The 144179-nt window shown below is 44.1% G+C and overlaps 1 protein-coding gene across 6 annotated transcripts; it reads left to right on the plus strand.

Annotated features, from left to right (window-relative positions):
- Positions 1-22607: 22607 nt before the first annotated feature.
- On the plus strand, positions 22608-108670 carry NPY (neuropeptide Y). 6 transcript variants are annotated; one of them, XM_053663593.1, is made up of 6 exons: positions 22608-22710; positions 23662-23849; positions 27970-28050; positions 51426-51530; positions 92341-92412; positions 108558-108670. In XM_053663593.1, exons 2-6 carry the CDS (start codon positions 23662-23664, stop codon positions 108583-108585), a joined length of 474 nt encoding a protein of 157 aa, XP_053519568.1. In that variant the 5' UTR covers positions 22608-22710; the 3' UTR covers positions 108586-108670. The 6 variants fall into 6 exon arrangements, with proteins under 6 accessions (XP_053519568.1, XP_053519567.1, XP_053519569.1 ...); XM_053663592.1 differs by lacking the exons at positions 92341-92412; positions 108558-108670 and adding an exon at positions 75065-75219; XM_053663594.1 differs by lacking the exons at positions 92341-92412; positions 108558-108670 and adding an exon at positions 63604-63968.
- The last annotated feature ends 35509 nt before the right edge of the window (positions 108671-144179 follow it).

Here is a 144179-nt window from a genome sequence, read left to right on the forward strand (position 1 = left end):
GGGCTATCCTGTGCATTGTAGGGTGCTTAGCAGCAGCCCTGGTCTTGCTCATGACAATCAAAAATGTCTCCAGACACTGCCAGTTGTCTCCTAGAGACAGAATTGCCCCCAGCTGAGAACCATGCCTTAACTCCACTTTCCCAGTTCCTTCAAGGAATTCCTTTAAGTCCTCCGAAGATGCCTTTGCAACTTTGACATTACTATTTTAACATTGGCCGAGCATATCTCAGTTTACAAGGTCAGTTTTACAATAATTTTCTTAGCCATATATTGGACAGCAGAGGATTTTCCCATGAACCAACAACAATAACTCCTGATGTTCGAGAGATAAGTATGAGTCTGGCTCTTCACTCAGTGCTTCCTCCCCTCTGACCTTCTCCTGGCTTCTATTTGGTGAATCCAACCCAGAGCCAGAGATTAAGGGAGCCTGGGAGACACCTGGGGAGGTCCACCTCTAGCACACACAGCAAGGCGGCCGATGCGTGGAACATTGGGGGAGGAAACGAAAGGGGAGGATAGTCAGAAAAATAAGCACATGTGGAGTATGGGAGGCTGGGCCTTGGCATCAGAAGGAAGGTTGTGTGAGATGACTCCAGGCTTGTTACAAGTGAAGTACAGTCGTAGGCAGAGGTCCAGGGCTCTCGGGAGTTGAAGCACTGAGAATTAAAGAGAGCAGAGATGCCACCATCTAGAGGAAGTCAGAGACAGGGAGTTTTCCTGACGCTGCCCCACAGTCAGGCCCTAACTGCTAATGCTCAGAAACGTGTGTTCGGGAAACCCTGCAGCCTTGCTGGCTGAGCTGCTTCACGCCAGGGACTGAGGAAAATGGCTCTGCTGGGGATCAGTCCGTGACTTCTTCAAGTGGCCTGGAGTGAAGTTACACAGGTCAACACCAAGCCACAGCTGGCTATGACTGCTGCTGCTTTTTTTTGAAAATAAGCCCCCAGTGGTGCCTCTTTGTATTTTATTGGGATTAGAATGATACTTACTGGACCTGTTCTTGCTCAGTGTGTTGCTTTGTCACATTTCTATTGTGGACCTAACCACTGTCCTTTCATGAGGGCTGGTATTTGGAAACTCAGAAGCCAAGAGGTGACGGTGTTTACTTTCTGCAATATCATCTCTTCTCTGAGGGAATAGTGAGGAATGTCTAGCTGATTAAATGAAGGAAGGTCAAGAAGTAGAAGAAAATACTGTGAACGAAAAACATATCAGTGATTTTTATCAAGGTACATTTTTATTCACACACTGTTTTGTTAGAGAGGCTACAGAGAATCACACTGGAGAAGTATTTGATCCCAAGCCGTTGTTTGGGGAATCAGACATTGTTATGTAACCCCACCCCCCACACTGCTGCCGCACCCACTCCTGTCTTCCTCTGCCTGCACTTTGATGCTTTGTTTATGGTATTTTTTTTTGCTCTGCCCAAGGTACTCCTCCCCCAACCTCTCCTGTCAAACTCCTGCCCTTGCTTCAGGGCCCAGCTCAAGTGCCCCTTTACATGAAGCCTTCCTCAGTCCCCTCAGTCAATGATCCCACTGTCCCAGACATTGCAAAATGCCCCCAGGGGGAGAAATCACTCGAGGTTGAACACCACTGCCTTCCAGGCATCCAGTGTAGCTCGTCCTCATGCTACATCAACAAATAACCTTCTGTTCCATTTTAACATTTCCCCTTGTAGAATTAGCCCTAGTGGAGGGCTTGCCAATTATTGTTATCAGATATGGCTCTTTAGCTGCATCTGAATCCACCTATAAACTACCACGTAGGCCCTGGCTGGGTGGCTCAGTTGGTTGGAGCATCATCTCATACATCAAAAGGCTGCAGGCTCAGTCCCTGGTCAGGGCACACACCTAGGTTATGGGTTTGGTCCCTAGTCGGAGCGCATGCGGGAGGCAACCAACGTTTGTCAGTCACATTGATGTTTCTCTCTCTCCCCCTTTTTTCACTAAAATCAATGAACATATCCTGGGTGAGGATTAAATTACCACATAGTTTAGCTTATACATTTATCTATTTTTAGTGTTGTTTAGGTGAGTCCTCTTCCAGAGACTAATACACCCCGAGGTCAATTTTTTTTTTAAGTTTCTAAATCTGTAAAACTGATCATCAAAACTAGCATCAAGGAACTTTGGCTGAGAGACAGGAAGCAGCAGCACAGAATAACATGATCTTACTTCCTGAGTAGGAAAAGAGGCAAGGAATAATTACATCCATCTGAGTTAAACACTGCATACCCTCTGCCCTGATGGGATGTGTATTTCTGTGGATTAATTGGCTCATATGAGGTCACTGAATAGGGGACTGCTGACACCGATGTGGAAGCTGGGTGGGTCCACGGGTGGTTTATTCTCAGCAGAGGAGCCCGAGGGGGGGGGGCAGTAGGAGCCATCACGGGAGGGAAAGAGCCCTCTGCTGGGCAGTGGGGCTTAGACGAGCCCCTGCAGCGCTGTAGTACTGCGATGGGACAGAAGTGCCTAACGTCCCAGGAAGAGACCGCACGTACACACTGGGCGAGAGGAGGTTTCCAGTTGTGAGTGCAGGAAACAGAGTTTATTCTTGTATTATTATTATTTAATTATTGTATCATTTTCCATGTGAGCAACTGTAAACCTACTTTTGCCACACCTCTACCTTCACAAATTAGCTAGTTTACAAATCACATCATTATTAAAATATGCTTATGTTTAATTAAAATTAGTGACATCCTTTTAAAAACTTCATTTCTTTGAGTCTATAATGAGATTAATTATCCTATTTTCTTTATCTTAAATCCTGTGTTTCTCGAAGATGTTTTTTTCCTCTGAACTTGGCCAGCTCCCACAAACAATTGTTCTAAATACTGGGTAAGTGTTAAATACAGAGTCCTGCACAAACAGTGGTGCCCGAAACACTGCCTGGAGAGCAAACTCCTGATCAGTCGACAGTCTGTTAATCAGAATTCTCTGCGGCATGTCACCTCTGCATGTCTGTTTCCCAAAGGTGATCGATGGTTATGATGAAGATGCTGTAGGATTTTACAAGAGCCTTACAAATCACCCAAGGAAGTTTAAATAAGGTTGACAGACGTTTCAGGGTTTAATTCACTTTTTTTCCTGCATTCAAATTCTTAAAAATGGGCATTTTAGGGATAAAATATTTACAGCAGGTCCTCCAGTAACACTGTTTTGTTCAGCGTCATTCAGTTATAACACTGATGATGCTGAAGACTGGCTGGGGCTGCTGTCTGTGTGGTGCTTGCACGTTCTCTCCAGGTCCTTGTGGGTATTCTTCAGGGACTCGTTTCCCCTCACACCCCATAGAGGTGCAGGCTAGGTGTACTGGTGCATCCAGATTACGCCAGTCTGAGTGAGTGAGGACCTGTGTGCGCGGGGCCCTTTGATGGAAGGGCGTCTTATCCAGGTGGGGTCTCACCTGGCATCCTGAGCTGCCCTGCTAGGCTCTGGGTACCTACAACTCTGGACTGGAATAAGTGGGTTAGAGAAGAATTATCTAACTTGTTTTTATGAATCTTTCTTAAATGTACATATTGCTCACAATTATTTCAATGTTTAATAATTAGAAGTGTTTTGGGTCTTCATTGAGAAGTTTAGTGATATTTTTGTGACTAGAAACATGCTGTAGGAACTTGACTCTTGTTGCTATCAATTAGCTTGCGGTAAAACTGGTTTTGTTATACATCATTTGGCTTAAAGATGCAGTTTCCAAGACCCTGTTGACGTTAAGTGAGGCTTATTGTACAGTGATTCTCTGTAAGCTGTTCAGTGGCAGAAAGCTCTCCAGTTGCTAGGTTTATTTTAATTTGCTTATTGAAATATTCAGAAACAAGTCTCAAAGGCATAAAAACAAAGTGCAGTTGAGGAGCTAGAAGTATTTAGCTTGAATCATTGTGACAAAATGTGGAATCCAAGGGTCCGATATGGGCTGGGGCCTCACACAACTGTCCGAGCAATGTGCATTGTTTGTGTTGGTTTCTGTATGAATTAATAAAGAGGAACTTGACCATGGCTATGAAGATAGATTGGCTGTAGAATGCCTTCCTTGCAAATGGGAGTATTAAAACGTATCAGGTGGGTGGAGAGAATAATCAAGTATCTTTGTATCATTGACAAAGGAGAGCGAAGAGGAGCAATCTGCAGTCTCAGGGTTTGGAAGTGTAATCGTGGTTCATTCCCTTACTCTTCCTTTATGCACACTGCAAAATAAATGGGGGCGATAAGATCAGCTACCTCAGTTCATTGGAGTACATTTGCTACTTCTAGGTCCAGCCAGATGGATTGGGGAGTAAATAAGGTAGGCCATAGAAGTAACCATAGAGGATCCTTTTTATTTTTTCTCTTGTGCCATTTGAATTGGGGGGCATGGACTGAATGAATGTTTATTAGAGGCTCCAGCCAGGACTTGTGTTTCCAGTTCTGCATTTCAGAAGTTGGAACTCTGCATTTCATCCTAACAATAAGTAAAAAGCTGAAAATTAACAACTCTTCTTGGAACTGTAAGAAAGAGGAGAATAGCCCTGGCGGGTGTGGCTCAGTGGATTGAGCAGCAGCCTGCGAACCAAAGGGTCACTGGTTTGATTCCCAGTCAGGGCACATGTCCAGGTTGCAGGCCAGGTCCCCAGTAGGGAGTGTGTGAGAGGCAACCACATGTTGATGTTTCTCTCTGTCTTTTTCTCCCTCCCTTCTCTTCTCTCCAAAAATAAATAAAAATCTTTAAAAAAAAGGGAGAACACAGGTCAAGCCATAGTCCCCAAGATTGCAGAGACAGACAGACAGACAAATAGGGGGAGTCACGGCTCCCGGGAGCAGACTCAAGCGCACAAACCACCCTCCAGGAACAAAAAACTGCTGTAATTGACCAATTACTGGAGGCTCAGTGCAGACAAGTCTAAGACTTAAAAGTCCAGGAGACCTGGTCATTGAGTGGCACTGACAATATTGTGAGATTTACCTCCAAAAGCTTGGCTAGGTTCCCATAGTAAATATTGGAGAAAAATCCCCTCATGGTCCTAGAAGGGGGAGAGGAAAACAAGCTCTCTTCTGAACAAGGCCTGCACTCAGGGGAGTCCAGTTAACCAGAGCCTAACTTGCTGGGTATAGTCAGAGCTTAAATGACCTGGGGAAGGGAAACACCCAATTTCAGACCACTCTAATCATCCTGTTTCATCTAAAATGGGAGGAAAAAACTGAGAGATTCTTGTGAAGTCCACAGTCCACAGGCTCACTAAGAGACTGAGACCTAATTATAGAACAATAGGATCTCCTTCCACACCTCACCTCCCGTCACATTACTAAATACCTATGTATAGCAGTTCCTTTTACCTGGTACATCATGCTAGGCTATCAGGACATACCAAAATGCAAAAACCACAATTTGAAGAGACTGAGCAAGCATCTGAACCAGCTATGGCAGGGATGTTGAAATATCAGACAAAGAATTTAAAATAAATGTGATTTATATGCTAAGGGTGTTAATGGATAAAGTAGATAGCATGTAAAAACAGATGGACAGTGGCAGCAGAGAGGAAAATCCTAAGAAAGAGCCAAAAATAAATGCTAGGGTTAAAAAGTGCTGTTAGAGAAAGGAAGAATGCCTTTAATGGGCTTATTATAGTGTAGACTGAACACAGCTAAGGAAAGAATCTCTGAGCTAGAGGATATATCAGTAAAGGCTCCAGACAAAAGACTTCTCTTTGAGGGCCTTGGTTTTCTCTTCCTAAGAGCATTTAACAATATACTCCTGTCTAGCAGAGGAGTTAGGAGAGATAATTATTAATAACTTGCTCAAAAGCTAAGCACTAATCATGAAGAAAGTTCATCATGGTAACTCTAAGCTTTAAGCATGCACTTCTGGCAAATCACCAGAAAAGTGATGCTGTACTTGTGCCTTGTTTAAATAATGAAGGTTACGTGTGACTGGACTATGTGAAATAGAGGCATTTCTTTTGGCCGAAGATTCTTGGAGAAATTGTATTTAAAAAGACTAGTTGCTTCTGAATCAGAAAGAATAAACACACTCCATCATAGGTCTCCCACTCAATGTAGCTATAGAACCTTGAAAGAATGTGATGAGGACCTATAGCAAGGCTCTGAAAAGTGACTTAGAGGAAAATTCCACCATTAAATGCTTGTTAGGAAAGAAAAAAAGTTTCAAATCAATCAACTTTCTCTTCAAGAAACTAGAAAACAAGAGCAAAATAAAACCTAGCAAACAGAAGAAAGGAAATAATAAGGAGAAAAAAAATCAATGAAATTAAAAATAAAAACAAAAAACAGTGTGGAAAAAAAGCTTGCTTTTTGAAAGAGCAATAAAATTGATAACCCTCAAGCAAGACTGACCAAAGAAAGAAAAAATATTACCATTATCATAAATGAGAGAGGGGAAATCAATTCAAGCCCCAAAGACATCGAAAGAATAATAAGCAATACTAAAAACAACTCTGCAAATAAAAATAAAAATTAAACAACAGATTAAAAAACAATTTCTAAAAAGCTATAAAGTGCCAAAACTCAGACATGATTAAATAGATAATCTGAATAGTACTGTATCTGTTTTAAAAATAATCTTTTAGTTAAAAGCCTTCTGAAAAAGAAATCTGTGGGCCCAGATGGTTTCATGGGTGAATTCTATGAAATATTTAAAAAAAGAAAGAATATGATTCTATACACTTTCCTTCCAGAAAACAAAAGAGAAGGGAAACATTTTCAATTCATTTTATGAGGTCAACATTGCCCTGATACTAAAACCAGGCAAAGACAATACAAGATAGTTCCAGACTAGCATCTCTTAGGAATATAGGCATAAACATCCACAACAAAATATTCCAGTAATATTCATCAACAAAACCAAATCCAGAATATATTAAAAACAACTGAATATTATAGCAAGCGCAGTTTGTCTCAAGAATGCAAGATTAATTCAGTATATAAAAATAAATCAATGTAATCCATCAAATTAATAGTCTAAAGAAGAAAATGCATGATCCTATGAATTTTTGCAGAATAAGTATTTGACAAACTTTAACATCCACTCACAGTAAAAACTCTCAGCAAACTAAAAATAAAAGGGAATTTGTTCCTATTGGTAAAAAGCACCTGCAAAATACCTGTAGCTAACATTATACTCAATGATGAAAGATCAAATGCTCTCCCCCTAAGATTAGGACAAGACAAAGATACCCACTTTCGCCATCTGGGTGTCCTTCATGTAGTGACTACATAAGTCATGGTCCATTCTTTATAATGAAATACTACTCAGCAATAAAAAGAGCAAACTATTGATACCACACAATAACTTCAATGAATCTCAGAGACATTATGCTACATGAAAGAAGGCTAATCCCAAAAGTTTCATACTGCATTATTCCATTTATTTAACATTCTCAAAAAGACAAGTAAAAAGTGCTAGAAGACAGATCAGGTGTTGCCAGGGATTGTAGGTGAGAGAAGGGATGACTGTAAAGGTGGAGAATTTATTGTTTTTTTTGAGGTGATAGAACTATTCTGTGTGGTGGTGATGAGTCTATACATGTGTTAAAATTCATAGATACAGCCCTGGCAGGTGTGGCTTATTTAGTTGGAGCATTGTCTCGTGAACTGAGAGGTTGCCTGCTCAAGTCCCTGACAGGGCACATGCCTAGGTTGTGGGTTTGGTCCCAGGTCAGGGCACATACAAGACGCAACCAACTTATGTTTTTCTCTTACATCAGTATTTCCCTTCCTCTCTCCCTCCCTTCCCCTCTCTCTAAAGTCAATAAGTAGGTTGTCAGGTAAGGATAAAAAATTTATAGATATACGCCAAAAGAAAAAGTAAAAAAAAAATAAAAAATAAAATCTCCGAGAAATCAGGTAGACCACCTGCATTCTTTCAAGTAGAATAATATGTCAACCATCTCAGCTGGAATATATTGGTAAAGAACGTCTTCCACAGTTTCTCTGAGTGAGATTCCTAGAACCAATCAGCCTCCCTCGTTCTGTCTGCCCTAGACTTCCTTCCTGTCCCCTTTCTCCTTCATGTGTCCCCCTTTAAACCTGCTCCCAGAAAATGTACTCATGCGAGCCACTGGATGTGAATCAGTGAGTGCTCTTGTCCCAAGCTATTTAAATTTTGTGTTCATTCTAAATACAGAATAAAAGTGTCTTTCTTTTAAGGGAATTTCAGGCACCTATTAGCAGGAAGGAGTTGCTTGGGGGAGAGGGGCATCCTTCCAGTGCCTCTGCAGTCGCTTCTTTAGGCAGTTTATTTGCCCGTGGATAATGTTGCTCCCACTGATGTCTGTTGGGGGACTTCTATTGTTCTGTGTATTGGCATCAACCTAGGGCTCTTGTACCTTATGTCATAAAATGACAGCTGGTGCAAATCGAGGCTCTGTGCTTCTTTATTCACGTTCAGCAGGAGAGAGAGCATTAACCTAGCCTTCAATCATGGCCTGTATCTTATTCTTTTCAAATGACCCTGGAACGGATGGTCACCTCTAAATCAGTAACAATTGCCAAGGAAAGCAATGAGCTAATTGGCTTGGATAATCAGTAGGGGAAAATGTCCCAAGCAGTGTCTTCATCCATAGAGATAATGATTTTGGAGCCTCCCAGACTTGGGTCCTAACACTGGCTCTTTCCTACTTTTATAAAATTGGATGATTTTCTATTTAAAATATGTTTCTAGAAATTATGTTTAGAGTATACCTAGAAGGCAGTAGGAGGCCTCCAGTAAATGTTGTAAATATTCTAGGACCAGCTCAGTCAGTTGCCTAGGTCAGAAAGCATCATGGTGATGGGAACAAATGTGCAGGGAAACAAAGACTGTAACAGACACAGTGGACTTTGTATAGAGCAAATGAGCTAGTTCTAATGCATTATTTTCTAAGGTGAAACGTTAAGCCAGCTAAGATATTTTTAGACCATTAGTCTCTGAAATTTTTAAGCAACCCTAATGTGTAAAACACTTTAGATAAATTGTCTTTCTTTCCACTTGTGTATAGAAATGTTACTGAGCAAACTGGAGCTTGGCCACACATTTCCTTTGACACTAATTGTTGGGTCAACAATTAGTGTTGAAGGAAACAGGTTTTTGTTAACAAGGGGCCCACCTCGGCTGGTGCCGAGAGCACTCCTACTTAGAGCCCTTCTCTCCTGTGAAGCCCAGCACTTTCCTTGCTCCCCAAAAGGCTATAAGCCAAAACCGTGCCAGGAGTTCTCCATATCTTCATCTGTTCTTCAGCCAGCTACGCAAGCTGGTTTCCATCCTCTCTGGAATGTGCTCCCGTGGGTTTCAGAGGCACCGTCCTCTCCCAGCAGCTCTTTCCTTCAGGACCTGGGTGCACTGTACTCAGCTTCCTTGTAGTGGCTCAAGGAAGCATGTGCCACATTACACTGGATCATGGTGGAGCCCAGGGAGGCAGATGGCCCAAGAGAGTGGCTTCTCCTTGTCCTTCAGAGAAGCAGAAGTCTGTAGCTCAGTATTTCCAGTCATGGTTCAGCTCAAAGCATCTCTCACAAATCTGTGCTTGGTTAGACAGGTCCCTGCACATATCTGCTGCCATCTTCTTCTTACTCCAGACCTCCTGGCAGATTGGGACCCCATTGGGACTCTTTTAGGGTGCATAGCTACTTCTACTTTTTCAGCCTGCCCTTATTTTAAATACTCAGCCCAGAACTTCCTGTGCAACTTCATATATGGCCCCTCTTATTATGTATTAGTGTCACCATTGTTGCCAGTTCCCCCATATCTTCTACCTTCTCCTGGCTGCCATCATTAGGGCAGGAGCTCACCATGACACAGGCATCCACCTCCCCTGGCCATGTCACAAGTCAGCATATGCTCTGAAAATCATGTACATCTTTTTCCCTGGGCAGCAGCTCTCTCCCTTCAGAAGGGCACAGCTATTAACTTGCCACTGTTCTGCAAAGTATCTTAACTGGTGTATCATCCACTTCCCTCTTCCCCCAACCAAGGGCTGTGGGGATTTTCTCCTATTTTCAGGGAACCCTTGCTCTGTATCCCATTATAGGAATACATTAGTAAGGGGATTTTGAAAGTATAGTGAGTCAGGAATCTGCACAAATGAGGAGACTAGAATTTTATTTCTTAGGCCTTAAGGGGAAAATCAAAATTTCCCATGGCAGAGGTTCCCAGCCTTGGCTGCTTATTAGAATCATCTGGGGGAGCATTATAAAAGCCTTGAATGCCAGGCCACCACCACCTCTGTTCCTGACCAGTAATATTAGAATCTCACCCTTAGATAACTCAGATGGTTAGAATGGTTAGAGTGTCTTCCTGGTACACCAAGATGGTAGGTTGGATCCTTGGTCAGGGCACAAGCAAGAAGCAACCAATGAATGCGTAAATAAGTGCAACAACAAATCGATGTTTCTCTTTCTCTGTCTCACTCTCTCTCTCCCTCCTCCTCTTTTCCTTCCTCTCTCCATCCCTCCCTCCCCCTTTCTCTCAAATTAATAAATAAAAAATAATATTAGAATCTCAGACGGGATTCTCTGGGAGCCAGGTGGTTACAATGTACAGCCAAGATCGAAGGCTAATGCACTTCAGTGGTGCTTGGACCACATGGAGCTTTACAGGAATGGAGCCCACTACTGAAGAGTTTCCAGGGGAGTCATGGAAGTCACATGTTCTCTTGATTGCAGAAGACTTTAAAAACTACACCTTACTGGGAACTTCAGAGAAAATACAGCTACGAATAGTTGTCGGTAATCCTGAGAGAGCTGAATTAATCTGTTTCTGGTTCAGCTGAATAATTTTGTATTTTCTGTGCTGCAGCGGTCTCATCACTTTTTCCTAGACTCTTCTCCATTTGCTACCCATGGTGACTTTACATTCCCTGAATCGAAGGCAGAGAAAGAACATCCAAAAAGAAGGAGAGATTGTGCTGAATAAAACAGAAAATCTATGATTCAAATAAACATTTGTAAAACAAAGAAATAGTCACTCTGACAACTTCAAGGCAGAAGAGTGTGGACAGTAATTAGTCATCAGTATTTAATTTCAGATTGAGAGAGTCATTCCCTCACTTGCTTTTTTGCTGGAGGAAATGTGTGTCTTGCTTTAAGTATGTCCTGATCAGTCAGGTCTGCCTTTTTAATTGTGAATTTAAATAACAAGAGCATTAGCATGGAAACCAGAAAAACTGGCATAGGTGCTGCCTGTCACCACCAGAACCAACAAGTAGAGACAAGGACTGAATCTTTATGGGTGTTTTATTCAGATGCCCACAGTCTGAGAAGGCAGTGGGCAGTGGGTTATGTACCCTCAAAAACTGTCTTAACATCTCTTCTTAAGGCAGCCTTTTTATAAGGAGAAGAAGGTGTAGGAAAGGGGTTCAGAAAAAAGGTTAATTGGATAAGAGTTGCAGTCCCGGGCAATTTTCCTGGGGCTTCTTTATCTGTTGATCAACAACTCAGATACCATCTCCAATGCGTGCAGACCCCTGGGACACAAAGGCTGAATTGCTTGTTGACCTTCTGGAGTCAGGTAGGTCATGCATTCCAGTTCCTGGAATAACAGCTTTCTACAAGCAATCACTTAAGCCTGTCAACTAAGGCTAAAATCTTTAATTCTTGAGTTCTTCTATCAGTGTGCCATCTCTAACTTTCTCAGTTTCACCTCCTGAAAGCCCAGTTTGTGATTTATTGAACTCATGTCTTTTTAAGTAATTACTATCAGTATTTTTTGAAAAAAAATTTTTTTAGAGATGGGAAAGGAGAGAGGGAGAGAAACATCAATGTGTGGTTGCCTCTCATGCCCCACACTGGGGACCTGGCTTGCAACCCAAGTGTGTGCCCCAACTGGAAATTGAACCAGGGACCCTTTGGTTTGCAGACTGGCACCTAATCCACTGAGCCCACCAGCCAGGGCCTGTCAACATTTAAATTAATGGATCTTTAAACAGTTTTGCTGAATTGGGACTAGTTTAATTGTATTAGAATTACCTGCTATAATTCTAAACATAAAGCAAGGGACAAATAGAAAGCTTAATTCTTTTCCACCAAATTCTCACAACATTCTGATGAATAAAGTTATTACAGCAAAAATTGCACTTCCATAGCATTGCCCAAACCATTACAAAGTATTTTGTATGAGGAAAACAGGGATATTATTAGTTTGCCTTGAGAAAATACTGTCTGATGCAAGAAAAATCTTAAAAAGAAGCAGCAGAAGAGAATCATCAAAGGGTAAACATTTGATGAGAAAAAGGATATTTAAATAGTCTCAAAGTACCTTTCTACAAATTATTGAGTAATTTCAAGGAGAAAACCAGCAACATTGCAGTGGAAAAGCTGGCACACACCTAAACTAAGAAATCAAAGGTAATGGCACCAGTAATGGAACAAGTACAAATCATGTGCCTCCTGATACGATGCCTTGAGAAGGACATGGCGTGACTTCTGAGGCATTCCTACCAAAAATGTGTGACCACCGATTCCAGCACCTACATGTTCTCTTGACTATAAATCAGCATCCTATCACATTTTTCTCAATAGATACCATCCCAAGCTTTGTATGTAAGAGCCAGATTCTTGACAGAACATTTAGTTAACAATATTTATTATCTGATATATGGCCATCGTGCTAGTTTATATGAACTGGGTTTATATTGAAAATCATTTAAAATAGAAAAGAAAAAATCTTTATACCTAGAACAAAGAGTCTCTTGCGCCAGCTTCAGTAGATAGAATGTACAGACAGCAGTACCCACCAGATACTCGCCACGTCTGACACAGAGGTTTCCCTCCAGTAATGGACTGCGGAGGAGGAAGGGGCAAGGAAAGAGTGAGCCCCATTGATGGTAAAGACAAAGAAATAATTCTTTTTGACAGAAGATAAGACTTATTTGACTAAGGATATTCTGTAAGAGTTAAAGTAAGGGAAGGCAAGTAGAACAGCTAACACTACAATCACCTAATTAGAAGAAATTAGATAAATTATGGAGAGAATGCAGGGCCTCAGTGAAACTTGAAACTTTTAAGTATTTTTGCTTGGGGAGAAGATTTGATACTCACCATCTCCCGCACTTACCCCCAGGTACGTAAGTTATTGAGGATATTTTGGAAGGAACTAGTGATAAATGGGTGCCCCCAACACAGATCTTGCAGCCAAGTCATGAGGTTGAACATGGGCAGAGTCACCTCCTCCCACCTCTGTTGAAACCCCAGGAAGATAAATGAAAAACGTGTTTGGAGAAAGAGGCGAATGAATAGCCTTCCTGTTCCTATAACATTAGGCTTGGAGGCAGTGTACTTTCTGGATAATACCTTCTGCTTTAAAAATAACAAACAAAAACTGCTTGGGGCTATTGTGCCATCAGAAAATTATACTTAAACTATGTAATATGTGATTATGAAAGCTCTCATGGCCTTGAACAGAGCCATGGCTTGTTTATAGTATCTTCGTGGTAATATGTTTTATGTTTGTTACCATTTACTCTCATATAGAAATGCACTTTTGATAAAGGTAAACATGTTTCATCCACAAGAAGGCTCTATCAGTGGAGGTAGAATTGCTGAGTGGAATTCTAAAATTACTCACACATAGAACTAACAATATATTGCATTAGTGTAGTCAGAACGCAAACCCACTGCCTGGAAAACGGAAATTACTTTGGGCAAAAAGTCCTTCTGCGGTGGTAAGGATGAACCTATTTCTCATTCCAGTTTTCTTTTTCATTTAGCTTTAGTGCCCGTATCTTTCAAAAGCTCTGTTAATTTATTTTTAAATCACCAAAATATAATGACTTTAGGTATTTTCTCCAGAGTTGTTTTGTCCCTACTCCCATAAATTTTGCATATATATGTACACTTCCTGTGAAATGATGAGTGCAGACTTTAGTTACTGGGCAGTCTGATGCTACAAGGTGAACTTTCCTCATTGACTAAGGTGTCAAGGGCTTTTCTGTTTGCTAAGTGGGTGAAGTATGAGCGCTCAACCCAGACCAGCACAACAGGCCTTAATCGAAGAGTCGGGACTCTGGTGCGGGAGACAGGATGGGTCCCAACGGAGGCCCGCGCCACCTGGCCTCCTGGGGGAAATACAGGCCCTTGTTAAGAAACTGGTTCCCTCTCTCCCTAAAGTGTCTGTAGTTTGTTTTATAAACTACCTTTGAATAAAAAAACATTTAAATTAAATGCCATTTTTAAAATTTGGCTATTACTACTTTTCATCGTTTTAATTTTTTGGTAAATAAGGAATAATATGTGCTACATACAAAAACAAAGGTGATTTAGATCTGTTTCCTCTCCTTAGAGTTAACAGTGTCATGGAATCCTTTTTGATCAAACGAAATTATAGTCATGGAGTGAGTTTTGCCTCCAAATTAGACTATGCTGCCACATGTTTCTTTTATCAGTATTTTAGGAATACTTTTCAGCTGTAGCTCCACCTTATTTTAAAAAAATAGGTGCCTAATATTCTATACTCTATATTACGTGCCTGGTTCTCTTAGTTGGATATTCACTTTCCACTCTCCTGCCGACACAAATGATGTTGTGCTAAGCATCCTTGCATCTAAACTCTTACATTCTCTTGCTCCTATTTATTTCTGTTAAATTCCCCAAAATGGGATTGCTGCATACTTTTATACCATAAATCCAAAAACATTAAGAGAATTTCAGCTTCTAGTAGCAAGGTATGAAAGTATTTGACTTCCCACATCCTGAAAGTCATTAGCTCATATTACTCTTTTGATTTTCATCCAGGTTTAGGTCAGGGAATGCACCAGGTGAGCTTGGGACATTTTTGTGTGTGAAGTGCAAGGACACTTTCAGAGACTAATGGCATTCTGCCAAAGAGTCATTTGAGCTGGTTTGAAGGGTTTCCTGCTACCAAAATTGGGACAACTTAAGCATCAAAAAGAATAATAAATGGGCCAAAACACGTTATATATGAGAATATTTTTTTCATGTTTTTGTTTTTTATTGTTTAAATACAGTTGTCTTCATTTCCTTCCACCACTTCCCTCCTCCCCAGCCATCCCTGCTTACCACCCTTGATCCTGTCCCCCTTGTTTTTGTCCATGTGTCCTTTATACATGTTCCTGAAAACCCCTCCTCCTTCCCACCCCCATTATCCCCTCCCATCTCCCCTCTGGTTACGGTCAGTTTAATTTCAATGTCTCTGGTTATATTTATTTTATTTTTTTATTTAATTGTTGTTTAAGTACAGTTTTCTGTCTTTTACTCCCATCCCAGCCCACCCACCCAGCCCTCACCTCCCTCCCATTTCCACCTACCCTAGTGTTTGTCCATGTGTCCTTTATATTAGTTTCTGTAAGTTCTTCCCCTTTTCCCCTGAAATTTCTTCCCCTCTCCCCTCTGGTCACTGTCCACCTGTTCTCTATTTCAGTGTCTTTGGTTATATTTTGCTTGCTTGTTTTTTTTTTGTTGTTGTTGATCAGGTTCCACTTATAGGTGAGATCATAGGGTATTTATCCCTCACCACCTGGCTTATTTCACTTAGCATAATGCTTTCCAGATCCATCCATGCTATTGCAAAGGGTGGGAGCTCCTTCTTTCTTTCTGCTATGTAATATTCTATTGTGTAAATCTATCTTAGTTTTTTATCCACTCATTTACTGATGGGCACTTAGGTTGCTTCCAGCACTTGGCTATTGTAAATTGTGCTGCTATGAACATTGGGGTTCATAGGTTCTTTTGAATTGGTGTTTCAGGGTTCTTAGACTATAATCCCCAGTAGGGGAGTTGCTGGGTCAAAAAGCATCAACTTACACCATACACAAAAATAAATTCAAGGCGGGTAAAAGATTTAAATATATAAGTCAACCCACCATAAAAGTCCTAGAGGAGAACACAGGCAGGAAAATCTCAGATATTCCATGCAGCAATATTTTCGCTGATATGTCTGCTAGAGCAAGGGACATAAAGGAAAGAATGAACAAATGAGGTCTTGTCAAAATAAAAAGCTTCTGCACCCTCCATGTGATCTTCATTTCTGTGGTTCTGCTCCTGATCTAGCTGTCCTCTTAGTTTGCTTTTGTTTTAGGTGTGGTTCTTAATAACAAAGGGGGAATGGTGGGGGAGGGAGGGTGCAGGGTAGAGGGGAATGAAGGGGGGAAATAGAACAACTGTAATGGCATAATTAATAAGATATATTTTTAAAAAAGCTTCTGCACAACTAAAGAAAACAGCATTAAAACGACAAGAGAACCAACAGTATGAGAAAACATACTTGCCAATGACACCTCAGACAAGGGTTTAATCTCCAAAATATAATGAAGTCACACAACTCCATTCCAGGAAGACAAACAACCCAATTAAAAAATGGGCAAAGGACTTGAACAGATACTTCTCCAAGGAGGACATATAAAGGGCCTAGAGACATATGAAAAGATGCCCAGCATCACTAGCTATCAGAGAAAGGCAAATTAAAACCACAGTGAGATACCACTTTACACCGATGAGAATGGCCATAAACAAATCAAACAACAAGTGTTGGAGAGGATGCAGAGAAAAGGGAACCTTAGTGCACTGTTGGTGGGATTGTAGACTGATGCAGCCACTATAGAAAACAGTATGGAATTTCCTCAGAAAACAAAGTGGAAGAATATTTTTTTCTTTAATTCTCTTCTTCAAAAGACTACCAGAAACACTTGTAACTCAACAAATGGGATTTTTTTCTCACTCATTGCAGCAAGGGAGCGTATATACAATGGAGCCAGTAAAGAAGGTGTTAGAAAGAACCTATGGTGTGATTTAGGCTTTGGTTAAATAAGGGCCCAAGAGGCTTAAGGTCTTAAGAGAGGGCCTGAGAAAGCAGAGGTTTGTGTGTTGTCAGAAAGCAGAAGCAACAGTGTAACTGAGTATCTCAATAAATGTTATCTACAGGGAGGCAGAATGCAGCAGCTACTCATATTAGTTGAGAAAGGGGAGAGTATGATGTTTTGTAGGTTGCATAAGTGACTTTGTATGAAGTGGATGTTCTATGAGATTGTTTATGTCCAATGGGAGAATGTGGCTTAGCTCAGATCAGTCTGTGAGACTGAGGCCTATCGGACATCAGAGGTTGCTTATTTTTTTGATAGGTAGGTAGATAAGTGTAACACAGGAGGTTAAGCCCGGAGATCTCAAGTGCTCATTTGGATAAGCCTAAAAAGCCACAAGGGGGACTGGACAGAGCAGACATAGCCTTTATTACTCACATTATAGGGAGCATCAATGGCAGTGGATCGGTGAAGGAGGACCACAGTTGCCTGAGTCTGAGACTTGTTTTAAGGGCCCCCTGACAAAGGGGGCATGTGCCTTGTGTATGGCTTTAAACTGCACTACCTGAGTGTGTATGTGCAAAGGCAAAAGGTCAAGAAGCAGTCACACAGGACAAGAAGCTGCTCCTAAAAGGAGGTAAGGAGGGATTTACAACTCATTTCCAAAACAATACACATTCCTTCTGGCCAGGGGCCCTCTGGCCAACCTCCCATTATGGGGATTCGAGGAGCCATGTCCAGCATGGCCCCACCCTCTACCCCAACTCTGCTCCTCCACCTCACCTCTTCGTGTTACAGTCATCTGATAGGGGACCTGTGTGATGAGCATGTTGGCACACTGCCTCCGTATACCACAGATAACAGCAAATGCTATGCCCCCAAACCAACAATGTGAGATAAAACCCAAAGAGACCTAGGAGAAGGGAGTGCCACCAGGAACCTAGAGAATTCCACCAAATTGTAAAGGGGTCAGAGGCTATGCCCTCAACTCCTAGGGCAGTTAAGGCCTGGGATACACTGAGAATTATCAGGGATATATATGCAACACTCCATGTGCAGAATGGCACAGGTGCCCCCTGGGCAGCAGTGAGCAATGCCATTCTATTCTGCAGCACAACTTTCCTCATTTGAGCTAATCTCATCAGAAACCAGGGCTATGGTGTATCTGGTGTGACTAAGGGCCATTGCACTGTGATTGTCTAGGGCCTTAACAGCTTATTGGGTTAGAATAGTACCTGAAGGGGCCACAAAAATGGCTAGATGGTAGAACCACCAGTCAGAGTGCTTAACTTGATAGTGTGCCCAAAAAGAGTCCTAATTTCAATGAACACTTGGAAGAGTATTTAACAGTTGGCCTGGGATGCATCCTTCTCCCCAGGTCCAATGCCCAGTCCAATTAAATGGGAGGTAAGGGCAACCATATTGACCACAAGCCCACAGGGCTCCCCATGGGATGGGATGGGCCTGTATCCCAATAGTACACCGCCCCCAGTGGTCTGTAGCAGTCATTACCGTTATGTTTTTGCACAGGGCTGCCAGCATCGACCCCACAAACTGAACAGTCTCGTCTCATTTATAGTACAGTATCTGTGTTCAGTACATGTGGGCACAGGTTTTTGCACCTCTATCAGGAGCTTTCCAGCCTTGCAGCCAGTCCCAGTGTCTCTGGTTTGCAGGGTGGATCCTCCATGGTAGGCCAGTGGGGGCAGCAGTGAGAAATTCATTGGAGACCCAACAATCAGAACAGCTGCTGACAGCTGCTAGCATACAGTCCTACTGTAGAAAGGAGTTTCCAGAACAGAGTCTAAGGGTGATACGAGAGATGTTTAATAGGAACCAATAAAGGTAGATCTTGGTGGTCTGGCAATACACATGCCACAGTCCAGTCTCTGGTTAATATGAGTACACTGACCAGTGGATGCCCTTGCTGTTTGTACCATGGCCCCTATCTGGCCCTAGGCTCAGGGCCCCCTGCAATCAAAGGGCCAAGGCAGGTATGTGTACTTGCCAGACTGAGGCTATGTAGATTTCCTTAAGAATTGAGGTCTGCTGTGTGTGGTAACAAACATGGGTAAGCCCAGGGGCCTTTATCATGGCTGCCAGCTACAACCCCATGACAAGTCCCTCCCCCCAAGGAGCTACCAAGGAACACCAGTGGGACTCTACCTGCACCTGCCAGGGCCAGGCGAGGTGCTTTTCCCTGGGGATATATCTTGGGGCACTAGCAAGAGCACATTATTTTGTTGTCCCAGCCCAGGGCATAGTACAGGCTCCTGTGTACTTAACTGCAGGTGATAGGTGCTGCCCAAGCGTCACAGGCAATCAGAAAGGTGGGTTGTCCACCCTTGAAATGAGCTCGAGTCAGTCTTCAGGTCATCTTTCAAGAGGCCATTGTACCTTCCAATGAGGCCTCCAGTGGGAAGTATGGTAGATAGAATCTCCAATCTATATTGAGAGCTTCTGCCCTTTGTTGTACCTGATGTCCTGTGAAATGGCCTTGTTCACTTTTGATGATGTCCAGTGCCTCATAGGCAGCATAGAGCTGCTTTGGACCTTGGAATGTGGCTGGTCGTGTGGTCCACTTGCATGGGCCTGCAGCAGTAAACCAATGGTTGTGTCCATGATGTCAAAGTGTAGCGTGAGCCTTTGGATGGTGGTAGGTGGCCGATGTAGTCAACCTTCCGACAGGCCAGCGGGATGTCTCCTTATCGCAGGCAACCTGTACCTTGGGGCAGCTAGCAAGGGTGCTTCTCTCCACAGATGGTGCATTGCTGACAGGTCATGATTACATCAGAGTAACAGAGTGGTAGACTCCAAGCTTTTACCGCTTCCCAGCAGGGGTGTCCAACCTGCCACCCGCAGGCTGCATGCAGTGCAGTTCGGCTATGAATGAGGCCCAACAGAAAATTGTAAATTCACTTAAAACCTTTTTTTTTTTTTTTTTGCTCACCAGTTTTTCTTAGAGTTTTTATGTTTAATGTATAGCCCAAGACAACTCCTCTTCTTCCATTGTGGCCCAGAAAGGCCAAAAGGTTGGACACCTGAAAGTCTTCTTTCACACATGGCACATCTTTCATTGGAGCTAATTGGCTGTGTCTTCTGCTGGAGCCTCTTCCAGCCAGCAGAAGCATGCCAGTATCCTTCCATATTTCCTGCACCCACAGACAGGGGTTTTCAGGCTATTTGGCAATCATCTTGCTGCCAGTGGAGCAGCCACAGGTCAGTCCTCTGTATTCTGCCCAGCTGTCTGTGCAGATGGTCGCTGGTCCAGGTTCTTGGGTTATGACTATGCAGACAACTCTCGGCTCGGCCCATTGACTTCTTTGTCCTGAGCCATCTTCCATCCACATGCTGTCCATGCTGGGATGATAAGCTGCCACCTTCCATGTGGGTGGCTGGCCCTGGCAGTAACCTCAGTGTACCAAGCATCTTCAGGCACAGGGGCTTGTCCCTTTTTTAATAGTAGGCCTAGGAATGGGAACAGGATCAGGGACCTCCATGCTCACATCCTGATAAGTAACCAGGCTCAGGAGCTGTTGCAGTTCTTGGCTCATAGGGCTCATTGCTAGTTTGCCTCTCTGCTGGAGATATGCACTCAATTTAGTCAGAGCATCCGTCTGTGCTACTGAGCTCTTGGGTCGGTTTACAAGGTCCTGTACCCACCAGCAATGGAATAGGTAGTATGTACTCAAACCTCAGCTGGTCCAGTAATGGCTTTGGTAGCCAGGAGAACTTGGTAAACAGCATTCACTCGTTCTTTGGGGCCGTATCAAGCCTCTACCCTCTTCCAGAGCTGGGAGCAGAAGCCAGTTGGCACCTTGGTGTGCACCCTTGCCATTGCCAGATGACTCAGGTATTGGCTTCAGGGGTGATGTGGACATCTAAATCACAAACCTGAGATTAATCTATGACCTCCAGTGCTTGTACAGTCTTTACTACTTGCTTAGGAGCCTCAAAGACCTCTTCCCTGCAATCCCAGGTTGCTCCTTTGTGGGTGAGGTGATAAAGGGCATACAATAGCTAAACATGGTATAAAAACCCGCCATTACCCCCAACAACAATCAAAATTTTTATAATTGCTTTGGCTTCTGTGGGATGGGGAAAGCCTGAATCTTATCTATCATGGCAGCAGGCGTCACCTTTGTCTTACCCAACCAAACAACGCCCAAGAATTTGACAAACAATCCAGGGAAGGATTGTTTGGAATTGACTGCCCATCCTCAAAATCAGGGGCAGGGGAGTTGAAAGCTCTGTACATGTAAGTCAGCACAGTCTCTTCCAACGACTGTCTTGAAACTGGTCCAGCGAAAGCCTACTGTTTGTGGTTGCAGGTTAGCAAGTCTCTCAGAGCAGGGCCGTGGGGTCTCTGGAGTCAGCCCCCTTTGAAGTTAGTTCTTGGAACTTCTACACAAATATGCTCTGTATCTACAGGTTGCATATTACTTAACAGCTCATCTTTTACAAAGACACTTTTAACAGAGAATGGAGGGGGGGTTATACTTCTAAGTCTGGGTTTCAGCAGAAGTAACTGTGATGTAATCTAAAAATAAGATGATGGAAAAGTGGACTGTGCTCTGTTCCTTGTCAAGAAAGGGACTCTAAGTTAAAAGGTATCCTGCTCTATACCAAAGACTCTCCCAGATAAGCACCCCTGAGCAACGCTGAGAGCCCAGTTTCTTTTTCCAGCATATGTTTATTTAATGTGGAAGAAGAAGCATTCAGCTAAGTGAAGGGGATGTTGGTCTTCAAAACCTCTAATGCACAACAGGATTGCTTGCTACATAGCAGTTGGTATTTAAGTTAATTCTATCAAAACAGCACAGAAACAAAATGTCTCTGTTTAACAGAATCACTTGTCATTTTAACATTAGAATAACATGTGACTTAACACTTTAATATCCTAATATGCCATTTTATTTAGAAAGATCCATACTCCTCGGAGTGTTCAGGGAAATTAAAGATGTAGTCCACTACATAAAATTCTGAACCTGTAATGATCTTTTTCTTTTTTTTTTTTACCTGTTTTATTTCTATCACCAAGGGCAAGAGAAATTGCTGTTCTTTTAAACTACTTGTCCCTTGGGACCAAAATATTTTTTGATTGGGCTTTTAGGGTTTCTTGAAGCTTGAGACATGGCTCTTTCCCACCAAACCAAGAAGTGAGTCTACCCACCATGTGCTGCCTCACTCAGAATTTTCTCTCTCCACACTTACAGGTTCTGCCTTTGGGACCTTTGGGGGCATACTCGGGAAGGGCTGATACATCTGCAAAACCAGCCAGAGAGAGGGGCCGAAGCCACAGTATCCCTCCTCAGCCTGGGGTGAGGGGGCGAGGACCCTCTCACTTGGGACTCGGGGCAGGCGCCTCCCACCTGACTTAAGCTCAGGAAAATTTGTGCACCAAGTTGTCCTACCCCAAAGGTGCTCAGGAATTGTGCCTGGTGCAGTTGCTGCTGGGGTCCCAGAGATGCCCCACTAAGTAGAGAGTTTAGGTGCACCCTATCCTGGCACCCAGCGAGCTGGTGGTCCTGGTGACAAGTGACAAAAATGATCTGACCTGCTTCCAACCCTGGCAGGTGAGGGAAGTGTGCTTGGGGCCTGCTGGAGGGCAGGCACTGGGCTTTGGCGCTGTCCATCGCTTGGGGAAGGCGCAGCCTTGCTCACCCAGAGCCAGGCCCCTTTCACAGGGGACAGGGCCTGGGGTGGGAGAGTTAGGTGTGGGTGGTTCCCGCAGAGACACTCGTGCGGCTGTGGTTCCATCCCTCCCCCTCCCACACTGGGGGCGGGAAGCAGAGGGTGGGAGTCACCAGAGCGTGATTGTCCAAGGCCCCTCCTGCTTCTGCAAGGAACACCATAAAAGCCCTGTTGCAACCCGCTCTCCACTCAGATCGTTCACCGGCTCTCACCCCTGGGAGAGGCGCTCCGGACAGAGCTTTCACCGCCCAGCCACGCCCGCCACCGCCACTGCCACCACCACCACCGTGAGTTCCACTTCCCTCTGGGCTTGACCGGACCCAAGGGGGGCGTTGATGCTGGGGACCTGCATCAACTGGGGAGCAGGGCATGACTCGCCCTGTGCGGAGCCCCGGGGCACTGGGCGGGTCATGCCCTGCTCCCTAGCCCCTGGGCGCCATGCGAGGTCCCCTCCCTGCCCCATGCGCTTCAGCTGCTGTGGGCGACTAAAGTCCACCGGCCTCTTCTGGACCCCTCTGATTGTATAGTCACCCATCTTCCAGACCCTCCCGGCTGGGCGGTTCTCTGGGTTGTTGTTGGGAGGAAGGGGAGGGAGCAAACACCCCCCACCCCAGAGCAGCTGGCAGTGTCCTCCGGGTTCTCGGGTTGCTGGGAGGTCTCCCTCAGTGAGGAGCCCTTGGAGCTCGGACACCCAGCGTGTCCAGCCTGGGATCCGACAGGAGACTGACTGGCTGGGGCAGCAGTTCTCTTCCCTCTCTCCCAAATTGCCACCCTGAAGTGCTCTCAGCATTCAGCCTTCATTCACGCTCCTGCAGCCGTGCAGACCAAAAGTATCAGAGAGGAAACTTTCCTTCTTTGACATGGATTCTGGGGAAGATGGTAGGAAAGTGATGTTCCTCAACCAGGCAGGAAGAACTCCCAACTGGTGCCCCCTCACTCACCCCCTCTGTGCCCCCCTCCCCAAGCGATTCTGGGCCCTGTGATTTGGACCAAAGTTGCACGGAGTTTTCAGGTGGAGCAGAGCAGCCGGGCCAGCGCAGACTGTGCCCAAAGTCCCCCCGGGTGGGGGAGTGCCTGTCACGCTCCGCTCCTCTCCGGATCACTGGGTTGAGCACAGATTCGGGGGTCCTCGGTGGTAGCAGGGGGATGGGTGGGCTTCAGGAGGCAAAGGAGGGAGGTGCGGGGCATGTGTCCTCTAAACCGTCAAGCCCTCTCCCCTGTGCCTTTGGTGCCCTCAGATGCTGCGGAGCAAGCGACTGGGGCTGTCAGGACTGACCCTCGCCCTGTCCCTGCTCGTGTGCCTCGGCGCGCTGGCCGAGGCATACCCCTCCAAACCCGAAAACCCGGGAGAGAACGCATCTGCGGAGGACCTGGCCAGATACTACTCTGCGCTGCGGCACTACATCAACCTCATCACCAGGCAGAGGTGCGTGGGCTTGGAGGGACCTACTTCAGGAGCTCCTGTCTTGCCTGCTTGCCCAGAGATCTGGGGGTCTCGGAGGGGACAGGGGCTACTTCTTTTCCTTTATCCCGGGGCAGGACAGTATTGGGACTTACTCAGCTTCCAGTTATGTTCGTGCAAGGCACTGAGTACTTTCCCGCTGTAATGGCAGCAGAAAATCCAGACTCGCAGATTCAAGTTCTCGGGAGGTGTGGCTGGCATCTCCTCCCACCCATCCCTTTGTCTTCTTTGTCTTGGAGCAGTTGGGGGACTGTTTGGACACTGGGATGGGAAAGCACCCTGTGAAAGGGGTCAGCAGCACCCCCAGGAAAGGACTGCGGGGAAAACAGAGGGCACAGTGTCCAGGGAAAACTAACAAAAACCAAGGAGGAGATGGCTGGGCTGCTAAAGATACTGCCAGGTAGTGCAAATGGGATGACAGTGTTTAGGAAAAGACAATTTGAGCTTTTTTTTTCTTCTAGACAATGTTGTTGTTGTTTTTTTTCTTCCAGTCTCAGACCTTTACTTGAAAATCCTGTCCCAAATGAATAGAGATTTAGCAAAAAACAGCTGATCTGAAATGCAGTCTTTCCTATCTTGTAACAGGAGAGTTCTGAAAAGAAAGTGCCTTCTTGGTGCTGCGTTAGTTAGAAACTTACATTGGTCTAGTCACTCCAGGACGAATCTAGACAGTACGTGGAATTTGAGAAATTGTAAACCTCGTTCCGGACCCACAGGAAGCTAAAATAAAATTCTACATTTTCATTCTCAAAATCAAATATTAAGCAAAAAAATCAAATTTAATCAATTTTATAAATAACATAGGATTTAAAATTTGTTTCCAAAATTGGTTCATCTTAGTTCTAAATCATTCAGTATCTTATTTTGATTCTTGAGAACAAATGACCTTAATAAGGTAAAAACAACCCTTTAAAAGCATGAATGTTATTTAACATGTTTAAATTGTGTTTTCTAAAGGCTTGTCTTTTGTTTTTACCATATATTTACTGTTTACAAGACAGGGAATAGTTGGAAAGGATGCGAGAGAATTTCTATTTCTTAAATAAGGTTTTATTTTTTAAATGTTTTGTCAAAAAGTTCTTTAACTGTGAGTTTTTTCAAAAGTCTCAATTTACATAGAATTTAAAATACACGAAATGCCAAAATTTAAATAGTATCGGTTTATGATCCCTAAAACCCGATAATAATTAATTTGTAAAAAACAGCACTGTTTTATATTCTAATAGATCCTCAGAAACTTACTTGCTTCTAATTCTTCTTATGCTGTCTTACAGACCAAAGGACTGACTTTTGCAGAGTTGCTATAAAGCTCTACCATTACAGGAGATAAAGCTTTAGCATTTCAAAATGTTTTTCTAGGCACAATTTTGTACAGTCTTGACCTCAGAGCTTTGGAGTGAGTATAGTTATCTCCATTTGAAAGATCATGAAAGTAAGAATAGTTCATGAAACCTTTTTAAGGGGGATGAGATCGGAGCCCTCCTGCTGATTTTCCTGGGAATCGTCAGCACCATCAGCAGTCAGTGTGGTCTCCAGCATCTTTGATGAGGAAGGAACAAGGGAAAGGGCCTTGAGTTTCATGGGAAGAGACTCAGGGTCAGTGAAAGTGTGTTAGTCCGAGAGCCCAGTTTTCCATCTCATCTTCATGTAGATTCTTCCTTAGAACCCATCAGAGGTTTATGGTCTGCACCAGTAATCTCCATTCTCTGTGTTCTTTGCCTTCTCACCACACACATGGCTCATAATGCACATGTTGGTATTTTTGAAAATTCCAGTGTCATTTGTGAGTATGTTTGGCTTTGTCATAAATGTTCTCTTTCCTTGCCTTTTCAACACAGTCCATGTTTGTAAGCTGTATGCCCTGGTTCACTCATTCTGAAAGCTACATTGTTTTTTCTAGAGCATGGATCTACCATATTTTGCTAGATCAGTGGTCCTCAACTCAGGCTGACTTTTTGCTCCGCAGGATATTTGGCAACATCTGGAGACAGTTTTGGTTGTCACAGTGAGGGGTGGTGTACTGGCATCTAATGGGTAGAGGCCAGGGGTGCTGCTAACCATCCCATTATGCCTCGGACAGCTTCCCACAACAAAGAATTATCCAGTGCCAAAATGGCCATAGTGCTGAGGTTGAGAAACCCAGTCCTAGATTAATGAGTGATTTTCCCATCCTGGTTGCACATTGGGATCCCCTGGGGAATTTATAAAAAGTAGACTGATGCTGGGCCACACCCCAAACCAGTTAAATCAGAACCTGGGGGTGAGGTGGCAGTGGGGCTTGGACTGCATATTGGTTGTAAAAAGCTCTCCAGGTGACTCTAATGTGCAGCCAGGGTTGGGATTTTTTTTTTCCCCTACAGACTTTGTCTTTGCAAGTTAAAGCATTGTAGAGAGAAAGGATACTCCAGAATAAAGTAAAGAAGGACAAATAATGGACACTGCTGTCCTGTGCAAATCCTGCTATTACAGATTAAGTGTCTTTACCTGGTAAATTGTAAGAACATCGGCCAGTTCTTTCATTCCCTAGAGCATGATGACAATAAACTCTGCCCAAGAGTTTTAAGATTAGTAAAATCAGCTGATGGACGGAATAAGTAAGTATAAGTGGCAGCCTGCAGTCTGACATCACAACTGCAGAGAATCTTTGAGCAAACCTTACAAATCATGGGGTCAGGGGAGTGTGCTTTGCTTTTTTTTTTTGCCCCTCGAGGCCCAGGAAAGGAGCAATAATAGGAAAATTTCCCCCTAAATTTATATTTAATTGTGCTTTGCAGGCAGTTAGAGTACACCCAGACAGCTTTGGTCCTGTTTTATCTCTTAGCTAATTACCTATTAGCTAATCAGTCCACACCAGACTAATTTTTCGTTTGTGAGCAAAGTGACTGCTGGTGTCCAATGCCTTTTTCGAAAATGGGGGAATCAGCTTCTTCAAAAAATGCAACTTGTTGCCATACACTTGTTGGACTCTTCGGCAGTGAGAGGAGGGAGGGAGGGCGGCGTGGATCTGTGTACTCACTCACCTGGAGCAGAAAATGGACGCCATTCTGGCAGGAAAGCAGAGCCTTGCATTCTCATATTGTCTATTCATGTCCAACAGCAGGACGAAAAGACCAGAAACCTTTTTATGGACTGGGAGGATTTCTTTAATATTTACAGGGCAGATTAAAATCACAGCATGAGAGGGAAGGGAATTTAAGGGGGGAAAAGGGGAGGGATTTGGAGGAACAAGTATGAAGGACACAGGGGCAAGAACTAAGGGGGGTGGAAATGGGAGGGAGGTGGGGAGCATGGCGGGGGCTGGGATGGGAAAAATGGACAAAAACTGTACTTGAAAAATAACTAAATAAAATTATTGGAAAAAAAAATAAAATCACAGCATGAGAGAAGGCTTTTAGCTTCTCGTGCCCCAAATGAGTATGAATAGCACAGGCCCCGGGCTCCGCTGCTCTGTAAGAATGGGCGATTTCGGCAGTGGTGACCGGCATTTGTGCATCACTCTGTCGCTTTCACAGCATCATGACTCACGCTGACTTTTCTCCAAGACTCCGACTGAAGCATAGGATATAATTTTGTTTTTTACAAGTGAGAAAACTGAGATTGAAAGACACAGGTGGGTCTTGAACTTCAGTCACCAATGGTTCCGCCCCAGGGATGTTTCTGAAATGTCATCTGGTCTCTTTGTTAAGATTTAAACTGTGTGTCATCAGAACTATAGCCAATTAACTAATTATGGAAACATTAAAATCATACCCTGGTATATTTGTGTATCCTGGTACCTAGTTATATAAATACATCTACATGTGTATTATGTATGGTACAAAAATACAAGTATTTGGATTTTTGGTTGGGTTTAAATATGTTATTTAATATTTAACAAAATTATAAATATTTGATTTGAAATCATATTTATGATGTTTTTGATAATATATGCTTTCAATACCTAGATACATTGTTAGCAGATGATCAACTGAAAATAACTTTCAGATGTCATACCTCAAATGGGAGACTATCTTCTTTTATTCTAAAGATTTTTATGAATATTCTAAACTTTCTTTAGAGAACTTTTCCTTTTTTTTATTGTTAGATACGGAAAACGATCCAGCCCTGAGACACTGATTTCAGACCTCTTGATGAGAGAAAGCACGGAAAACATTCCCAGAACTAGGTACGAAAAAGCTTGTGTGAGGACATTGTTTCGAAGCTCAAGGTGCCGGGGAGGGAAACCTGAGAGGGCTGCCTGGGGGGAGAGGCGTTCCAGAGCAGGTAGGATTTGGAGAGAAAAGCCAGTGGGGAACAGGGTCGGGAGGACTTCTCTTTTGATGTAGTCATTTGTGAATCTCTAAACTTCTGTGGGATAATATTTCTACTGCAGATTTTGTGGTGCTCCTTGGAAAAGTTCAAATGTAAGTGACTTTGACCCCAGGGAATTACTCTATGTAGAATTTCTGCTGCGTTGGCATTAGGGAGCCCAGAGTGACCCCCATGTCTCTGGTAAAACGGCCAGCCGTCCCACTGTGGCCGGGGTATCTTCAGTTTTATGCACTGTGTGGAGTGTCTGTGCCTCCTAGCGTGTGTCCCTCAGGAGTCTTTTTCCAGTCTCTCTGGTTTTACATGACACTCTAGAAAAATGAGGGAGAGCTCGTTTACTTTTTAACATATTTTAGTTCAACTGATGTCACGCCGTAATTTATTGCCCTCCGTGACAGAATGAACAATGAATTGTTCTTAGGGGTTTACTGCAGCCTCCGGGCTTTCTTGGAGTGCGGACTGTTTTGGAAAGAGGTGCCCACCGATGGCTCAGGGTCAAACATTGGGCCAGGACGCTCTGGTGCCTCCTGTACCAGGAGTTCCGCTGAAAAGGAGCTCGGTCCTCGGTTCTCATAACTGGCTCTTTTGTCCCCTGCCGCCTGCTTCTCCCTGCCAGTAAGATCCCATGGCACGTGGTGCCCCCATTTCTGTGGTAGCTTGTCTCCCTGAACACAACATGGCAAGAACCGAGTTCCCCAGAAGAGGTCACTAGAACACCTGCTGGGTGCATGTGACTGTCCTGTCACCCTCCTTGGGGTTCTCTTCAGCAGTTAAATCAGATGACTGGCTTATCACCAGAAATGTACACCTGAAACCTGTATGACCCTATGAACCAGTGTCATCCCAATACATTTAATAAAATTAAAAATACATAAGTAAAAAGTTAAAAAATAAAGCAGGTGACCCAATGAGCCACCGATCACCTTCCCTCCAACCCTCCCTCTGTTCTCTGGTGCCATGGGCAGCCAGGGCGAAGGTGAGACTCTGGAGGAGTCAGGCTTGTTTTCTCTGAGGGAAACAGCGATGGGACTGGAGCGAAACCCCAGTGCTCTTGCTCCTGGGGCAGCCCCCCCCCCCCCAACCTCTGAGGGACCAGCCAGACTTAACGGCAAATGCAAGGGAAGCAGGAGTGGTGAACACACAATACAATATACAGATGATGTGTTGTAGAACTGTACACCTGAAATCTGTACTTTATTAACCAATGCCACCCCAACAAATGTAATTAGAAATGCAAGGGAAGCAGATGGAAAATTTAAAAGGACTGTTTCTACATACTAACCAAGTAATGCTGTTTCATATTTTATGGACATGTTTGCTACAGTAAAAAGTTTAGGGAAGCTGTGTCTACTTAGGTTACAAAAAAGAACCATCCAGACCTACTTTCAACCTCTCTGCTGTTTGTTTTGTGGCCCGAAGTTGCACGGTTAGTGCATGAAATAAAGTTAATCGCGCGCTGATTGACAATCAAGTGCAATTAGAAGGAAACAAAACTTAACAGGCTTGAAGTTGCCCATGAATGCTATTTTATTAAAAAAGGGTTCTTTATGGTCCAATAAATAGCACAGCAAGCTTTGCAGGAAAGAAAGGAAGCATATTCAGAGTTGAGCAACAATAACTTTCTTGTTATAGTTTCGTGTGATTTGTGTAGTTTTGATCTTCAGAAATATTTCAGAGTTCTTTGGCTTCTTTGGTAAATACAGAGCCTTTTAAACAGTCCCTCTGAGATTTGCCTGAGACTCCTGTTACCACGAGTGAAAGCTGCTTTGCACATTGTGCCACTGTCTCCTGCTCTGACATCCTACACTGTCTCCCATTCAGAATGCTGCCTGGAGCCTTTTCAACCGTTTCTGACCACCTTTCAGTTCAGAATGGAATGGCTCGGTCTTGCAAGCTTCCCAGGAAGCTGGGCAGTTTCTCTTACTTGCTGTGCTTCTTATGTTTGACAGGCTGGAAGACCCTTCTATGTGGTGATGGGAAGTGAAAGTTGCTCTCCGGTCTTTGCCTACTTTTCAACCCCTCTTTCATTCTGTAAAACTAGAGTCTGCCTGTTCTCCCAATGCATGCAGCCACTGTACTCAACTCTGCAGAGTTCTCCTTCGTCGTCATTGTATATATGTGCATTTCAATAAAGTAACATGCATTCAAAAGTGTGTGCTCCTCAATGAGAAATCTGATGTTGTGACACTGAGAATTATTTTAGTTATTCATGAAATCACAGCCTTCCTCAGGTAGCAGATTCAAGGCTTGTTTCACCAATATTAAAGCAGTGGCTGCCCAGCTGGGTGGCTCAGCTGGTTGGAGCATCGTCCAGTGCGCCAGTAGTTCTCGGGTTCGATTTCTGGTCTGGGCATATACCTAGGTCGCAGGTTCCATTCCCAGTTGGGGCACATAGGGGAGGCAGCTGATCTTTGTTTCTCTCACATTGATGTTTCTCTCTCTCTCTCTGTCTCTCTCCCCTCATCCCCCTGTCCCCTCCTTCTTTCCCCCTTCTCCTCTCTCTAAAATCAATGAGGATGTTCTTGGGTAAGGACTTTTTAAAAAGTGGCTATGGAAGATGTGAAGACGTGATGATTTATGATGACCAAGACTCAGCTCTGTGTGTGCACATATGTGTGACAACAGAAGGATTTGGAAACGTCGGGCAGGGGCATGCTAATTCGGGACAGTCTGATGAATTTTCCTTCTCCTTCACAGGGACCCCTTGTTAACCTCATTAGCCTGTGCTGTCAGCAGAAAGGATTGCTGCCCACCAGAACTTTCTGCAACATGTCTTACATCTCCCCTGTTTAATACGGCCGCCATTAGCCACATGTAGCTTTTGAGCATTTGAATGTAGCTAGTGCAAATAAGGAGCTGAATTTTAAATGCTAGCACATTTTAATTTAAATCTCCACGTTTCCAGCAGTTACCGTAGCAGACATCTCAGGTGTACACAGTTCCTCAGGCCAGTACTCTTAGAATTTGAGTCATAAGCAGAAACACACTGAGTAGGATGATTGTCTTCTCACCCAACGTGCAGTATATTAATCAGTTTAGCCAACGGTTATTAAACTGCCTCCTTCATGTACTCACTTGCATGGGCTTAGTTTAAAATTAACGTTATTAGCTTCTTACTTGTAATTTCTAAATCAAAGAAAATGGCCATCACCCTGTATCTGTACTTGCTACTACACTGTATAAATATGCACACATATTTTTATGTGAGGTCTTGAAACCGCTTACAAAAACCCCATGTACATCATGACTCAGAACCCTTGTAGTATAGAAAATGCCCTCTACACAAAAAACTCATGTTTTTTCAGCCAGTGAAGTCAATGTTTCTACAAAGCACAATTTCTTTCAATGAAACTAAGATAAAACTACTCTGTAATTTTCCTAAAGTTATCCTTAGTTTTGTTTGTGCTTTAACATAAATACCAATATATATTTTAAAAGCAAAGAAAAGCATTTTTAAAAGCGTAAAATGTTTAGTAAGTCAGAATTTATTATCACACAAGATCAAACTTCTTTATTAACTTAGTATATTGGAGCTTTTCTTTATTGAAGTGTAGTATTATGCAAAGAAAGGTGACTTAAAGGTTCGTTTGGAAGCAGAGGTGTGCTAAAGTATTCATCACCATAAACAGAACTCTTGGTTACACAGAACAGAGCAAGTAGGAATAATGTATATGAACCACTGGAAGATGACCTGGGAATTTTGTTTTAAATAAAACATTACACGTCTTATCCCACTGAATCTAAATGCCTGAAAGACTAAACATTCAACAGGTTATAATTTACCCATAACTCAGGCCCTAATACTCCTCATCTCCTCCCCTCATCTCACCGGAAAGAGAACTAAACTTCCACACTGTGCAAAGCTCTGTGGCCTTGACTCTGTGGCTCCCAGGTTCGCTGACCCTCATGTTCTCTGAACTGAGTCCTCACTTGTGATACAGCAATAATAAATCCTGCCCAACTTTCCACCTAAGTCTACTAGCATTCAAATTCAAGTTTAGATATCGTTACAAGTAAGAAAGAGTAGGGGAGTGGAGTGGATAAGGATGAAGTGTTTGATGATTTCTGTGTTGGATCACACATTCCTTGCTGTAGATTGAATGTGTCCTTCCAAATCTGTGTGTTGGAGTCCTAATCCCCACTGTGATGGCATTTTGGAGTGGGCTCTTTGGGGGTGATTAGGTCATGAGCTCACTTGAAAGGGATTGGTGCTGTCATAAAAAGGGACCCCAGAGTGCTCTTTTGTCACATAAGACACAGTGAGAAGATGGGTATCCATAACCAGGAAGCTGGCTCTTACCAGCCACTGAAGCTGCTTGTGATGTCATCCGGGACTTGCAGCCTCCAGGGCCGTGAGCAACCTCAGCAGTACATTTCTGTTGTGAAGTTGCCCACTGGCAGTAGTTTGCCATTATAGCCCAAACGGACTAAGAAATCCCCGATAAAGAAGAACTAGCGTTAAGGAATACAATAATGGTAAACTTTCTAAAATAGCACAAGTGCATTCCAAGAGGTTCCCTGGTAGTATTCTCAAACATTCTCAGGCTGTCGACCCTCCTTGGGATAGGAATAAAGGCAGCAGATTACCCACCTGTCATTGCAAACAGTAATCCTCGCTTGAGTGACAGTAAGAACAGTTCAGCATTTAGTAATGAGATGCCTATAAGCAATGCCATCATTATCAAGTAAATGTATAAGCACTGTTAAGCTCTCCTCTAATCCAAACTGTATTCTACATTCTAAGAAGAATAAATTGTCCATCAGTTTTTTACAGATGTCATTATGTTTTTATTTTGATCTTTACAATCCATGACACATTCAAGTGGCTAATTGTTCCATTTTTACCGATACGGAAATGAAGTGGTTTTCCCTGGCTCATTCAAGTTGGGGGTGGGGGGCGGTGGACAGCAGCTCCTCTACTTACAGATTTTACCCTGTCTGATGATGTCCCACAGAAGTAAGTCAAGATCAGGTCATGGGTAATCTAGTTAAGGCTGTAACTTTGGCACACTTAAAACAATTAGAGAATAACAAAGTACTAAATTGTGCAAAAACATTTAGAAAAAAATGATTGTGGGCAGAACTAGCTTGAAAGGGCTTCGTTCAGAACATGAATATTGAGTTGGAACAGAGGACGTCCTGTGTGAGGTGACCAGCTGAGCTGAACACGGGTGGGACAGCCACAGCTTGTGTAGGAAATGTCCAGCTGTCTGCCTGACAGGACCAGAGGCAGAGTAGCCTGGGGTTGGGCTGACGAAGGAGGTCCAAGCATGGCCAAGTGCACCCAATCATCCACGCATCACGTAACATCTTTTGAGCACCTGATAACATATCAGATGTTATACTAAGCACTGGGGATATAAAGACCAGTAATAGTTTCTCCGGCAGTTTGCCATCTAATGAGGACGACAGATAATTATAGCGCATTATTAGATGTGTTAAGATGAGAGTGATAGGGGTTTGGGATATAGTTAGATTCTTCCTTCTCCTCATCCTTCCCATTGCAGTTTCCTGACAAAGGAGATGTAGGTATGAGCATCAGTTGCCAAATGGGGAAGGAAATGCCAGATAGGCCAGATTCCAATGAGGCCAAATTCAGGGCTGCCCTAAGCCAAGTCAGGGCACCCTACTGGGGCCCAAGATTCTAAAATATCTCCCCGCCCCCATATCAAATCACAGCATCCTGAGGGTGAGTGACAGGCGTTAGTGAGTTGGGTGGGGCAGCCTTCCAAATCCATTTACCAAACAGTCACACAGAGAGGAAGAACCAGTCCACACACGCAGCAGCAGATGGAAGGAGAGAATGGGCACTTGTGAGTGCATGTTGCCTTCCGACACAGTGTTCTTGCTCACAGTGCAGTGCGGTCTCAGGAAACAATCAGAGTAGCAGCTGCCCACGCATGCAGATGGACACAGGAAACGGAGGGGCCAGAGCCTCTATGGGCCACGGCTACAGCTTAGGTTCTTCAAAGCTGTTATTCCCTGTTGGAGATATCTTTTTCCTTAACTGGAAGTCTACATGAGCTGTTACAGGATCCAGGAGGGGCACCCACTCCAGGCTTGGGAGAGTGGACGAGGCAGACCATACTTCCTGGACCTGACGAGGCTTGAAGGAGGACCACCGATGGCCAGATGAAGACTGTGAGGTAGTGGGTGGAGACGTGCAGATAGGGGAGAGCGTTACATATCTGTAGTGTTTTAAAAGTGAGTTGTGATTCTTCTGCTTCGAATTTGATCATATGCTAGGCCTGGACCACTGGGTTACTATTCTAAAGGGAAAACCCCACTAGGTATGAAATCAAGTCCTCTAGCCAGCCCCCACCTCTTTTCTCCCAGCCTTTCTTTCCTTCTCCCCCACCACCTCCAGTCCCACTTGCTCTTCTTATGGACTTGGCTGCTGGGGCAGACTAACCCCTTCACCTTGAATAGAATTCTTCATTCAGCTAAATCAGGACTAGACTTCTCAGCCTGAGATCTCTTAAACATGATCTTATGGACAAATTAATAAGTTCAGAGAAGAAATGTTCTAAGGTCAGTTCTACTCCCTAATTCAGAAGAAGAGGGGACTCACTATTTCTTTTGCAATGTTTGAGCTTCCTGACCATCTCCCAGCCTCCTTCCCCGTCTGCGTAAGGGTCAGGACAGAGGAGCAGAGACACAGAGAAGGGAACCGGCACTGCTTTGGGACTGCCGTGCCAGTCCAGTGCTTCCCACTGAGTAAAGTGAGGACGACCGATGCCCCGTCCAAAGCCATGCCCATGTGCAGACTCAATGGCCCTTCTGATGACAGGAAAGTAAATATGGTGACAGTAAATCACCCCCTTCTTTCCAATACACAGGCATTATGCTTATATGGTTACTCATTACTGTGTAAGCAAGAGAATATGTTTTTTCTTCATGCAGAACATCGGAATCAGTTACAATGTCATCAGAACTAAACAAACATACCCTTTTCCATCATAAAGGAAAACAGCCTTTTGAATAAGATGTTTCAGTGGAATATTCTTTTATTGCAGTTCACGGTAGGAGCTTTATGATGTTGTCACAACTAAATGATTGCCTTTTCTTCTGCCTATTAAAAAATTAGCACAGTGTGAAATCACACAGAATCTTTTTCTCTTTTTAAAATCAGAGTGGAATAGCATAATTAATCGAATGTGTCATCTGGGCTTATTTTTTAGTGTGCTAAGTAATAGCTATCAATTTAAACTCGTTTTAATGCTTAAGGATTGAAACTCTTGGCAACTCTGGGAACATGGTGATTGTGTGGGATGATGCCTGCTTTGTAGCCTGACACATAGTAGGTGCTCAGTGAGAGCCAGTTCAGCTTGGAGTTGGATGTGATGACACAGTGATGCCAGAGGACTCAGAACAAATGCAGTGTTTGGTGGACAACCTCAGTGGATTCTTTATGATCCTTCCAGGAAGCACAGGCACCATTTCTGACACAGTTACAGGAGTTTGTTTAACGTTCTTGGAGCCCTCCAAGTTGTTGGTTGAATAGAGTGTTCTTTCCCATATCTCAGAAATTTCATTCACTTTAAATTACCTTTAGTATGCAGTGCATCAAGAATTTTTTTCCACTTTCAATATTGTGGTGCCTAAATTTTCAGATTTGTCTTTGGGTCACTAATAATTTTTGCCTGGCTTTAAGTGTAATGATCATTTTGGAGTTCTTGCAAGTTGTTACTGGTTATATTGTTAATGTATTGCCATATTACTAGAATGTCATATTAGCATTATCACCCTTATCCTTTCTTACCATGATCACATTAGTAATATATCAACTGTATCAACTGTAATTTGGATCTTATAACTGTTTTTGTCCTTAGGCAAATTAGACACAAAGAATTTTTTAATGAACAGTTTTATTTAGAAGCCACAGATTTCTTTAATTCCCAATCTACTCCTGACTTTAGGATTCTTTGTTTTCCAAGAAATTAAGTTTGAAACTTGAGTTGTTCAGTGTATTGACTTGACTGCTGTACTATGGTATTGTGAGGGAAATTAAAGTCGAAACGCAGACCTTTTAGTCGAATATCATAATTGCACTTTACCATTTCTTCTCACAAGGTAACAGCTCACTGTGTGGATATTATCTCTGAGAGAGCAGCACTATTCAAATGAGTTTCCAATCAGAGTTTGCCTGGAATCATTTGAATTGTTTTTATTCTGATTCCTACATCTTTTTGATCACTGCCAAATCATAGCAACCTACTAAATTAATGGGTCTGTGAATTTTAATGTAAGAATAAGCAATGTTGGCAGAACATATTTAATATAGTCATTCTTCTTAACAGACTGAATTATTGACCAAGTTAAAATGGAGCCAGCTCATCTCTGATGAGTTTCGAGTCCCAAGGATGTTATCAATTCCTGAAACATTAATTGAATAGTCTCTCTGTGACAGGTACGCTGCTAAGTTCTAAGAGTGATATAAAGATAAGTGAGGCAGTTTCTCTGCTCTTAAAGACCTAACAATTTATGAAGGAGATAGACACATGCTTAAGTGACTATAATACCAGGCAGATGATGATTGAGATTTAAATAGAAGCATAAAATAATTGCTGTGGAAGAACAGGAGAGGCTGAAATCATTTCCACTTGTGTGCATAGGGAGCGGGGAATGCCATTTGAAATGTACCTTGGTGAATGGCAAGAGTTCAATGGGCTGTTCTTTTGCTGATCTCAAGGTCATTATGAACTATGTTATATCCCTAAAAAAAAAAAAAAAAGGGCTGTGCAGGTACCTAGGCAGCTTCCAGTTGGGATGCTGAGATGGTTGTCTGGGGAATGGCGACTGGCCATGTGTCTGAGAGTGAGCACTGATTCTCACCTCAGAGTGAGCATCTATTAGGTTGAAGGTCCTGGAAGTTGGGATGCAAAAGTAAAGACCATGAAGTGGGTAGGGTGGCTGATAACTTCACCATGAAAATGAGGGACTCATTTTAGGTAACAGTGTGAGAAGAATAAGTACACAAAGCTAAACCGTTTTTGAGAGAAGTGATGTTCCAGGCATAGGCTGCATTGGGGTCTAAGCAGCCGAGTACAAACAGAGAAGAGACACCCCCCTCCCACACACAGGCTCCAGGGCAGCTCAGGCCTGGAGACTCAGCTGACTCTCAGAGACCAAGTGCTGTGACCAGCAGTCAATACGAAAACTGTGGCACCTGGCAGTGCAGGCTTCTCACGTAGGGCTCCAGCAGTAGGTAGGGGCTGATGCAGGCAGGTAAGTTTTGGGGTGCTGGCCTGGTGGGGTGCTCCATCGTTCTGATTTTCCCAAGACTTTCCAAGGTTTAATGCCGAAAGTCCTGCATCTTGGGAAACGTTTCAGTCCCAGGCAAGTCAGGATAGGTAGCCATCCTACTTGGGAAACAAACTACTATTCATGATCTTGTTTTAAGGGAAAATACAGGGGTGGGCAAAAGCAGGTTTACGGTTGTGAGTACACAAAACAGTTTATTCTCATATTATTACTTATTAGTGATTGTGTTACTTACTTGTATTAAAACTGTAAACCTGCTTTTGTCCCCCCCATACACTCTGAGTGCCAGACTACAAAGCACACGTCAACCAACCCTCAGCATGCAGACGCTACAAATAAATGTCCAGCCGCATGCTGCCTTCCTAACTGGCCTTACAGTAGTACGCTGTTCTCTTTGGATAATTATAAAAAGTAATTTTAAAGTATTCCCATGAAAGAAAAACATCAGCTGTGAAGATATTAAGAATGTCTTACAGTTTCTAGACCAGCTACTTTTATATTCTAACATTATAAATACATTGGTTCTATGAATGCATTAATATTTAATTTCATGGATAATTAGCTCTTTATAAGAAAATGGATTTCAACTTGAAATCCTAAATAGCTGTTTCTCTTTTAAAGTTATGTTTTGCAGATTTTGCTTTTTTTTCTGTAGTTAAAAAATAGGGTATGAGGGAGCTTACATTTGCTGAGAAGCTAGTATAAACCAGCCTTTTATTTAGCTTAATTCTTTTAATCCTTGTACAAACTATGAGAAGCAGGTAGGTATTGCTGGCCACATTTTACAGAGGAGGAAACTGAGGCACAAAGAGGTGAAATGAAAGCAGGCAGCAATGTGGGTAAGTGGTTTAGCTGGAACTCCAACCAAGGCCGGTTGGACTGAGCGCCCGTGCTCTTTGCGTTTCGTCTGTTTACCTGTGGGCGTTTAAATCACTGTGCTTCGGTAGAATTCTAACCCACTGTTTCAGTATCTCTGATCACTATGGTCGTAAGGGACGGGCAGCATGGAGCAATGCCAAAGTAGACTTTGTTGCCAGAAGAGACTTCTTTTATTGTTATGCAGTGACCCCCCTCCCCTTATTCTGAGAGTGTGCGTTGCCTCAAAGTCCATTGTGTTTAGTACTACTGCAGCTACACTAGCTTTTTTTACCTATCTTCTTTCATCCATTTGCCTTCAACTCAGAAGCCATTAAGTTCTAGTTCTATCTCTTGTAACAAAATACAGTTAATTTAAAAATGTAAATAGCAAGCTCTTATTAACTAGCATGTTCAGACTACAGTTGATCCTAGAACAGTGTGGGTTTGAACTGTGGTTAATCTACTTATACACAATTTTTTCCAATAAACATACACAGTCCTCTGGGTCCCTGGCTTTCACATTTGTAAATTCAACCAACCACGGATCAAAAACAGCGTTTTTGATATGAGGTTAGGAACCTGCAGATGCTGAGGGCTGACTGATGCTTTATTCAATGCCACTTTATTTTATTTATTTTTAAAAAGATTTTATTTATTTATTTTTAGACAGAGGGGGAGGGAGGGAGGAAGAGAGGGAGGGAACATCAACGTGTGGTTGCCTCTCGTGCACCCCCTACTGGGGACCTGGCCCACAACCCAGGCATGTGCCCTGACTGTGAATTGAACTGGTGACCCTTTGGTCTGCAGGCCGGTGCTCACTCCACTGAGCTACACCAGCCATGGCAACATTTTAATTTTTTCTATAAGGGACTTGAACATCCATGATTCCAAAATAGCTTCCTTATTCACGTGTTCTATAATGCAATACGATATGATCCTGTTTGATGAGATGCAGGTAATATGTAGCTGGGGTAATATATACCTGGGGATGGTATAAAAGGGAGTTTATTCATCATTTTTGGGAGTTAATAGCTTGGTACGAAATAGTTTATGAGTCCCTTTCCCAGGGACAGCCGGCTGAGAGCAGGTTTTAATAAAGATTTGTAGAGAAAGATGAAGCAGGGCACAAGTCCTTCCCAAGGGAAGATCCTGGTTGGTGGGTGGAGGAGCTTAGAGCAAACCAATAGAGAATGATGAGCATGGAGGCTGGACTGGGGGAGGGCGGGGAGGAGCTGAGCAGGACGGTGTGAATCATAGTCAGTGGAGCAGTGGAGCGAGGAGAGATCTAGATACAACACAGGTTCGTGTTCATGGCTGTTATGCATTTGGACAGAGGCATGGGTTACATCTGAGTAACCCAGAGTAACCTCTGAGAAGTGAAAACCTCACCTCTCTGAGCCTCTGGTTTGCAATAATTCCCGCCTCTCATAATCCTCAGCAAGTCGATGATGTGAAAGTACTTTGCAAACACTAAAGCACTATACAAATGGTAGTCACAGTCATTGATGTTATTACTGAAGGCCACATGAGTGATTGTATAACCCGTTCTGTGACTCATTGCACAGCGTCCTTGTACTCTAACTTTTGTCATGTGCAGTATGTGAAACAGTGGTGCGCAAACATGACAAAATGCTAGTTCATCAGCTGCATAAGGTTTTCCTTTTTGGGACAACTCTGAAGGGCCATTCCAGCTCCAGAACTCTTGGCAAGACTCGAGGCTTTTTCAGTGGCAGTGTGGTAGTTTGGTTCCTCCCTTGTCCAATAGCAACAGCACTCTCTAAGGAACTCCCTGCCCCCAAATCTCCACTTTAGAGGCTGTTGATCAGGGAATTCAGCCCAGACACACCAGCCTGGTTAAAGCTGACTGGTGAACACAGGAGGGTATGGAATCAGGGATAATTGTTATGAGAGGGAAGGAGCTGGCCTGAGGATGTTCTGCTGCCCTGCCCTGCAGAAGGAGAGGGATTATTTGTTCTTTTTCATGCAGCCCGTAGCTGGTTAAAAAATAATTTACAAAACAGTGGAGCATTTGGGAGCGGCAGTGTTGAGTCACTAAGGAGGATGTTTGCAAAAGATCTTATTTTTAGGGATCAGTTGTCTTTGAACTGACCAGTTGTTAATGCTATTTTCTATAGCATAGGAATCTGCACTCCTGGCTCGATAATAAAACTTCTGTCTTTCACACCTGTCAACTAATGATAAAGAGGTGTCTCATCTTAGCATATGGTAAAAAAAATAAAAGCTGAGGACAGTTAACAATAAACTAACAGCACCCACTTTATTAATGACTAGAATAAAACATCATTAGTATCTATCGATCAGCAAAGGCAAGAAAATTAACAATATTTAATGTGGGTGAGGCCATGAGGAAACACTCCCTGCCATAAAACATTGTAAAGATTTCAGTTCTCTCCCAACTTCAAGTCAATGAAATACTAATTATAACCCCCACTGGGATCTTCACAAGCCTATTCTGAAGTTCATCTGAAAGAGAAAAATGAAAACAAATATAAAATTTTTTTGACAAAGGAAAATAAGCACTTTGCCTACCAAACATACAACTTACACTATGAAGCTATTGAAAAAAAAAAAAACCCTTACAGAATAAAGAAAGAAAGAATGTGGTGTCCATGCAAGAAAAGACCAGCGATGCAGCATAGAGCCCAAAGGATGCTGTCCATGGATCTACGGGAATTTGTTATGTGACAAAGATGACATTTCACGTCAGCAGGGAAAACAGGAGCCATTTATTGAATGGTTTTATGTCAGTTGATAAGATAAAGTTACATTCCTGCCTCAGAAAAACATACAACAAAAGGGCCATGTAATAAATATTCCCAGCTCTCCAGGCCGTACAGTTTCTGTCACAAAGACTCAGCTTTCCATCTCAGTGCGGAAGTGGTAGGCGCAGCTGGGTTCCAATAACACTTGACTCACACAATCAGGCAGCAGGTGGGATTCTGCAGTCCTGTGCTAACCTCTGGATTAGAAAACCATTAGCATTAATGAAAACCTCTGTAGTAGAAAGTACAAGGGTATTTGTTATACCATTGGAGTGAGAAAGGCCTCCTGTAAGAAAAATACAAATGAAAAGAATGGGAAATACCCAGTTTGGACAAGAGTGTGGGGAAAGGTTTTTAAATGCATTCCTTTTGGGCCATTAATTCCATTTCCAGGAATTAACTACAGAGTAGATTGTATCTCTGCACAGTGCTGTATCTCCATCTCCACAGACCTGTTTGTAAGGTTGAAAATAAGCCACATTTTATTAACAGAGGAGTCGTTAATTCTGGTCCATCGGTACTATGTCTAGCAGTTTAAAAGAATGATGTAGTCCTACATGTACTGATATATTGACGTAGAATGATATCCTTGATACATTGTTTCACAAAAAGCAATTACCTTATGGAATATATAGTAAAATCTTGTATTTGTTATAATGTATACTGTGTGTGTATATGTGTGTGTGTGTGTAATAACAATCTTGGAAAGATAGACATCAAATTGGTTACTTCCCCGAGTAGCTGGAGGGTGGAGGTGGAAGGAACACTGACTTCCCAGGGTATACTTATGTCTTTCTATATTGCGTGCTTTATGGTGAGCATATATAAGCCAGATATCAGAAAGAATGCTAAGGGGGTGCACTCAGAACTCTGAGAAGTGGAGCATGGAATTAGTAAACCCATGGCCCACTTTTCTAGAGATGAGACTGGGGAGGGGCATAGCCATCTTGAGGGTTGTTATGGAAACAGGCACACTGGATGCCTGGCTTAAGACCATGTCACAGACCTGTGTGGGGGATGGGGGCAGACACCCCTGGGGGATGCAGCGTCGTGGAGGGGAGATAGCACGATGAAGTGGGCAGAGCACACCTTGGCCTCTAAATGCATTTATCCTCATTGCCTGACTTGCTGCCCTGGGACAGGGCGCATAGCCTTAAGGCCATTGAGAAGATTTCTGGCTGGAATGAAACAAGATAAGATGTGTGGCCCAAACATAGCTGTCGTCTTTGCAGCCCATCTTCAGTGCAGTTTCTCCTACACATACACAGCGGTCCAACAAACAGGTCTTGAGAAGTACCAGGGATCTTTTACTGTGGTTGTTCATGAAGTGACGGCATAAAGGTTTAATAAAAGACTTCCTGGAAATACAGTTTATCTTCTCTCATTCACGGCAGCTGCCAAAGTCTCGTCTCCTTGGTCTCATTCACGTAGCTCCCTCACAGGCAGGTGGCTCTCACTTTATCTTCGTCTTCCCCAGAGACAAGCTGACACATGACACAGGTCCTCAGGACATGTCATCTTATGAGAATCATAGACCCATGGAATATGATGAATAAAAATCTGTACCTCATTATATCCCCGGAACCTCACACCCAGCAGATACTCAACAACTATTGGTTGTAAGTACTTTCCCCATGTTATAGCTCTTGGATTTTTATTGAGAGAGAATCAACAGGTATATCAGTAAGATTTCATCCAGAGTATTAACTAAACCCATGATCTTGATTAGGGTGCTCCATGCCTGGGTTTATTGAATGCCCTTATTTTATGTATTCAGATCTGGCATAATATTCGATTTCAAGTGCCCAAGTCTCTTACCTGCCTCATTTTTCTGCCTAATGCAGTTTCTCCAATTTCTAATGAGAGGTGCTTATATAAGGGACAGATACCCTTCTGTTATAGTCAAAAAGACTTTTTGTATTTTTCAGGAAAATGTTGAAACTTTCAAGTGGCTTCATGAGCAGGATGGTGCTCGTGCCTCTAACTTTATCTCCCCTCCCCTTACCCGCCTTGAAGTTCCTGCAGATTCACCATGCTGCACTCTATTTTGAATGCTACCCTTGCTTTATTTGGCTAACTTCTATTCAGTTGGCAGCTTATAGATCACCTGGCATCTCCTGCAAGGACTTGACACCTCTGTGGACATTTATCACACTGCATTATAATTGCCATCTGCACCTCTGTGCCACCCCACAGGGCAGTGAGTTCTATGAGGATCAAGATCTTGTCTGTCTTGTCCACCATTGGGTCCCCAGCAACCAGCACAGTGACTGGCGTGGGAAAGGCAGTGAACAGGTGCTTGTTGAAAGCTTGAGACAGAGGAGTTGGACTTGAGTAGCTCAGGCCATCTTTATAGGCCCTTTTTCATGCTCAAGAATATTGTCATACATTTTCCTCTACATTTTCAATTTTGGCCTGCGATTAGATCCAAGGCCAGGAATTATTTTCACAGCGGGAGCCCTCTAATTCAGCCTCTGTGAAAACTGAAAATATATTGAATGTCTGCCAATAAGAAAAATGATTGCATGAAATCTTGAGCATTCATGCTTTGGAATATCTTACAACTTCTAAGGGGAAAAAAAAATCAGAACTACATGTATCCATCTGGAGGGATGTCCATCATCTATTAAGTGAAAAGGGCAGATTGTGAAGCAGTATGTGATATAAATTCATTTTTGTAATAGCCCCCAAAAGTGGCATAAAGGGTGGAAGCCCATATAGAAGTGTATGCGTTTGTGTATTTGTGAATAAATGTGTACAATAGATTGGTGTCAGTGGATTCTGTTGTACTGTTAGCCTTGGTTATCCCTGAAGATCAGCACTGGAAAGTAGAAAATGAATTTCACACATCTTTGTAGCATTTGATGTGTAAAAATAAATACGTATTATAGCAAGTTCTTGAATAGCATTTTTCATTCAACATCACTATATTATATCAGATGAGATTCTGTAGGAACTTAACTCTTGTTTATATTAATTAGCCTATGGTAAAATTGGTTTCATTGTACATAGTTTGGCTTAAATTTGAAGAATCCATTGATGATGTTAAGTGAGGACTTACTGTGTTTTTTAACTTTTTAATCCAATAATTAAATCCCAGTACAATGAGGTCATGACAGACCCCCACATTCTCAAAAAATAGCATATATTGATGTTTCAAAAACTTTGGTGTACACAAGGGTACCCTAGAAATTAGTTAGAAAAAAGATTGCTAGGCCCGCATCCTCAGAGCTTCTGAGTTAGCAGATCTGGCATTGGCCTGAGAACATGCCTTTTAACAAGTCCCTAGGAGATGCTGATGCTGCTGGTCCATGGTCCTGACTCTCAGCAGCATGGCATGGTCTCCAAGTTCCTGGAGGTTCCAAAGGGACCTTTGCTGGTACCTGAGAACAACTGATACTAGAACAGTGCTCGTGTGTGATGCTTGAGTACTATCGGTGATGGGGAAAATGTACTCCTTCTGTTCAGTGGTACTTCACCACCTCCTCAGAATGGGCATGGGGACTCCCAGAGCAGAGAAGCTCTTCTGTGTGTTTCTCAAAGGCATTATGTGTGGGGTCGATGTTGGTTGTTCATGTTTGGAGCCTTGCTGTGTCTTTCTCCAGCCTCATGGCTCTATATTCTCATGGCTGGCTGCTTGAAACAAAGCTTTGCCTTTAGGGGACCTGGAAATATTGTGGGCACACTGGGAGGCAGCCAGAGGCCAGGGCCCATGTGGCCTGAGGAATGTCAGCCATGGGGTGAAAGGTCTGTTAGAGCTGCCATGTGATAATAGCAAACAGTGTCATGGCCAATCAGTTTTTATTCTCATAGATGGTTGTTTGGTGGGGCAGATGATAAGGCCATTCAAATAGAAGACCTAAATGGGGTGGAAGCTATTGGGAGTTTCAGGAAGGGACCAGAGAGATCAGCCAACTCATTAGGAATTCACTGAATGCACTGTGCTCTCTCATCCTCTGCGGGTGGCTGAAAGCCATACAGGCGAGTAGTTTGGACTGTGGGCCTTGACATTAGGTCAACTTGGTTTTGAACCCCAGCTCTGCCACTGCCTAGATGTGTGATCCTGAGCAAAGCACTTAACCCACTTGTAAAAAGGGGGTAATAATATCCACTGTAGGGGATTGTCTTTGCCATGAAAGGAGCTAGTGCTATACAGAAAGATCCTAGTATTTTTTGTAGTCATCATCATCACTGTTATAATTAGTATTTCATTGATCATATGATACATATTAAAAATTTTAATGTCTTTGAAATCAGGAAGCATCTTGTTATTGCCAGGCAGCTGTTGTGGTATAATTGGCATGGTCTGTGCCTCAAAGCTGGCAAAATGGGTACCAGCAACTTATACGAAAATCCTAGAGTCTAGTAGAGCTCCCATTTAAGAAATGTAGCATCATTAATACTCTTGGTGGCCTAGACTTGAAGATGATATGCTGGTAGAAAACCTGGACCCTGATAACTAGAAATTGAAAAGTGATCAAAAAGAGTTGAAATCTTGGTGGGTAAAGAAGTTTTAGGAATAGCATCATCCTATCATCCAAGGTCCCAGCAAGGACCAGATAGTACATTCAAATTGGGGAATTAAGGTGAATTTAATAAGGGGCAATTTACAAAGGTGTAGTCATGTTTTAGGACAACCAACAAAGAATAGTAAAGTACCTCTGGACCAGAAGAATAGGAAGCAGTTACCATCCCCTTGCTTGAAGGGTCGAAGAGAGGAAGTAGTTGTGGGACCCCTGTGAAGGTAGCTGGCTGAGAGGGTGGCTGGTGGGAGCAGTGAGTGGTCTTTGATGGAAGGAAGGGACCTGGAGGAGGAGGAGCTGGGAAAATAAAAACCCTCTCCTCTCTATTGGTATTCCCCACTTGTTGAGCTGTCCAGAATCCAAATGTAAAGGAGCCCTTTCATAAAGTCCCTGTGGTTCTGCCTCCTGGAGCCTGGTGCAGGGCTGGAAAGCAGAGAAAGTGAACTGGAGGGTCAAGCAGTAGACACCCACACAGTAACCAACGTATTTCTTCTCTTTTTCTTTTCATGAATCCATGAGAGTGGATACATGATTTTTAAATTCCTCTAAATATATCTAAAAGATCCCTTTCCAGAGGTATTTAAAAAACTCATAAGTTACAGAAAACAAGCTCCTCTCTAGCTGTGGACCTTCCAAAGCCTGATAAGGACATTAAAGCCGATCTCATATCACACTCACAAATCAATTCCAGGGAGATAAACCATAGACCTAAAGGTAAAATGTTTTTTTAAATGTATTTTATTTTTAAATTGAATTTATTGGGGTGATGCTGGTTAACAAGTTATACAGGTTTCAGGTGCACAATTCTCCAACACATCATCTGCACACGGTATTGTGTGTTCACCACCCCAAGTCAAGTCTCCATCCATCGCCATTTATCTTCCCTTTACCCTTCTCCACCTTCCCTCACCACCCTCCCCCGGGCAGTCACCACAAGGTAAAACAATACAGCTTTTAGAAGCTAAGACTAGAAAATACTTTCTTTATTTTGGATAAGCAAATATTTCCTTAACAAGACACAAAAAGCAATAATAATAAATGGAATTATTGATAAGAGGACGTCATTCAAATTAAAAACTTGGATTTACCAAGAAGGACTATTAAGAGAGCTAAAGGGAAAGCTGTAGAGTGAGAGAAGTTATATGCAACACATAAAACCTATAGGCAGAACGTAAAGAATCCTATAAATCAATGGGGCAGGCCAGCAGTCTGGTAGAAACTGGGTAAGTGACTCCAGCAAGTGGCCAATAAACATGTTAAATGGTGTTCAACCCCCATGGTAACCCAAAAATACAAATTAAACTCACAACAAAATTGTAAAACAAACTCACCAGAATGATGGACAAGGCCAAGGTTGAGTGAGCATGTGGCGCTATGGGAACTCTTATACATTGCTGGCAAAATAAAAAGTGCTGTAACCACTTTGGAAAACTGTTTGGAATAACACAGTAATGTTAAATGAAAAGATACCATATAATCCAATGATTCCACTACTAAATATATGCCTAACAAGAAAAGTATTCATATAGACTCAAAAGAGTGGAACAGAATTGTCCATAGCAGGAAGACTCATAATGGGTCCAAACTGGAAATAAGCCTAATGTCCACCAAGAGGAGACTACTATTCAGCAATTAAATGAAGACTCAGCCCCACACAACCACTTGGATAAAAGCTTTATATTCAAAATCAGGCAAAATTACTTTATGTTGTTAGAAGTCAGGATGATGGTTTTCTGTGGGGAGGAGAGAAGGGGACGTGATGGGGGAATGAAGGGCTCGTGTGTTCTTGGCAAAGTTGTGTTTTGACTTGGGTGATAATTATACGAGTTGCTCACTTTGGGTTAAGTGGGCTGTATACTTGTTTGTACATTTTTCTGTTTGTGGTTCGTAAATCAGTAATAAAGTTTTAAAATAAGAGTCTTTGTAAAAGCTGAGAGAAATTGGGTAGAAGAGGACACCAGGTAAAACCAGATTTGGGAAGGAGAAAGGCTGGGATTGGTGTAAATGGCTGAGATTCTATTTTAACCCCTGAAGTACTGATTGCAATAGAGCATCATGTGTCGCTTCCTGACCCAAATCTGGAAAATCCTGTCCTAAAAAATTGTTGTTACAGACTTTAAATTTTATTGTATCACCCTTGCCCCTTTCTAACCAGGCTGAAATTAAAGCTCTATTTTAAAAAGTGGATTCATTTAACATGACTTAAATTGACTGGCTTATCTCACGAAGCCAGAACTACATTTCACAGCCCTTCACATACCAGCAAGTGCATCTGTAGCCCTCTGCTCAGTGCTGTCCCCGAGGTCTAAGAGCCTGCACATGAACAAAAACAAATCCGTAATACAAATTATGGGTCTGGATAATATAAAATCAATGGACCAAAATTACGTATTTTGACAATTTCTAAATAATGTTCTCTGCCCAATAGTATAATTTAAGAAACTCAACAAAGTGACAAAATCCATTAACGTTCTCATTAGTCCATTGCAGGCTCCCTCTCTGCAGGACACCTAACACATCTCAGCAGAAATTGAGAGTCACAGCAGTGTGAAGGGTAGAGCGTCCAAAAGTCTGGATGCCACGCATCCAGAATCTTGAATCATGTCAAGATTCAACCCAGTCAGATGCTCATATACTGATAAGAAATTTCTCTTCTACTTAAACCTGGATCAGACCACAGATGTGTCCAGCACATTCAAACAAACCAGCCAGTTAAATAAAGGAACCTATACAACTTGGCTCCAACCACACGGACCCTGGGGAATGTGCCACCTGAGTCTTAATTGTTGGAAATTGAAGGCCATTCTCTGGGCCAATGACCATCTCCTGAGTGTCCACTTCACCTGGCGCCAGGCTGGACACTGCTGTTACAAAGAAGAGTGAAGCTTAGTCCAGGACAGTTCATAATCATTCATTTATTCTAAAGAATTTAGAAATTATGTATAAACATCGAATAAAGCTAAAATTATCTTCATTTTATTGGCTAGAATGTTTTGATAAATATTCTTTCAGTTATAGGCAAATACTGCTATAGACTGAATGTTTTCCCCCAAAATCTGTATGTTGAAATCCTAACCCCCAGTATGAGGGTATTTGAAAGTGGGCCCACTGGGAGGTGATTAGGTCAGGAAGGCAGAGCCCTCATGGGTGGGAGTAGCACCCCAGAGAGCTCCCTTGCTGCTCCTGTGACGTGAGATGCAGCCAGAAGATGGACATCTGCGGACCAGGAGGTGAATTCTCATGAGACACTGAGTTTGCCAGCACCTTGATCTTAGATCTGAAAATACTGAAGAGACTAAAATTCCCTGAGGCAATTTTGGCACTGAGGCTGATTTTACACCAGAGAGCTTTACTCTAAAACTGTTACCTTTTGAGTTATCTCTACATTTAAAAATTGCTGTCAATGGAACATCTATAATAATAGTACATACAGTGGACTCTTGGGTCCACATGAACCAGCCACTTGCAAACAGTTTCCCTATTCAGCTAGGAGGACCTCTGGGGCTGAGTGCTCAGGTGGAGAGGCCATGCTGCTGACCACAAAGTTTCTACCCTGATCATGCACAAACTGACCTCTCCTTATCACATCACATAGAGTAACTGCTGGGAAGTGTTAAAAATGTTAAAACGGAAGTGTTCAAGTATGTGAGAGAATAAAGCTAGTAGTAAAATATCATTCCCCCCTTTGCCCATTTTTGTCAGTAGAATTGAGCCCTAATGGCTCATTGTTTTTGCTTATAATGCTGAATAATGAAATTTCAGAGCTTGGCCTTAAAAACGAAAGTCTTCATAATGAAGAAGAAGAGTCCTAGGAAGAGATGGAAGAGACCTGCTTCTCCCCTTCTGCAGAGGAAGGGAGATCAGCTTCCCGTAAAACTGTTTCAAGAATCTGATTTGGTGAAACACTAAAGTTAGAGTAGTCACAAGGCTTTCATGTGAGAATGACTCTTACCAAATTATTTTCTTTATCAAAAATCTGTCCTTGAAAAAGAACACAAAGAAACAGGTCTTGTAAGAGCCCTGAGACCTAGAAATTGTTGCCATGACCTGTGAAAATAATGGTGCTTGTTATTCTCTATGACTCCCAGGCTCCCAAGATGCATGCTCACCCTTTCTGCACCCTGCATGGTGTCTCAGGAGGCTGAGCCCGCTGAGCACACCCCCCCAGGCCCCCTGTGGTTGGCTTTGACCAAGGGGACAGTGGGAACTGGGTGAGGCAAGCAAAGCCCCTGAAGTGCAAAACTGCAGGAGGCCTTGACTCCACTCTCACATGTGACCCTACACTGTTGATCCTGAGAGTGAGCCCATCTCACCAGGAGACAGGGCAGTGCACTCATTCCAACCCCTGCCCCTACTTGCGACTACAGCAGACCCCTCCAGGGCTCCAGCACTCTGGGGATCACCTGCCCCTCCAGTCCTAAATATGAAAATGCTTTCCTACTGTTCCTGGTCTCTGGGGGCCCCAGCTTCCTTTGATGGTACCTTTAACTTTACTCATACCTTTATAACTTGGCCCTTTATTAAAGCCTTTTGAACCATCTGAGCCAAAGTTGTTTCCTACAAGGACACTGGCTTAGCCAGTACTCTCAGCAATAGCATCAAAGAAATAGTAATTCTAATTGTTTATCTTACTTAACAATCTGTTGCTCTGGTAATAATGTTGTGATTGACAGCTCAGTATTCTTAACTATTATAAATAATTAAAAGATGACTATCAAATCAGAAAGGAATGTAAAACCCATGCATTTTTACATTTTAATTTTTTAAATCAAGAAGCTTGTCCCACTTAAGTAAACAAATCAGAGCAAAAACTTCAGGGAAAGTTGGAAAGTGTATATTATATAAAGGAAGTGTTTAGGAAGCAAAATGTCAGGGTCTGTGGGAAAATGGCCATAATGGCAAATGCAGGGGTTTGAGAGTCTCTAGCTCTGACTTTCCTGACTCTCCAGGGTCGATTCTATGATCAAAGGACAAAGAGCCATTGTTACACCTGGAATGTCAGGTGCATATCTTCAGATAATGCTGTGCAAAGCATATTGGGGAAGGGGCACTATTTGCTGCATAGGAACCCTTCATAGGGGTGGGAGCAGGGTGGCAGCAGCACAGCCATTCCTCTGCCAACACAGCTCCCTTCCCCACGACCAACAACCACTCAGTCGCTTTGCCCACTAGAGAGCTGTTTCCACAAGTTGTGACTATCAACCAGTGAAGCACAGCAAAATGCAGTCTGTCCACACTTTGAAAAGGCATAGATTTAGTTTTGTGTGACCGAAAGGGGTGGGGGGCTGAGGTGAAGAAACCGCCACCCTGGCTCTGGGTCTGACACGTCTGTCCTACACACTTGTCTCTCAAATGCCGGAGACTACATTTCACCACCCCCTCCAGTCTTCTGATGAAGCTCAAATTCATCATTCGTCTGTCAGAGAGCATGGCATTGACCTTTTGGGACACTGTCTTAGATGAAGAGGCTTTCAGTAGCCATCACCTCTGTGCATCTTGGTTCTGTTTAGACAGCAAAATAATTACATGTTCCCAGTGTGAGGTTCCGTAGCTGCAGAGACACTGATGTCTTGATTTACACATGCACAGAGCGGGCCTGGCTGGTCCTATCAAAAGGTTAATTAGGGTTATAACTGCTCTTTAAATCTGCATATTCTGTTAATTAACTTTCTTCTCAGGAGTGATGAGATTTGGAAAATAGGAATGAGAGAACTAGAGAAACTAAGTTATAAAAAATACTTTAAAGGTTCCCCCCCCCCATTACCCTTCTGACACTGAATCTCCTCTACCTTGTCTCTACCAAGGATCCTTCTACTTCTGCTACCCCAAAGTCTGGGAAGAAAGATGAATACAGAAAATACCGCTGAGATCTGCCTATCTGGAGCAGAAGCTGCTGGAGCCATACACTGGTAAGAACACTTAACTGGTACTTTTGTAAAATTTCTGGAAGCGCAAGGCAGACTGGTGTGAGAATGAGAAACTGCTGGAATCCCCAGTTTTTTTTGAGTGGCCCCATTTTTTGTGGGCTTTTTCCCCAAATTTCACCAGATTCTTAAAATGAAAATCAGAGAAAGAGCCCCTCATCAACCTGATCATATTAGGAAAAGCATAATGGTTGTGAACTACGCCCAGAGCATCCTCCATATTACACTCTGAGGGGGACACGTTGCCCGAGCCTCATCCCAGCTGGGGGAAGGGCATTCCTCTCACTCCAGCTACCTTTAGTCTTCCTGTTATGCCTAAGGAAAAAAACTAAAAACATAAGTGACCGTAGGTAACAGGGATCAGGCCTTGGAGGAAATACACTGAGAGCACTACAGCCAGGAAAGGGAGTAGGAGGCTGGGAGAAACACTTGTGAAGCTCACAACCCAGAAACATAAGCCCACTAGGAGATTTAATATGAAAGTTACAGATACCACCACTTCTGTACATCATACTGTTTATAACAGCAGGGTTCCAGTATAACAGTAATGGATTGCAGCTCAAAGAGCTGTAAGTCATGGACCAATTAATGAAAGACTAAAAGGAAGAAAAATTAATGAAAGACACAAAATCACAATGGTAGTCAGGAAAACCAAACAGGATAAATAGAAAAACAAAACAAAAGGCAACCACCTAGGAATATCATATGCACACTAAAGAATATCAGGGACAAAAAGAAAATATTGAGTGAAGCCATAAGAATAAAAATGCCTTTACCTGTATAGAAACAAGAATAAGAAATACAGCAGACCTCTTGTCAGAAACTGTGCAAGAAAAGTGACTGTAGAGTAAAAGCTTTAAAATGTTGAAATAAAGAGTGCTGGCAGCCTAGAATTTTATATCCAGTGTAATTGTCCTTCAAAAGTGAAGGGGGAAATAAAGACAAAGAACAAAACCTGAGTGAATTCCTCTGCAGCAGACTTGCTCTTCAGATGTCATAGTTTGTAGGGGCAGCTACCACAAAATACCACAGATTGGGTGGCTCCTAAACAGCAGAAGTTTATTTCTCACAGTCTGGATGCTGGGAAGCTGCACGGTCCATGTGCCAGCGTATTTGGTTCTGGTGAAGGCTCGCTTCTCCCCGTAACCTCCCAGGGCGGAAGCGGGTGAGGAAGCTCTCTGGCCTCTTCTGTGATTAATTCTGTTGATGAGGGCTCTACATTCATGACCTTGTAACCTTTCCAAGGCCACACCTCCAAATACCATTACACTGGGGAATGGATTTCAACATAGGACTTTTGGTGGAGGACACAAGTATTTAGTCTATAGCAACAAGAGATGTTTAAAAAAATGTCCTTCAGGCTGAAGGAAAATGATATATAAGAAAGTTGAATATACATAAAGGAAAAGGATCAGAGAAGTGATTGATATTTTGCTCAAAGCAATAAAAGTAAAAATATATTATTGTTATTAAAGTACAGCTGACCTTTGAATAATGTGGGTGGTGCACTCAAAAATCCACGTATAACTTTTGACCACCCCAAAACTTAAGCTGCCCCTCAGTTTCTGTGGGACGTTGGTTGTAGCACCCCTTTAGGATGGCAAAATCTGCAGATGATCTGTGTGCTCTGTAAAACAGGGCAGAGCAATTCATATAGTCAGCCCCCTGCAGCCACAGACTCCCACGTACAGATTGAAAACAGTACAAGTATTTATTGAAAAAAATTTATACAGATTGCCAGGGGAATGGGGGACCAACTGAGGAAATAAGTCAGGTGGAAGGAGACTTGTACAGATGATGTGTTGTGGAATTGTGTACCTGAAACCTGTGATTTTGTTAATTGGTGTCACCCTAATGAATTCAATAGAAAGAAAAGAATTAAAAATTAAAAACATTAAACAAAAAAAAGAAGAAAAAGTCACGTGTAAGTGGACCCATGCAGTTCAAAGCTATGCTGTTCAAGGGCCAGCAGTACATGGACGAGTTAAATGAATGACAACAATGGCACAAAGAAGGAAGAACCTGAAAACATCCTCTTATGAGTTACTTTTACTGCACACGAAGAGGCATAGTGTTGTTTGAAAGCGGACTTAGATTAGTTAAAAGTGTGTGTTGTAAACTCTAGGACAACCACTGGAAAGGGTAAATAAAGAAGTGTGGTGAGAGCATATTAAATGAATCATACAAAACATGTACGAATTAAAACCAGAGAAGGCAGGAAAAGAAAGGAAAATGAAGCATGTATACCACTCACTACCTGTCAGGCACTGTTTGGACCCTTTTATAAATATTAACTCTTTTACTCTTCATTGCAACACTGTGAGGCAAGTAGTGTCATTATGCTTTTTTTTCCCCAAGAGAGAAAACTAAAGCACCAAGAGGTAAAATATTTTTTTTCCCAAATCACACAGCCAGTAAATGGAGCTGGGATTCATATTCCAGGCAATCCCCACTCTTAAGTCTTACACTTAAGGGCCTTATTAATGCTAGAGCCAGAATTTGAAGTCAGATCTCTCTGACTACAATGCCTGCACCTTTATCTGCTACATCAGGGTTAAAGTCTGCTATCTCCATCTGTGAACCTTTTTATCTTCAGGCAGCTCTGCACTTTTACTTTTCAATATTTTTATGTTATCTGCATGTTACATGTTTACTGTAAGGTATAGAAACATGTAGAAAAAATATAAAAATAATGTTATTGTCCAGAATAAATCACCATTAACATTTTAGTAAGCTTTCAGTACACATTCATGCATGTATGCAAATATGTAGGTAAAGCTGCATTAATAAAATATTATATATACTATTTTTATTATAAATACAATTTCTTCCAATCTTTTCATTCATTTTCTGTGCTTACTCTCCTCAGCCTCTTCCTACCACCTCCTGCCCCAAACTGGGAAATCATTTTTAATACACATATATATGTACATTTACAGGGATGTTGCCATTTATTTTACAAAAGTAGAATCATTTTATTCATGTCTCTGGGCCTTGTTTTTCATTTAACAGTATATCATGGAAATTCCTTAAGTAGCCTGCTGGAGGCAGACCTTGCTCATTCTAATGGCTGTTTGGTACCCTGATATATGGGTGGACCAGAGTGAATTCCATAATTCTCTTAACGGAAGGGTCTTCTGGTGGTGTTTGGTTTTTGACTTCTACAAAATGCTGCAATAAAAACTTTACACAAAACTTCCTGTTAAACAGAGAGATTTAACCTCAGTGTCCTTGACAAACCCACATGAACCATAGTACGTGGCCTGATTAAAAAGTGTTAGCCCACAAGGACAAACAGAAAAGGAGAGGGGACAGCAGCAACAAAGTGGACAAAGGACATCTGCCTCAGCAGCTATCAGAAGGTGACAGAAGGCCATAACATAGTCCTGTATACACTACATATCTCCAGAGGCTCAGGGCCAGAAGGCCACTGGGATTCTCTGCAGTAATAATAGGAACCAGAAGGTCACAGCTTAGAATACCTTCAAGACTCTAAAGGAGAATATTTCCAACCTAAAATTTCCTGCTCAGACTACCAATTAAATATGAGGGTAGAATAATGACATTTTCCAATTATCAAATATGTCAAAATTTATTTGCATTTATTCTCTGGAAGCTGTGGGAGGGTGTGCTATATACCAAATGAGGGAGAAACATTTCCTAAAAAAGACAACATTCTTGACTGCCTCCTTCTACCCCACCTCACTACTGCCCCAACTCCCACTTTTACCAGGTCCAACTGAGTGTTGCTTTTACTTCTGCTGACTTTGCCAAAAAGTCCATATAGTTGTTTCTGTAAAATGGAAAACACATTTTTCATTTTCACCAATAACTTTAAGGATTTGGATATTTTGAGTAAGTCAGCTATCTCCCACATGGTATAACACTGATTGTTCTCAATGTCTCTATTTGATCACTCTTAAGTTCAGCTCGTCTACTTGACCATGAAGCATCGTCCAGCAAGAGATCTCTCACCCAAAACTTCACAAACCACTTTGACACATTCAACCAGCCATGGCCCCTTCTCTATACACTGCACAAATCTTTTTTTGTGTTTCAGTTGCATTTTTACTTTTCTTGAAATAATGAAGCATATAATATGCCAAAAAATGTTGCTTATTTTTCCATCTTCAATATTAAAATGACTATACAAAAAGTCACCAATTTTGATAAGTTTTAAAAAAATGCACTCTGACATGATAGCTGACACAATACAGTCTAACAAAATTGTTTTGCTTGAGCCATAATGTACAGCTCGAAGTCCCAGAGCCAATACTTCTAAGCGACCAAGAGATAGCCAACCTATCATATGCACAGTTCAAAACACTGGTGACCAGGATGCTCACAGAACTGGTTGATTTTAGTCGCAAATTAGATGAAAAAATGAAGGCTACACTAAGTGAAATGAAGCAAAATGCATTGAGTGGACCAGAAGGAAGAAAGAAATGACCAAACAGAAAAGAATGAAGAAACAAGAATTCAAAAAAATGAGAGGCTTAGGAACCTCCAGGACATTTTTAAACATTTGAATTATAGGGGTACCCGAAGGGGAAGAGGAAGAGCAACAAGTGGAAAACTTATTTGAACAAATACTAAAGGAGAATTTCCCCAATGTGGCAAAGGAAATAGACTTCCAAGAAATCCAGGAAGCTCAGAGAGTCCCAAAGAAGTTGGACCCAAGAAGGAACACACCAAAGCACATCATCATTACACTAGTCAAGATTAAAATGAAGGACAGAATCCTAGAAGCAGCAAGAGATAGGGGGACAGTCACTACAAAGGAGTTCCCATCAGACTGTCAGCTGATTTCTCAAAAGAAACCTTGCAGGCAAGAAGGGGCTGGAAAGTATTCCAAGTCATGAAATCCAAAGACCTACATCCAAGATTGCTCTATCCAGCAAAACTTTCATTTAGAATGGAAGGGCAGATAAAGTGCTTCTCAGATAAGACCAAATTCAAGGAGTTCATCATCACCAAGCCCTTATTATATGAAATGTTAAAGGGACTTACCTAAGAAAAAGAAGATAAAAAAGATGAACATGAAAGGACAGCAAACTCACAGTTATTAAGAACCACACCTAAAAGAAAAGCAAACTAAAAGGACAGCTAGATCAGGAGCAGAACCATGGAAATGGAGATCACATGGAGGGTTAGCAACAGGGGAATGGGAGGAGGAGAAGGGGGGAGAAGGTACAGAGAATAAGTAGCATAGACGGTAGGTAGAAAATAGGGGGAGGACAAGAATAGTAGGGGAAATGTAGAAGCTAAAGAACTTGAGACACATGGACATGAAGTAAAGGAGGGGAATGGGGGGAAGGGGTGTTCGTGGTGAAGGGGAATGAAGGGGAGGAAATGAGACAACTGTAATAGCATAATCAATAAACTATATTTAAAAAATTGTTTTGAATGAAGTGAAAGACAACTAAGCGCTACTAGAGCCACCTTACAGAAAAAAAATCACACGAACTTTTTGGCCAACCCAATATATCTGCAAACTAAGATCCCACTGGATTTTGGTAGCCACACTGTATTCCCTGCACTAGCTTTCAACCAAGGTCCTCAAATCTTCTACACACCTGCTACTGTGGAGCCGTACAGCCCCCACAACACATGCACACCAGGTATCTGCACTTAATTATCCCAAACCTGGAGATTTCTATCAGTAAGTTCCCTGGAAAGTACTATAAATCCTGGCTTCTTTTATCTAAGTGCTTATTTTATCTGCCATCTTCTATCTATTACTGTTAAAATCCTTCTGGTTAGATCTGTCCCATTTCTCAGCTTGTCATGATCTCTCTGGATCCTCATTCTATCACCCACCACATTTATGATCCTTTCCAGACTCCTGTCATCCACAAATTAAATCAATGTGCCCTCTAAACTTTCAGTACCGGCATGGATTCAAATGCCAAAGAAGCCAGGGTTGCATCACTCAGGAGTTCATCAATCATTGCCAATAGCTATTCTATCCGTTATGAATTTCCCTCACTCTCATGTGAGATGCTCCTAGCGACAGAACCAGATCTGTACGCAAAAAATAATATAATGTGATTAATGTGGGGTAGCTGCTTTCTCTGGCCCTAAGGCAGCTTATGAGGAGTGTGCGGTTTTAAGCCCAAACAAGTAAATAAATCCTATCGGTGAGCAGTTGATATGTTCTCTCAGCCTCAGTTTACAAAAACTGGTTTCAGAGAAAAATACAGAAGAGAAGCATTTCATGTAATCATTCCATTTTAAAGAAAACCTAAAGCAAACATTGCCTCTAGGCATTATTATTCTTAAAAACCCTTTAGGAAAGGGCCACATTGGAGACCACCCCAGTCTCTCATTAAGATCACCAACTCCAGATTTTCTTCCAGCATTGGAGCAAACGGTGACAGCTGTCTCTTCAGTTGAGTATCAGTGAAATATTTGGTTCAATTTTAGTGGCCATGATTAAAAAAAAAATACTCATCTTCTAAATACTAGAACCACTCTATACATAGCAAGATGTTCCCACTGTTAGAGAAGAAAGTGAAAGCACTGAGTGAACTGTAGGCTTTCATCTCATCCCTCTGCTGGGGCACACCCTCAATGAGTGGACTAGACGGAAAGATTACACAGGCTCTCTCCTGCCGGGTGGCCGAGTTGGTTGGAGTATGGACCCGCATGCCAGAAGGTTGTGGGTTCCATCCTGGTCAGGGTGCATGTGGGAAGCAACTGATAGATGTATCTCTCTCACATTTATGCCTCTCTTTCTCATTGATGTTTTTCTCTCTCCTCTCCCTTCCTCTCTTTCTCCCTTCCTCTCTCTCAATCAATAAACATACCGTCTCCTCCATAAGGATTAAAAAAAAACATTACACAGTCTCAGTATCGTCCCTCCCTGCGTCTGTGCCTCCTTCCCTCCCACCATTGGTCACTCTCTCTTGCTCTTGTTCTTGTTCTTGTTCTCATTCCAGTTTCCCAGAGTACAGTCTGCTTAAGTTAAACATGGGTATGATGGCTGTTTAGTAGCACCACATTTAGACAAAGAGCGTGCAGTTTTCTGAAACCCGACATCAGAAACTTAAGGTGTTCAGAGGGGAACAATTCCTCAAAATAAGGTCAGTTGCTTTGCAATCTCTTTTCTCAGGGGATTCAGGGCTGCCCGTTTCAGCAACAGGACAAGTGTCTGTTATCATCCAGGTCTGTTACAGTTTAATTTCATGTCTACATGCGGGAATTACTGGGGCCTAGACCTGTTCCTTGTAGTTACTATTCACCTTGCCTCTGTGCCTCATAAAATTCAAAAGAGACGAGGTCAACAGGAAGCTGGCATTTTGGAGTCTCCTAGTATAAAAAGTGCCAAGGACAAGTCACTGCTCTTCCATTTCCATTCCTGGCCAGCGACCCTTACACAGAGCATGCACCTGCCCAAGCCAGGGATGTGCTGAAGGGCGTGAGACTTAGTGCCATTTTTGTGTGCCTGTCTGATGTCCAACACTTGGGAAACTTTGAGAGAGATGTGGACAACTATAGCATCCATGAGCGTATGAGACCGAAGACTTAATTACCTAATTCCTGGAAGGCTCCCAGACTCCACCATTGTCCTTACCCCGAAGGGAGGTAGACATTGTTGGTCTCTCAATGTGCTCATCACCATAGGAAGAGAATAACATTTTGAATACAGAGGTCCCTTTGGGTCAGGGTTGGAGCCAAGTATAGGTGTGTGCAGTAGCGGTTCAGCCCTCAGATCCCTGCACAGGCAGCGTTCCCAGAGACAGGTGCGTGCCCTTGAGAAAACGCCTGCCTCTAAGTAAAAACATAGGCCCGCGTGGTCTTTGGCTGCGTGATGAAAGCACGTAGCTTCAGTAATTTATAGAATCAAGTGTGTGTTCAAATTCAAGAGCTTTCTGTAGAAATGACACAATTAAAAGACCAGTGTTTCAGCAAAACATTTAAAAAATCTTACTCTTAATTCATTTTGACTTGTTTAGAAAAATGTATTTAGCAGATAAACTTTGTCCTGAAGCCAGACAAAAGAATAAAATAAAAATCACACTTGTAATTTCCCACATGCTAATAGTAACTTTTTATATATATTTAAACCATGGCAATAGACTTTGTACTGAAATCTAAAAATACATTTTAAAATATACTCAGGGCCACTGTGTAATTTAGTGGCTTCTAGGAATTATTGATCTCATAATATCAAAATGCATTTCTTTGTTTTTCTTTGTCTCAAGGCACTTAAATCTCCATTAGAAAGGATCAGTTACCAGAATTGACTGTAGAGAGCTTTAAGGCTGAATTAAAATTGCGCCAAGTAAACAATTGTGTCATTTATATTTGTTGGAGGGAGGTTGCAACCTGGCTTAGCCTCCTTGTGCTTTAGGGACCCAAAGTTATAGGACAGTTTCTCTAGTGGAAGTTGTTAATCAAATTGTCATCTTCTGTCTGAGCTGTCTTGTTGAACCATGACACTTCTGACCCTGGGAGCATCATGGAAGCTTGGAAGAGACTGTAAATTTGTTTTTCCTGGATAGCCTTACTGGTTGACCAAAAAGAACAGTTAACTTTGTATGTATTCACAGATTAAAATTGAAACCTTAAAAAAATCTTAGTCCCTACAAATAGGAGAGCAAGATAGAAATTAATAAAAAAATCTCTTGAAAGTATTATGCATCTTATTCACCAAAAGAAATCCAGCCAGAGGATTGTGGCCGACATTTGCCGAGCACCTACGACATAGGCCATGCTCTGCTAATGCTGAATTGCATTTTTGCTTAATCTACACCCACTCTACAAGGCTTATTTGAGTGCTTCCACTTTATAGATGAGGAAACTGAGGCGTGTGTACATAACTAACTTGCTCAAGAATGTGGACACAGAACCGGTTTGAGGTCAGGCAGGATGACTGCAGCGTTTATGTTCTACTCTCTTTCTTCTGGAGCAATCCACCTGCAGAAAAGGAAGACCCTCACCTAACCCTTTGACCCAGTGACTATAAAACGCAGACAATGGGCTGGATAAAAAATAGTGTATTGGGATAAAGTTCCAATACCCATTTCACTCTCAAAGGCTTTGTTCCTTCTGTAGGTGTTGAAGAGACCTCGGCTGAGCGAGCAGGCTGGGCTGCTTCTGTTCAGATGAGTTTTTTTCTTTCCATGAGTGCTACATGCGGGGCAATAAAAAGGAAGCATACACTGCAAAAAAAATCATTTAAGTCACCTTCTGTGCTTTTAAAGTCTTTCTAAAACAGACCCAGACTCCTTTATTTGTAATGACGGTGGATATAAGTCACCTTTGGTATCTTGGCTTCGGTAACGAGAGGATTGTGAGGCTTCTCCATATGGCTTTCCTCTCCTTTTTTCTTCCCTAAACAGGACATGATGAGGCATTTTTCTCTTTATTTTGTACAAATCTAAACTTTCTAAACAAGCTATGCTCAGGCTGTGCTGTAGATAGTTGGCTTGGGAACTCACCTGCTTGGTGAAGCAGCTGCTCTCTCCATTTGACAGAAGTCAGAAGCAGTGATGGGTGATTTGCTCAGTGAATCATTTTGCATTCTACTTGGAGAGCAGCTGAGAGTTTAAGCTGTTTAAACTCTTGTGCAGGGTATGGTGTAGCGTTCTTTAGCCAAAGCAGATTGATGAGGGCTGCAGCAGGAGGCAAAATTATGTGCCAGCCTCAGAAAGGCCATGCCAAGTCAGTGAAAGACCTATGTCTTGTATGTTGTACAAACATACAAACATAAACATGCTTGGGGGCTCCTAATCTGCTGACGCTTGCAGTTGGGAGCTGGGATACAGGATGCATTCAGGAGAATTGATTTTCTGTCTTTTCTTCAAGCTTTTCCAGCTTTGAAGGAACTTCAGGGCTCATCAAGTCCAACCCTGGACTTTGCTCAGAGCGAAGAATGTCTTTAGTTACAGACTTTCATCTTCAGCCCTTTCTGGAAGAGGAGGTTTGAGCTCTGGGCACCAGCTGGATCATCAGGAATATACCCTATGGAATACATAATTCTAAAATTGTTATGGAACCACAAAAGACCTTAAATAACAAAAGCAATATAAGAATAACAAAGCTGGAGTTATCATGCTCCCTGATTTCAAACTACACTACCAAGCTCTAGAGTTACAGTAATCAAAACAGCTTGGAATTGGCAGAAAAACAGATGTACGTTAATGGAACAGAATTGAGAGCCCAGAATTAAACCCACACATATATGGGCAATTAATTTGTAATAAAATAGCAAAACCACATACAATGAAAGAACAGTCTTTTGAGTAAATTGTGTTGGGAAAACTGGACTACAACATGCAAAAGAATAAAACTAGACCACTCCCTTATACTCCACATAAAAATGAACTAAAAATGGATTAAAGGCTTGAATGTAAGACCTGAAACCATAAAATTCCTAGAAGAAAGCATAGGCAGTAAGCATAGGCAGACATTGGTTTAAATGATGTTTGTTTTGGATGTGACTCCAAAGGCAAGGGGGACAAAGGGAAAAATAAGCAAATGGGACCTCACTGAACTAGAAAGCTCTGCACAGCAAAGGGAGCCATCAACAGAACAAAAAGGAAACCCAGTGAACAGGAGGAGGTGCTTGCAAATCCTACATCTCATGAGGGATTAATACGCAAAATATGTTTAAAAACTCACATAACTCAACAACATGAAAACTAACAACGCAATTCAAAACTTGGCAGAGGCTCTCCATAGACGTTTTCCCAGAGAACACATAGAGTTGGCCAACAAGCATAAGGAAAGAAGTATAACATCATTAATTATCAGGGAAGTGAAAACCAGAATCACAATGAGATATCCTCTTATATCCATTTGAATGGAGATTATCAAAATGACAAGAAATAACAAATATTGGGCAGGCTGTGGAGAAAAGGGAAACTTCAGACGCTGTTGATGGGATTGTAAAGTGGTGCAGCCACCATGGAAAACAGTGTAGGAATTCCTCAAGAAATTAAGAATAGAATTACTGTATGACCTAGCTCTCCCACTTCTGGGTGTTATCTGAAGAATATAAAACTAATTCAGAAAGATACATGTACCCCTATCTTCATTGCTGCATTATTTATAATAGTCAATGTATGGAACCGACCTAAGTGTGCATTCATGGATGAATGGATAAAGAAGATGTGGTGTATATGCACAATGGAATACAACTCAGCCATAAAAAAGAGTGAAATCTTGTCATTTGGGACAACATGGATTGACCTTGACAGTATTGTGCCAAATTAAATGTCAGACAGACAAAGGCAAATATTGTATAATTTCACTCAAATGTTTTAGAACCTAAAAAAAATACAAAAGGACAAACAAAACCAAAACAAACTCATATTGCAGAAAACAGATTAGTAATCAACCAGAGGGAAAGGGGGTTGGAAAGTGGGCAGATGGTTGAAGAGGGTCAACCTAATGGTGACGGATGATGATTAGATTTTGATGATGGTCACTTTGTAGTATATAGAGATGACAAATTATACGTTGCACACTTGAAACTTATATGTTACATACCAATCTTACATCAAGTAAAAAAAGATAAATGTGAAAGAGGAATACACCCTTCTACTGAAGTCACTGGATCTACTAACACTTCCTGAAGCATTTGCTATGTGCTACATACATACTGCTTAGTTCTGTGGATATGAAGATGAGGATGACCCTCTTCCATTCTTTCTGAGAAAGGAGATGGTTAGGTATAATTTAGCGCAGAGGCTGGCAAATTGGTGCTAATGGGCAAAATCCCATTGGAACACAGCCTTTCTCATTTGTTTATGTATGTCTGTGGCTGCTTTCATGCTACAGTGGCAGAGTTGACTATTTGTGACAGAGGCGGTGTGGCCTGCAAAGCTGAAACTGTTTAAGATCTGACCCTTGACAGAAAGCGTTTGCTGACCCCTGATTTATGTGATCCCTCTCCTTTGGGGTTTCATTAAGAACAGTGGTTAGAAGCTAGTGGGTGATAGGTGAGTTTGCTTCGGCAAGCACAATCTTTTGAAAAGCAGATCTGAATATCTCTAGAGGAACCTCATAAATCTCCTGTTTTCCTAAATTTAGCCTCCTTCACTTTTAGGCTATCTGTGTGGCTCCAGAAGGCATTTGTGTTTGAGAGCTTTGTTCAGAGCAAGACCACTTAAGATGGAGAGAAAGGGGAATGGTTCATCTTCACTCGACTTTGGTGGTGAGCCTGGACCTGGGGACATTCTTATTTACCATTAGCAACACTCCCAGAGCGAATCTTCAGGCACTGATGGGGCTGTAATGGGGAGGCATTGGGGAGTCTATTACAGCACAGTTTTCACTCCAGGTGCAGGTATTTTGGCCCTTCCATCCAGGAACAGCACCGAGCACATGGCAGACCCTCTGTAAACTTTGTAAATGACACAGTGGTGGAGAAGAGCGGGACAGAGCAAATAATTAACGATGCTTTTTAATTGGCGGGTGAAGAAGTTGAAGTTACCTCATTGTGTTTTCCATAAAATTTAAATAATCTTTTTAATGGCATAAAAGCACTTTTTTATTAGGAAATTTGCCCAAGCTACTGAAGTCCCTGTGGTTTGAAAACTTAATATAACCAGTTTTATTATCAGCACACAAGTCTCTTGACAGTTACGAAAAGGGAAGCCTGGGACTGGGTGGGTAGCAACTCTGGCTGGGTCTTCCACAGGCTACCGGATTGGTGTGTAACTAACTTGGCTTTTAACTTAAAACCCTTGATTCGACTGTTTTTACTTATATATAAAGATCTTGGTGATTGAAGCAATGTCATTATTATCCTGTAGGCAGCATTCTGTAGGAATCAACTTTTCATAATGTTTAGAAAATATAACTTCTTATCACAAATGCTAGAACCCAAAGAAGCTATGAAAGGTCCCATGGTTTCCTAGCTGTTGGCTGGCAACATTCCCAACTGAGGTATGGTAGACAAATGAGTTTACACTATTTAAAATATTACCTTATGTAAATGGTAATTAGCTTACATATTACCTTATGTAATTAGGATACATATTACCTTATATAAATAGTAATTAACAGCATTAGCAACTAACATTTGTTAAATGCTTACTACATAGCAGGAACTATGCTAATTACTCCACATGCAGTATTAATGTAGTCATTGCTACAAACATATAAGATTGGATCATTTTTATCTGAGTCCAGCTCAATGAGGTTGACTGAGTTACCTGAAGTCATACATCTATGTATCGGCAAAGACAACCTACTTCTAACTCCAAAGGTACTTAGCCACCAAACTGCCTATTCAATAGCCTGCCTCAGTAGGCCATGTTCAATCATGTCTGTCACCTTTCCAATATTGAAATTCTAGATGAAATATAGGCTGGGCCATATATTACAGTGGCACTATTCAAAGCAGTTCTTAACTTACGGTTCATGGGCACCTTACACGTTTATAAGTACTTTGAGGAACTAAAGATTTTATGCAAAGTGTGTGTATGTGTTTAAATGCATGGGTGAATATTTTTTCCGGGGGAATGGCTTTTATCAAAGTCTGTCACCCAATAAAATGCTCAGAACAGCTTACTTTCTTAACAATTGTTCCCTGAATATCAACCCTGTGGCAGGCGCTAAGGGAGGGGTGTACCAACATGAGTGATGCATCAGGTAGAAGCCCTTCCCACCATTCATTGTGCAATCAGACGAGCAGGAGGCCCCTCATAACTTTCCTCATAACTAACGGCCCCAGAGTTATGAGTGTTCTAGGCATGAATGTTGCTGAATATAATTTCAACTCCTTAACAGTTAAGGAGTAGTTACACTTACACAGTCCTAAAATTATTTTGGTCCTTTGAAGGCAACCACGAGGCCGATGTGGCCGCTGGTGAAAATGAGCTCGACACCCTGGTGTAAGAGAAAGGAGTACGGTCAAACCGAACTCTGGATCTTCAAGGGTGGCGTTGATGTTACCTAAGATGGGGAAGTTGAAGAAGGAGCAGATTAAGGAAAAATGGGGAAGATAAAGGAAATTAGTGAATCCTACTGAACTATATTCAAACCCATCTTTAAATCCCCAGCAATTTCATTTCTTTCCCTCTCAAGAAAGCTGTAGCTAGTTTTGTGCTAGATGTTGTGAGTAAAGCCACAAACCCACACTTTTTAGGCTGTTTGAGAAGACAAGGTTTGCCCACAGGGAAGTTTAAATAATAGTAGAAAACTTCAGTAACCATTGAGACAATGATGCAAAATATTTTGCAGTTGGACTAATTCTGCAACAAAATCTTGCAGGAATTCAGATAAGGGAGGGTTCGTTTTTTTCTGATCAAGGCAACAAAGGTGTAATTGAGGGAGTTGGCTCCTGAGGGAAAAACTGGATGTGGATAGACCAAGAGGATAATCTGTCGTGTGTGTGTGTGCATGTGTGTGTAACTTGGCTTCTTTTATTCGTGAACAGGCTGGAGAGAAGGGCTTCTCAGTTGTGGCTGCTTGTAGAAGTCACCCGGGGAGGTTGCTTTAAACATGACCCTCATTTAACTCACATGGGGTGAGTCCTGTGCCTTGGAAGGCTTCCTGGTGATTCCCGTGGCAGCCTGGGTTGAGGTCCGTAGGGTAAAGCAGAGGCTGGCAAACTACAGTCCCCAAGCCAAATGCAGCTGTTGCCTATTCTGTTCTTAGAGTTTTACAGGAACACAGCCACGTCCATTTGCTTACACATTGTCTGCAGCCATTTTCACGCTCTAAAAGTGATGTTGAGTAGTCAGTATTGTACCCAGAAAACATTCTCTGACTTGTGGTGTGGCGAGAGGAGTGTAGGTTCTGGTCTCCCAGACCCTTGGATCTAAATCCTGTTTCTACCAATTAGTAGCTGTGTGACTTAGAGCCAGTCACTCAACTCTCCAAAAGCTTGTTTCTCCACCTGTAAAATGAAGATTACAGCTAGATTATGAGGCTTAAAGAAGATAAATTGGTAAAGAACCTAGCATAGACCTGGCATGTGGAAAGTTTCAGTTTTTGTTGTTTTCCCTTGTTTCATATACTAAACCAACCCAATCTCCCAGAACCTTCCCTCTGCACGAAACTGAATCCTTTGAATTTCTTGCAGTCTTATTATAGCCTTTACAGAGTCCACCCCTCCTCATTGCCTTACAGACAAGAGTACCTTAAGCAGGGCCTTTGGGCTCTTCAGTATCTAGGTGCTTTTAAGAGGAGATCAAGATGGACCCACTTTACATTATATTTCACTGGATAACAGACTTTTTAGTGTGTTCTGGTGTATTTAATGTGTAATATAATAAAAAGGACTTGTGTGTCATGTCGAGGGGCAGAGCGTAAATGATTATGACAAGGGAAATGGAAGATCAGATGGTGTAACCTCAGCTGACAGCAGAATCCGCATGATTAACGTCCTGGGCTAAAATAACCAGGTTCCAGAAGCATCCTTCAGCTTTTCCCAGGAGCTGGGAACATGAACCGTTTCATAATGAGAAATGACCAACTTCGTTTCCTGAGTGTCTCAGGAAATAAGGGACAATTCTTAACTGCTCAGAGAGATTTTAGAAGAAAGCTACTTGACCAAGGGCAGGGATATGGGAATTTGGCTTTTGTAGAAGACTCAGCATCCCCCCACACACACTCACAAACACACTCTGTACTGTCTAGGAACATAAATAGCTTCATACTCAACACTGTTGGTTCTGTAGACTGCTGTTGCACGCATGCTATGTTATTAGCATCTAAGGCCATCATCTCCACGTGTGATTGGTTGTTCAGAGGGGGCTTATTCCTGAAAATGAGAGGCTCGGGGCTGAGTTATGACTTTGCGGGCCCTAGCTACTTTTGCCTACAAAGGCCCCTTCTTCCATAAAAATAATAATGTTTGTGATTACATTGGTTTAAATATGAATATAATCCAAGCTGGATTATATTTTTCTCTGACTTTAAAAGAAATTAAAATATTTTCACAGCCCCCGCCTAAATATAGTGGGCCCTAGGCACTGCTGGGTGCCTGCTGGGTGAGTCAGCCCTCGGCAGTTCCACAGAGGCGCCTTAGCACAGCCTTTCGGGAGCCGGCAAGCACTTCCTACGAGACTGAGTAGAAGTTACTCGTACTGCATTCTGAAACTCTGATCATCCAAGTCCACTAACAGTTCACATTGTGTTGGTGGTGGCCAGTGATGTCTCTCTGCCTGGATGAGTCACACTTATCACTGTGACATAGCAGTTGTCCTACCTCTGAAACTATCTCCTTGTCACTCATGTATGGCCATTCAAAAATAGTGTTCAGAGAGAAGAGTGTATTGAAAAGGAAGACGATGAAGAGGATGGGAATGTGGGGTGTTATCTGTGTGTCACCACCAGGGAGCTGGCTTTCCACCCTCCATGGACAGGGTGGAGCTAATGACTGAGGAGTGTGTCTCTCAAACTACACCCTAAGTGCCACTCAGAGACAACGTCCTCTCGCACCTTGACTGGTCAAGGGAGGCAGCCATCTGAATGTGGTGCTGGAGAGGCCGGGCAGGGTTGCCGTGTTGTTCCTAGCAGGCGTCTGCTTCCCAGAAAGCCCCACTTTAATGGGCATAAGTCACAAGCGTGATTGCTGAGAGTGGGGAAGACGAGGGAGTGGAGTGGTGGGCACAGAGTCATGCGTCCGTTACAGAGTCCAGTGTGTGTGTGTGTGATGTTGGTCTTTGGCTTCAGTAGCAGCACATCAGAAAAGGGCAGAAGGAAACTTTCTGTTCAGGAATCTGGGAAGGCAGGAGTCATCCTCAGATCCCAGATCAGCCCTCACTTTGGATGTTCAGAGTCACATGCCAGGGCCTGGGTAAGGGCTCTGCTTGACTATTGACCTAGGAAGCAAATACTTGACGTGGTCAAAGAAAGGATATGAGATTCTTGGTGTGTTAAGAATGTGTGTGTGTGTTTGGTGCATGTATTTCACCTGGGGGAAGGAAAAGGCTTATAGTGGAAAGATATGAACAACTTAGGAAAGGAGATGAAGTTGAATAGAATGTTGTGAAGACTGGCATGCCATAACTCTGACTTCCTCACCAGAGGCAGACCTCTAAAAGGCAAGCTGATATACAGAGATAAGTAAAGAACACCCCTTAAGAAGATGTACGGAAGCAGAGGTGGGGTGGGGGCCTTACCGAAGAAGCAGCTGTGGCCCCGGCTACACGGCTCAGTTGTTTCAATTCCCAGTCAAATGGGAGGCAACTGATGATGTTTCTCTCCCATATCCGTGTCTCTCTCTCTCCCCGACCTTCCTCTCTCTCTAAAGTCAATAAGACATATCCTCAGATGAGGATAAAAAATGAAGAAGCAGTTGTATTGACCAGTTTACTTCAGAGTTACTTGTAGAGCTACCGTTGAGGGTATTTGTATTTGAATAGGAGTTTGTCTCTCTGCACATTGCTTCTCTCTCCCTGGAGACTATAGGGAAGGCACAAACTTCTACCTGAGTGATCGTAGATGGTTATCATGGAAACTAGGAGGTGGCACCCAATTCAGCAGTAGGACTTTTAACCTCAGGATCACAAGTGGGAGCAAGGAGAGCCTGCCAGTGGGTTTAAATAAGATACTGGTTAATTAACGGAACACCAGGGGGACAGCCTAGAGAGAAAAATCACGCAGTAGATAAACCCAGGTTTTCAGGGCTCTCAGAAGGAGTGATGGATGTCCCTGTCAGGCTGTGCAAATGAATGTTTTCTCCTCTGTCATCTGTCCTATTTTGAGTATTTGGAGGCCAGTTTGCTCTTGACTCTGGAGCAAGGTGGAAGGAGGCAGCTGTCTGAACTTCCAGCCAATTGAATTCAAGAGGGCACAGAGGAGAGCCCCAAAGATGCTGATGGCTTTCCAAGCCAGTTCCTATGTCACCCCTACCCCTGTGTCTCCAGCTGTGTGAGTCCAGGCTCCTGGGAGGAGCCCTTTCCACTGCCCTCTCCCTTCCCCTTTCACAAAATACAAGCCCAGTGCCTGCCTTTGGTCTCCTCCCTGCCTTGCCGCCTGGCCCACTTTTGAGGCCTTTCCTAGACTAGCTAACAAAAATGCAAGAGCATCTAGTATGGGAGAGTCTGTTTGAATGAAATTTGAAAACACCATCGTGTGCCTGTCAGTCCCCAGCTACTGGGAGAGGAATAAGGAAGACATTTGCTCACTGGTTGCCCATTTAAAAACACTTCACGACAAATGAAAGATTGATTTGGTCATTTCAAATGTATCAGATTTCATTCCACAAATGTTGAGTGCCATTTACCAAACTGGATGCTGTGGAGTTTACTCAAGTAAATCAGATTCCTCCTGTCAGTTTGCCTCCCGCATATGGAAGAAATAAACTTTCAGTGCCTGGTGAGGTGGAATCTAAACTGCACACCAGCCTCCTCCTCTGTGTAGAGGCGAAGTCACCCTGAGACGGGGGCAGCGACCACAGCTGTGCGCACTGGTGTTGAACAAGTACAGCTCAATTTGGCACGTACAGGTGTATGGCACCATTCCACCAGGTGAGCGTGCCGCTGAGTCTGATCAGGGTCGACAGGTTGGTGTGGGGCAGGGGCCAGGCTGGGCAAGAGGCCACTGCAAGCCCAGCTCCTTGACAGGGCGGTAGAATTTCACTCACAGCGGCTGAGCGTGTGTTTGTGACATGAGATTTGTGACCTTTTAGCTCAAATCTTATGGCCTTGCCCCAACAGTGGGAAAAGCTCCATTGGGCTGTCTGGGACAAGGGCCCCGCGAGGATCCCATGGAGGAAGAACCAAAGCAACAGTAGTAATGGAAGGGCCAAAGTGGCCTTTTTCTTTTGGCACCAGAAGCAGAACTAACCCCTTCAAACCAAATAAATGTTTAGTTGTTGAACTAGTTTGGAATGGAAAAGAGGCCTCGAAGATGAGATAACAGACTTTCTGCATGTGGGTATTCAGGCAATTAATTGGATAAATAAAAAGCTAAAAGTTAAAACCCCTACACTGGTTTACAGAATTTCTCAAACCTTGCTCTCTCTGGCCTCATTTCCTGGCAGGCTGACCCACTCAGCAGCGGGCAGGCCGGCCTCCTTGCTAGTCCTCAGACACGTCCGTCAGGGCCTGGGCCCCTGCTGGTCCCCAGGCCTGAAATTCGCTTCCCACAACGTTCTCCCTCCTGACCTTCTAGCGCCCCCCACCTTCCCCCACCCCCATACTCTCTTTTCTCCCATTATTCTTTGTGCTTATCCATAGAATGAATCACTGTCTGACATTATATTTTCACCTGTCTGCCCTCCCTTACCCCTGATGGAATGCCAGTTCTACAAAGGCAGGGATTTTGTCTCGCTTTCTGCAGTTCCACCAGGGTTGTGTTCGGCCCCGTAATTGGTACATAAGAAACATTTGTTGTTCAGAGTCTGGTGAGTCTCTTGGCACTCCGAGTTGGGGAGTGCATTCATGCACATTATGAAGAAATACCCAGGTCGGAGTTGACACCAGGAGAGTGAGACAGATGCAGAGCCCTCAGTGTCTAGAAGGAGAGAGGAGGCCGACGGAGGGAAACCAGGGAACAACTCATAGAGAAGGGACTGTTGGATCCTTAAACGACGGTTAGAATTTGGACATTGAGGAATGGGAGGAACTTTTAGGTGAAGGACATAACATGAGCAAATGCAGAAAGGTATCAAGAACAGCTTTCGAGTTTCTTCTTAGACACTTATATTAGTCAGTGTTTCTGCACTTCTTGACGTGAAAAAAAAAATCAAAATCACTGAGTGACATAGATGACATAACTCAACGTTTGATTCAGATCTAAAGCAGCCTTTCGCTGGAATTTCCTGTGGAGCAAAGTGAAAGTTGCTTTTGATGTTATTGATAACACTTGGATTTATCTTCGTTCAAATTAATGAAGATAATATTCTGCACAACATTTACAGCAGTAATTCATCACTTACTACAAGCTTGGCACTGTGCTAACCACTTCATATACAGGGTCTAACTCAACACTTTAAACAGTATTTGGAGGGCAGCACTCATATTGCTTCCCATTTACAGATCAGAAAACTAAGGCAGAGGGATGTGGAGTGATCTGTCCGGTTTCACACAGCTAGTGTGTGACAGATCCAAATGTCTCAGCACATGTCTCTCAGATTCCAGAGCCCATCCTTATAGGTAAAAGAAACTTATTTTCAATGCAATAAAATATACTGAATGTCAAAAAAAAAAAAAAGATCAGCTCCTTTTAGCTAGAGCAAGGAGTACAGAAAAGAAAGCAGAGGGCAAGGTAGCCTGAGAGGTTAGGTTTTGAAAGGTCTTGCTTCCTGGCTACTTTATTCTCTAGAAAACAATGAATTTCAGTCTACGAAGTTCGTGATGATATAGGAGAGGCTGATATGTACAATAGGTACAAGGCAGGTCTAGTTGGGTAGGATGAGAGGAGCGGGTCTCCCAGCCCACTCCCCCGCCCATCCCTGTGAACCCCAAGGACACTGCTGTTCAGACTCTGAAAATCGCCGCTCTATAAGTAGGGAGGTATTAGAGGTGTTCGGCTGGGGATAGACTGGATTAGACTGGTGTTTCAGAAAAGATAAATCTGGCAACTGAAAGACGAATTGGAGAAGGAAGGGAAAAGAAGCAGGAGAAACAATTATGAGGTTCTTGCCACCGTCTTAATGAGAGGTAATGAAAGTCATAGCTCCGGCAGGCCTGACCATCAGTCATGAATTCAGGAAGCAGGAAAGGTGGCTGTGAGGGAGAAGGACAGGACTGGGTGGTAGGGTTGGGGGAACCCACTCAGGTGGGGCGTGTCCAAACGCTTGACTCATGCCTGGGCCAGCATCCCTGAGGTGAGAACATATGAGCTTCTAGCAACATGGAAGGACAGGTAGGTGTTCACCTGGTTCTTCCCATTCAGTTTCCTACATGGTCCAAGCCTGCAGTATGGGGTATAGGAAATCAAGAAAACAGCTGCCCTGTTCTCATTCCTTGTGTGGTTACTGGACGAGGCCTGTTTTTCCTCACTGGACCCTGAGTCCCATAAGGACAGGAAACGTGCCTGCTTGCCTCTATCCCCTGCTTGTAGCACGTTGCTCAGCAGAGAGTAGGTATTCCAAAAATTCTTGGTGAGCAGGTCCATTAACGATTAGCAGTCACAGTGAACTCCTAAAACACCTGGGAAGGCTGAGGTTTCTGGGACAATGGCCACCTGCACACAGGTAGCCTGCGCTCCCTTCATAGCACCAACATACCTGTCTTCCTTAAGCCAGGCCGCTGTGGGGCGCTGCGTGCTGGGTTGTGAGCCTGCAGACTCTGTGGGGGCCCTGTGAAGAGCTTGGAGACTAGGTCTGGGGAGCCCCTGGAGCAGGGCTGGAAAGACAGAATTCTGGAAAGAGCTCGACACACAGATTTCTGTCTATTTGCTGCTCCCTGTGTGTGCTTCTGCAGCCCCTGCCCACCACTGTGTCAAGGAGGAGCTGAAAGTGTTGGCAGAGTCCTTTCCTTGCTGGAGCCTGGGAGGGAGTGGAGCCCTTCGATCAGAATGGCTTCTACTTCCTGCCTCATCGGGGGCCTGGTGGCCTGTGTGCTGGCTGCACCATCAACAATGGCTTTTCCCTCAACCACTGCAGAATTGCCACAACCCAGACAATTTGAACAACTATTTATGAGCCCCAGTGAGCTGACAAAGAAACAATCCACCTGGGGGCCCAACAGCCAGCCACAAAGGGAATATTGACCAGAGCAGACAGAGCCATGCTCAGCAGAGTGCTGAAGGAGGAGGAGAAGCCAAGGGGAAGACAACAATGAGAGCGCCCAAGACTGGCATGTAGCACATAAAGACTTCTGGAGCTAAAAGATGATGACTTCTCAAATAAACCGCTGAGTAGATTAATTATATAAGAGACAAATCCAAGGATACATGGAAGCAATATTTTAAAGCATCGAACAAAAATATGCAAACAGCTAGGAACCCTCTGGGTAAAGATAAGGCAATTGGAAAACTGACCCACAGAATCTAAAGTGTAGGTAAAAAAAGGAGGGAAAGAAATAGGAAAAACATCAGTACAGTTAAACTGTACTGTAGTAGGAAAGGTGGGATCCCAAAAGTCAGCTGTGTAAACTGCGAGTTGAACATTAGCACGAGGTCAGGCACAACCCAGACGGCTATGGACTTCCAGCCTGGAATTTCCTGGTGACCATACAGGGCCCAGCTGTGGTCTGGTGCTACCTGCTGACAGCTCTCTGCTGCAGCTCAGGTATCACTTGGGACAAATTCCAGGTGCTGTGGCCAGCTAGGACCTGTAGCAGAAATTTTAGGACTCATGTAGTTGGTTGGTGCCCATTTCATCAACCGCATCTGGGGAGATTGGACCAGGAGCAAACTGGACCCCCTTCCTGAGATAAGGTTGCTTGTAGTTTCTCCAGCTGGCTGACTGTTATCATCACCCCCGCACCTTCACTCCTTTCTGCCCCAGGGAACATACATACTCACCTGAGGCTGCTCTATCTGAAGTGGCAGCTGGGCAGATGGGAACAGTCATCACAAGCAGCAGTATGGATTTGCATTGTCATGGGCTTGGGCTATCATACAAGAAGGTTCCCTTAGCAAAAGAAAAACGTGCAGATTGAATCGACTTGTCAAATACCAAGCAAGATCAGAGGGAAATGCCACTGATGTAAGTATAGATTTGTAAAATTCCTGAGCTACATGATGAGAATAAAAATTGACAAGCTTGTAGGCAGAAGTGATGAAGTGTCAGAGTGGCATTTACAACATAGGAAGTTAGAAGACGGTGAAATCACATCAACATTACACAGAGTAAAAAGGACTGAGACTCAGGAAACGCATTACTACCCAAGGTAGCATCTCCTTTCCAGGTAAAGGAAAACTATTTGAAAATGGGCAAAATTCAGAAGATGTATCACCAACATAGCTACTTAACAAAAAATTTTAAGAAAGGTCTTTAGCTCAAAACACATGAAGAAGAATCCTTTAGAGCGTGGAGAAAAGGAGAGGTAACCCTGATTAGCCCCTGATGCTGTCAACTGGATTAAAAATTGTGGGGGAAAAAGTCTGACTTTCTTTTCACAGAGTGTAGTGGATTAAATATCCTGAAACTTTCTTATTATAAAACACTTGAAAATATTAGGTAGGCTATTAAAAACACCCTTTTAAATGTGGCCTAAGCTGCAACAAAGTATGGAATGCATCCATGGCTAGATCAAAGTGCGTTCACAAATTGGGGGCAAGTGGATGCTGAAGCCACAGGCGACTTTCCACGCTGATGGCCTAGGGTTTCTTATTTCTACACACGTGTAGCAGAGACAGGAGACCATGCCCAGGGCTGTGCAGAGGAGGGAACATGAGCAGAGACCGCCCACGGAGCCCTGACTCCAAAGGTCAACAAGCCCGAGGAAGGGGTGACTAGAAAAACTCCACTGTACAGAGACCAAGAGTGAGAGCAACTTCTGTCTCAGTCTTGGCTCTGGGTGAAGGAGGATCAAAAAGCTCCTTTGAGAATGCGTGAACACAGGCTTAACAGGGTGCCACTTCCAGATCCAAATGTACGCTACTGTCATGCCTGAAAAACTGCAAGGTAAGAACTTCAAATGGATTTCTATCCCCAGGTGTGTGACAGAAACAAAAATGTTTCCGGAGAAATGCACTCTCAACTCCTCCAAGAATTCCCCCAAATTAAGTTCCAGCAAAGATAAAGTCACAGCAAAAGTCCAAGGAAATAAGATCTAGAAGCCGAATCAGCAGAAGCAATAAAAAAAGAAAGAGGAAGGAAAGAAAGAAGTAAGAAAGGAAAGAAAGACCTAAGAGAATGAAAATATTGGAATTGCTGGAAAATTAACATGAGAAGCTCCCACAGACACAACAAAAGATGAAGGGAGCATGCTATAGAATGTTTACTGTTCGATACTCTGTATAGAGTTTGAAAAGAGGAAAATGAAGCTACATAATAAATGCTTAAAAATATTAGGAATGTTTAAAGAAACAAAATGAAAAATAAAAAGCACATATATAGAAGCTACCGAATAATTCAGAAAACACCAGTTCTGTTTTTACAGAATGTGTTAGTTTTACCAAAATATACGGGAACAATTTTCAATCTTACAGAAACCCTACCCAATAAAAGAAAAAGGGCGTCCCTCCCATCAGCCTTGTTTTGAACAGGCCGCTACAACTTTGACATTGAAAATGAGACAAGGGCACAGTGAGAGACCAAAGTTACAGGCTAACATCCCTCCTGAACATAGATGCAGTAACCCTGAGAACTGTAAGGTATTAGCAAACCAGAGCCAGCGATGTATGAAAGAATCATCCATCATAACCAGGTGGAGTTTATTCTCGAAATGCAAGGGCAGGTTTACATTCAAACCTTGTCAATGCTCTTCACTGTAATAACAGAATCGAGAGAAGCAACACCATCATGCCAGTAGATGAGTAAATGGCTGGTAAGCACAGCGCTTAACTCACTGCACTTGCTGTGTGCAGTTATTTGTTGAATAAAATTAATAGACTCAGAGAGAGCATTCAATAAAATTCAAAAAAATTCATGACTTAAAAACAAACTTTAACAACCAGGACTGAAGGAAATTTCCTTAACAGTATATAAGCTACCTCTCAGAAATTCCTGTTTCATTTAACATTATTTAGTAAAATGAAAAATGCAGAAATTCCACTCTTTAGGATATGTGCCAGCCATATGCACAAGAACAGTCAAAGTAGCATTGTTTTTCAAACAAAAAGCCAAAAACAGCTCATATGTCCATCCAGAGAATAAGAAAATAAATTTTTGATACAGTCCTATGAGAAAATACTAGACAGCAATGAGAAGGAAGAGTGCTGTGTGCACAGATAGGAGCAGCTGTCACAGACAGAGCAGCGCAAAATAAACAGCAAGTGTCGCAGGCTGAATGGGGTTGTGTTCCCCCAAGTTCCCGCAGAGTTCTAACCCGGGGCACCTCAGAATGCGGCTGCGGCTACAGATGGGACTTTAAAGTAGGGAAGGGAGAGTGAGGTCATGTGACTGATCATAATCCAGTATGACTGGTATCTGTATAAGGAGAGAAGATTAGGACCCAGACAACACACAGAGCAAGAGGTGGCCTTGTGAAGACACGGGAAGGAGGTGGCCATCTGCGAGCCAAGGAGCGAGGCCTCAGAAGACACGAACTGAGAGGAAATAAAGTCGTTAATCTAAGCCGGCTAGTCCAGGATCTTTGTTATGGCATCCCTACCTAACCAATAAAAAAAAAGTTACGGAACATTCAGAGTTTGACGCTATTCATGAAGTGTGGAAGAAGGAAAATTCACTTTGTAATATTTAATAATATGATGCCACCAGACGGAAGAGTAAGGGAGTGACAGAGGGACTGTGCCCGCTCCTCAGCTCGTCCTCGACACGGCGGTGGGCAGAGACTGCAGTGCACTCACCAGGAGCATGAGTACACAGGATCTGGGTGTCAGCCTCTTTCCAGAAATTCTGTGCTTCCAGCTCCAGGGGCTCCCATGTGCCAGTCTCCGAGCTCTCCACAGGACCCCCTCGGAGTCTGCAGGCTCACAACCCAGCACGTAGCACCCCACAGCGGCCTGGCTTAAGGAAGGCAGTTATGTTGGTGCTATGAAGGGAGCGCAGGCTACCTGTGTGCAGGTGGCCATTGCCCCAGGGTCCTCAGCCTTCCCAGGTGTTTTAGGAGTTCACTGTGACTGCTAATTGTTAATGGACCTGCTCACCAAGAATTTTTGGAATACCTACTCTCTGCTGAGCAGCATGCTGCAAGCAGGGGATAGAGGTGAGCCAAAGCAGGCACGGCACGTTTCCTGTCCTTAACGGGACTGAGTGGAGTGGGGAAAAACAGGCCTCGTTCAGTAATCACACAAGGAATGAGAACAGGGCAGCGGTCTCAAGTGCTACAAGGAGAGAGGCCCAGGACAACGGGGGTCTACAGTGGGTGTCTGATGGAGTCTGGGAGATCAGGAGAGATTTCCCTGAAGACACAATTCTAGAGTGGAGATTTGTAGTGCAGCTTGTAGCCGGAATTAGCAGAAGAGGGAAGGGAGGGCTCCCAGTCAGACTGAAGGACCTGTGCAAATGCCCTGGGTAGGAGGGACCATCAGACAGACAAGAGACAGACAGACACCGAGAGGAAGGGCCCAGCAGGCGCAGTGAGGCTGCAGAGGCAGAGAGGGCCTGGCGCCTGCAGGGCCATGTCATGGAGGTTTGCGTCTGTCCTTAAACCCACAGGGAGTGGTTCAGAAACATGAAGTGAAGAAGAGGAGGTAGGACGGGATCAGATTTGGGTTTCGAAGGGCTCTCATTTGACTGTGGACAGTTGTTTTGTGGAGGGCAGGGCAAAGGGGACAGTGTGGGCTGGTTAAAAGCTGATTGCGCTGCAGGAGTCCAGGTGAGTGGCAGTGATGGCTTGGGTTGAGGGCGGCAACGGTGCAGGAGGAGAGAAGTGAATGGATTAAAACATAATTCAGGAGACAAAATGCCAGCTTGGTCATGAGTTGGATAAAATCATAGGTAACAAATATGTAACCAATTTATACAAATGGTTGACACTGAAGTATCAGGTACAGAGATGCTGGGCAGATGCAGAGAACATCAGTAGGAGTGACGATATGAAAGTCAGACCTCCAGGAATTTCACGTCGAAAGTGCTAAATGAGATGAGAGGGATGGAAGTAGTGAAAAAGTCAGTTTTTAGGGTGAGCTTATGTGATCCGGTACAAGGATCACTTGATACGTGTTTCGAGCCAGGCACACACTAACAGACCAGCAGCAGCACTTGGTAACTCAGTCAGAGTTTGGGGGGTGGGGGAAAAGAAGAAAGTCAGCACAGACAGGGTACAAAGCAGCAGCAGGGCAGCGGCGGCAGCACCCCCCACGTTGCTGCAAGTGTCCAGACCCCGACAGCCCTCCCCACAGATCTGCAGCCGCAACCGACAGCATCAGAGCAGGTGAGCACACCTCAAACACCGGCAGCGTCCTCATCCCTCTCCAGACTGAGTCTTTTACACTGGAGCCTCCAGCCGACCAAACTGTGGCGGGGCCTGCATGGGGGTGGAAGCCATCAGACGCAGGCCTGCACACGGTTATCTCTGGGCTTTACACCTCCCCACAAGGTCACTGCTGGAGCAGAGGACTCGGTGTAAGCAATCCGGTCCGCACTGACTTCTTGTCCTCTTGCCACCCCAGGCTGGCACAGCTTGGTCTGAGCATGTTCCGAAGCAACTTTAAGGAAAGTTAGTACAGTTAGTATCGTTAGTTGAGGTGCCTGAAATAAGATGAGTATTCTAAAATAGCAACAGTGACAGCAGTAAGCACCTAGAAATGGAAACAAGGGGACACGTTCACAAAGGTAATAAACTATTGAATATTTAGTAATAAATTCAACAAGACCCAGGAATTACATGATTAAAACTAGAAAATCTTACTAAAGGATACAAACAAGATCCATGTTCTTAGATAAGGCGATTAATGTTTTAAAAATATGATATTTTCAAATTAATTTATAACTTCAATTAGAATGCCAGTGGTTTCTTTCTTTCTTTCTGGGAGGTAGGCTGAGAATTGAGGGAAAGAATTCAGTGTTGGAATGAAGGATAAATGATCAAGAATAATTATTGAAAAGTATGAATAGTGGAGACTATTGAGGGAATTTGCCTCACTGGCTATTAGAATATACTTGAAAATAGAACAAGATACATTGTAATTTAAAGATGCCGTGAAGTCACTATACAAATAGGTCATTGGCACATAATGATAGAAAAATCAGCAGGACATAAAAATTCCAGAAGTAGATGGCAGTGTATTTGAAGAATTAACGAGACAAAGACCACATGGTCACTAAGGGAGAAAAGGGTGGCTTGTTTCTTAACTAACACTGGCATAACCGGTTATTGATCTGGAATAAATTTACTAAAAGTGCAAAAATAAATTACAGATAGCTTAAAGGTTTAAATGTTTTTTTTTTTAAAGTAATACCTCATTTACAACTGAGGCATTGAGAGAGAACTTCTTAACCAAGACTAAATCTACAGGCAAAAAATAAATGTGTTTCACTATATACAAAATAGTATTTTGCTATGTTGAAAGACACCATAAAATCATTAAAAACAAAACATCTGAAAAAACTTACAACGTAGAGCCCAGCCAGTCAATATCTTTACTGTGAAAAGAGGTCTTTCAAAATGACATGAAGGGAACACATAATGTGTTAGTAAAATGGGCAGAAGAACAAATAATTCATTGAAAAGTCCATAGAGTAAGCAGGTGAATGAAGAGGTGCTTAGCTTACTGTAAAATACCAACTCTCATGGATGCACAGGCGCACATACCGTCACTGGCACTGACTGATGCACCCCACGTTGTGCAGCTCACAGGTAGCTGAGTGCCGTCTCTATACCCCTCAGTGGCACTGGGAATGCAAAGATGCGTGAAGCAGATTTCTGCCGCAGGGAATTTACATACACACATAAAATGGAAAATAGCCTAAGACTGGTTCATGTTGCTTCATCTTATTAGAATCTATATATAAATATGTGCATTTTAAAACATGTGCGTGGTTGAAAATGCCACTTTGAAGTTATTTATTCATTGCTCCTCTGTAATGTCATCTCTGAAGGCAGTGTCCCCTCCTGAGTTTTCATTTATTTAAACATACATGCAAGGCTCAGAAATCAGATAAAAAATCACATTATCCTCAAAATATGAAGTTGGCATTTTTACATTCCGTACCTGCCTCTTCTCGACTTGGCCTGTCAGAGTCAGTTTATCCTGTCAGCCCTCCCTAAAGTCAAACCATTAATTTCCTCAGTTGTCAGTGCACGTATCACTTTCAGGATAAATCTGTTAAATAAATGCTGACATCTCCCAGGCTTTGCCATCATTAGATGATGATTAATGTTAAAACTTTCCATTTGTCTTAAACACTCCCCTTTTTAATTCAATAATTGGATCAAAGATAGAGGATGTTGTGTTAAATGAGCAGTACAGTTTTCCAGGTGGCTCTTGAGAACCGGGGCTGAAGCTGCCCGAACCACTCCTTGCTTGCAGCTTCAACTGCAGTCCACCACTGGCCTTCTGCCTCAGCCACGCTGACCCCAGGACTTTGGTACTGTGTGGCAATTCGTGAACCTTAAAGCCCAGGTTGAACGAATGAATACATTTCAAACTTCGGGCTGCAGCAATGAATTCAGCTTCTAGAAATTAGTCTTTGAGACTTTCTTACACCTGAGGTCAGTCTGGAAAAAGTCCAGCCATTGTTAATATAATGAGAACAGTTTGAGCAACGTCAATGGAACCTGGCAGCCAAGGAAAGAGGACTGGAATGCACGTGTGAGAACAATGACGACTTCACTGTACTAGTCAGTGGGGGTGGTAGATGCTGTTGAGTGAGCATGTGTACTGTGTGGCCATTGCATTAAAAATGACTGAGTAGAGCAACGAATCTGCATCAGATTTTGTGTTAAGCTTGAACATTCCTCAGTGGAAACTGTTCGGATGATTCAGAAATCTCTTGAGGATAATGCAATGAGTGCGGCACAAATAAATTGTGGCACAAACACTTTGAATATGGTCAGGAATCTGTTGATCTACATTCTGGAAGGCCTGCCATAAGCAGAACACTGAAGAATGTTGAATGTGTATCGGCTACAATCAACAAGGATTGCGGAGACTGACTGCGAGAACTTGAAGCTGACCTGTGGATTCCAAAAACTACTGTGTCCAAGATTTTGCTGTGTACAAGGTTTCTTGTATCTTCTTCAATAAATGTCTCTATTTTTCATAGCACATGGCTGGATACTTTCTAGACAAACCCTGTATTCAAGTGTACAGGCATATATCATCTTATTGCAGAAAGCATGACTTTACTGCGACATTTCTTATTACAGTAGTCTGGAGCCAAATCCAGAATACCTCCTAGGTGTATCTGTATTTAGTACAGTGTATTAATACACTGTATTAAAGCCGAAAGCTCCACGTTAGGTTCTCACTGTTCCACTGCTCAGGGGAACACAGAGCCCTTCATAATCTGTTTTCTACTCAGTCCTGCAGCTCCTGCTCTTTCCTTGGGTGGTTCTTCACATTTTCTTTGCCTGGAATACTCACCGTAAAATTCCAGTTGCATTAGCATCCGCAGGCTGTGATCTCTGCCTGCTCAGCTTGGTGAGATTGTCATACTCTGTTCATGCTCTAATTCCCTACATCGCGTTCTAGAAAGTTCATCCTCATAGAAAGCTAAGGTGATCAGGAGACTTACTTCATGCATTTCTCTTCTCTTCAGGAATCAAAGGTTTGCTCTGCCCCCTCCCTAATGTCTGAAAGTCACTTTTCATGTGTTTTTTCCCCAGTTATGTATTTGTTTACTATATGAAGACTAATTCAGTGCCAAGCTCTCTGGTTGCCCCATCTCAACTGGAATAAAATTCCAAGTCCCTGCTCTGGTTTATGAAGCCCTGTGTCGCCTGCTCTTTGCCTACTTCTCTGGCCTCATCAAGCACCACTGCCCTCTTCACCCACCTGTACACCCTGTACTGGCCATCTTTCACTCTTCAGATTGCCAGCTGGTTTTTATACCTTCAGGTCCTCGCTCTACTGGCTCTTCTGTCAGGGGTGCTCTACCCTCTGAGTTTCACATGGCAATTTCTTATCGTTCAAGACTATCCAGTTTAAAGTAGGGGCCGGTCACTGTCAGAGCAACCTGTTTTCATTATTTTCAGAATGCATATCATATTCTTTTATTTTTATTTGTATTTTTTTCTTTCTATATTGGCTTGTTTTCTGTGTTTCTTCATCAGAGCAAAGCATCCAAGAGGATAGGAACCTTTTCTGTCTTCTTGCATCTCCAGTGCCGGAACTGTGTCTAGCATGTAGGAAGCACTTGATAAACATTTCCTAAGTGAATGAATAAACGGATAAAACCCATTTTTCTTTTTCATTGCTTCATACCTTCCTCCCCAAATAACACAAATTTCAATGAACGTAATTAATCTAATATAATGTATGGATGAAAATGAGGATGATGAGGATGATTTCTAATATTCTTCCTATGTGCTAGATACTGAACTGGCTTTAGTAATTTAATGCATCAGTTTTACATTAGTGAATATAAGAGCTTTACACTCATTGTCTCACTTAACCCTTATTACAGCCCAGTGAGATAGCCGTTCTTACCATCAGCATCACAGGTGAGGACACCGAGGCACAGCGGAGCTCAGCACCTTTCTGCACGTCCCACATCTCATCCCCTGAGTCCCCAGAGGTCCTTATCCTACTGGATCTCCCAGAGTTGCCGCTGGTCAGGCTCCGATTTTCCTTCCCACACGACTGGAGCTGGGTCACACTGCCTTTGAGATACGCCCGGTCGTGCTCGTCTCCAGCACTGAAACATCATGTACCACATCTGTTGTCCATTACTCTTCCTTGCAAAAAAAGCCCATATTGTGCTATTGTATCCAATCCTCATGTTTCTACTGTAGCATAAATATGCTTAACCAGCTGTTGCTAACGCTTTGTAATGCCTGTGACAACTCTACTGAGAACTCTGTCTTAATGGAGCAGATGGTGTGAAATCAGACAGGCAAGTGGAAATGCAGTAAAAGCGCGGGGAGGGAGGTGTGGGTCAATACCACTCCTTTTTTTGGTTTGTTTTCCTGAGGATTTGGATCTAAGAAAGGTCAAATTCGGGTCCCCAGACTTAGTCCCAAGGGCAGTGCGAGATCTGGGATACTGGGTTCAATGAAAGAAGTTTGAAGCATGGGAGAATACTTGGAAATATTTTACAGAAATGACTGACAAAAATCACTGAAATGGATATGTTTTTATGTAAAGCAAATGGAAAACAACAGAAGGCATTCAACAAAGTTCAGGATTAAAGGGATAAATGGGAAGATGATAATTTTCTCAGAGGGAGCAGATGACGCATCCGATGCCGATGTTAATAATAACAATATCAGTCACTAAATAAAGGATGCATTTTTGAATGAAGTAAAAAGATTCAGAGTCAAACAGACTGGAATTCCAACCCCAGAGCCACTGCTCACAAGCCGAGAGACCCAGGGCAAGTTTCCTACTGTCTCGGAGTTTGAATTATCCTTTGGATAATAAATCCCATCATAATGTAGAAAAGGGGAGGTTGGGGACCGAGGACGGTTACCTGGGGGACAACAGTTACAACAAAGCCAGTGAGAAGGTACCGCCACAGGCTGCAAAGACAAGCAAACCTCCATCATTTGCAGACCCTGCAGGGTATCAGGGGGTTTGGGTTGGGGCAGGGGGAGAAGGGGCGAGGTGGTTTACAGGAGGAGGAGGAGGAGGAGGAGGGAGAAAAGAGAGCATCCTGGTGTCTGGCAGACTCTAGAAAGGGAGACACCCCCAAAGAAGCAACAGTATGGACTGGAAAGCACAGCAAGCCATTGGAGAGCGGCGGCTGCCATTGCTGACTCCAGCAGCGGGAGGACAAGGGGCCCCCGAGAAGTCCTGCAGGGCTCGGAGCAGTGAGGTCCCTCTTTTCCTCCTTGGTTGGAGAATGTGTAGTGTGTCTGGGAACCTCTAACTGAAACACATGCTGTGAGCAGCATTCTGTACTTCTCGGCTAAACACACCAAAGATTTGGGTGTTTATGAGGTTAGGGTGTAAAAGCATTCGTTTCCTCTCGGACCACGTCTCAAGTCCCCCGGCCACAGCACGATCCAGGCTGAAGATGGCTCGGATTCCGTGCACGTCGTGTGAGCTTGCAGAGCCATCCATGATGCCCTTGAGCAAGATTTATGAGCTCATTTGATATTGGCCAGTGCCAAGTCATGGGCATCCATCCCTTCTGGCAGAAGGAAGAAAAATTAGGATGTTAAAAATGTGCCTGATCTGAGCACCCTCTTGTGTCTGCTTGTTTGTGAACAAACCCGGGTTAGTTTGGAGACATTATTTTAAACAATTTGCCTATAGGAGGTTAGTTATACCAGCAAACTGGGGATCTTGGACACCAACACCTCCTGGCTCATTTTTGCTGTAAACTCCAGCAAAAGGAGGAAGGGCTTCATTTTGAATGAGGGTGTTTGGGGAAAGCTTCCCTGAAAGGGGCCTTTCTGGCAAACCCTTGGAAGAGGAAGAGGAGGAGCGAGCCCTGGGGAAAAACCATCACAGATGTGAGTGAGAACCCCTAGTGGGTTCAGGAAGCGGCAAGGGGGTCAGTATGCCCAGGGCGCAGTTGGAGGGCTAGGGAGACGGGGAGGAGTGGGGGCGGGCACTGCAGAGTCTTGTGGAGACTCTGAGGACTTAGGCTTTTGTTTGAAGTGGATGTGATCCCATTTGGAGGAGTTTGAGCAGAGGAATGGCATAATCGGAGTGACGTGTGAAAAGGATCGTTCTTGCTACTGTGGAAGTGAGAGTTACCAGCTAGAATGCGGGAAGTAAGGAAACCAGGTGGAAAACTGCTGCTGTCATGAAGAGAGCTGAGGGCTGCCTGAACCACGTGGGAGCCGTGAAGCTAGCTGGTGAGACTTGGTCAGATTCAGGTTATATTTTAAAGGCAGAGAGCATCGGACTTGTTGATAAACTTACTAGATGTGGAGATTAAGAAGAGAAAATTCACGGATGACTCCAATTTTTTGGCCTAAATAGCTGGAAAGGCAGAGTTGCCATCAACTGAGATGGAAAAGACTGTGACTAGAGCTTGACTGTGACTGTGATTAGGCCTTGAACGGTGTCTCAGCCCACCCCCTTTTCCTATACTGAGGTCCTAACTCTTAGTATTTCAGCATGTGACCATATTTAGAAAGAGGATTGTTGCAGATACAAGTTAAGGTGGAATCACACTGGAGTGGGGTGACCCCTAATCCAATATGGCTAGCGTCATTTTATTTAAAAGGGGGGAAATTTGGCCCTGGCTGGTGTGGCTCAGTGGATTGAGTGCCAGCCTGTGAACCAAAGGGTCACTGGTTCGATTCCCAGTCGGGGCACGTGCATGGGTTGCAGGCCAGGTCCCCAGTAGGGGGCACATGAGAGGCAAACAAGCACTGATGTTTCTCTCCCTCTCTTTCTCCTTCCCTTCCCCTCTCTCTAAAAATAAATTTAAAAAATATTTTTAAAAAGGGGGAAATTCGAACAGAGACATGTGCAGGCAGAACACTAAGCGAAGATGAAGGCAGAGATTGAGAATCCAAGCAATGGCCGAGATTGCCGACCACCACCAGAAGCTGACAGAGAGGCCTGGCACGGATTCTCTCTCACGGCCCTCTGAAAGAGCCAACCCTGATGACAGCTTGAGCCCAGACTTCTGGTCCCTGTTGTTGAGGCCACCCAGTTCATGGGCGTTTGTTACAGTAGCCCTGGGAAACAAACGCAGGAAGGTTTAGAGGGAAGTGAGGATCCAGGATTTAGTTTGAGCCCCGTTAAATAGAAGATGCCTACCAAACATCTGAGGGTAGGTTCAAGTGGGCAGCTGAATATTGACGTCTGAGGTTCAACAGAGGTCCAGACTAGAGACTTCTTTTGTAGATTATTAGATTGACATTATTAAAGATCATTTAATTAATTTCCTAGCTGAGGAAAACTGAGGCCCCAGGGATGAAGGCCACACGGCTACTTAGTATTGAATCTCTGAGCCTGCAGGAGAACCCACTGCAGTGCCCTGCCCAGGGGCTCCTGCTCCCTGGCCTTCCTGATGGGAACCTGCCCCTTCTAACCACCCAGTGGCCAGTTCCTTCCTGCAGCGTTTGCCACCAGTCCTAACATGGGGACATCTAGAGTCCACCGAAATATCTGTGACTCTGGGTTGGAAATTTCTGGCATTAGGATGTTTTCCATCAATAAAAGTAGGAAGTCTCTAAAAGCAGAGTCTTCCAACTGCTTGGAACTTCTGGGTGGGCTAAGGGCCCAGAGCAGCTTTTGCCCTCCGGAAGTTGTTCTCCGTCTTCAGATTCCAGAGGCCTTTCCAGTGGCAGCCTCTCCCACATGTTCATTATCTAATAAAAATGTGCACTTTCTGTTGTGAGTTAAAGCCAAAGTATAGCTTCAAAATTTGCTTGGCCACGGGGATTTAATAATACCTAAATGCTCTCACATGTTAAATATTTATCCATTTTTCCCCATAACCACTTACAAAAAACACCGATGATTAACTTTGTACAAAGGAGAATATTCACGTGTGTCTCACTGATTTTCCTGATGGGGCCAAATGGGGCAGGTGAGCCAGTTTAACACAACCAACTTCTAATTTTGCACAGACTGAATAGGAAAAGTGCCATGGATATGAATAATCTTACTATCTTTTTACTAATAATATTTAGCTCACATACAGCTCCTTCCATCTTCTAAGCACTTTGCCAACATTAACAAATTTATTCACTAACACTCAAGGGAATCATTTTTTCAATGGGAATGAGAAGCCAAGAGAGACGTAAATGTTGCCCAGGGCTAAGAATCAAGCTCGCAGCTATGGCGCAAAGCAGGGTAACCTCCGGTGGGTGAGTCGTAGTCCCCACTGGGTTTCCCGCCTCCTTAAATATTAGAGAAATATTGCAAGCCTAGGAGGCAGGTCTGATTTCCCAGTCTTAGTTTTATTAGGTGTGTACTCCCCATAATTAGAACTGTATAATTAAAGCTACTTGATCTTGAACACCTACTATGTGCCAAACATTGTTAAGTATTGGGGATGGTAAAAGAAAAGGGACTCTAGCTGAGGGAGAGGGAGACATGAGTAACCAAACAGCACTCGGTGAGATGACGGCCATATCTGAGATGAACAGGGGGACAGCTACCTGGGGAAGCAGCACCCAGCACGCTCCCTGAGAAGGTGCTGCTGGTAATGCACCCTGTCGGGCAGACGAGAACCAGGGTGGGGGGATTGAGCAGGGGAGACAGCCATCATAGAGAAGGGGAAAAAAGTAGGAAAAGGTGGCCTGGAAGGGCGCTGTGTCTCCTGAAAATTGCAAATACGTGTTCCGCCTGACCACAGTGAAGGCTGCCTGTCTAAGAGGGAGGTAACGTGACTCCAGAGAAATAATCGCAGGGACTCGCATGCCATTATAACACACATTTTCCAAAGATTGCCCCTGTAGTCTGCCCCATCTCACTTGTCCTTCTACACTGTGACCTTGCCACCCTCTCCTGTCCAGAGATGGGTTATACCCATCTGGGTGGGCTCACGACTGCCTCGACAAATGGCACACAATGACAAGATGCTGTGTGACTTCCGAGGCTGGGCCAGGGAAGGTAGTGCCACTTCTGCCTTGTGCGCTGGGGTCTGTTTTTGGAGAGCTGACCTATCAGCTGAGATGTCCAGTTGGCTGCAGCCCACAACAGGGGTGCTCAGGCCTCCGGACTACACGAAGGGCCCATATGCAATTGGGCAGCTCAGGCCAACAACCCTGGCTGAAGTCCCAGTGGCCAGCCAGCTCAGCCTCCAGTTGTGTGAGCAAAAGCACTTCCAGGTGACTCCAGCCTTCAGCCGTCAGGCCACTCCTAGCTCCGGAGCCTTCCCAGCAGAGCCCCCAGGCACTGTGGAGCGTAGACAAGTGGTCCGTTTTGTCCTGTCTGAACTCGGATGCACAGAGTCCCTGAGCATAATCCAATGGTTGAACTTTGGGGCCGGTTTGTTATGGAGCGGTAGAAGCCAGGGCAGTCATGCTACAGATGTTTTACTTTATTCTCAGGCGATAGAGGACCATTGAAGGATTTTAAGAGGCAGGGCCCGCGGAATCCCGTGTGAGATGAGAAGACCAGCGGCTTAGCTGTCTCTATAGCTCAGGCCCATGAATCATTCTTCCTAGGTGAAGCTGGGTTATCACCTTTTCCTGTCACTGTCGGTTGATTTTGTCAGCCACACTCATCTCCCTCTCATTTAGTGGTTCTCATTCCTGGCTGCACACTAGGATCAACTGGGGAGCATTAGAAAACATCCCATTTCCTGCCCCCCTTCCCAGATCAATTAAGTGGGAACATCTGGAGGAGTGGGATGCCAGTGTGGGTGGTTGGAAGCGTCCCTAGCTGATCCTAATGTGCAGCCAAGATCGAGAACCACTCAGAGGGCTGCTCGCTGACCATAGCCTGAGCTCCGGGACAGTGGCTCATGGTATAAATCTAGAATTCAGTTGAGGACTAATCTTACAAAGTGAAAAATTTGTGATGCTCTCTCGCCTTGGTACAGAACGAAGTTTCTGGACACCAGAGGCTGGTTACTGGAACAGAACCAAAGAAAAAGTTACAGGCCCGAGGCCACATTATAAAAGAGATATGTAGTTCTGGGGGGCAGGGGTGAATTCATAAAAAGGGAACTCTGAGGCTCTCTAATCCTCAGGTTTGTTTATTTGGAGTGGAGAGCTCCCTTCTCTGAAACAGAACTTCCCAGCATGGCTTGATGAACCATCTCTTCCAACAAACTATTGTCTTTTGCTCTGACATTGGCCCAGACCACAATGGATCATACCACAGGGCATGTGTGAAGAGACTGGGTGAAGAATGAGAGCGCCTCCCTTGCGTGCATGTGCGTAGAGGTGGGGGCGCGTATGTGCGCAGGTCAGGGTCACACCCGTGAAAAGCAGTGGTGTAGAAAGGGACGGGACGGAGAGTGAGGTCGTGAATGCTTGGGGAGCTTGAGCAGGGCCCTTCCCCTCTTCCCAGCTTCCGCATCCACGGAAGAAGGTGGGATGATCCTGAGGTCTCTTCCCCAGCTTGAAACTCTGATTCTACAGTTAGATATCAGAAACCTCTGTATTTTGCTTTGCGATAGTCATTCTGCCCCAGATGAGCGTAAGTACTGATGTAGAGCAGCTCATTCCTCTGCGTATTAACCATGTGTTTCTGCTGGTTTGACATCTGAAACCTTGACCACTCTGGAGAGGCCACCCCTCCCTGGGCTAGCCTCACCGTAATAAAGGACCCACCGGCCAGCATGCCTTTCGTGTACAAACAGTCCAGAGCCCACACGGAAACACCTCCTTTATTCAGCCCTCGCACTAAGGCCACTGTCACCCCTGCCCTAATCACCCCAGGGCCAGGTACCAGACAACTAGGGACAGCCTCTGGGTCCTCAGCCTCCTGAAATTATTCCAGCAAAGCTGATCCTCTACCTGCTTCCCCCACCTCTCCCATTCCTTCCTATGGAAACCCCAGTTAAACCTCTTCCCCACATTCCCCCTTCTTCCACTGCCTCCCGATGGGCCTGGTGCTCCCCCTGCGTCCCCTGCTCTTGGGATCTGTGAGTGTAGCAGCTGTCTTTCCAGTGGCAGCTGTCTTCTGATCTGTGGGCCTTGCTGTGCTATCATAACAAAACCCCCACCTTTTCAAACACTCTGACCAGGCATATTCATCTGTAAGTCACAGATGATGGTGGCAACCTCCCTCTTAACCAGTGACACAAACACAGTCCACCAAAACGTGTGCCTAGACTGTAGAGTGGTGTTTCAGACCAGTACATAGAGGCAACTTTGAAGTCAGAATGTTCTGACAGGCTGGTCCAGGCACCCTTCTCCTGACTCTTGGAGTGGTACAAATTGCTGAGGAAAATGCCGATGGTGTCACAGCTGATTGATACGGAAATTAGGGAAGCAATGGCAAAGAAACCCTCCAGCATGACCCAACAATCACTGCAGCGTGGCATTACAGCAATGGACACTAACCCTTCCCAACACTCTGCTCACTGGTCCATGTTCCCCATCATCACGGTGGCCCATTGTGCCTGGGGTTCGGCGATGCTCCCCCTCATTTGTAGCATAATGATGCAGATATTACATGAGAGGAACCTACAGCCTCATCGCAGCTCCCCATTTTCATAGCTTGCACAGCAGGTTTAATTTCACAGCTTTTAGTTTCATGACATTCAAATGCCAACAATTGACCGGGGGGAGGGGAGAGGCCCGGTTTATTGCAAATATCAGTCACCACAAACAGTCCTGAAGAAAAACTCGCCACTTTGTAAAAGGTCGGCAAATAAATAACTGCCTTCTGAACTGGGATGATTCCTGTTGTCATCAAGCTCCAGCGGAGAGCTTGTGCACTCTATTAATACGTCTGCTAACTGCGGAGACGCAGCGGCAGGACTGCAGTCGCAGAGATGGTGAAGGCTGAACAGCGGGCGCCTGAGCTGGACGCCTTCTTCTTTTCCCCTTTTTTATGCATAAATGAAATGATAGCCACTCCTCAACTTCTAGTTCCCATTTCTGTAACGATAGTTATTCTGTCAGTGTGAACACAGTGGTTTGGGGGCTTAGTTCCTAACATGTGACCCACATGGGCTTTGCAGCTGGTGCCTCCTTCCAGCCCCGGCATCTCCCCACCCCCACCAGCAGGCGGGACAGTGGTGCTCAGCAAACAACGGGGTCTTTCCTTACCTTCTTCCTGGTGTGTGGATGCTGTGGGCTGACTTGTGGCCCCTCACGGTTTGTATGTTGAATTCCTAACCCACAGCGTGGTTGTGGTACAAGGGGTCACTAAGGCGGCTGTTTGCAGACCTGGAGAGAGCCCTCGCCAGAGCCCAAACCCTGCAAGACCTTGACCTTGGACTCCCTAGCCTCCACATAGTCTGTGGAGCAGCCCAAGGTGACTGACACGGTCAGGAAGAGAGGAAGAGCCTCTGTGGTTTCCCCGCCGAGCAGGCCCAAGTCGGGCAGAATGGGTGGACACGGTCTGGCCAGCAGAGATGCAGGGCAGCTTCACTAAGAAGGCTGTCCACCCACGGAGAGGGAGGTAGTCAGGTTAGCCTCCAGTAGAGGGAGTGGGTGAGGAGGGTCAAGGGCACTGGATCTCATCTAAGGAAAGGGTCCTGTGCACAAGGTCTTGTTATTAGGAGTTGCTAATGCTATGTCAGTGACACACGCTGTGTCACTGACTTTCTGTAAGAGTTCTTCAAGTCAAATGAGGGAGAGGACACGTCATCATAGCTGTTAGTCTAGGTAATGGGGGTTAATTGAAGTGTTGACAGGATTCAGTTTCCCCTGGAAAGCTGCTTTATAGGATTATCTGGGGGAAAAAAAAAAGGAGGTCAGTCAGGTTCACTGACCCATAGCCCCTCTAGCAGCTGCAAGTCATTTCTTTGCTCTGTGCTCAGCTAAATGGAGTCCATCCAGCCCAGGGTCACCCGGTGAAGTTTTCTTTAAGGTGTGATGCTTAGGAGATTCCTGAGCTAACCTGAGCCTATAACCAAGCAGTGTGCATTTATTGGGATTGGCCAAAAAGTTTGTTTGGTTTTTTTCTATAAGATGGCTCTAGTAGTGCTTAGTTGTCTTTAACTTCATTTGAAACAATTTTGTTAGATTTTATTATGAGAGCTGTCATATCAATGTGCATTTAAAAAACCACCAAAATTGGTAAATTTTTGTGCATTCATTTTAATATTAAAAATGAGAGAAAATAAGCAACATTTTTGGAATGTTATGCTTTATTATTTCAAGAAAGGTAAAAATGCAACTGAAATGCAAAAAAAAAAATTGTGCAGTGTATGGAGAAGGTTCTGTAACTGATCAAAATGTGGTTTATGAAGTTTTGAGCTGGAGATTTCTCACTGGATGATGCTCCACAGTCAACTAGACAAGTAGAAGTTGATAATGGTTAAATTGAGGCTTTAATCAAAAACAATCAATGTCGTACCATATGGGAGAGAGCTGACATACTCAAAATATCCATATCAATAAAGTTATCAGTGGAAATGAAAAATATGTCTATATTTTACGTAAACAACTAAACAGACTTTTTGTGCAGCCCAATGTTTGCATGTAGCACTGAACCTCAGTGTTGTAATTATGTGTCCTGGACTTGGGAGTTGAATGTCTGTTAATACTATGTGAGCTCATCAAGCATGTTTAATTTCGCGTATGCAAAATCCTTAATTCTGTCACTCAAAGTATACTAACAGGTGTGTGTGTGTGTGTCCTCCAAATTATTTCTTTCCCAGGAAAGACGCACATACAAGATTGAGAAACCATCTTTTAAGTGACCTGACATCTCCTGAACCCACCACTCTGAGGTAGGTGCTTTATACAGTAGGTGCTAATATTTATTGAGCATTGTGTTAAGATCATTATGTGCCTTAGTTAAGCCTCACAATGACTTTACAAAGAGTATATTATTATCCAGTATTTACAGATAAAGAAACTGAACCTTTGAGAGATTTGGTAACATGCCACAAATCATAAAAAGATAACAAAATCAGCCTCCAACCTGGGTTCCCCTGGCCCTAATGTCTGTATAAGGCCCATCTGTTTCTTCACAGTAACCCTATGCAGTAGGGACTGTAAGCCTTTTTCATGAACCAAATACAGTTATTTGCTCAACATCACACAATTGCTACCAACAGAATCAAGCCTCACTAGATCCTGAACCCCTAGGCCTGTGCGCATTTTGTTACATAAGAGGTTACCACAGACAATGCCCCAGAACATCTCCTAAGTAGTTACGCAGGAGGAATAAAAACACAGGTTCATACAATGACTTGCACACAAATAGTCTTAGCAGCATTACTCATAATAGCCAGAAAACTGGGGAAAGAAACAACAAATGCACATCAATTGATGAACATAAACAAAATGGGGTATAGTCATACAATGGAATGTTATGTGGCAATAAAAAGAAATGAAGTATTGATACTTGTACCACATGGGTGAACCGCAGAAAAGATTATGGTGAACGAAAGAAGAAAGAACATGTATTGTGCAGCTCCATTTATATGACACTTCTAGAAAAGGCAAGTCTAGAGAGACAGCAGGCAGATCAGCACCTGCCCAATGGGGGTGGGACCAGGAGTTAGCAGTAAGTGGGCAGGAGGGGTCCTATTGGGGTGATAGAGAAGTTTTAAAACCGATAAGTGGTGGTGGCTGCACAATTTGCTAATTCCACCAAGAATGATTGAATTGCACACTTGAAATGGGTGGATTAAATAATGTGCCACTGTGCAATTGAACCATCTTGGAATCTTGTTAAAATGCAGACTCTGAGTCAGTAGGTTAGGGGAGAGGCCTAAGACCTGCATTTCTAACAAAATCCCAAGTGATGCTCATGCTATTGGTTCAAGGTCCACATTTGTAGTAGTAGGAGACAGGTGTCCAATTCCTGTTTCTCCAGTTCAACCAGCCAGGACAGATCACACCTGTACTTGGGCTTTCTTTATGAAGAGGGAGCGTGCCCAGTGTTCTTTCTCGATTCCTCATTTGCCCTAGACCCTGTCATTATTGCACCAAATCCTAAATTTAAAAAAAAAAGACTTTTCTCCATCCTTTTCTCAGTTCACCCAAGCCAGCAGGTCCTCAATGCGGTGTACATCAGGCTCAGCCAAGGAGCTGCCCCAGTCCCGAAACCCTCATCTGTAGGTCTGGGCTAGGGGACCTGCCCTTAGAACAAGCGCTGAAAGTGGTTCTCACACAGGTGCTTTAAGGATCATCCCTTGTGACATGCAAATCGAAACTAGCTCAGTTCCATAGGAATATAATGCAAGCCCATGTGTAATTTTTAATTTTTTGTTTGTTTTGTTTTTTATTTTTAAAAAATTTTAATTGTTCAAGCACAGCTTTTTGCCTTTTACCCCCATCCCAGCCCACCCTCCCAACCCTTCCCACCTCCCTCACATCTCCACACACCTCCCTTGTTATTGTCCATGTGTCCTTCATACTTGTTCCTGCAAACCCTTCCCCGCTTCCCTTGAAATTCCTTCCCCTCTCCCCTCTGGTCACTGCCAGCCTGTTCTCAATTTCAGCAGAAAGAAAGAAGGAGCTCTTGCCCTTTGTGACAGCCTGGATGGAACTGGAAAGGATTGTGCTAAGTGAAATAAGCCAGGCTGTGAAAGACAGATACCATATGATGTCACCTTTAACAGGAATCTAATCAACAAAACAAACAAGCAAAATAATTTTTAATTTTCCAGTAGCCACATTTTAAAAAGTAAAAAAGAAATAGGTGAAATAAACTGTAACAATTGATATATATTTTAATATATTTTATTAATTATGCTATTACAGTTGTTCTATTTCCCCCCTTCATTCCCCTCCACCCTGCACACCCCCTTCCCCACCATTCCCCCCTTTAGTTTATGACCACATGTCTCAAGTTCTTTAGATTCTATATTTCCCATACTATTCTTGCCCTCCCCCTATCTATTTTCTACCTACCATCTATGCTACTTATTTTCTGTACCTTCTCCCCCCTTCTCCTTCTCTCATTCCCCTGTTGCTAACCCTCCATGTGATCTTCATTTCTCTGGTTCTGCTCCTGATTTAGCTGTCCTCTTAGTTTGCTTTTGTTTTAGGTGTGGTTCTTAATAACTGTGAGTTTGCTGTCCTTTCACTGTTCATGTTTTTATCTTCTTTTTCTTAGATAAGTCCCTTTAATATTTCATATAATAAGGGCTTGGTGATGATGAATCCTTGAATTTGATCTTATCTGAGAAGCACTTTATCTGCCCTTCCATTCTAAATGAAAGCTTTGCTGGATAGATCAATCTTGGATGTAGGTCTTTGGATTTCATGACTTGGAATACTTCTTTCCAGCCCCTTCTTGCCTGCAAGGTTTCTTTTGAGAAATTAGCTGACAGTCTGATGGGAACTCCTTTGTAGGTGACTGTCCCCCTATCTCTTGCTGCTTCTAGAATTCTATCCTTCATTTTAATCTTGACTAGTGTAATGATGATGTGCCTTGGTGTGTTCCTTCTTGGGTCCAATTTCTTTGGGACTCTCTGAGCTTCCTGGATTTCCTGGAAGTCTATTTCCTTTGCCACATTGGGGAAGTTCTCCTTTATTACTTGTTCAAATAAGTTTTCCACTTGTTGCTTTTCCTCTTCCCCTTCTGGTACCCCTATATTCAGATGTTTAAAGATGTCCTGGAGGTTCCTAAGCCTCTCCTCATTTTTTTGAATTCTTGTTTCTTCATCCTTTTCTGTTTGCTCATTTTTTTTTCCTCTTTCTGGTCCACTCCTTTGATCTGAGTCCCAGTTTCCTTTCCATTACTATTGGTTTCCTGTGCATTGCCATTCATTTCAATTAGTTTAGCCTTCATATGTTCTTCTAATTTGTTACTAAAATCAACCAGTTCTGTGAGCATCCTGATCACCAGTGTTTTGAACTGTGCATCTGAAAATTTGCCTATTTCTTGGTCGCTTAGATCTATTGGCTCTGGGGCTCTGAGTTGTTCTTGAGCCATGTTTTGATCTGTTCATGCCTGTTATGTATGAGGAGCAGAGCCTTAGATGTTCACCAGGGCGGGGCCACCCAGGTCAGTGGTTTGTGACGCTGTATGTGGGGGCAGGGTCAGAGAGGGGCAATGGCAGTTCTCTTTGCCGCTTTCCGCCGCTGGGGCCTGCGCAGTCCATCTCACCACCACTAGCTTCTTCACCGGTTTATCTGCACGCAAATGTGTGACCACGGTCCGCCCTCAGTGGGTCCACCTGCTACTCCACACCTGGGATCTGCCCACGGCTGCTGGCGCACCTGGGTCAAGCGCCCGGGTCGGTCCTGTGGATCTTTCCTGCCCGACCCCCACTCTGCTGCTGGCTCTGCCCCTCTTACTGGTTTGGCTGAAGGGTTTGTTGTTGTCAGACTTCCATGTAGTTCAATTTTCTGTGGTTTGGCTGCGTTTTTGTTGCTAAAACTTTGTTGTTTTTAAACTTGGTTGTGTGAGAAGGCGAAGTGCTTCCACCTACGCCTCCATCTTGGCAGAAGTCCCCGTAACAATATATTTTATTTAGCCCACTAGGTATAAGGTATTCTCATTTTAATAAGTAATCATTATTTTACTTTTTTGTGCTAAGCCTTTCAAATCTGGTGTGTATTTTTTTAAATTTTATTTTTCAATAACAGTTGGCATTAAAAATATTTTATGTTAGTTTTTAGAATACAGTACAATGGTTAGAAAACTATATAATTTATGAAGTGATTCCCCCCAATAATTCAGGTACCCACCTGGCACCATACATACTTATTACAATGTTATTGGTGGTATTCCCAAGGTTGTGCTTTACAACCCATGGCTACACGGTAACTGCCAGTTTCTGCTTCCTAATCCCTTCACCTTTTCCACCAGTCCCCTGTGGGGACGACTTCTTGAGTCCCCCTAGTGCCACGGACACAAGTGAATGAATAATAACCGAGACATGATGAGATCTGTTTGGGGGAGGAGGAGGGGGCTGTGGCCAATTTCTCAGAGGAGACAAAGGCCAGCAGTGGCCAGCTCCTCCGAGGAGAAAAAGGCCCTGAGCGCCGTCTTCCATAGCCTTTTATTGGGTTGTAATACACAAGAATACAGGGTGGCAGGAATCAAACAGTAGATAACATTTCAAAGAAATCTGAGGGCTTCAGAGTCTGAGTCAGTGTCTGTCAGGAAGAGCTGCAGAAACTTTGGGAGACATACTCATTTCCTCTCGGACCCTTATCATATGAATTAAAGCACTCTTAGCAGAGCAGATTTTACAGGTTTAATAGTAAGTCTTTGTGATGCCAGATTTTTCCCCAGGAACCGCTCTAGCAAAGCAAGGAGCTGCACCTCTCCCCAACAGTTATTCAGGCTTAAGGGGACTAGAGCCAGGAAGCGCTTCTCCCAGAGAACATGGGGACTCAGGCTTTGACAAAGCCGGGGGGTGGGGGAAGAGTCCATTGCTCTTTGTGGAAGCCCCCCCCATCCTTCCATGAAGGCCTCCCAAGTAATTGAGTCTGGTTTAGGTTACCCCTGCTGTGAGGGGTCTTACCCGTCATTGACTTCCGACCAAGCTTTGGGGGCAGGGAGAGGAACTGAGGCAGCGTTTGCTACCAGAGACAGGCTTTGTCTCCTGCTGCTGGCATTCCAGAGGTTGTCTCTTGCCCTTAGCCACAGGGGGTAGAGATACAATTCCTAAAACTAGGCAGAGCGGTCTACAACGGTCCCCCAACCCCCACCTCCTCTGGCAACCATCAGTCTGTGCTCTGTATCTATGAATTTGTTTCTGTTTGTTTGTTTGTTTAGTTTCTTCTTCAGATTCCACATATAAGTGAAATCATGTACTATTTGTCTGACTTCACTTAGTATTATACTCTCTAGGCCCACTCACGTTGTTGCAAATGGTAAAATTTTATTCTTTTCTTTGACCAAGTCCTGTTTCATTGTGTGAATGTACCACTGCTCTTTTATCCACTCATCTATTGATGAGCACCAGGTTGCTTCCATATCTAGGCTATTGTAAATACTGCTGCAGTGAGAAAAGGCGTACATATGAGGCCTGCCCAGAAAAAGTCCAGACATTGTTAATATAATGAGAATAGTTTATGCAACATCGATGTGACTTGGCAGCCAAGCAGAATGGACTGGAATGTGCATATATGAACAATGACCCTTCACTGTACTAGTCAGGGGGGGCAGTAGACACCACTGAATGAGCATGTGTACTGTGTGGCTGTCACATTCAAAATGATGTGAGTAGAGCAATGAATCTGTATCAAATTATGTGTTAAGTTTGAACATTCCTCTGTGGAAACTATTTCTGTGATTCAGAAGGCCACGGCTATGGGCAACTGGTGATTGGCAGCCTCATCACAACAGCACATTCCCTCATTCATCACGTCTTGTACGGGGTTTTTTTGGCAAAACATCAAATCGCTCAGGTGGCTCAGCACTCCCTACATCCCAGATTTGGCACCCTGTGACTTCTGGCTTTTCACAAAACTAAAATCACCTCTGAAAGAGAAGAAATTTCAGACTGTTGATGAGATTCAAGAAAATACAACAGGGCAGCTGATGGCAGTTGGGAGAACTGTGTGAGGTCCCACAGTGCTTCGTTTGCAGGGGATTGAGGTGTCATTGTTCTGTGTACAGTGTTTCTGGTATCTTGTGTCTTTAATAAATGTCTATTTTTCATGGCACATGGCTGGATACTTTCTGGACAGAGCCAGGAGTAGAATTTCTGGATAATAAACAGATCCATTTTTAATTGTTGAGGAATCTCTGTACTGTTTCCCACAGTGGCTGCAAAAATCTTCATTCCTAACAGCAGTGAACAAGGGTTTCTTTTTCTCCACATCTTCACCAGCACTTGTTTATTGATTTATTGATGAGGCTTGATTTGTAAAGGCTTAAATACAAGGCTTGTATTTAAGTCTTTAATCCACTTTGAGTTTATTTTTGTGTATACTGTAAGAAGATAGTCTACTTTCATTTTTTACATGTATCTGTCTAATTTCCCCACACCATTTATTGAACAAACTGTTTTTACTCCATTGTATGTTCTTGCCTCCTTTGCTATATATTGTTTTTATAGGTATGGTGTTATTTCTGGGCTTATTATTCTGTTCCATTGACCTATGTGTTCATTTTTATGCCAGTACCATGCTGTTTTGATTACAATAGCCTTGTAGTATAGTTTGATGTCAGGTAGCCTGATACCTCCAACTTTGTTCTTTTTCTCAAGATTGTTGTGGCTATTTGGGGTCTTTTGTGGTTCTATATACACTTTTGGATTATTTGTTTTAGTTCTGTGAAAAAAACTATTGGTGTTTTGATAGGGACTGTATTCGGTCTATAGATTTCTTTGGATATTATGGGCATTTTAACAATGTTAATTCTTTCTATCCATGCACACAGTGTATGCTTCCATTTATTTGTATCTTCTTTAATTTCTTTCTTCAATGTCTTTGAGTACAGGTCTTTTACCTCTGTGGTTAATTTATTCCTAGGTACTTCATTATTTTTTGAAGTAGTTGTGAATGGGATTATTTTCTCAGTCTCTCTTTCTGACCAGGTATTATTGTTGTGTGTTTTTCACCAGCCACTGTCTCAGTTCCAACTAAGCACATGTTAAGCACTATGTTTTGGCCGCCCCCTTCGAACCTGTTGAATCATGAACTCGGAAGTTGCACTCTGTGTGCTGTTTAGTCATGCAGCTCATTCTGATGCTCGGTCCAGTCTGAGAACCACTGATGAAAGCTGCTCTCTTTTGAACTTGGCTGCACGTTAAAATCACTGGGAGGCTTTTAAAAAATTGCTTATGCATGAGTCTCAGTCCCAGAAAGCAAGTTTAAAAAAAAACTTCTATACAATCATTCTAATAGCATGTAGCCAAGTGTAAAGGCCATTGCTCACTGTGTCTCACAGATGCCTCCTTTAGCTTTATCCTCAAAATCGGTTACTAGGCTCCTCTCATCATTTTCCTGCAATACTTCCGGCTATTCTCACCACACTTGTCATTTCCAGGTTTCTTATTTATTATTCTAACTTGAGATTTTAGACAAAAGTATTCCTTTAAATCCACTTCTGCAATTTCCCTTCCTGAAAGGGAACTCTCTTTTTAAAATCTGCACTCTTAGTTTTTCCCTGTGATCATCAGTGACTCTTAACTCATCCCCCCACCTCCCCATCTCTCAGGGACCCCCACTCACCTCAGAGGATCACCCACCCACTTCCTGCCTGCTCCTACTCACTGAAAAGTAACTCGGGGGCTTTGGACACTTACCTGTGACTTTTAATTGGACCCTAGCTCCCTCATTTCCTGTATTTTAGAGGAATTTCTGAAGGCCCAAACCTTCCCCCAAGATCTGTCTCAAGGAAAGAGATCAAGGAGAGAAGCCGAGCTCATGAGCCCCCTTTCCCTGTCCTTGATAACAACTTCGGTTTGGACGAATCTCCATTTCCACACCTTTGGGGTCTGGGTTCTGGCAAGTTATGGGGTAGCGGGTGAATCTTTGGGGAGGTCATCGAATCATGTGTGGAAGGAATGGGAGTGAGTTAAAAAACCCCGCCATATGCCCATGTCATACATTGCTCATGAAAAAGCAGCTCATGTGGCATTTACGTGTGCAGCCCACACAAACAGCAGGGGTTGCATGTTTGAGCATATATAAATATGTATAGTTGAAGCACCCTCTAGTGGAACACCTAGGGAAGATCACGTTTTCTGGAGAAACTCATCCTCAAGCACAGGGGGTTTTGAAATATTATGTGACCAGAGCACCATGAGAAATGAGAGCAGGTGGGTGCACTACCATCACAGTCACTGGAGGACAACATGGGTGTCGGCCAGTTCGAGTGTCTCCACCGGGCCAGGCTCGGGGAGAAGCGGTGTGGGCTGAACCGGCCTTTCTTGAGAGCCTCCCATGGAGGGCTTCCTTCCCCTGCTGCCAAAGGTGCTCAAAAGCAGTGTTTGCAGGTTGCAACTGCTGCCAAGGAAGGTGGTGCAGGTTGCTGTGGGGTCCTTCGGTTCCAGAAGCTGCCCCTCCCCATTTTAAGTTGGGGGATAAGAGATGGACTGTTCACTCCTAGGAAAGCTGGATTGCTGTCAGGAAGAGAATAAATGTGAAGTCCTACCCTAGTTTTTCTTTTTTACACTAAATGAATTCCAAGCTAAAGCAAAAGAAATAGAAGAGAGCAGTGGAGATTATTTTAGAATGGTAAATACCTTGCTCAATGGAACTTCAAATCCATAAAGCCATTACAGAAGCTACTGTATCAATAAAGTTTATGATATAGACATTTCCTGCATGGCAAAAAAAAAATGCCATGAACATATCCAAAAGATAAATAGCACACAAGATAAAAAATTGCAAAAGATAGCACAAAGGGGCAATCTCCTTAATACCTGAGGTGTTCCTACAACCCAGAAGCAAAAGACTGGCAATCCAATAGGAAAAAATGGACAAGAGATCTGAACAGACAGCTCACAGGAAAGAAAAGGAAAAACTACCGAAAGTGCTGAGACAAGCAGCATAGGGCTCGGTCTCGTGCACAGCAGCTGTTTCTGAAGCTCAAAGAGGAGGATCACAGGTTGAGTAGGTGGGCTTGGGGAGGCGGGCACAGTCCAGTGTGGGGGTGGAGAGTATAAATCAGAAAGCCACCCAGGAGAAGCAATTTTATGGTCACTGTCAAAATAAACCGCTGCCACACACACCATCGACCCAGCAAGCCCACTTGTAGGAACTCACCTTACAGGGATGCTCAAAGGTGAGCATAACGGTGCCTGCGTGAGGAGACTCACAGCAGCCTGGCTGGGAAAAGCAAAACCCTAGAAATGTTCTGGGAGCCCGTGGATCAGGGAGTGGAGAACAAATCACGGTGCATCCACACAACAGAACACTATGTGGCTGTGGACTCGGTGTCCCCGAGAATGACGGATGGATCTTCCCGGCACGTGAAGTGAGAGAGCAAGGTGCAACAAGGGCCTTGGGGAGTTTCTACTCACTCAGTGCTTTTTAAAAAGAAGATCCACAGGAGAACTTTTACTCAGTTCTTGGAACCAACTAGAGATATTTTTAAATGTTTTTGTTGTTGATGTTATTTTGCTTTGTTTTCTTTTTATTTAATAGTTTAACATTATCATAGAGGGACTACATGGACATGATAAAATAACAAACTGGTAGTTTTATGTTATAGGAACTATAGTCATGTAACCGCTTGTGTCTTCCTCCTGATTAGCTTCTGGAAAGGTCAGTCACCCCGCAACCCACCTCTCTGGATGCACTGCATCTTCAGGGATGAATATTTTGTCCTAAACTAATCCCTGGCTTCATTCTACTTATTTTTTTCTAATCTTACTTTCCTGAACCATTATTTAACATGTATTGTACTAAAGTGCTTAAAGATCATCTTGTAATACAGCGGGCCTCTTTTTAAAATAATGATAAAAAGAAAGCAAAGTGAAGGGAGGAGTGTATCATACACTACCATATGCATTAAAAGAGAATACACACAGATGCTCATGTACGTGTAGACCATCTCTGGAAGGATAGTAACTCCAGTCACCTGAAGGGGCTGGGGGACAGAGGTGAATGGAATGTTGTTAATAACTCCAGGGTATTTTGTGTTCTAGTTTGATGTTATAAACGTGGTTTTTTAAATGATTTTTTCAAGTCCTCCTCCCTTTGCTCTAAAGTGCCGCCCGCTGCTGTGAGCACCTCCCCTGGTTGCAGCGGTTGCACCAACAGGAAGAGGTGTTTGAAGAGGAGAAATGGACCTGCCCTGGCCTCCCGAGCTTCTAGGCAGTGGGGACTCACTGCTTCTGTGCGCTCTGCCAGGGCTGCTGAGATATCCATAAATATTCCTGCTGTGTTACAGGGAATGAAAACTTGGCCCATCTCCCATAGTTTGCACTTTAAAAAATAAGCACTTCAAAATAAATACAACAACTCCCCCCGGTACTTGTCTGTAGACAGTGAGATTCTTAGTGGAGGAAGGGCAGGGCATGATGAGTTGACCAGAGAGCGAGGCTTTCACTTTCCTCGTCTGCGAAGCCGCGCATCCATCTGTGCCCCCGACAGGGGTGTAGTGTGTACATATTTGAAGTCAGGCTTATTGAAGTGTAACTGCATACAGTAAAATTCACCTTTTAAAGGATATAGTTCATAAATTTTGACAAACATATAGAACATTTCCATCACCTCATAAAGTTCCCTTCCTTCCCCTATAGTCAGCCCCCCCCACTTTATCTGAGGACGATTTTACACTCACGGAGTTTGCCTGACAGTGCAGACACCTCTCATGCACCCTCCTCCGGCTTCCCCAACGTTGACATCTTCCATAACCACGGCAGAGTTATCGAAACCAAGTTACCAAGAACTTCACTGTAGACTCTGCTTGATTTCACCAGCTTTCCCACTAATACCATTTTTCTGTTGTAGATCTCATCTTGCATTTAGTCATCGTGTCTCCTTAGTGAGATCTGATCTGCGACAGTTGTTCTGCCCTGCCTCGTTTTTCATGACCAGACACTTTCTGAGAACACTGATCAGGTATTTGGTAGCGTGTCCCTTAACTGCGGTCTGCCTTCTGTTTTCTCACGGTTTTGTTGGGGTTATGGATTTGGGGGACAAGCACCACAGAGCTTAAATGCCCTTATCCTAACACCCTATCAGGGGCACAAGATATCCTCATGACTCATTGGCGATGGCGACCTTGATCATGACCAGTTTTGTCCACTATATGGTTACTTTTCCATGTTCCATGCTCTGTTTATCAGAAGGAAGCCATTAAATCCAGCTCACAGACAAGGGGATGGGTGACTCCCCCTGTGAGGGGGCAGCGTCTACTCACATCATCGGGCCCCTCCCTTCCACCTGGCGCCCAGTCTCTCCCAGTGAGTAACCGGGCAGGTCCGCAGAGAAGAGGCTGCAGGTACCTGTGGACTCCCACTGTGCCTGTGGCTGCCCAGGTCCTGTACCGCCCCCCAGTCCTCACTTGGCCTTGCGGTCTGTTTCAAATTTCAGGTGGATTCCTTTTGGTCACCAGCGTGGCCTGGTATCTGACATTTCTCCTTGGAAGGCCCCATCTTCTCTTGGATGTCAGGCTATTTGGTCGCCCATGTCCTCACACTTCTAGGGGTTTTAAGAATTATGATGTCGTTGTTTATGAAGCTTTTACCTCTGAAAAGAAGTGACACTCTCCTCAGCTTTTTTATGTCCTAGCTGGAAGCAGAACTTGATATATTGAATATGAAAAAAAACTTTCTTCTGAGTGAAAAGTGAGATTTAAAGACTTCGCTTCTGTGGGACGCCAGAGAACATCCTTGAGTATGTGCCTCCCACTTAGCCAACTGCTGACAGACACTCCCGGGCACACAAGGCCCACGACTGCCCTGGAAACGACTGCAGCCGTTCCGAAGACCAGGGGTCAGGCAGAAGCTGCCGGAGTCTCCACTTCCCATAGTGCCCCTCACTCGCCTCGGGCATCCCTCCAAGCAGCTGCCTGTCTTAGGTCGACCATGGCACCCTCACCTGGGGTCGTCTGCTGCCTTCATAGCCCCGGGGGCACCCCAGACCCTCCAGAACCGATGAGGGATGTGAGCGCATCCTTTCTGTAGGACACAGGAATTCTGACCTCACATATTTATAGCTCTGAAAATTTCATTGCTTTCTTCATTAGTTTAACAAGTAGCAAATACGGTAGGATCTGTGTAGCAGAAATTATAATAAGCACTAGATAGGCATCTAGCCAACCCAACAATTTAACACTTACATGTCCATGAGGAGAGGCTAAACAATATGGTGTTTGGGTGTGTTTCAAGGACACACAGTTACCATCATAATCAGTGTGTCTGAATAAGGCATTATGTTGTTTCATTGACTTTCACAACAGCTCCGTGAGGGAAGTGAAAGATGGGAACTCAGAGGAGTCAGGCACTTGTCCCGCAACTGCACTGTTCATGTCAGAGCCAGGTCTTGAGGTCTTCCGACTGCAAACAGCATTCTGCCCGATGCATCGCCCACTACGCTCGGCTCTGTCAGATAGGTGGTGAAATGAGTAAGTGTCCAAAACCAGTTGCGTCCTGTTGAAATTTAGGACTACCTCCCCAAAGTGTAGAAGAACAGATTGCCCGAGGTGACTGGGTTTGAACGGCTTGGACTCAGATCTAAATTTATTACCTCAACCAGCTCTTTTCCAATCATGAGCCTCCAGCCGACATTCAGAGGGGGACCCCGTGACCCAAACGATCTGCTACAGTGATGACAACTGGCATCAAGGCCTCACTCTCACCAGCTGAGAGGGATGTCCCCTGGCCGGCTTGGCAATGGAGAAAAAACCCACTCACAGGAGAACAGGACGTAAGGAGCAGCAGTGCACATCAAGTCCGGTCCTCCACATGGGCACACACAGTGTTCACAGCCTCCCAGCCGAAGGGGCCGCCCAGCACAGCCGGCCCTGGGGGGCGCAGATGCAGCCCCCCACAGAAGTCCCTGGAGCAGATGCTGCTCCGGCCTGGCCGTGCTGCTGAGGGAGGCGGGGCAAGCCAACCGCGAGATTCCCAAGCAACTTTACCCGGAGACCAGAGGCGCGAAGTCTGTTTCAATTCAGTACATTGTGCACTGGATTGAGAAAGGTGCTGCTTGTCCATTTCGTCTGGTGGGACAATTTTGGGAGTTTACTTTAAGAAGAAGAGGCAAGATCACCTCCATAGGAAAGAGAAATGGGGACAAGATCAACTTCTTGACTTTCACATAAAGGAGCCACCATATGGCTGGAAGCTCTTCTCTGTGATTTAAAACAAAGACCCAAGTTCTGGGGGGCCAGGCTTTATCTTTGGGGATGAACAGTATATAATCTGGGAGGGTTTTTTCTGCAAAATAGACTTGTTAACGTTCAGCGTTTGTCCTGAAGGAAACGTTTGCTGAGTCAGAGCATTTGCATGGCACAGCCTACCCCGAGGTGACAGTACAACATCTTGGCAAAACATATGCTGTCATAAAATTGTATCAGTGGGAAAAACAATCAGTGGTTATATTTGTCTGTCTGTGTCGTGCACCTCCCCCTAAACTTCAGTTTTACTTTCCAGAATGAAAACTCTGCAAATAAAATAGGGGAAATAAATTGCTCCCAAATAAAAGAAGAATTCCTGAAAAGTTGATATCAAGTAAACTGGGATATCTTTATAACCCAGCCCATTATTTCATAGATTAAGATGGCCCATGACTTAAATCCTTTGCCCCTTAAGAACAATCATAATTGTTCTTCTACACAGTAAGCAGCCATGTAATAAATTGATGGTATTTGCTAGGCATGTGTTTGGAATCTTCTCTGTATCCAAAGTTTACAAACATGGAGAAGTTTGGAAGCATGGCCTGGGCCTGTGTATGTCTCACACCACAGATGAAAACCCCAAATATAAACAATGAAAAACGGAGCTCCTTAGCTTTGGTGGGCAGAGCAGAGAACACAAAGCAGCTCTTCATTCTCCTTTTCACTAGACACATTTTTTTTTCTTAAATTTTTTAATTGAACTTACTGGGGTGACATTGGTTAATGAAGTTATGCAAGTTTCAAGTGCAAAATTCAATAACACATCATCTGTCTATTGTATTGTGTGCTCACCACCCCAAGTCAAGTCTCCACCCATCACCATGTGTCTCCCCTTCACCCTCTTCTACCTCCCCCGCCCCCTTTCCCTCTGCTCGTCACACTGCTCGTCACACTGCTGTTGTCTGTGTCTGTGAGGTTTTGTTTTGTGGGGTCTTTTTGCTTAATACCCTCCCCGTTTTCACCCAGCACCCCTCACACCTGTCGGAAAGGCTATCATCAATAAATCAAAAATTAATTCCCATCCGGTGGTCCCCCAGGCACCTCCAGGAAATTCTGGGGCAAGAGGGGACAAACAGCACCTGGAATGCAGCTGTACTCACTGTTAGGTATGAAGAGGTGCTGTGCTGGCCTGCCAGCTGAGATTAATGGCCTCCCTCCTCCTGAGTTCTAGAAGAAGTTAAGTGGCCTGCGAATCTGTGCCCAGATTCCTGTTTGATACACTGTCACCTTTGAAGTCTCTAATCAAACTGCCATTGTCATCTACTCTCCTCCCAGTCACCCCTCCTTTTCCCTTGAGGATGTTTGCACCTGGGTCACTCTCTCCCCCTCAGCACCGTTCCTGACATCATTCTCAGAGATTTCGGTACTCACCCGATGCTTCTTCTACAACCCTGACTTCTCGCCCTTACCCTCCGCTCCTCTGATGATCTTCTACCCCTCCACCCTCACCGTCAGCCGTCACCGTCCACCACCGGGGTTCAGGCAGTGCGGCCGTGGCTGGCGAGCCAGACAGGAAGTCTGCCAGAGACTCCTCTCTGCACACGTGATGACTGCAGAGCCTCCGAGGAGAGAGCTCTTCCCGAGACCAGGAGGAGGCGGATTCTATGAAGACAGATATCTGAAGAAGATGGGCTTTGAGGACAAGGGAGAGGGTGAAGAGAGTCTGGGGGATTATCCAAGTGGAGACAGAAAGGGCTCTTTCAATCAGACCTCTCTGAGATGCTGGCAACGAGAGCTCAGTCTGAAGTCCCCCTACACAGTGACCATGGGGATGGAGATGCTGTTACCTACTGACAACCTGAAGAAGGAAGGCCAGAGGAGGAGAGAGGAAAGGCACGGCTGATTCTGCACAACAGCCTCTCATGAGCACAGCTCTTGACAACTACCAGGAATATTTGGGAAGACTGCGCAGGAGTCTGGGGTCTGCATGAGAAGGCAGAGTGAAATACAGGTCATTACCAATAATATGCTTACACTGTACCTGCAGGTGTAGACTAGCAAGCAGCAAGTGTGAGATGTTTAAGAGCACACCGCAGAGCCAGGTTGCCTGGGTTCAGATTCTGTATCTGAAACTTACCAGCTGTTTAACCTTGAACAGATGACATTGTACTCTGTGTCTCAGTTTCCACCACTCTAAAATGAAATAATAACAGCCTCTAACTCCTAAGGTGGGCATGGACATGAAATGACCTAATATATGTTAAAGCCCTTTAAAAAGCGCCTGTCAGATAATAAAAAGTGGTGTCTCTTTATTATTATGATTGTTGTATTCCTTGAGAACTAAGGAAGACACAGCTTAATGGCAATCCCCAGTGTATTCTCTGTAGATGAGTGTCCCCATGGTGGTTTTAAAATTCTTTGACATTCCTCCTGTCCATAGATGGAGCCTATTGCCCTGCCATTGAGCGTGGGATGAACTCAGATTTGCTTGCACTGGAGGTGGTAGAAAGGATGCTATGTGATTCCTGAAGCTAGGTCATAAAAGAATGGCTTCCATATGGCCCTCACTTTCTTCGATGCATCACTCACTCTTGGGGGAGCCAAAGGTCACGTCCTAAAGACGCTCAAACACCCTGTGCAGCCGCTCATGTGGGAAGGAACCGAGGCCTCCCACCAACATGCACCAACTTGCCGTCCGTGGCAGTGAGCCAACTTGGCGGCAGCTCATTCAGCCCCGGTCGAGCCTTCAGGTGAGGGCAGCACCAGCTGGGATGGCAACTGCAGCCGCCCAGCTAGGCTGCCCTCAAATTCCTGTCCCACGGAAACTCTGACTGAGAATAAGTGCTTATACTTTAAGTCACTAAGTTCTGGGGTGGTTTGTTATGCAATGCCAAATAATGAATGCAGGTTTCATTAACTGACCCATTGCATTACTGTATTTCTCTGCATGATTTGGCATGGAAGTAGATGAAAACCTGGGTTTCCATGTGACTGGGTTTTTAATATAAGAAGATAATTTAAGTAAATATAACAGTTGAGAGTTTGGAGGTCATTTTGGCTGCAAGTAATAAAAATGCCAAACTGAACTGGCTTAAACAATTCTGCAGGTGTCAGCTCCCATACTTAGGAAGCCATTTTAATAGGGCGGGCTCCAGAGGTAACTTGTCCGGGGGTGCCTGCTGCATCAACCCATGGTTCTCTGGCCTCTCATCTCCCCCACAGGGTCAGGGTCATTCTCGTGCTGAGTTAACAGGATGCCTGCAGCCTCATATCAGCTCACGACAGCATCTGAAGAGAAGTGTCATTTCTGGAAGCTGGCTCAGAAGACTGAACGAGAGTATCCTTGGTCCACCTCATAGGCCAAAATTGGGTTGCGTGTGTGTTTCTAAGCCATCTCTGGGAAGAAGGGTAGGATTACCTGTAAGTCACTTGGGGCCACGCCTGCATTCCGAGGTGGGGGCAGCCTCCCTCCAGGCCTGTGAGCTGGATGGGAAGGAGATGGCGGAGATGTGTGCTAGAGAGAAGAGAGGGGGCTCTGTGCTGACGAGGCCACTGGCCGCAGAGTTCATGGGTCTGATTGAAACCAACAATGGCCATTGTAGCTTCCCATTTCTAAAAGAGATGTGGGAAAAAAATAGCTGATGAACTTCAGAAAATCTTAACAATATATTTTATGATGTTCTTGCAGACTTATTTCCTAGTTGACGTTTTCTTTCATCTCTGGTCATTTGGTTTATTTTTATCTATTTTTTTTTAGTTACACAATTTAGGACTTAATAAGTACTTTATATTATTAAAGGAACTTAAAGCTTTAATAAAGCCCTGAGCTTATTTATAGGTCACTTTGGGGAGAAAAGGAAGACTTGCCAGAGGTCTCTTCATAACACAGGTTAAAATACGTGTTCTTTTCTGAGCCCGAGCGACTGACTCCACGCCGGGCTGTTCTTCATGTTATTAGGTAGCCTTTAATATCTGTGAAATATGGCATAATTAGGAGCTTGAACTTCACTCTAACGTTTATAGCAGCACTTTGTCAGACTGGCTCTTGGACCGTATACAAATCTGACACTAGAGGGAGCGCATAATGTATGACAGAAGGGAGAGCACACACCTAATAAATCCGAGGTGAGAATGCAGAGCAGCCGGACACGACCTTTATTATATTATGTTCTGCCCTGCAAGCCCCATCCCTCTTTTCTCCTTCCAAAAAAAAATCACTGGAGGCCTCTTTCCTCCTTGTAGCTGTAGTTTGAATTTGTAGGGCATCTGGTAAGTTGCTTGTAGAACTGTGAAAAGAATGCTTTATTTTAGAGCCTTATTAATGTCTTCTTTTCATTAAAAAAAGAGAGAGACATTTCCCACTTCCCACATACTGAATGGCAAAATTAAAATTACTCCTTGCTGCTTCATTCTGTTTCTGACTTGGTTAACACATAGTGATCACACTTTTTAGATGAAAAAAACACCAGAATTTTATTCTTTGCTTTGAAAATGGAGCCCAGTCCCCTGGAAGTCAGGGAGAGTGCCTGTGTCAGCAGTCAGCGGCATCCTTCACTGCTTTACCAGAGGTGCCTGCGCTGGTTACTTTAATCGCTGAGGTCAAACAATTAACAAATCATAGTTGATGGATTTTTATTTCTTAGTGTTAAAAGTTTCCTGCGTTCTAACAAAATGAAATGCCTGACAACATGGAGATGACTGCAAATGTGACCGAGCCACCAACACAGCAGCAGAGGGCTGGCTGGGGAAGTAGAGGCTGCCATTGGCCAGACTCAGTTCCTTTTGAAAAATGTGACAACGTCCTGTGCTTTTCTGTGACCTTTCTGTGTGTCCAGTATACATTCCACAGTAATCGTAAATCCGTCATGTACTCTTACAGGTCTTTGAGCTACCAGTAAACGGTCTCTTTAATGGAAATTAAAGTTAGAAAAATAAAAAAGCAGGCTCATTATGAGAACTCATGGACTTTATCCAGATGGGTGAAATAGCTCCCACTGAAGAAAGTTCCAGAACTACAGTGCATACTTCTAAGGGGACGAAGCACGCCTCTGCCTAGGGCCAGTTCATCCAGACTCACCTGACAGACTTTCAGTGAATGACATTTCACCATGATGGCTTTTGAAATGCTAAACCAGTTTTCAGGCAATGATGCCTGTCAATTTTTTTTTTTGTTAAGCATAACAATTTTTTCATTCAAAAGCACACTGAATAAACACCTCACTGTGAAGTGCTATTGTGACATTTTGGTTTCAATCAAAAGCATACTCATCCTTTTACTCAGTACAGCAGTTTCTGGTTAGCAAATATGTGGAATAAATTTGAATTGTTCTCTGTGTTGGGATGAACCAAATCAGTTTGCTTTGGTTCATACCCCAAGTGACAGGTGTGACAGGGGAACAGTTTCTATGGCTCCCGTGTTTATGGTGCACATGTGCCATTTCTACCCATTTCCCAAGCCTCTCACCTCGATATTGCCATGAAGGTGTTTTCCTGCACTTGAATTTCGCTGTGAGATGTTGCGTAAGGGCACTCCTACAGCCGGGGCGTGTGCCCGGGTCGGTCGCCGGCCAGCCCACCTCCCATGCCCTGCACTCTCCTCCACTCACTGGCACCAGGTACTGGACTTCTCTTTTCCCTTGGTAAACTTCCTCACTTTTCATTTAAAAAACTGTGTGCATTCATTTTCACCTGCTTGTGTATTACTTATACATATTTGTCTCGATGATTCAACTAAAATGTTTTCATGTCAGTGAAATGTAGGTAGGTATCTTGGATTGGGAAGAAATTAATCATAATTTTCCCCACTGGGATGAATAAAAGTACTTTTCCATTGAACAGCTTTTCACTCAGCAGCAGGGTCGTCAGGAAGGCATTGAAGATGGCGAGCAAGGGGAGACGTGCAGTGAAGCACAGGGCAAGCACTGGGATAACCCAGCGAGTCCACAGACTGTCCCCTGCTCCTCAGGGTGGCAACTAGTGACCCTGAGAGAGACAAGATTCAGTGTTTAGTATTAGTATCAGTATTAGTATTAATAGTGGTATTAGTATTAGTATTAGCATTAGTATTAGTGGCTCAGTACAGCAGGTGGTTTCCAGGGTTTTTGTGACTTTTGCCGTGGGTGGTGGGGAGTCCCAAGCAGGAAGAAAAATGTCCCAGTTCAGGATGTACTGAGATCATCTGATGGCCCCCAAATCTTATAATCCAGCGATTGTTTTAAAATTATTTTATGTTTCCTTTTATTTTTTACAAAGATTAGGTTGCAACCTTGGTGCATTGTTTTCCTAGACTACAATTAAGGTTAAATGCTATGTTTATTTGTGTAATTTTTGCATAGAAAATGTTCTACCATTTGATGCCTGAGTACCATTGTTTTATATGTTCAGTGTACAAGATTCAAACCATTTGTGAAGAATCTCCCAAGGAAATTTTGTATCTAAGTGCAGGCTGGTTAGTGTTAACACACCACAAAGACCCAATCTGGCATGATTGTTTATCCTTAGACCTCCCATTGTATCCAAAAAGCTATATGAGGTCTGTTTAGAAAGTATCCAGCCATGTACTGTGAAAAATAGGGACATTTATTGAAGAAGATATAAGATATAAGAAACATTGTACATAGGACAGTGACACCTCAGTCCCCTTCAAAGTAGACACCTTGGGACTTTACGCAGTTCTCCCAGTCACCAACAGCTGCCTTGTCTTATTGTCCTGAATCTCATTAATGGTCTGAAATCTATTCCCTTTCATAGGTAAGAGATTTTAATTTTGGAAAAAGCCAGAAGTCACAGGGCACCAAATCTGGCTATAGGGGGACTGAGTCACCTGGATGATTTGGTTTTTTGCCAAAAAAACCCATACGAGATGTGATGTATGAGTGAGCATGTTGTAGTGATGAAGCTGCCAATCACCGGTTGCCCATAGCTGTGGTCTTCTGAATCATCTGAGTAGTTTCCAGAGGAATGTTCAAGCTTAATGCAAAATGTGATGCAGATTCATTGCTCTACTCGCTCAGTCATTTTGAATGTGACGGCCACACAGTACACATGCTCACTCAATGGTGTCTGCCACCCCCACTGACTAGTACAGTGAAGTCGTCATTGTTCACACATGCGTGTTATAGTCCAAAATCCTTGGCTGCCAGGTTCCATCAATGTCGCACACACTGTTCTTGTTACATTAACAATGGCTGAAACTTTTTGGGGGCAGACGTGTACATGAAATTGAATAGATAACCAAAAGGAGGAAATATCCTTACTAGATGCATTCTGTGGGAAACAGCCGTTTGAGATGTTAAGGAAAACAGTATTTTCAAAACAAATCTAAATTCTAAATGTATCCAAGAATATGTCTTACCTAGGTCTGCAAAGAAAGAAGTTGAAAGAAGCACAACTCAGTTGTTTCACCCATGAAAAACTGATCAGTAGTGGTGAAGAAATATTTTTATTGACATAGAAAGATGTTTACAATATACTGCTGAGTTTAAAAGGCAGAATGAAAAACAGACACCATTTTTTTCTTAGAAAGAAAGATGTATGTTGGGAAGGAAAGACAGCAAAATGTGAAAAAGTAATTAGCTCTGGATAATAAAATTACAGGTACTTTTATCTTCCTACTTATATGTGTTTTTCTAATCTTTTAATACAGTGACCATATAATATTTATTTGATGATTTACGTATGAAGTTTGAAAACTCTAAAAGCTAGCAATATCTTGGCACCCCCTCTAAGTAAGGTTTAGACCAGTGAGTAAGATTTACTCAAGTCTGGCTGCTGGGGGGAAGGGTCTGGGAGTGATGACCCACCCCCACCCCTTAAAAAATGGTGGGCATTAAATCATAACCTTGTTAGTTGGGCTTGGGGCGGAGGGAGAACATGGTTTTGTTTGCTTGCTGTTATGTTTCCTAGAAGGTTCTAATGTGCAGTCAAGGAAGAGGGTACGGAGTTCATCTTCATTAGTCACCATTTATCATCAGGCAAGTATGACTGAATGCCTTCCCATTCTGATTTCTCTCTGGAATTCTCGAATAGTGACTGATTTAGAATCATGGGCTTAATAGTTTGAAGAGACTTTCCTTCAGTTTAATTCAGCAATGTTCTGATTTCCTCCCATGTGTCAGTCACTTGCCAAGTGCTAGGAACTTGCAGGTGAAAAGGGCCGAGTTCCTACCCTCCCAGAGCCTGTGCCCTAGGGAGGAAAACAGACTGTAAATGAATCACCTCAATTCAGTGCTGTCAGTTACATGATAGATTTGCACCCTCGAAAACTGGGCCGGGGGCTGGGTATGGCAAGAGACATTTGCTTGGGGAGTTTGAGGAGGTCTCCTTGGGAGAGATGATCAGGTGGTATCTGATCGGCTTCAGTAGTTAAGTGACCAGTCCAAAATCACACACAGCCATGTAGGCGCCACATCAAAAACAGAACTTTGTTGTCCACTTAGTCCCGCACCATTATTTTGACAAGCTGGGACAAAAGGCCTGGCACTTGAGTACTGCTCTGCCCCCCACCCGGAACATCCCCTCCCTACCGTCCACATCAGCACATCTGAAATAAACCACTAAGGCGTCAACCTTGAGATTTTATTATTTTAGGCAACCCTCTAGGGCAGTCTGACCTGGCACAAAAATTGTCAGATTAGTGGCATTAGTCAATTTGCAAATCAAAAGGTTAATTAGTATGCTACTCACAAATAGGATTATGTTGCTTATGTACTATAAATAGCATTTAAAAGAGAATCTCCCACAGCAGACTGGGCTGAAATCTTGCTCATCAGGCTTTTAAAGTTGGAGTGACTGAACCGCTTACCAGATGAAGCCTGGGGCCAGAGATTAGCAGCCCTGGAGATCCAGGATTCTGCTCCTGGTTGGGAGCCGTGATATCTTTTCACCAGGCTCTTCCTCTGTTAGCTGAACAATCACCAGAGCCTTGTTGCTGCCAGAACAGAGCCAGCGCCGCAGCCTGGGCCAGCTGGGGCTGCACTGGTCCACTGCCCAGGCCAGGACACCTGTGCTCCCAGGATACTGTTTTTCGTAGTACATGGCTGGACGTAGGGGAACAAGGCAGGGGCAGGGCGAGATTAGTGGGGTGTCTACAGTCCTTGCCAGCACATGCCACTCTGTCACCTTCTCATTGCCTCATCTTTTGCCTTCTTGTCTCAGGAAGTCCAGCTGGCCTTTAAGAGACTATACACTCTCCTTTTTCCCCAGTGTGGGGACCACATGGTAAATACTCAATACTCGGGGAAGGTGGCAGTAGCTCACCTGAGTCCTTACTGGCTGGACGTAAAACACTCCTAGCTTGCGGCCCGTGTTCATTTATTCCATTCTACCTGAAGATCAGGCTGGGAAGATATTAGATTATATTTTCTTTAAAGGCTTTTTTTTTCTTTTTTTTTTTAACTCTTCTGTCCCTAAGCATTTATTTCTGTAACATCAATAAAGTCTAAGTAATAAAGCAATTGGAGAGACTATGTTAAAGTATAATCTGAATTAGAATATTCTGTTACTTTCAAGCACATAATTATTATAAGTAGATCATTAACAGTGTTTTTCCATATAAAATTCCTGGCAAAGTTATATTAAGAAATAAGGATCCTCTAAGATTTGCATATTAAATATGAAGAACCAGGCTGCTTATTTTCTTAAGCAAGCTAAACATGTCCCCTAAAATTCTCTTGGTCCCATTAATGTGCTTCAAAATGTCTCTCCTTTCTTCATGAATAATCAAAGGTAAATGTCATCCTCTCCATCAGATTCTCATGAATTCTAAGTCGGTGTCGACCTGTTTCATTCTGAGTCTTTTCTCCCCCGTCTTAAAAGGTTCTCATCCTAGCACCCACTTAGTGGACACAGAAAATGCACACTGATGCTAATGAAGATGCACACAGTCTGACAGCTGCCGCTCTCAACCGCCTCCATTTCCTGGGGACTCATTCGGGTAGAGTGACACCCTGTCCGTAAAGACAAGAGCTGCTTGTGCCTTCAGCTCAATGTATGTTGGCAGCTCGCTTTCTCGAGACTGTCTAACGCCACCTGAAGGGGTGGCTCTCAGATTTACTCGAGACCTGTGTCTATGGTTTCTAAGGCCACTTGTCTGTCGGGCTGAGGACAAGCTGATTCCACCTTCTGTTGTCTTTAGCAGTCTGTACTCAGTTTTAAGTGTGGTTATTTGTTTTTAACTGAAGAAGGCGGACTTTTCTTTGTTTACTCTGTAGATGGAAGACATTGGCCACCTATTCTCCCAAGCCGCTGAAAGCAAGGCGAAGAGCGCAAATTGCCATGTGAGGAATTGCAGGTAATTATATGGAAGAACATCCCATGGGAGAAACAGACTAGAACTGTCTAACCGAGGACAGTTTGGCATCTCCATTACTAGGAAGAGTTTTAAAATATCACAGAAACCCACTAATCAAGATGGTGTAGTTAGAAAACCAATCTGGCAACAGGGAGAACAAAAAAGACCAAGTTTTCTCCCCTTCCTTTTAGAGAATTATAATTAAAGGCCTGTTTGTTACTATAAACACATCTAGAACTTGCATGAAATATCCTGTGGACAAAAGCAGGAATAAGCCATTCTTATTTGCAGAACACTGAACCAAACCCACATATGATTTTTTCTTTGCTAAACCAAAAGTTTGAAATAAAACATCTACTGAAACAGACTGATTTACAATGGTGCTCACTTAACACTTTTGAATTGGAATATCCACATCTTCTGAGTTAAACCTAAACCGATGTGTGAAACTAAACTAGTATGTGAGAGCCTCCCATTGGTCACTAATAGATTATTTATATTACGTATGATATTTTTAGGTGGATGCTGTCTTAAGAAATGAAATGCCTAGCATGACTCAAGATAAACTGTATTATAACTACACAATACAATTAGAAACACATCTGAATTCCTGTTAAAGTAACCATCATGTTCTAGTGAGCCTAAAAGTCTAAGGATATATATTCTAGGACAGCCGATTTAGAGAAGTAAGGATTACCCCAAAGCTCAGCGTATATCTTCCACTGTGGTTTAAGGTATTGCATGAAAGATGCTAATTTTCCCAACCACTTGCCCACCTAAGAGAACCTGTTGCACCCCGACCCCTGACTGCTGTATCTGTACATTGCAAACTCACCCTGAACCACAGCTGGTTGGACCAGTCCAGAGCATCCCCCGATGCACAGGGAACCACTCCGTGGGCCAGGCTGAGTCATCAAACTTACTCACTCACTCTGTTTGGTCTGAGAAATATAGCAGCTGAAGCACATAAACAATGAAACACTGGTGTAAATGTCCATAAATTACTACTGCTGAGGGCTCTGGGGCTGCCCTGGTTCTGTGAGTCCTGGGGACACAGCATTCTTTGGGCTTCCAGGGAAGTTGTAGCATTCTAATAAATTACTTGTGCTTGAGGTACCTTGAAATGGATTCTCTTCCTCCCCTTTCTGGTGTTCTCTAGGTGCCCTTGCTTTCTCCCAGCTGCCCCTACTCCCCCTGGTGGTAGAACCAGAGGAAGGCTCTCCATCCTGTTGAAGGAGGGAAGGAAAGGCCAAAACCACAGTGTTACTGTCAGATCCCACATGTAAGCAGTGTGGCCACTTAACGGAACACAAGGCGTAGAGTCAGAAACAGAGGGTGGGGAAGGCGTCCGAACCCAGCCTGTGGACGGCCTGGCAGGCTCGGAGGTCTGCGATTGCGCAGTGCCGTCTCCATGGTGTGGGGCAGGCCCGATGGTTTGTAGGGGCTTCTCAGACACCAACAGGCACAACCATCATCTGGGCATCTGGGTGAAGTGCAGGCTATGATTCAGCAGGTCAAGGGCGGGACCTGAGAATCTGCATTCTGAACAAGCTCCCAAGTAATGCCAAATGTGGCCGTGGGTCATGTGTAAGTGGCAAGGGTGCGAGGGAGCTGTGGGGGGGGGGGCAGCCTGTGCAGCAGCAGTGAGATAAACAACAGATAACAATAAGCACTAAAGCGACAGTGGTATGACATAAATACATAAAATGGAATAACCAGAAGCAGCACTAAGAGGATTCCCATCGTCAGGTGGTGATGGGATTTTTGGACCCAAAGGCTCCGTGAGCTCTGTACACAGCCCAGTGATTGTGATGCACTTGGTCAGCCCTTGCAGCTGAGGGAGGAAGGCACCAGAAGATGGGTGTGAGAAGGATACCGATGGGCACCGGGGCCCGTGTCCTGTGAGGTAGGCAGGCAGGGCTGGCAGTGCAGTGCGTGCTCTGTGTACAGACCACAGGCACTGGCCCTCCCAAATATGTAACTACAATGTGGAAGCTGAACGTGGGCCATACCGAATCTATGTTATGTATTTAAGGAGCAAGTTGCAAAGTATCCTTCCCTCTCCCATTCCTGCTAATGAACTATACTCTGTCTACACTTGCACTTGTAACAGAAATTCCTCTTTCTCTGATTATACCATCTGGCTCCATCTCTGAAAGAGAAGGGATAGCCCATCGGTACTGGTCAGCTCTGCAACAGAAAGGACAGTTTGGTTCTAGCTACTGAAAGTCTCTCTGCTGTGTGCAACTGAGGAGGAAGGGGAGGGAAGTTTGGCTTCTTTCCAGCTCAACTTAATCCCTGACTGTAGAATTTATTTGTGCAGATTTTAGGTCCAGGAAACCTGCTTTTTTATTTAAAACACATTCTTGGAGCTGACCGTGCTTTTAACCATGCCACTATAATGAGGCTCCCAACTTAGTTATGGTTCACTTAACTTCAAATGAGCAGAAAAGCCAGGCACAGGAGAGCTCTGTGCTTCACTGGAGGAAGGCTGTATGATGAATTTCCTTTTAAAAAGTATAGTCCACCTTACCTGTATTTAGTGACTTTTCGGTTAATCATCAGCTTTCACCCTTTTTCAGCTTCTCAGACCATGATAGAAACTTCTAATTCAAGAGGACAGACTGGCTTCATATTTCTATATCCTCTCCATCTGCCTCCAGAGGAAGGTAAATGAGTCCATTCACTTATTCACACGTATCAGGACCTGTTCTGGGTACAGGAAGTAGAGCCATGGGCAAGACACACAAAGAATATTCTCACAACACTGGGACGTTCTAGATGGGTAGAAATAGACAATAAACAAAACGTGAACGTGAAATCGCTAAGAGGAAGTAATACGATGAGAATGAAGGGTGAAGTGGTGGAGAGTTGGGGGCTGGCTCCATCCATATGGTCCGGGCGTCTAAGCTAAGACTTCAGTGGGAAAGAACAGCTTGTGAAGATAATCAAGTATATGATTGTCTTATGATCGTCTAATGGCTGTGCTGGGCACCTGAAACTAAACAAAATAACATTATGTGTCAACTGTAATTAAAAACTAAGATTTAAAAAAATAGAAGGGAACAGCCAGAATGAAAGCTTTAAGGTGAAAACACACTTGGCATTTTGGAGGGACAGAGGGTGTGTCCATGTGACTGTGAGGAGGGAAGAGTGGGATGGGGCGGCGTCAGAGAGGAGGAGGGAGCCGATCCTGCGAAGCCTTGTAGGCAGCCTGGGGTGAGGAGCAGGGTCAGATTGCACAGGGCTGTGGTCCAAACAGGTCACAGAAAGTGGGGACCGGGTGGCATAGGGTCCTAGTCACGTGAGGAGTGTGGCTTGTAGGCTTGGAAAGCTAGGTAGTCATTAGAGCATTTTAATCAAGGCTTGACATAATCTGATTTATGCTTTTAAAAGGGCATTTTGTGCAGAAAAATTCCAAATAATTTATGTAGGAGGTGGAGCATAACTCCCACTCCTTAAGTGTGGACTGAGTGCACTTCCTTCCCAAGAGCACAGTGTGGAAAGGAGGGGAAGTATCTTCACAGTGTGGAAACCTGGCAGACCCAACCCCAGCCAGCGATCAAGGTCAGCATCAACAGTGAGAAGTTGCGTCAGCAGGCCATTCAACTTGATAAACATAGTGAGAATGACACTTTATCTTTGTGGCCTTCATCGCCCAAATTCCTAACTCAGTCTAACCATTATGAGAATGACATCAGACAAATCCCTTGAGGGACATTCTACGGAACACCTGGGCTAGCCAGCGCTCCTCAAAGTCAACAAAAGCAAGGAAAATCCGAGGAACAGATGCAGCCAAGAGGAACCTAAGGAGGCGTGATGACTAAGTGTATACGGCGCTCTCCTGGATGGGATCATGGAGCAGGAAGGGGCATTAAGTGGAAACTAAGGCTTTAGTTAAAAATGCTGTATCGAGAGCGGCTCACTTAATTGTAACAAGTGCATCATACCAACCTAAGATGTCAATAATAGGGGGCATTAAGTGTGGGGCATACGGGAACTCTGTATCACCATCATAATTGGTCTGTAAACCCACAACTACTCTAAAACGAAGTGTGTTTTGTTTTGTCTAAAGTGCACTCCAGCTGCTCTATGCCAGCTGGGCTCCAGGGCACAGCAGTGGGAGCAGCTTCTCATGTCTCTTGTGTCCTTGAAAACCAGGGTTCTTTGTATTTCAAAAAGGAATAGTCAATTTAAAGATAGCAGAGCTTATACTAATGTTTCCCATTTTAATTCAGGATGACAGAGCTTTCTCATAATCTTCTCTACCTCAGGCTCATTGGAGAATTGTTCTCCACAGAAGTAAACAGTCCTGGGGCAGAGCCTCCTGGCATCTGGTGTTCGTGAAGCCCCCGTGGAAGTGCCAGCTCTGTGCATGTGCACCCAGAAATAAAGCCAACCCATCAATAACTGGACTTGTATCAAGTTCTTAATCAATTTTAAGGCTTCGTCCTTAAAAATGAATGAATTATCAAGAATTTTGGATGTCTAAGGAAAGCCTTCAACATAAAAAAAAGGAACCAAGAAAAAGAGAGGGGGGGGGAGTAGAACCCCCAAAAGAAACATACTTTAAGGAACAAAAGAAAACGTAAAGGAAAAAATAATAATAGTTATCTTCTAAGATGTCTGGGTAGATTTCGCGTCATTAAAATCTAACAGAATGCTCTGAAAAAGGAATGGAGAAAAATAAACAGGTCTTAGGTAAAAATTCCTGGATAAAGAGTTAAGTGAGTGGGTTCAAAAACAGAAAGTAGTCACTCACTGCCTCTACTTCCTGCCCTTCCACACACTCCGATTAACTATGTTGGGCCCTCTTTACCCCTTTGCTCTCTTGGAAGTTGCCAGACTCTAACTGCCAGACCCAGGGGACAGTCCCAAGTCCTTTACTTTTTTGACCTCTTTGGAACGTTTGATAGTGTGGCTCTCAGTCTCTTTTTGGGGACTCTCCTCTCCGGTTCATGAAGGCTTCGTACGTACTGTGTTTTCCACAGCCTCTCCCTGAGTGTTGTTAGCGTCTTTTATGGGCTTCACCACACGGCCTACAGTGGTGGCAGCCAGTTCCGTGTCTCTCTACCTAACCTGTTCCCATGAACCAGTCAACTTCCTTTTCTAATCACCAGTCTCAGCTTCCTTTGCACCCTTTCACTCTGCAGGAGGTTCTGGAGCCGCGTGTGCGTCAGGCTCTCTCTTCCCGCTCATGGCCTCCCCGGTAGTTGGCTCTGAGAAGGTCAGTCCTGTGGCCACAGCTGCCAGGACCAAGGGTGACAGCAGACCCAGTTCGGGCTAATTTGATTCCTCTCCTGGGATTTGTGCTATAAAAGACAGAACCTGGGCAAATTTAAATTCTGAGTAAATTGTGACATCATATCTAGTGATTGTTTGAGAGCTAAGCGCAGGGATCCCAAACCCAAACTGCCAGGGTTCTCGCCTCAGTTTTACACGCTGACTGTATGACTTAGGGAAGTTACCTTCACTCTCTCTCACTTTATTTGAGCCAATTTCTGCTCCAAGCTCTTAACAAGTGCTTATGGATAATAAGGATTATAGTTTAGCCTTTTGGGAACTACAGTAAATTTTCCATCTTAGTGATTCAAAGACACACTTTAAGATAAAATGTGTGGAAAAGTTCCACTTCTAATAAATGAGAATTTCTATTCGTGGAAATAGCAGACCTTGAATTCTCTTCTAAGAAGCCAACATGGGTTTTAACAAGTCATTTTCTATATCTGTCACATGGGATTATTACATGCACAGGCTGCTCAACAGACAGCTCTGGAGACGGCACGTTGCCGCTGATAATAACAATGACAATGACAACAAAGCAGTCACATCCAGCACTTCTCTTCTGCTTACTTGTTTCAGCCACAGCCCCAACTGCTTTGTGCTGCATGGACATGACTCGAGGTTATTCCCGCCACTGTGAGTTGCCAGCACCCACCAACCCCCCGTGTACAGGTGATGAAACTGAGGCACAGAGAAGGAGTTACTTTGCCAAGGTCATGACGTGAGTGAGTGGGAGAGCTGAGATGAGAGCCCTGGCTCTTTTTGTTCTGGCATCCTGGCCCTTACGTCTTAACTCCCTTAACTCCCGACCCGCCAAGTTATTGCACAGTATGTGGCAAATGCCCTCAAGAATTAGAGCCCAGGCCGGTGTGCTGTTTGAGAGACACGGCTCCGGGCCTCATCTGGGGCAGTTATTCTGAAACGCAGAAAGTGAGAAAATCAGTTAAAAGTTCAGACATGCGTCGAAGGCCATGAGGAAGATTCAACAAGAATAAGTCCACTTTTCCTTCTGAAATAAGTTGTGCTCCATTCACAAGCAGACAGTGGTAACTTTAAAATCCAAGATCAATGAATGTTTCTGTTAGAGTGCGGGCTAAGCCAATATAATAAGGACGCCTAGAAATACATTCATTTAGGAGAGAGTTTTCCCTCACGTAGGGTTCAGGTATGTGTGGTGCAGATCTGGTGGGGACACTCTGCCTATCGTGGCTCTGCCCTGCTGGCTGCCCTCTCAGAGTATGGCTTCCATTGCCGAGCAGATATGGCCATTGCTCTCACCTTCCCCACCTCCCAGCCGGCAGGAATGAGGGGGGAAAGGGAATGCATAGCCAGTTTTGGTAAAGGCAAGACCCAGTAGTGTGTACTGCAATTCTGCCCACAGCCTATTGGTCCAAATAGTCACATGGCCACACTCAGTAGCAAGAAAGGCTGGGAAATACAGTCTTTGGTTGGATGGATGGCAATGTGCCAGACTTAAAGGATTTGGGGAGACATGTAGGAATCTACCTCAGTACAATTGTTACTTTATTTAACGGTCTTCTAATAATAGCAGTGAGACGCATTTCTATAATTCTTTTTATGATACATTAATATTAGAGAAGAAAGCACGTTGATTTTAAAGATGCTTAGAGAAATGAAAATGATGTAGCCAAGTATAAGGTTTAGGGCTTTATCTTAGGAGGACCTTTAAGTGGAGATTATTGTTGGCTGCGTCTCTGCAATCCAGCAATTTCTGCGCCCCCCTGGCTGCTGCTCCTCACCATTTCTGCAGTCCCTGGCTCTCCTCTCTCCAGGCTATGCAGCCACCGGGACCAGCTGGAGCAAGAAACCATGGGCAGCCCCGGAGAAAAGTTCAGGTCTGCACAGAAGGTTTCTATTAAAGTAGCCATTCCTTCTTCTCATTTCTTTACAGCAGATGTCTTTTCCTCATTCTGCTCATTTCTCATTGGATGTTCCTTCATTCCTTACTGTAATTTTCAACACTAATGCTGTCTGCTTTTTCTTTATTGCGATTTTCATGGTCTCAATCACTCAGTCATTTTTCGTTCCTTTTTACATTCCTTCATCCATTCTTTCTGCCCACGTATTCATTATGCATTGCCCACAGCTTAGGTTGCCATGCCTAATTTTATTCATATTTCTCTCCACTTCCTTATTCCCTTGCTCACAAAATGGGCATCTCTAATTTACTGTATAATCTTTTCTCTCATTCACTGTTTTATTCCTCATCTCATGGGTTACATTTCCTCACTCATTGTCTGTTCCTCATCTCATTTTACCCATACCTCATTCATTTTATGTCACTTTCTCCCATTTTCTTATCCCTGCAATTAATTCTCATGTGCTTTTTGCTGTCTTCTCATTTTATACTTTCTTTCCCCATAATCTGGAGCCCAGATTCCTTCTACAGCTAGGTTTTGTATTCTATTGTCTGTTATTTTAGATTTTCATTCACCCCATCTGTTCTGAATGGAGTATAATTATAAAGTAATGTCATAGATTAATTTCTTTAAAAAAAACAGGTGGAAATTTATTTATCAACCAACTGTGGGACACCCTTCTTCCTCACCCTGCTTCTTGCAAATCATGTTCACCCAGCCTCCTAAATATATCACAGACCTGTCCGCCTCCCCGCTTCACTTCTATTGCTGTCTATACAATCACAGCTTGGGTTTTCTTCAAAGCAGACTCTGAGGCAAGAAATTGGGTGCAGATACCTTGGAGTTTTGTTTATTTCTTTGTTGGTCGGTTAGTTTTTGCTTTACTTTGTTTCATTTTAGAAGTGGGGAAGTGAGGAAGGAAGAAAGACATAATAAAGGGTGCATCTGTGAGCAGGTTACCATGGGGATGGGGGGCAATTGGAGCTAAATCTGACTGGGGACCCTTTGAGAAACTACGAGGAGCACACCCCAGAAGAGTCCCCCGGAGGGGAGAGGGGCCTGGAGGTTACATTAGCTCTCCAGCACTTCCGTTCCACCCATTGAGCTGCCCTTGGGCTGTCAAAGCAAGAGACTGCCCTCCAGCCCAGGGGCCAGAGCCATCAGCTTATGCAGTCAAGGGCGGCCAGCGGCCTGCAGAGGCTCTAGCAAGGTCCTGGTGATCAAAATCACCTCCTAGTGGTTCTCCCTCCAGTCTTGCTTCCCTTACTTTACCATACTTACATCCATGGTGAAAGAGAGGAAAAACCTGACAGAATGGACACCAAAACTGTGGTTACTGACCATGGTTATTTTAAGGGAAGGTATGTAAATGGGAATTGTTGCAGATATTAATGTTCTACATGATACATTTTTTATTATGTGGAATATATTTTGCTTATTTTATATATCTGCATACACACAAATATATACCGAGGTCTGTCCCAAAGGTGTCCAGCCGTGCACTATGAAAAACAGAGACATTTACTGAAAAAGATACAAGATGCAAGAAACATTGTACACAGAACAATGATGCCTCAGTCCTCTCTTCAAAGTAGGCACCTTGGGACCTCACACAGTTCTCCCAAGTGCCATCAGCTGCCCCATTGTATTTTCCTGAGTCTCATCAATGGTCAGAAATCTCTTCCATTTCAAAGGTATTATTTGATTTGGGAAAAGCCAGAAGTCGCAGGGTGCCAAATCTGGGCTGTAGGGGGGCTGAGTCACCTGGGTGATTTGATGTTTTGCCAACCTCTGAACGACACGTGATGCATGAGCAGGCGCTTTGTCCTCATGAAGCTGCCCATCACCAGCTGCCCATAGCTGTGGCTTTCTGAATAATCCAAATCGTTTCCACAGGGGAATGTTTAAGCTTAATGTAAAATTTGATGCAGATTCATTGCTCTGCTTGCTCAGTCATTTTGAATGTGATGGTCACGCAGGACCACCACATGCTCACTCAATGGCATCTACCACCCCCACTGACTAGTGCAGTGAAGTCCTCATTGTTCACACATGTACATTCCAGTCCCCTCTCCTTGGCTGCCAGGTTACATCGATGTCTCACAAACCATTCTTGTTATATTAACAATGGCTGGACTTCTTCCAGACAAACCTCAGTGTATACACATATGCATATGTATGTATAAGTAAATTTCCCATCTCATTTATGTTTACAATATCTTATCTATGTCTTCTCTTTTGTCCAATTCCACATCTCCTCCTACATTCTAAACCACCTACGAGCACCCTTTTTTGCTTTTTTCCCATCCTTTATTTTCTTTCTATTAGATCACTCTTACTTATCTTGCCTGAGTTTCCTGTCTGCTGTGCAGCTGTGTTTCCCGGTTTCCTGATTTATTCTTTTCTATTTGGGATCAATTCTCCCTCCTACTGTCTGGTCTCTTGCCCATCCCTCTGCTCTCATGTGACATTCAGGAACAGGGGGGCAGCTTCCAAGCAGTTCAGCCCGTCAGGGCTCCCTGTCTAGTCCATTCTCATTTCCTCCCTCTGCAGATCTGCACCTGCAGCAGCCCCTGGAAAACATAAAGCCAGTCAGGAGCAGGAGGCCTGAGGACAGCTGTGATCCTGGAAATGGTTTTAATTTGTCTCTGTCTCATTAGCTTAATGCTGAGGCTGGCGGCCCCCAGGCTGCTGACCAAGCTTAGTGACTATTTATTTTTTAACTTGGTCCGAGGCTTATCAGGTCTGAAGATGAAGCTGACAGTTTAGGCAACTCTCTGTTAATGACCCTGGCCTTTGGTATCCACTCACCAAGTGCTTTCATCCTCCAGGCCTGTAGTAATTAAAAGCAAGAGGAAAGACTGTCCTCATTGGCTAGCCTCTCTCTGGGAATCGGCATGACAGGCAAAATTGTGTAAGTGAATGCAAATAGTGTGGGAGCCACCTCGTGTTGAATAAATATGGGTTTTTTTGTGATGACCATATTGGGAATATTACCCACCTGACTCACACTGCTGTGAATGGGAGTCCAGAGGCTAAATTATCATAAATTGTCTTTTAAATTGACCCCAGAAGGCAGTCCATAACTAAGAAAGACATAGGGCCTGATGAAATGTTTTTCTTTTCAGTAAATGATTTAATACCACATTCGAAAAACAGGAGCTTGGGTTTGGAATTGATCAAGTTAAGAATCTATCCACGCAGAGTGCAGTAGGTAAATCTCTAAGACAAGCGACGACACTGTCTCCCGGTCTGAATCCCAATTTCTTGGTATTTCATGCTGTGCAGGGTGAGCTCGACCTCATGGGTATTTACTGTGTCTAATCACCTTAACGTCCCCAGATAGTGAGTAGTGGTGACCCAGGAAATCTGCCGAACTGGGAGAAATACAGGTAGTTTTGCATAGACTCCATCAGCCCAGTATTCTAGACGGTAAGTCTGATCAGTTCTGGGCCGATATGTTTAGATTTCAGGCAGAGATCCAGGTCCTGGTCAGAGATGTCTACAGTAACCCACACCTGTGTAGACCTAGTTCAGATGATGCTATCCTTGAACTTTGTCATTCCCTCCCACTGCTCCAAAGTCTTTAGCAGTTGTTGTCCCATCACTGGGAGACCTTCTTCTCCTCTCCCAGGCACCCAGTCTTCTCTTGCTGCCCTCTAGGCTGCCCTCTCTAGGCAGCATCTCCTCAGTCTCTTCATTAACACAGCATTTGTAGAAGCCCTGCTGTACATCAGGAACTGGGCTGTGAGGACCTAGAGACGTATGCATGGGAGTTTCCACCACCTCGCAGGGCAGAAAAGACAGGCCTGAGCACATGTGGCAGTCCTACTCAAGGAGGGAGCCTGGGTGTTTGGGAGCCCTGAAGCCAGTGTTGGGGGGTTGAAAGGCAAAGGGTTGCCAGGGTTCAAGAGAAGTCCCAGGGTCGTCATCTTCTACAATAGGTCAGAGGCTGGACAAGCTGCTGGTGTCCCGAAGGCAAAGCTGTGTGTGTCCTGCTCCCCAGGGCGTCCCCAGGGCCTGGCCAGCACATAGCATAGCACTTGGCACACAGTAGGTTTCCATGTTTATTAATGAGCCAGTCAGTGTGGTAATGTTACCAAACAAGAGGTCCGAGGGAAGGGCAATACAATATTCGGCCCACCTAGGGATGCCAAAAACTGCTACACAACAGGGGCCCCTCCCAAGAACAGAATACTAATATCTACTGGGCTCTTCTGTCCACCGCCAATTGGAAAGACATCTCTCAATGCCAGAGATTTGTGAAAAGGAAACGAAATGTTTATTTAATGCTATTCAGGCCTAATGCCTCCACTAAAATATCAAAGTCCTTTAGGGTATACACCTACACCCACACAGCGCTCCCTTCTCCCACTGTCCCAACTCCGGGTACCGTAAATCAGGAAAAGCGCACACGTCTGTGTTGCAGGCCGCTGGCACCGTCAGCTGTGTCACCGTGCAGGCAGGATCTCTCTCTAGTTAATCCCAAGTACTGTGGTACCCTCTCATAGTCCACTGGCAAGAGTTCTTTGTACCCAGTTCCAGTCAAAGTCTCTCCTGCTTTCCAGGCCATGCGGCCAAAGGGGGCACCCCAAAGCCACGTGGGCCTCTTCTACCAAAGCTCCAGGGGTCCGCACTCCACCAAAAGCATGTGGCTTTCTTCTTCACCTTGCTGCAGGGATCTCCATTCTGGCAAAGCTGTGTGGTTTTCCCTTTCACCTGGGCAGTTATTGCCTCATGTCCTGGAGCCCATCTTTTCCAAGCTCTCACACAGGCACTCTCACTCAGGAGCGCAGCCCCTAGTTTCATCTTGAGTCCCTGCCACTCTCTTCTCCCTGGCTCAAAACTTGGCCACAGCTATTTAACATATCTATGAAGCCAGTTAAAGGTTATAGATATGTTAAATAATCATTTCAGAGGTTAGCTTGCGAAACTGTTGCTATGCAAAACAGCTCTCAATGGCCCTGCTCCATTAGTCCCTTCCCCCTGGGGGGGATGGTGAGGACATCTTATATGTCTCTCCAATATTCCTGTACACTCTGAATTCTGGACACCATTCCAAATCTTTTTTTGCCCCCCCCCCCCGCCCCTTGGCTGCACCTTGTATCAGTAACTTTTGAGTTGGGCTTTGAGTAAAGGACAATAAAAGTGCTCAGTAGGTAGCAGGAGGAATAGTTTATATATTATTTTGCTTTATTTAAATTATGTATTTGAATAGCTAATATATTCAGATAAAATTAAATCCACAAAAATCAAATCAGCGCAACAAGAAAGACATTAGGAGGGCTTCCTGCCAGCCCTTTCTCCACCATCCCTCTCCTCACCCCATCACACCACTCGTGCCTCCGGGAGCTGCCACCTTTGCTGGGCTTTTCTATGGTATTTCTGTGTAACTTATGCTCATGACATACAAATACAGATACATTCTTATTTTATCCCTCTTCTCACCAATGGTGGTATACTATAAAAACCATTCCACATTTTCTTACTCAATGACATCCTAGAGATCTTTCTCTGTCAGGCTGAGGATAACCTTATTCCTTGTTACAGCTGCCCGGTGTGCCACTGTGTAGCTGCATCCTATCCGAAAGGCCACTGTAAGCACCTGTGTTCGAGTACATGCTCCTTCTCCCCTCTCCTCCCCCATCTCTGCATCAAAACTTGCCCCCCGAATGCCAATCTCCTGTCATGTGGTAAGCCAGCTGAGCTGGCTAATTTAATAAGCCAGTTGTATCGGTGCATTCCGTAGATGGAAATTTATCTTTAGGTAAATTTGTTAAAAAGACCTTTAGAGAACATGGTGTATTTCAGAGGCATTAACTTCCCAAAGAAGTGAACATTGATTATCTTGGTGCCAGGCCTGGGTCTCCACGTCAAGCATATTCTTGAGAGGGACTGTCCCCATGCCGAAGACACAGTGGGGGCTCAGAGCTCTGGGGCTCACGCTACTTTTTGTGGGCTCTGCAGGTGCTGATGAGGGACTTGTTGGCCACAGGCCCTCTCAGTGTGTTCTCAGCCATTGGACACTGCCCATAGATGCAGCCCCAGCTGGTGTGAGGTAGAGAATGGATGCTTCTGGTCCATTCTACCCTCATTGCTTCCGATTGTAAAAAAAAGAAGTGTACCAATAGCCACTCCATCTTGTTTTCTCCCTTAAAAAATTAAACCAGATAATTTTAAGGTGGTAACATATTCGATTTCCCCTAAGCACATCCCTTCCAGCTGAAATGCTAGTGTGCAGCATGCAAGATATGAAACCTGAGAAGAGAATAAAGCTAACATTTTTATGTTGCTAATTACCGTTGACTTGCTTTTCGCTTTTAGTATTCCAGGCACCTGCACTGCTTTGTGTGACTGCTGTTTTCAGCCGTCGTTTATCTAGGGTTTCGCCTCCCTCAACACTTCTTCTTGTTCATTCCCACTGTTAAGGGGCTCAGGTGTGTGACTCTTCCTGCACGAGGGCCGGGCCATTTGTACCTGTGAACAGACCAGACTACTGGCTGCCTGTTTGTTTGGGCTGCCTTAACGATGGTTGCAGATTGCTCCCAAATGGATGGTCCTGCAGCCTCCGGTGGGTCGGTATGAGAGATGGCCCTAATGAACAAACCAGTTGTGTTGTCCTACTGCTCACTCACCCCATTCAGAAGTGGCCGGAAAGTAGCTGATGGCCGGGACAGGAGGCCAGGATGCAAGGCCGTGAACTGTAATGAACACCCCCAGCTTCCAAACCAGGGTGGGTTTCGTGCCCATTTATTCTCATTGGGGAAGGACTCAATACTGCATGCAGCAAACAATGGCTGTTTCCAAGGCTGCTGATGGAGACTCTTAGGAGGGCCTTTTGTTGTTGTTGATCACCCTCTTCGATGTGAAAAATGAAGCTCCAGGGTAAAAATACCTAAGAAAGCAGAACAAAGAAAAGGCTTCACTGCTCTGCAAAGACAAGGGAAAAAGAAGAGAAGGTCGCAGGTGGGACATTGTGGCCCGGGCTGGGGTGGGGCGCAGGGTAACAGCCAGGGGTGTTCCTGGGAGTTCGAATGGCTGAGGAAGGTCTATAAGGCCGAAGCCCCTCTCAGCAGCCCCACCCACAACCTCCCGTAACAAGTGCTACAGACAGAGCCTTGGTGCTACTAAGTGTCAGTGAGGGATGGGAAGCCGGGTGGTCTGTGATAGGAGGAGGTGGACGTGGAACAGAAGCTCCACCACTTACAGCAGGAAACACGGAGGCTGGGCTGAGGCAGGAGCAGGTCAGAGCCACACGACCAACGATACATCAGCCCCCTGGAGATTCCCAGAGATGCCTGAAGGGACTCTGGATTTCTCACTTTACATAAGCCAGTGGCTCAAGCCACTTTAATTCAATATCACAGAAAAGGGCAACCCCCTAATGCTGGAAGGAGCAAACCCAGTTGACTGACTTCTCAGTTTGAATATAATTGAGGTTAATGTGTACAAATTTTCTAAGAAAGGAACAGTGACATGTCCTGGGTCCAAAGTAATAAGAATTGCTCCTTTGCACAGGTCTAGGAGAAAGTGTGGCACAGTCTTTGTCAACTGTAGGGAAAGAAAAAGTTTTATTTGACTCTTTTTGAGTGCCTGGCTGGGTCTGAAAATTGAACTGACAAAGACAGATTACTAGGAGAAAAGCATTTTATTGAATTTTTACTCGTACATGGGAGCCTTCACAGGAAAATGAAGACCCAGAGGAGTGATCAGAGCAGGAGGCTCTTATGCCTTTTAGACAAAGAAGCAATAAATTTGTAAAGAATTGACAAGACAAATGGGTTTAGGCTAGGAGTGGTAAATGGCGAAGAGGTAACTGGGAAAATAAGGGGGAGTTTCACAAGGTTGGCTTGTACAGAAGCTTTGGCCCCAGATTCCCGTCCATCTCAGGTGATAAGAACATCTTTCCTCTTTCAGGAACAAGGAGGTGCCTTTCACATGGAAGCTTTATGATCCATTTCAAGAAGGAAGGGTGAGACGAGGTCAGAGTGATCTTCCTGCCACTTTTTAAAATTCCTTCAGTTTAAGATACTCAGTATGCCAGGGTGCCATGGGGGGGGGGTGGCAGGGGGCGGGGCAGGTGGTAGCAGGTCCTGCATCCCATCAAAAGCAAGAAATGAAGTTCTATAAATATATTTATTTAGTTTTTGTTTCTCTTGGGAGTTCCAGTTCATCTCAGTCATTCAGTAGTTATGGGGTCGCAGCTGAGCTGGGGGGTGGCGGGTGAGAAGGAAAGGGCGTCTGTACTGCCGAGGTCCCACTTAGGCCATCTTTCTGCCCTTGGAGGGACAGCCAGCTTCTTCTGACCTTCGGTTATTGGCCCGTGTGAGTTGGGCAGCGTTGTCCTTCATTCCCAGCCAGACGGCCCTCCCAGGTCGGCTTGTTCAGAGCTTGTCCTACAGTCCCCAGGCTCTCGGGAAGCATTTGCTGCCTCTAAAACGGGTCAGGAAGCTCTGCGGGTCCACCTAAGACCCTCCCCCACCTCTGGGCCACTCTTGGATGCATGCAAAGTGTCCCACCCTCCTGTGTCCCACTAAGACACAGGGAGCTCAGGCCCACCTCTCAGAGGAGACACATCTGGGAATGCGGCCACGGACCTGCTCATCATCAGCTCCCTTAGCCCATGTGGAGGTTTCATATCTCTGCCACGATGGGGAGAGAGGCGAGGCCACAAGTCCACCTCAGGGACCCCCGACTTCTGAGCACTCCTTTCTTCCCCTGCAAGGGTGCAGCTCCGGGCCCAGGCCTTCCCCAGGCCCGCTCGCAGGTGCCGTGCTCTCCCACGATCAGGTGTTGCTCCAGACCTGCGCAGCCTGAACTTCTGAAACTCGGCAAGGCTGCTTTTGCATGACTGGGCACTTCTTTCCTGAGGCAGAGGCCTAAGGGACAGTGTCCCTGCGTTCACCTCTGGCACCCATCCTTGGGAGTTCATGGAGAGTCAACTGGCCCTGTGCCTCTCAGAAAACCCCAGAAGTGGGTCCTCCCAGGGTACCAGGCCCCCACGACAGAAGGGATAGAAAGCATTTGCAACTCAGCCTCTTGTACTGAGAATTCCTTTTTAACTAACCCAGAAAAAAAAATCTGGCTCCTTCTAAAGTATTGATTTTCTTAAGTCTTCTTTGAGTATTCAAGTGTCTTCTATCTTAAGAACTTTTATTCAAATCATAGACTTTGAACTTGAGGTTCACGAACTCAGGAAATGATATGCAAAATTGTGTGGGTGTCTTTTTCTGAGGTAAGCATCTATGGGTTGTTTTTTTTTTAAATTAGATTCTTCCAAAGAATTTCTGAGCCAGATGAGGTTAGGAATTGCTGCTTTTTAAGCCAGTGTCACAAGTCTGTTTCCTCTGGACCTTTGCGTGTGCCTTTGGCCACGCTTTGAAGTTCAGAGAGTAAACATCTGTTGCAATGAAAAGGATCATTCTGCGCAAAGAATCAAAGCCTTGAAAACCTGAACTTCAAGCCTGACACCTCTTCCCACAGGCTCAGCATAGGATGGCATGTTGCAATTTTGAGGGAAGATTACATGTGACATCTGTCACCTCTTGGTCACTCTTCGAGCACAGTATGTGAACAGGTACACTCCTCTGCTTGCACCTCCACCGACTTAACCTTAACATAGATGTTGCCTAGTGCAAAGCTCTTGGACGTGCATTACATCATCTGACCCTCTGCACAGCTCCACGGGGAAGTGAAGGCAGATAGTCCTGGCCCCGCGTTACTGATGCAGGCGGAACCAGGGGCTGACCTCAGTTCTTTCAAAACTTGTTTTTAATCAAAAAGCAATTATAAGAAACTTATTTTTGGCCTTATTTGCAAATAAAGTCATTGCAGATATAATTAGTTAAGAGAAGGTCATACTAGAGTAGGGTGGGTCCCTGATCCAATGTAACGGTTTTCTTATAAGAAGAAAAACTTGACTTGGTCATGCACACAGGGACGGTGTCATGTAAAGATGAAGGCAGAAATTAGAATGATGCTTCTACAAGCCAAGGAACGCCCACGTTGCCGGCAAACCACCAGAAACAAGGTGAAGCACGGATCAAATTCTCACTCATAGCCCTCAATACCTTGATCTTGGACTTCTAGCCTTCAGAGCCATGAGATGATGAATTGTTGTCGTTTATGCCTCCGAGTCTGCCCTGCTGTGCTGCAGGAGACCCAGCAAACTGATACATACACTAATCCACAATTTTTAAAAACTAAAGGAAAGTGTGACCCCTTGCTCAGTATAAGATATTAAAATGATACAGAAATATGTGGAATCAAATGTGGAATGCCCCCTTCCCAGTACCAGTCCCTTCCCAGTTATACTGGGTAATTATCATTCTAGAACTTTTCCTATGCATTTACATACATATTTATAGAGATGCTCATATGTATTTTTAAACCCCGTTTTTCTGACTCTAAGTTTTTACTACCTGTCATTTTTCTCTCAGATACTGGAGATAATGTTTACTCTTCCAATGGTTGAGTTAGAACTGTATTTTCTCTTCAACAAGCCATTCAGAGTGCGTGAGTGTGGGTGGGTGTGTGGGTGGGTGCGTGAATACTCATTCCCAGGAAGAGAGAAAAATTCAAACAAAAGGACCTCCACGAGTCCAAACATTGCGAAAGCTTCCAGAGAGTGCAAAAACAGCTACACTGGCTTTGCCTTCATCCCACAGGCAGGCCCTGGGTCAGGGGTGTGAGACGCACGTTCTGCGAGATGTTTTCTTCCCAGCTCAGGGGTAGTTCATGCTCCCTCGTAAACACAGTTGGTAGTTGTTTACCCACAAAGATCTGACCACCACCCTCCAAGTCCCAACTGTTAAAAATAGAGCTTCCCCACTGCCTGAACAAGGTGCCACTCTCTCTTTCTTTCATCTCAGAAATGCCTGCCTTTAAAAAAGAGACGGCAACACTGAAAAGACAACCCTGTCTCCAGATGGCCATGGCTGCAGCACTCATACAGTGCCTGGTAGGAGAGGCAGAACCCCAGGCTTTATTTGCAAACAAGAAGAGAAGCCCTGGGCCGGAGCGATGGAGTCACAGTCACATCCCATAGCACCAGGTTGTTCCCTCACCCGGTCACTTCCTGTCTCACTCCCCACAGCCCTTCAGTACCTCGTTCCCTGAGCACCAAACGAAGGATGTGTCTCTGCTAATGGCTGAGGTTCAAAATACTGCATTGACATGCTGCCCATGGAAAATAAAGCAGTAGAAGAGAGAGGGGCCGCGGGACGGGAGGCTGAGGCAGAGAAGAGGACCGTGCCATCTAACAGGAAGAGCAGCAGAGGAAGGAAGCTGTGCAGAGGGGGTAAGGTGGAAGAAAGGGGGGCGGATCAGAAGGGGTGTGGACACAAAGAACCTCGGTGTCCTGTGGTAGCCAGGCTTCCCCCAGTGGCTCCGTGATTGTTAATTTTATGTGTCAAAATGGCTAGGCCATGGCATCCAGATATTTGTTTAAACATTATTCCTGATATTGCTGTGAAGGTGTTTTTTTTTTTTTTTTTTGGCTGAGATTAACATTTAAATCAGTAGACTTTGAATAGATCAGATTGCTTTGCATAATGTGGGTGGGCCTCGTCTCATCAGTTGAAGGCCTTAATAAAAGAAGACCGACCTTTGGCTTGGGCGAGGAACTATGAGAAATTCTACTTGCAGACTGCCTTCAGACTCAAACTGCAGTTCTTCCCTGGGCCTTCAGTCTATTGGTCTACCACACAGATTTGTTAGGCCTCCACACACAAGTCTTCCTTAGAATCAATCAATCTTTCTCTCTCTCTCTCTCTCAGCCCCCAGTATGTCCCCTCTATGTTCACCCATGCCACTTCTCATGCCAAAAGGTAAGGTGTATTTCTCCTCTCCTTGAATCTGGACTGGCCCTGTGATTGCTCTGACCAATAAAATACGGCAGATGTAAAATTCTGTGACTTCTAAGTCCAGGCCTTTAGAAGCTTAAGAAGCTTGGAACTTCTACTTCCTTCCTCTTGGGATACTTGCTCTTGGAACACTCCCACCTGGAGGCCCGCACCACCCTTTGGAAGACCCCAGCCACACAGAGAGACTGTGCGGGGGAGAACCTCAGTGCTACAGTAAGTGAGTACCTCCCATTGAGGATTCATCACCAGCTTGGTTTTTTTCAGAACCAGATGAACCCTCAGATGCATGTGGCCCCAGACGACATCACCCGGAGCAGAAGAACTGCCCCACTGAGATCAGCTCCATGAGAGAGAAAATGATTGTTGTTTAAGCCACTAGGCTTTGGGCTGGTTTGTTACACAGCAATAGACAACGTACCTTAAAATTCAACCTGAGGTAGACACTTTGTCTGCTAATAGCTCTGTTTTGAGGGATGGCTTTGTCTCTGTGCCCTATAAGAACCTAGCAGAGCTCCCAGAGATAGGTAGCCCTTATTTTCAAACCCAGGGCGCCCCTTTGTTAGGTCTTCAGGAAGTTACCTCCAACCACGCCAGGGCCCCAAGTGGAGAAAAATCACACCACTACACCTTCTGCACTTGAACTCACCAGCTAAGAACTACTTCTTCAGCTCTGTTTTCCAACAGCCAATGATTTGTTCATTAAGACAAAACAGCCTTGGACTAGTTTGATTATACACCCTTTCCCATGCAGAGCAGAGTAACAGTGGTGTTGGGGTGGAGGCAGGAGCTTTATTACCCTGGGGTCATCTGAATCAATGCACTGTTATTTTCTTGGGAGGAATCTGGCCTTAATGGCTTCCTTGCAACATTATATTACACTGCACTGCCCAAGGTCATTATCAAGCCAAACCACAGTGGAACTAGGCCAAACTGCTCATAAACTTCACTTTATGACCCACCACAGGAATGTCCTCCAACTCTCAAGAAGGAGATTCATTCCAGTCAGTCCTATTCGAAGTTTGATATTAAGACCTGGTAGTTTTGTTAAGACCTTTGCAATGTGGACTTAATTGAAGAGTATAAGAAATTCATAGACTCATATTGCAACAGGGTCTGAAATGCGTACTGTGCATTCGGGTGTGTAAAAAATGTAGGCTCTCTACATCCTATAAATCATCCAACATTTTTCGGGTCACCACATTGATTAGTTGCAGAGAAGAGGGCAGGGGGAGGTTCAAGTACAAAACCTGAATTTGCCACAAATGATGGCCACATAGCCTCTTTCAGTTAAGCCGTCTGTCTTACTCTCTTAAGGTACTTGGTTTTCTCCTCCTCCTGCCTTTTGGTGGGAAAGCAGGAGGACTACGCAGCTTGCATGACCTGGGGCACAGACCCTCACTGTTCTGTGGGGTGGGAGGCAGGAGGGAGGAGGGCTCCTGCCCAGTCCCTAGACTGATGGTCACAAGGGTGTCAGGTTCTGGACTCTCTTTCCCTACCCCAAACTGCTCCGTGTGGAGTAAGGAGAAAGCACGGGTGGGAGAGAGAAACAGATTGTGAGCCGCGGTGCCCTTCTGTGCGTGGGAGATGCTGCGCCGGGTGCATGTGGGGGAGAGTTTCATAGTGGGCAACTGGGAGTGGGGGGCAGCTGCTGCCTGTGTGGAAATAGTGGCAGCAGGAGAGAGGATTGTTAAGAGGTTTTGTTGGGCGTTAAAAACACTATCCCCAGCCCAGGCTCTTTGGTTGTCTGTAAAAGGAAAATAGCATTGGATGGGTTTCATTATCCTCTGTGTGTATTGTAAAACAAGGTGTTTTTCTTTCTTTCATTTTTTTAAAAGTGTCCCTTACAAAAGAGGAATCACAGCCATGTCCCTACATAGTTTCTCCTGTTTTGGGCCCTCTTCATTTATTTTATTTTGAACAGCTATGTGCTTTCTGGGGAAGGCAGTTTGGCCTTAAAAAGATCACAGTCAATGTTATTTTTGAGCAAGTCTAGAAATCACCTGATGGAATCGAAGAAAAAAAAGCAAAAAGACTGAATACAAATTTTGTCGTTTGTTTTGGGGGCATCAGCTCACAAGGCAATTGGTGGTGTTGTTTGTGGAAGATCTTTTACAGATCTTTATAAATATTTAAACAGATCTTATGTTTTTGAAAAGCACAATGGCACATGTTTATGTCATGGAGAACAAATACAAACCCCAACAAGATTAATAAAAAATAAAGACAAGAGATCTAACATTACACAAACCAGTGATGTTGCACCTGGAGGGGCCGTTCCCAGGGACAGCGGCATCGGAATTGGGAAGCACATGGAACCTAAGACCACGCGCTCTGAGATGCTGGGCGAAAAGACTCAAGGAGGCCGCCATCTTGGTCTCAGGGGCTTTTCTTATTGGGAAAAAGGAGTTCCTTTGTGTCTAGGATTTTGTACATGGAGGCACCTAGACGGATACCTGTTTCCTGTGTGCTTTTCTGCTTTTCTTTGAACTGACGTCGCACGTGCACTGAGCCACGTCGGGTCTCAGCTACATTCAGGTTTCACAGCACATTCTTTAAGGCGTAGCCAATAACACAAGCTAAAGTAACGCTTTTGTCTGAATGTCATATGTTTGAACAGAAAGTAGGGTCTTTAGAACCTTTGTGATTGCCCCGAATACTCGTTTCTGCATTTCTGGATCTGCGTAGACAATTTTAGAGACAACACAAGGTAAAATATGAGAGTTGACAGTCACATGTAAGTGTGCTTCTTGAGAGCGGCACATAATTTTGTAGTATTATTTTAAGTTTCCAGACAAGAGAGTAGAGAAGAAGCCGGAACAGAAATTTCTTTGCTTCTTGTGTTGATTTGGTACAAGAGAAGTTGTGAGTAGTGGTGTCTAGTTTTCTATTGATCCAGCATTGACCTAGACTACAAGTCCTGAAATGGCACAGTGCAGGTCAGATCTGACCCGCAGATGTGCTCTGTCTGGCTTTACGGTGTTTCCTGACTGTTTTCAGTCTTAACCAGTTCCCTTTAGATGGGGCCCACCATAACCAGCCTACACCCTGCTGCCTTGAGTTATGGCCTCACTGGTCCCAGCAGCCATTTTTTTGTGTGTGATCCTTGGCGAGAGTTTATAGAAATTAGTTCCATAAGTTGACCATAAAACCTACAAAGCAATTTGGTTATGCATCGGTTGCTGTATCGTTTCCAGATTTACTGCCAAGAGGCCTCAGACAAAAGAGGAAGCACTTGGTTGGCTCTCCCTGCGGCTTTCTTAATGTTATGCGTTTAGTTCACTCATAACTTTGGACCTAAAAATAGCATGGCAGCACCCTACTCACCCTGATGGTATTAGATTATTCCCCTTGAACACACATCTTAAGAGCTAGAGGATTCTCATGCTCATAAGCATCAAAGCTGAACTCCTGGAAAGAAAGTCTGTTTCAATGGTGAATGCGCCTGAACCGGGCATTTCAAACCTTTCTTGAGGCCTAATGAGAATCTATGGCATTTCTCACCTCCAGAATTCATTGTGTACTTTTTTCCACCACTCTGAATAGGTTACAAAGAAAAGACTTTATTATGAAAAAGACCACATCAATCACATTAGCGCCTATTCAAGTAATATTTCTCTGTGTTAGAATCCCTTAGTAAGTCTCCTTCCATTTTTCTAGGAAAAAAATTTGGGTACCAATATCATGTGTTTAAAAATAAGAGCCAGCTGCTCATCACACTTCCACAGCTTTCCCCACCCCCCTTCTTTGCAGGGCAGGCAGGAAGTCAAATTTCAGTTTCATTTTACTTTAAAAAAAATCTTGTATTGCAAGGCCATTTTCTGTTTGGATGGAGCTGATGCCTGAAAGTGGGTGTTTTTGTGCCATGCCTCCCTAGATAACAAAAATATTTATCCATTTAGCACATTGTCTGTCCCAGCACTTTTTAGATGAGAGGGGCTAGACAACACGCACATTTTGGAGAACTTGTGTTATTTCACCAATTAATAAAACCATGTTGTAAGCAGACACGTTACCTACTTTTTTTCTTAGGGGAAAAGTATCTGAGATAATAGATGTAGTAGGCTGGTGGCAACAATGGCCCCAATTCCTAACTCCCTTCTCACACCCAGGCCCTTTACAAAGTGACTTTTTAACTCCTCCCATCAAGGAGATTTCTGTTTCCCTGCTCTTGAACTTGGGCTGGTCTTCGACTTTCCTTGGCCATGGGGCAGAAGCAGTGGTGCACCAGTTCTAAGCCTAGTCCTCCAGAGAGCTCGTGCTTCCATTCTCTCTTGGAACCTGGTTTGGCTGGAGATGACAGATCACATGGAGCAGAATAAAGTCACCCCAGCTGAGGCCATCCCGGGTCAGGCAGCCCCCAACGGATCTGCCAGCTGGCTGTAGAAGCGTGAGAGACACCAGCCAAACCCAGCCCACGTCAAAGGGACTGCTTGGCCAACCCATAGACTCATGGGAAGCAATGAGGCATTCTTTGTAAGCCACTAATATTTTGGAGTGGTTTGTTATGTGGCAATAGATTTATATGCTATTACAGTGTAGTTTGGAACTTAGTGTCAGACTTACTACGTTCAAGTCCCAGCTTTACCAGTCACAAAATGTGTGGCAAGATAATCCCTCTAAATTTAGTTTCTCCAATAAACTAGGGAAAACTAGTATATCGAAGGGCTCTTGTAAGCATTAGAGATATATCTAAAGCACCTGCAAAACTGATGTTCAATTGATTAGAGTTAGCAGTGTATTTATGTATATGTATTATGTCCCATGTTATGTGACTTGCACCTAGGAAGTTTCACCTTTCTGGAGCCCACAGGTTACAAGTAACAAATGCATGACTCTGAGAATGTCGTGTGTATCCAGTGCTCGCAGGAGGCCTGCCCAAACCCTCGCTTCCCTAAGTAACTTTTTTCTGTTAGCAATATTTCAAGGTGGTTCTCCTTGGAGACCCAGAAATTACCTTCAACCTCCAACCCATGGCATTTACTTCCACCGGACTTCTGCTATGGGTCAGGGTGATTGCACTGATCTTGACCTGCCTCCCTGGTTTGTGGCTATTTGATTGCTCCTCCTTTGTTCTTCATGACCGTTGACTCACCGTCATTTTCTCTGTGGCTTGGCTTCTCCAGCCATTCCCACTGTCTCGTTACTGCCTTTATCAGTGCTTTGATCTGGTCTCAGGATGGAAACAAGTGAGGCACTTGCCACACCCCTCTCTCTCTCTGAGGACACAGCCAAACTGCATTTGTCCAGACCCTTGTATCTGTTGGGGCCAAGTAACTAGTTCTCAATAATGGAAATTTTTTTGCAGAACTGATGGCTAACTTCCAGGATGAAGTAATTAAAAGTGGGTGCACCTTCTCTATGCTCTCTTTTTGCTCCGTGGCTGGCTGGGTGAAAGGCTAGATTAGAGGACAGCGGTGGCATAGGGGATGAGAAAAGTCCTACAGGGAAAGAGCCTGGACCCCTGTGTCACCACCTGGAAGGGAGCCACCTAGGAGAATGACCTGACTGGGGACATCTGCCTTCGACGTTGCATGAGTTAGAAATAAATTTTTGTTATGTGCATCTCTGGGATTTGAGGGGTTTTGTTTTGGGGTTTTTTGTTGTTGTTCCCACAGCATAGTCTAACAGATCTATCACAACTCCCATTTTGTAGTTCTCTTTTCTTTGTTTCTGGAAGTGCTCCTGGCGTAACAGCTATAATTTATCTCATTCTCACAGATCCTTTGCATCTTTAAACCTGGGCAAGTTCCCTGGAATTTGGGTGGAAAGAAAATATAAACTAACCCAATGAATATTTACTGAATGCCTATCACTTGCTAGGCATTGGGCTAGGCACTGAGGTTAGAAAGATGAGAACAAAAAGGATGTCACAGCGACTCACTAGGTGTTACACCTCCCAGGACTGAGTTCCAGTGTCTCCGCTCTGTTTCCAAGTGTAAACTCCCTGCCGTTACTGGCGAGAGGTGATCCTCCTCCCTCTGCGCCTCCTTCACAGTCTCAGTGCTGAGGCTACAGTAACAAGCTCTGCAGTCACTTGTTACTCCCCCCGCCCCCGGGAGATCTGTTAGAGGCCGTGATAAAGAAGACCCATTCTGCCTCCGTAAGTAACATGGCAGGACTTCAGAAGGGACTAGGAAAAATATGCAAGCCCCATAAGCATCCTCCCCAAAGACATGAAATTTCAGTGTCACGGTATTTTTGTTGTTGTCGTTCATTGTCTTGCACGGTGGGCTAGAAGATTGTGAAACTGTGAGTTTCACCCTAGCAGCGTGTACAAACTAGAATCTACCTGGTGGTTTAAAGTGGGGGGAAAAGCAATTGGTAAAATGATGCTTAGCTTTATTTTCCACCAAAAAAACACGCTTGGGTACAGAGAGACTATTGGACAGAGAAAAGACGAGATCAATGAAAAATTTTAAAAACGAAGTCCCAGCAGGGATGCTCATTTCGGTCACAGCGAATTTGCATTCCTGGTTTGTTGTCACAGTCCTAAAACATTTCTCCTTCCACCGCGTGTTGGTTTTTCATTTGCTACTGAACAGCATGTTGCTGGATAATTAAACAGTCATGTCTGGGGTGTTTTCCAGGACCTCTGTGTATCAGGTGGATGGCATTTGGGGCCAGGCAAGAAGTGGTTCTGCAGAACTGCAGATGACGTTTGCTTGTTGTACAATGTTACAAGGGCTGTTGGGAAAACGGAGGTGTCTACTGAGCCCAGGAAAAATCAGAGGAGCCACAACAGCAGGATGCTCTAAATGCCCCCAAATTGGAACTCATCTTTTCATCGTTCTCCTAACCTGACACAGAAGACTCAGCAAAAGGACATTTACCGGGGAAGTACTGCCATTTGTTTCCCAGCTCCGCTGTGTCAGATGGTGAGATCAGCTCGCTTCAATACTGAACGTGTTGGATGGAGGTGACTGATTCTCAGTCCGTGTAAGTAGATCGTTGTTTCCCCTCCTTCCCAGCTCCGATCAGGCCCCGAGGGCCTTCTGCTGAGCATGCGCACTGGACCCCACACAGGACCACGCCCCTGCTCCCTGACGTGCTGCCATGTCCGTCAGGTCGAAATAACCTACAGGGCTTCACAGATTTTAGACGGGATTTTAAAAATGAAACAATGTTTCTCACTGCACAGGAACAAGGTTCTACTAACTCCTTAGTTTACAGACTAAATGTGACAGATGTGTCTGCTCTGGTATCGACAATACAATAAAATGCTATTTTTAAAACAGTGCCAGTTGATAACCTTTCTTCCACGTAAACGTTGCAGAAGTCCCTTCCTGGAAGAGAAATCCTGTTTTCCAACTGTGCTGCCGCTGGCACAGAGTATTTTTCATTAATGTATTGAAAGAATCGCATCTTCCCCTCAAGTGTTAGAATTTAAAAAAAAACAAACTAGGAAAACATTTTAAAAGCCTAGCAAAGATGGCAAGACTAACTTTATTTTTATAATTCTCTGGCGACTGAGCTTAAGAACCTGCTAGCTAGGAAAAAGTTGGTCACTTAAAGATGTGTTAAACTAAAAATCTTAAATGTCTTTTATCTTTGGCCTGGCTTTTATCTGTTTGGAATATTCCTCTGGCAACAGCACTACTTTCTGACACATAGTTTCTTTTTTACCTGCTAAATTGAATCGCTGCTGGAGTTTTGGACTTCGAATATGTCCTGTGTGGGACATTTTAAATAGTAGATGGAAGTCCTATGCCACTGGAGATTTTAAACTGTGTGAAAGAAACATTTTTCTCTTACTCATTTCTGTTCCACCGTAATATTTTTAATCAGTGCGGCAATGATCAATTCAACTTAAGTCAATAAATTACTTGGTTGGTTTTTTGTGTGTTGTTATTGCCTTTTTTTTTCTTATGACCATTCTGAAACTCTTCTGTTGTTAACAGGAAAGAAAACTCAGAAGGATGGACATTTAGAATTAAAATTTTCATAAAGATTAATGAAAAGAAAGGAAAAGAGAGAAAATAGAAAATGAAGAGGAGAGAGATTACAAGATGTTTTGACATAGCCATAGCAACGACCTTGACCTGGATGGAGACTACTACTGTTTCTCTGTGGGTTCAGACCTCCTGGGCACCTCTGCTGAGCTAGCACCACAGGTGGGCCTCACAGAGGCCTTGGACGTGGTCGTGAAGGAGCCTCCTGGGAACCAACTAGTTCAGTTCATCTCTAGGATTCTGGGACCCTGGGCACGTCTGAAGGCAGGCGAGGGGCATAGTGGGATCTTGGAAGAGCGTGTTCAGAGAGAACTTACCCTAAAGGAAGAAGAGACATTTAAGGAGCCGTTGGAGTGGGGTGGTGCCGTGATCTGAATGCTTGCTTCCCCCCTAATTTGTGTGTTGAATTCCTAGCCCCTGAGATGCTGGTATCGGGAGGCGAGGCTTTTGGGAGGTGATGAGGTCATAATTGCAGAGCCCTCCTGGTTGGGATTAGCACCTTTATAAAAGAAGCCCCACAGTGCTGCCCAGCCCCTCTGCAGCGTGAGGACACAGGGCAGTCTTGCCCTCTGTGGACCAGAAACAGGGACCCTCCAGAGCCCCAGAGTCTCCAAAATTGTGACAAAGAAAGTTCTGTTGTCTATAAGCCATCCAGTCTGTGGTGGCTCTGTCACAGACAGAAGCTGCTGACACAAGACAACGAGTATGTCAGCCTCAGGTCCACGTCTATGTCCAGGAGGAAAAAGCTGTAAGTAAAACCAGGAGCAGTTGCTTCTCTAAATTATAAAGGGAAAGCTGTGAGGCTTTGGGATGTTGTAACCAGGAGGGTCCCCCACATTCCCGTGGATCACTGTGTGACCTCTGCCTTTGGCCACTGTAAATGTGGACACTGGTGTCCGGCAAGGCAGCCGGCACAGAGGCATGTCAGCTGGTGGGACAGTGGGGAGTGAAGAGCAGAGTGCAGTGGCCACAGGCAGAGAGGATGGCCACTCCTGTGGGGCAGAAGGAAGAGTGACGAGGTCAGCAGAGTCCCATGGTCACCAGGGCCACAGGGAGCACGAGGAACATAGCTTCTGGGGACACCCAGTTAGTGGGGGCAGGAATGTGACTTCTCAATAAACTGGAGGTGCAGCATGGGCAGGTAGAGGCATTAGGCCAGTAAAGTGCAGGCACAGAGATGACGTGACCTTACTTACCCCCCAGAGGTGCTGAGGCCTGGAGACGCCTGGTGGAGAACAAGGGATCCCGAAGCAGACGTGCTCCTCAGAGGAAGCAGGGGAAGAGCATCGTGTTTAAACAATCAGGAAAACCTGTGCACAGAGTGGAAAACAAACCTGTATTAGGCACCACCTGTGCCCGCCTCTCTACAGAGCACTTTCCAGGGCTGCCTTGCCCAGTCGCAGCTAGCTGTCACGGGGCCCGCTAGTCCACGTTGCACGTGATTAGAAAAAAGCTCAAATGTTAAAAAATAATACTGTTTAACATTACAAAACAAATAATGGTGAAAACCATAGCTTTATTCTGTCCATTAGACCCATCCTGCTCAGAGACGCCCTGAACGAGTCCTGGCTTTTCGT

The sequence above is a fragment of the Artibeus jamaicensis genome, unplaced genomic scaffold (assembly GCF_021234435.1).
Source record: "Artibeus jamaicensis isolate MK-2021 breed Jamaican fruit bat unplaced genomic scaffold, CSHL_Jam_final contig_3230, whole genome shotgun sequence".
In the NCBI taxonomy this organism is placed as follows: domain Eukaryota; kingdom Metazoa; phylum Chordata; class Mammalia; order Chiroptera; family Phyllostomidae; genus Artibeus; species Artibeus jamaicensis.

What these genes read in the sequence shown, in the direction of transcription:
- NPY (XM_053663591.1), top strand. Translation starts at nt 23,662, where the DNA reads ATGCTGCGGAGCAAGCGACTGGGGCTGTCAGGACTGACCCTCGCCCTG. An exon ending in GAAAACATTCCCAGAACTAG is followed by an intron (nt 28,051 to 51,425) that starts GTACGAAAAAGC and finishes GTCTCTACCAAG; the next exon opens with GATCCTTCTACTTCTGCTAC. An exon ending in GCTGCTGGAGCCATACACTG is followed by an intron (nt 51,531 to 55,469) that starts GTAAGAACACTT and finishes ATCACTCTTAAG; the next exon opens with TTCAGCTCGTCTACTTGACC.